The following is a 144179-nucleotide window of genomic DNA, read 5'->3' as shown; positions in this document are numbered from 1 at the left end:
TGTCAAGCATTCATTACCCCACTTGGTCAGGTCCCCAGAATTCCAGTCAAACGTGGGATTATGCAACTGCAACCAGGGAAGGCCTAAAACCAAATCGGACGATAATCCCTGCATTAACAGTACAGAGCACTGCTCCAAATGCATGGAGCCAACAAGGAGTTCAAAAACAGGGGTATGCTGTGTAAATTAACCATTAGCAAGAGGAGTGGAGTCGATACCCACTACCGGGAAAGGTTTAGGCAAATCAATCAAAGGCATAGCTAGAGACATAGCAAATTCCACAGACATGATATTAGCAGAAGACCCTGAATCCACGAAGGCACTGCCGGTAGCAGACCTACCACCAAATGAGACCTGAAAGGGAAGCAAGATTTTATTACGTTTCATATTTACGGGAAATACCTGTGCGCCCAAGTGACCTCCCCGATGATCACTTAGGCGCGGAAGTTCTCCGGCTGAATTCTTACGCTTAGGACAGTTGTTCACTTGATGCTTGTCATCCCCACAGTAGAAGCAGAGACCATTCTTCCTGCGGAAATCTCTATGTTGTTGGGGGGACACGGAGGCCCTGAGTTGCATAGGTACCTCCGAGTCTTCCGGGGAGGAACGAAGCAATGGAACCTCGGGAGGCATCACGGGGGAGTCAGAGGAGAAAACATCAAGACGTTCAAGTCGTCGTTCCCTGAGATGTCGGTCAAGTCGTACCGCTAAAGCCATAACCTGGTCTAGGGAGTCAGAAGAGGGATAACTAACTAGCAGATCTTTCAGGGCGTTCGACAGACCCAACCTAAACTGGCACCTTAAGGCAGGGTCATTCCACCGAGAAGCTACGCACCACTTCCTAAAGTCAGAGCAATACTCCTCAACAGGTCTTTTACTCTGACGTAAGGTCACCAGCTGACTCTCGGCAAAAGCAGTCTTGTCAGTCTCGTCATAGATGAGTCCGAGAGCAGAAAAGAAAAGATCAACGGAGGAAAGTTCAGGGGCGTCAGGAGCCAAGGAGAAGGCCCATTCTTGGGGCCCTTCCCGGAGCCGGGACATAATTATACCCACCCGCTGGCTCTCAGAACCTGAGGAGTGGGGCTTTAAACGAAAATAGAGCCTACAACTCTCCCGAAAGGAGAGAAAAGTCTTCCGGTCCCCTGAGAACCGGTCGGGCAACTTGAGGTGGGGTTCAAGAGGTGAGGTGAGGGGGACTACCATGGTAGCATCAGGGTGGTTGACCCTCTGAGCCAGGGCCTGGACCTGTAGGGAGAGACCCTGCATTTGCTGAGCCAGTGTCTCAAGGGGGTCCATAGTGGTGTCAGGGACCAGGGTAGACTAGGTATGAGCTTGTGATTATGTAATGACGGGGGTGGGGAGACAGACAAGTGAGCCCTAATCTACCCGCCACGGTCCCTACGCTCAATAAGTGCACGACAGACAAACAGACAAGGGTACACAGAGCTAGGGGGAGAAAGGGGCAGTGACCCCAAACTTTTGAACGGTAGTGTATATATATATATATATATATATATATTTTCTGCCTAATACATCATCTCTTGGAACAGATCTAGCAGCAGGTGAGGAAAATGTGCTGACTGGATTGTGTGTACCAAGATGTCTGACACAGGTGGAGTGGGCAGACTTACATTTATTAGGCTGTGAAAGGGGCGGGGGAAGGAGATAAGTGTCAGTACTTAGAACAGGGATAGATGGAGGCATAAGGCCTCGTGCACACTTCCGACACATTTTTCACGGCCGTTTGTGACGGATCCGTGTGGCCGTTTTAGTGGCCGTGTGCACTCCGTGTTTCCGTTTCCGTGCACCGAGCATGGTACTGCCCAGGGTGCTGAAAGAGTTAATGAGCTGCACTGATCGGCGGTAACTCTTTCAGCACCCTGGACAGTACCATGCTCGGCGCTCGGAAAATAACATTTTAATGTAATAATAAAAAAATAAAAAAAATTCATACTTACTTTCCTCCCGTCCGGCCTCCAGCGATGACGTTTCATCCATGTCGCCGCTGCAGCCAATCACACACGTCAGGCGGTCACGCACGTCAGGATGACGTCAGAAGGCCGGCCTCCAGGGATGACGCTTCATCCCACGTGACCGCCTCTGCAGCCAATCACAGGCTGCAGCGGCCTCTGTAGCCAATCACAGGCTGCCGCGTCATACAGGAAGGTCGGACTGGAGGAGGAAGAGGGACTTATTTTTATTTTATTTTTAATCAGCAGCCTCTTTTCTCTATCAGTGATTGATAGAGACAAGTGTCTGCCCATTACTGTAATATTTTTGTTATATTTTTCTGCCCGCCCGGCCGTTGCTAGGCAACGGCTCCATCACACACGGACGGCACACGGATGCCTTCCGTGTGCTTTCAGTTTTTTTGACGGCCCCATGGACTTGCATGGGCTTAACGGTCACGGAATCTCGGCCCAAAGTAGGACATGCTCTACTTTGGATCGGAACGGAGCAACGGGTCCGTCAAAAAACTGAAGTGTGCATGGCCCCATTGAAATGAATGAAGGAAAAAACTGAAGTGGGCATGGGACCTAAAGGATAATGATTATTACTGTGTAAGACAGAGTGCAGGGAGGGAGCTGCCTGTAATTAGTAATTAGAGCAGGGAGGGCAAGGGATACCATGGCTATTGAGAGGGGCAGGAGATTATTAAATACCAGGGTTTCTAGGTTCGTTCGTTCTCGGGGTAGGGTGGTTATACGACACAGACAGCTGGAAGGGGATAACCGTTGTTTACTTCTCCCTGATGGTGTCCGCCTTACTTATATTGGGTTGGATATTCTTCTTTCTGGGCTGCAGGATAGCATAGAGCAGGCTCTGTCTCTGTTGTCTGGGGGTCAAAGACGTGTAGGTGGAGGTACACGATCTCCTTATCGCGAGGGATGATATTGGTTCTCACCCACATGCCCTCAGTTTTAGGCTGGTATGTGGGTTCGGTTTTCGATTGACCTATGTTATGTGTATGTTATACAGTTAAGGTCAATTTATATCATAAAAGAAACATGACTATTTTGTTTACTTAATAAGTTATTTCAATAATAAAAGCTGTGGCCGACCCCTGAGTCAACCCACTTTACAAATAAAGCATTGTGTCGTGTATATTTATTTAAGCGGTTATAGGTTTATTCATCCTAGCCTACAGCTGCATGGTTTATATGCACACAGTCTCACTTTTACTACTGCCGGTCACAGCTGGTGTAAGGCCAGGATCACACACACAGTTTTGATGCAGTGTTTGGCTCAGATTTTTGAGCCAAAGCCAGAAGTGAATGAAAGGTATAAAGAAATTAGTGATGTATCTCCTTTCTTTTGTGTTCGCTCCTGTCTATGGATGGAAAAAACGGCACCAAAATTGCATTAAAACTGCGTGTGTGTGATCCTGGCCTAACACAGGAATTGTGCAGCATTTATAGCTTTAATGTAGAAATTCTGCTGTTCCTTTCAACCCAATTAACCACAAACTCCCCATCCAAAAAAAATTAAAAATAGAATATACAGTGGATCTACTTTAAATACCTCCCCACACTGGACTGCACATTATTAGAGGTAAGAATTATAAAGACTAGTCCAGAGGAAAAAAAGTAGGCATTGCCTGTTTTTTTCAGGCAACCCCTTTTTATATTCCTATATGGATTCCAGAGAAAGTACTGGTCGGCCCAGGCAAAAGGCCATAGGGGGAGGCCACCATGACCAGGGGTGTAGGTAGGGAAAGAGTTAAAGATATTAGGGGGTGGTTAGGAGTTAGCTGGGGCGGAGGATTGCATGGCAAGGCTAGAGGGACCATAATGGGGGGGCTAGGGCGGAGATCGCCATTACGGGAGCAGACAGCATTTGGACTTGTCACGCTGTCTGCTGGTTTTCTGTACTCACATGGAGGCCTTGCTTGTCCAGTTCCATGCTGTGGTGGCTGAGCGGGGGATGGCGTGGCTGGCTGATGGGCTGGGGCTCTCCGGCCCTCTTGAGTCGGATCCCGGCGTGGCAGAGCACGAAAGGTTTGGAGAGCTGCTGGGGCCTTCTAATCCGGCAGCGATAAGCAGCGGGTCCTGGTGGTAATCCAAGGCTCCTGTCGGACGCGGCCTCCTGAGCCGTGAAGCGCGAGTCAGGCACAGCGTAAGGAGCCCCTCCAGGGACCCTCCAGGCTGGGCTCCCCGCTCCACTGCCAGGACCCGGACAGCCCGATCTGTGAGGAATCCAGATAGCCGGCCTGACTCAGCGGAGGCAGGGGTGGCAGGCTCCCTTGCATATGGGACCGCCCCCTGTCTCCAGTCGCATGGGACGTGAATCTACGGCGGGCCGTGCTGGTCATGATCCAGTCGGGTGGCCCCCCAGCCTGCTGGATGCGGTGCCTGGTACAAGGCGTGTGCCACGCTCGGTGGTGACAAGGAGTGCTGGTGGGCATCTACCTGCGGGCCGCGGGGTGGACAAGACCCCCAACCATCGGGCGGAGAGGCCCAGGTGCCTGCACTGGTCCAGGGTGTGTCAGGAGCAGGTCGTGGCTGTCGGTCATGTGGCGGTTGTTCAGATCCCACTGGTCTGGATGAGGCTGACGACTGGGATATCGGTGGAGATGCTGGAAGTCTAGAGGACACCTTCGCGACGACTGGTGGGGACACAGCACCTATGTAGCCCGGGGAATGTATATCACCGACGTTTTCTTTACTGGCTATATTTAAGTCACCAGGGATGGGGGTGGGTCCCAAGGGGAGATTGAAGCGGAGTTGGGGGGTAGCGGTGGCCTTCCTGGGTTGGTAGGAGGTGAAAGGGGTGAGGTCAGTGAGTTGCTGTGTTGTGTACGAAAGCTCCTAGTGCGCTATGTCGGGGGGGGGGCAGTCGGTTAGGCCCTTGATGGTAGATAGTCAGCCTGAGGAAGCGGGGGTGGTAGTGTCGGTGAAGACGGAGACGGATAAAGCTGTGGATGGGGTGCGGTTGGATGATAAAGCAAAAGGTGAGACGTATGTCTGTTTTGAGGGCCCGCTGGGTGCGCATTTGAAACAGGAAGTAAGGGAAAAAATATGGAAGGACGAATATATCGAGATATTCTCTTTATTACCATTGGAAAATTTAACCTGGATATGGTAAATGGTTAGAGAGTAAAAAGGAGAAAGAGAAGCGTCGGTCTCGATTGATTCCCCAAATTTTTGTGAACTGGTTTTAGGCATTTGCGATTCTGGCACGCGTGATAGTGGAGAAGGAGCCCAAGCATTGCTTCGCACTCTTCTACTATATGGATGCTATAGGTGAAGCTCACCGGGTTTATGGAGGGCAGACGTGGCTGCGCTACGCCAAGCAGTTCCGACAACGGAAGGCGGTGTGGCCAGACATCAGATGGGACAACAAGGACATAGGGTTGTGGTTAAGGGTCACGGCTCCAGTGCATTATGGCCAGACCTTTCCTGGGGGGGCGGTTCCGCCGGCCCCTCTACACATCCCGCCACAGGGACTTGTGGGTCAGGAGGTAAATCTGTTTTATGCTGGCAGTTTAACGAGGGCCAGTGTAAGTTTGGACCGGGCTGTAAGTTCAAGCATAGTTGATCCTCCTGTAGCGGGATTTCGCAAGGGTCGGCAAAGTGTTACAAGAAAAGTAAGGGCCGGGGTGCTGGGGATCTAACCAGGGGCCTGACTCGGGTTGAAGTGGGTAGAAATGGAGCCCTACTTAAAAAGATTCCCAGATAGATCCAGGAGGTTTTGCTGTTAGATGGTTTTCGTTTTGGTTTCCATATCCCTCCACCGCCTTACGAGGTTCCATTTTCATTGCGTAATCTGCGGTCGGCTTTGTAGTATGCGGAGGTAGTTAGGGTCAAGTTGTGGAAAGAGGTGGAGTTAGGTCTAATGGCGGGCCCGTTTACAGATATCCCTTTCCCAGATCTTGTGGTCTCCCCGCTCGGTGTGGAGCCCAAAAAAGAACCGAATAAATTTCTTGTTTGAATGTGTGGCACAACGGTTTGGCGTACCGTTGGCGCCTGAGAAGAGAGAGAGGCCCAGCTCGTGCATTGTCTTTCTGGGAATCACAATTTATTACGTTAGGTTAGAATGTCGTCTGACTCGGGATAAACTGGACGGGCTAAGGGCGGAGGTGAATCGGGCCAGGCGGTTGTGGAAAATTTTACTGCGGGAGTTACACTTGGATTTTTAGCAGCCGTCTGTAGGGCGCAACGGCCGGTGTGAAGGCCCCCCATCATTTTATTCGGCTGAATAAAGAACATAGGGCTGATTTGGCGGTTTGGCTCAAGTTTTTAGATCTGTATAATGGAAAGTGTCTTATAATGGACCTGTGGTCAACCGTTTCCATTGGGATCTCTTTACAGACGCGGCTGGGGGAATGGGTTTTGGCGCTTATTGTAAAGGCCTGTGGTGCACATCTCATTGGCCGAAAGAGTGGGTTGACCTGGGGTTGGTGAGGAACCTTGCTCATCTGGAACTTTTTCCTATTCTGGTTGCGGTGGAGATTTGGGGCGACAGGTTCTGGGACAACAAGGTTTGTTTTCATTGTGATAATCTGGAGGTGGTAGTGGCCATCAATAAGGTGTCAGCATCACCCCCGCCCCCGGTCGTTCGGCTGTTGCAGTGATTGGTGTTGTAATGTCTGTCACTTAACGCGTGGATAATTGTGGTACATGTGCCGGGGTCCAAAATGATGTAGCAGATTCTCTTTCTCAATTGCAGTGGGATCGGTTTTGTTTGTTGGCCCCGGAGGCGAATATGGAGGGGATCACCTTCCCCGAATGGCTTTGGGAGCTGGCCTACGAGCCGCAGGAGGATTGATTCGGTCTTCCCTGGTGCTTGGCACTTGGTCAGCTTATGACATTGCGTGGAGGGATTGGGTGGTATAGTTGGCTGGTTTAGATGGGATAAGGTCGGTAGATAATCAGGTGGTAACACTGTTGGGGTTCCTGGGTCGAGTTTCTGCCGCGGGCTGGTCGGTATCCAAGGTCAATCGTTTTGTGGTAGCCCTTGCTTTCGGTTTTGAACTCCGGGGTTGCAGGGATATTACAAAACATTTTCTAGTCAGCCAGGCCCTGAGGGGCTATAGAAAGGGAGGGTATTACCTGATGGTCGCCGCCCTGTTTTTTTTCACTGTTGGAACAATTGTTGGAGGTGTTGGTGTTTGCTTTTCGACATTTGAAGTGACAATATACCTGTTTGCATTCTCATGGGCGTTCTTTAGGGCCTTACGGGTAGTTGAACTAGTGGTGCCTAGCACTAAGAGGGCTGGAGTGTTGCGGACGGAGGATGTTTTGTTGTTAGACAGGAGTGTTGAATTCTGGATTAGGCATTCTAAAATTGATTGGACGTGGAAAATGGGTTGTGTTGGAATTTGCAGCGGGGGCGCGGATGTGTCCGGTTGCATGTTTCGTGAGTTACGGGGGTATCCGTCCTGCTGGTAAGGGGCAGCTTTTATGTCATGCAGATGGTTCCTTTTTGTCATGTTATCAATTTACTTGGGTGTTACGTAGATGTTTAGGAACCCTGGGGTTGGATGGTTCATTATTTGCCCCGCATTCTTTTCACATTGGTGCAGCAATGAAGGCGGCATCGTGGGGGTTGTGGTCTGACGTGGTTAAACGGATTGGCCGATGGGACTCTTGCAGGTTTCAGTCTAATGTGCGCCCCCAGTTTTTGTAATGCTTATTTGCCTGTTTGTTGTGTGGTTATGTATTTACTTACCAGTTCCCCTTATGCCCCCCTCCTCTTTCCTCCCCCCACTGTTTGTTTTATTACCTTCACTTTTTGTCATCATAGATCCTTCCTACCGCTTGGTGTGGACACTCGGGCATTCCTATGTGCACTGGGGGGGGGGGGGGGGGCGGAGAAGGCCGATGTACGTCCTGATGGGCGACAGTTGGGGTTTCGGCGGGCTGAGGTCTCGATTCGCTGGCTGAGCAGCAGAGGTATAGTCTGGAGCCAGGTTTTAGCCGACATCCACCGGTTTGCGAAGTTGGATAGGGCCCCTGATGTGCTGGCGTTGCACATGGGGGGCATTGATCGGGGTCTTCGCCCCTTTAGGGAATTGATTAGGGACATCAAGTACGATCTCCTTACATTATGGTCCAGTTTTCCTGTGGTTGTGGTCGTGTGGTCAGAAATTGTCCCTCGTAAGTCCTGGAGGCATGCTCGGTCGATCGCGCACTTTAATAAGGCGTCGGTGAAAGTTAATAGGGCGGTTTCCGGCTTCATGGTCAGGAATGGGGGCATCTTTGTTCACCATTATGACTTTGGAGATGGCCTGGGGAATTTTTGGTTGGGTGACGGCATCCACCTTACTGCGGTGGGCATTGACCTTTGGACTCTTCGGTTTCAGGAAGTTATCAAACGTGCTCTGTTGCTGGGTGGGGTCTCTTATACTTAAAGGTTGTTTAAGCATGTTTGTGTGGCGGATTGGGTGTCCTCGGTGTTGATGGTAAATTGGTGTGTGGTCCCTCCGGAATTTATTATTGATTGGTGGTTGGGTCAATTTGGGCTCCTGTTGGGTGGTGTCCCGGGGAGTGGTTGCACTCTAGGTCAGCCAACTGCAGGTATGACTGTGCCCCTGAGCATTTGGGGAGACGGTTGGGAGTACAATCCTATGCAGGTGGGCTGTTTTACGTGACAGACTTTTGTAGCTCCAAGAACTCCCCTTCCATTATTGTTATTTTATATTTAAAGTGTTTTTTATTATGTATGTTTGTTAATAAAATGGCTGCTGTGGCCAAAATGTATCCAACCCAAGGAGTCCGTGTTTTTTCTGAGGAAGGAGTGGTTTAGGAGGTATGTCCACTAGGTGGGTAATTTTAATATTAACATCATCCTTTAATATAATGAGCGTACTCTACTGTCCCAGGTGAGGGGTCCTCTGCTCTTAAATGCCCTCTATAGTCCATAGCAGAAAGCCAGCGGAAAGTATGGTTGCTTCTGTGGAGGACAGTGACATGGTTCCCCACTCATTTAAATGACAGTGATGTCCTGGCTTTATAAAATGACAGCTGTAATCCTGCTGCTCACTATGGGTAACCCCACTGTAGAATGCAACAAATTACTTGTTATGAAGTTGTTTTTCACCGCTGTAACTATATTCATATAAAATATAATTTTATACCCAAGTTGTATGGTGCTCCTGACTAGTTTCTCACATGTGCTGGTCATATAATATTTATGGGGCAAATAGTTATTTATTAGTTACTGACCCCTCCCGAAAACTATTTTGGTCATAAAACAAAGGGACAGATATCTTAATGTTAACTAGGCAGAGGCTGTATGGAGGCATACTGTGTCTGTGTGTGCCATCAGGGGCAGAGAGAGACAACTCAGGGCCCGAGTGCAAGTACAGAATATGGACACCTGGGTCCCCATTAACTCATCATAGATAACCCCCTTATGCCTCTCTAATAATCCACTAGTAATTGTTAGCCATAAAATCCGTCGCATAACTATAGGGGTCGCAGCGGTCGCAATTGCGACCGGGCCCTGACGTGGGACCCCACATTATTTAAAAATAATAATAATAATGATAATTTGAAATAACGAAATCGGGTTCTCCCATTTTTATAACTAGCCAGATACAACATAGCAGCAGCAGGCTAGTATTACCAGGGTGGGAATGCCAACCGTTTTTGATCTTTCCCAGCCTAATAATACCGGCCTGCTGCCGCCCCAGTACCCGATCATCACTACAGATGGTCAGATATTGGATCATACCCGGCTCTTCCCGATACCCCTGGTGACAATGGGTACATGGGTAATAATGGGGGGGGTTAGTGTTATCCTCTTCACCTGCTGACATTAAGCCCCGACTTATTAATGAACATTGTCAATCAGCCAGCGGCCATCACTAAGTCAGTAGTAATAACGTTTAAAAAAATGCAGGGACATAGAAAAAATATTTTAATGAAATAAATAAAAACTCACACACAACCTTCATTAACCATTTTATTGAGAATAAAAAAAACACCGTAATCAAAGTAGTCCTTCGAATCCGAAGTAGTCCAACAACCAAACCTGTAAAAAAACCACAAACACACAAACACATAAAAAAACACATAAACACATACAAAAGCAAAACAAATATTATACTTACCTTTCCGGGGTCCATCGCTGGACCCGCAATATCAGTGAGCTGGGACCTATATCTAAGCCCATCACATGTGTACTGTCTGCTGAGCCACTGTATCTAATCCAAAGATGTGTGGTACTGTCTGCTGAGCCACTGTATCTAATCCTATCCATAGGCATAGGGTCGTAGTGCTATAGATATGTTGACTCATATATATACACACATATACATACACGCACACACATTTTCTTGGGTGGATATATGTATTGGGGCTATTTCCTCTGACGTTTTAAGACCTTAGTGACGCTCCTGGCTGCTAGTGCTGCATCGTTGGGTCACTTAGGAGACTCAGCGATGCAGCTGAAAGCTGTGGGTCGTCTGCCATGAGAAGTTTGGGGCGCACAAGAAGAACTTTTGCATCGGGGCCCATGAGCCTTTAGCTACGGCCCTTTATAAATTGTATTAGCTCAGGCATTTACATGCAATCTAATAGACAGAAGGCTGCTTTAACCCCTTCCCTCTTTAGCCACTTTTGACCTTCCTGATAGAGCCTCATTTTTCAAATCTGACATGTTTCACTTTATGTGGAAATAACTTCGGAATGCTTTAACCTATCAAAGCGATTCTGAGATTTTCTCGTGACACATTGGACTTTATGTTACTGGCAAAATTAGCTCGATACATTCAGTATTTAAATGTGAAAAACATCCAAATTTTGTGAAAAATTGCAAAAATTAGAATTTTTCTAAATGGCAGTTATACCACACAGAATAGTCACTAATTAACATCCCCCATATGTCTACATTAGATTGACATTGTTTTTTGAACATCCTTTTATTTTTCTAGGTCGTTACAAGGCTTAGAATTTCAAAAGGCTATTTCTGCAGGGGCCAGTTAATATGTGAAGTGACTTTTAGGGCCTTACTGTATATATTAGAAACCTCCAAAAACTTCACCCCTCAAAGTATTCAAAACAGCATTTAGAAAGTTTCTTAACCCTTTAGACGTTTCACAGGAATTAAACCAAAGTAGAGGTAAAATGTACAAATTTCATTTTTTGTTGTTGCAGAAATTCATTTTTAATCCATTTTTTTTGTAACACAAAGTTTTACCAGAGAAATGCAAGTCAATATTTATTGCCCAGGTTCTGCAGTTTTAGGAAATATCCCACATGTGGCCCTAGTGTGCTACTGGACTGAAGCACTGGCCTCAGAGGCAAAGGAGCACCTAGAGGATTTTGGGCCTTTCTATTAGAAAATATTTTAGGCACCATGTCGGGTTTGAAGTGCTCCTGCGGTACCAAAACAGTAGAAATCCCCCAAAAGTTACTCCATTTGGGAAACTACACCCCTTAAGGAAATTATCTAGAGGTATAGTGAGCATTTTGAACCTACAAGTTTATCCCAGAAATTATTGGAAGTAGGCCGTGAAAATGGAAATCTACATTCTTTCAAAGAAAATGTAGGTTTAGCTATTTTTTTCTCATTTCCACAAGGACTAAATGAGAAAAAACACTGCAACATTTGTAAAGCATTTCTCCCAAGTAAAACAGTACCCCATACGTGGTAATAACTGTTTCGACACACGGCAGGGCTTAGAAGGGAAAGAGCGCCATTTGGCTTTTGGAGTTAAAATTTAGCTGGAATGGTTTGCGGAGGCCATGTCGCACTTGAAAAGAGGGACCAAAACAGTGAAATCGCCCAAAAAGTGACTCCATTTAGGAAACTACACCCCTTGAGGAATTAAGCGCCATTTGGCTTTTGGAGTACAGATTTTGCTGGGTTGATTTATGGTCGCTATGTAGCATTTGCAAAACCCCTGTGGTACCAAAACATTGGAAGCCCCCAAAAGTGACCCCATTTTGTAAACTACACCCTCAAGGTATTCACCTAGGGGTGTAGTGAGCATGTTAACCCCACAGGTGTTTTTGCATAAATTAGTGTGCACTCGATATTGCAGAGTGAAAATGGGATTTTTCAATAGATATGCCAAAATGTGGTGCCCAACTTGTGCCACCATAACAAGACAGCTCTCTAATTATTAAGCTGTGTTTCCCGGTTTTAGAATCTCCCTACATGGGGCACTAATCTTTTGCCTGGACATTCCACAGGGCTCAGGAGTGAAAGAGTAACATGCGAAATTGAGGCCTAATTTGGCGACACATAATGTATTGTTTACATAGTTACATAGTTTGTACGGTTGAAAAAAGACACATGTCCATCAAGTTCAACCAAGGGATGGGAAAGGGGAAGTAAAAAATGTCTACATATAGGAGCTAATATTTTTTTGTTCTAGGAATTTATCTTAGCCTTTTTTAAAGCCATCTACTGTCCCTGCTGTGACCAGCTCCTGCGGTAGACAATTCCATAGATTCACAGTTCTCACAGTAAAGAAGGCTTGTCGCCTCTGCAGGTTGAACCTTTCTTTTTCCAGACGGAGGGAGTGTTTTTTTGAGGGGGTTTTACATGGAACAGGATTTCACCATATTTTTCGTATGAGCCATTCATATATTTATATAAGTTAATCATGTCCCCCCTTAGTCGTCTTTTTTCAAGCCTAAATAGGTTTAGTTCTTTTAATCTTTCCTCATAACTTAGATTCTCCATGCCCCTTATTAGCTTCGTTGCTCTTCTTTGTATTTTTTCCAACTCCAGAGCATCCTTTCTATGAACTGGAGCCCAGAACTGAACTGCATATTCTAGATGAGACCTCACTAATGCTTTGTAAAGTGGTAATATTACATCCCGAGAGTCCATGCCTCCTTTAATACACGACAATATCTTGCTGCCACTTGAAGCAGCTGATTGACCATATTGCATGCTGTTATTTAGTTTATGATTTACAAGTACACCCAGATCCTTCTCAACAAGTGACTCCCCCAGTGCAGCTCCCCCTAGGACATATGATGCATGCAGGTTGTTCATACCCAGGTGCACAACTTTACATTTATCTACATTAACCCTTTCCCACGATTGGGCGTAACTGTACGTCCGAAATCAAAGTGATTTCCCGCAGACGGGCGTACAATTACGCCCTGCAGATAAAGCGAGCACAGGAGCTGTGTGGGCTTTATCTTCAGCGGCTGTCAGCTGTTATACACAGCTGTCATGCCGCTGCAATGGCTGCGATGGCTGTTACCGCCGATCGCATCAATTTAACCCCTTCAATGCGGCTGTCAATGACGTCCGCCGCATTGAAGTGGTTGACAGAGGGAGGGAGCTCCCTCTGTAATCCCCGGGCCCCCCCGCGGTGGATCGCGGGTGGCGATGATTTGCTATGGCAACCAGGAAGCTGTTACTAGGCTTCCTGGTTGCCCAGGTACGGTAGCCTATTAGGTCCTGCCCGAGGCAGGACCTAATACGCTAACTGTCAAATGAAAAATGACAGTTACGATGCACTACACTACATAAGTAGTGCAGTGCATCGTAGCGGGGATCAGAAGACCAGATCTTCAAGTCCCCAGGTCAGTGTAAAAGAAAAAGTAAAAAAATTAAAAAAAAATGTGAAAGAAAAATAAATAAATAAAAGTTAATAAATAATAAATAAATAATAAAAAGAACACTTGCCCTGTTTCCCTGATCAACTCCTTTATTATTAAAAAAACATGAAAATCTGAAAAAAAAAGTATACATAATAGGTATCGCCGCGTTCGGAACGGCCTGATCTATAAAAATATCACATTATTTTTACCGCACGGTGAACACCGTAAAAAATGTTAATAAAAAACAATGACCGCATTTTTTTTTTTGGTCACGTTGTCACAAAAAAAATTTAATAAAAAGTGATCAAAAAGTTGCAAGTAACGCAAAATGGTACCAATAGAAACTACAGTTCGCCACGCATAAAACAAGCCCTCCCGCAGCGATATCAACGAAAAAATAAAAAAGTTACGGCTCTCAGAAAATGGCGACACTAAAACATGATTTTTTTTAGAAAAGAGTATTTTTATTGTGGGAACGTAGTGAAACGTAAAAAAACGATATAAATTTGGTGTCGCTGTAATCGTATCGCCCCGCATAATAAAGTTAACATGTTGTTTATACTGCACGGTGAACACTGTAAAAAAAAAAAAAAAAAGAAACGTGCTGGAATGGCTGTTTTTTGGTTTCCTCATCTCCCCAAAAATTAAATAAATCGTGATAAAAAAAAAAATCGCATGTACCCCAAAATGGAACCAATAAAAATTACAGCTCGTTCCACAAAAAAGGTGCCCTCACACACGCCCTAACGGAAAAATAACACGTCATGACTCTCAAAACGCATTGGTGCAAAATGATGCTAAATGACGACCCAGACTAATTTTTAGGTCCAGTAGAATTTCACTAAATACCCCACATTGTCATTTGCTGGAACCCACATGTGGACCCTGTAGATGCAGCAGAGATGAGGAAACTTTAGGGCCTTGTGCGGCTTATAGGGCTAGTGAAGAAGTCAAATATAAGGCAACACTGGAGCGCAGATATTTTGTATAATACCCAATAAACCCGGCCTGTGTATAAAGGATTGGTTCCAAGCGTACCACACCAATCCATGGATTATTCATTCTCCCCATTATTACATCATCCTATTATGACCTGATGCACTCCGTCCAGCTTATATATACCCTGATGTACTCCGCCCAGCTTACATATACCCTGATGTACTCCGCACAGCTTACATATACCCTGATGTACTCCGCACAGCTTACATATACCCTGATGTACTCCGCACAGCTTACATATACCCTGATGTACTCCGCACAGCTTACATATACCCTGATGTACTCCGTCCAGCTTACATATACCCTGATGTACTCCGCCCAGCTTACATATACCCTGATGTACTCCACACAGCTTACATATATCCCTGATGTACTCTGCACAGCTTACATATACCCTGATGTACTCCGCACAGCTTACATATACCGATGTACTCCGCACAGCTTACATATACCCTGATGTACTCCGCACAGCTTACATATACCCTGATGTACTCCGCACAGCTTACATATACCCTGATGTACTCCGCACAGCTTACATATACTCTGATGTACTCCGCACAGCTTACATATACCCTGATGTACTCCGCACAGCTTACATATACCCTGATGTACTCCGTCCAGCTTACATATACCCTGATGTACTCCGCCCAGCTTACATATACCCTGATGTACTCCGCACAGCTTACATATATCCCTGATGTACTCTGCACAGCTTACATATACCCTGATGTACTCCGCCCAGTTTACTTATACCCTGATGTACTCTGCCCAGCTTACATATACCCTGATGTACTCCGCACAGCTTACATATACCCTGATGTACTCTGCCCAGCTTACATATATCCTGATGAACTCCGCACAGCTTACATTTAGCTTGATGTACCCGCACATATTACATATACCCTGATGTACTCCACAGTTTACATATACCCTGATGTACTCCACAGATTACATATATCCTGATGTACTACGCACAGCTTACATATATCCTGATGTACTCCGCGCATATTACATATACCGTGATGTACTCCGCACAGCTTATATATACCCTGATGTACTCCGCCCAGCTTACATATACCCTGATGTACTCCGCCCAGCTTACATATACCCTGATGTATTCCGCCCAGCTCACATATGCCCCCACATTATAAGCTGAAATACCACTAATACACCAAGCAAAATCTGCGCTTCAAAAGCCAAATGGTGGTCCAACTGAGCCTGGCAGTGTACCCAAACGGCAATTTATGACCACATATGGGGTATTCTGGAGAACCCGCTTAACAATTTATGGCATGTGTGTCTATGGTGGTGCAAGCTGGGCACAACACATTGGGCACTGAAATGGCATATTTGTGGAAAACAGCAATTTTCAATCTGCAACATCTATTGTTTACTCATTTTTGCAAAACACTTGTGCGGTCAAAATGCTCACTACACCCCTAGATCAATTCTTTGAGGGATCTAGTTTCCAAAATGGGGTAAATTTTTGGGGGGTACCACTGTACTGGTACTATAGCTCAATGCAACATGGTGTCAAAAAACGAATCTTATAAAATCTCCACTCCAAATACTAAATGGCGCTCCTTCCCTTTAGAGCCTTGCTGTGTGTCCAAATAGCAGTTTATGACCACGTGTGGGGTATTTCCCTACTCTGAAGAAGTTGCTTTACAAATGTTACGGTTCTTTTTCTCCTTTATTTGTTGAGAAAATGAAACATTTTTAACTAATGCTGCGTCTTATTGGAAAATAATGTAATTTTTCATTTTCACTGCCCATTTCTAATAAAATATATGACACACCTGTGGGGTCAAAATGCTCACTACACCTGTTAGGGATCTGCCAGGTACTACGTCTAGGTATACTCCTGGGATTAATCAATCCACACCTGAGGCCAGACCTGTTAGACTGACACCGTCTCCCACCAACCAGGGTGGCAGGCTCAGGAGTGGGAGAGCCTATCGCGGCCTAGTCAGTCGGAGTTAGCTCCGCCCCCTGTCCTTTATTACCTGCCGTGTTCTCTTCCTCAGTGCTTGTAATTCTTCTGGATTCCTGGCCCCACTGCTGCTTGCTCCAGCCTGCTTCTGCCGTGCTTCTGCCTTGCTGCAGTTCTGCTTAACCTGCTTCGCTTTGCCCCTGGCTTGCTTCCTTCTCCGTGCTCTCGTTGGTATACTCCACTTCATCCTGGTCCTGACTATTCATTCACTGCTCCGTTTCCTCGCGGCGTTCCGTGGGCTACTGCCCCTTCCCTTGCGTGTTCCCTGTTTGTTCTCCCGTGCACTTAGACAGCATAGGGACCGCCGCCCAGTTGTACCCCGTCGCCTAGGGCTGGTCGTTGCAAGTAGGCAGGGACAGGGCGGTGGGTAGATTAGGGCTCACTTTCCCTTCACCTCCTTCCTGCCATTACATAATTACAAGCCCATACCTAGTCTACCATTCTCCTACGCTGACGCTATCATGGACCCCCTTGAGACCCTGACCCAGCAGATGCAGGGCCTCTCCCTACAGGTCCAGGCCCTGGCCCAGAGGGTCAACCAGGGTGACGCTGCTTTAGTAGTACCCCTCACCTCACCTCTAGAACCCGACCTCAAGTTACCTGACCGGTTCTCAGGGGATCGTAAGACGTTTCTCTCCTTCCGGGAGAGTTGCAGACTGTATTTCCGCCTAAAACCCCACTCCTCAGGTTCCGAGAACCAGCGGGTGGGTATCATCATATCCCGACTCCAGGAAGGGCCCCAAGAGTGGGCCTTCTCCTTGGCTCCTGACGCCCCTGAACTTTCCTCTGTTGATCGTTTTTTCTCTGCCCTCGGACTCATTTACGACGAGACTGACAGGACTGCTTTAGCCGAGAGTCAGCTGGTGACCTTACGTCAGGGTAGGAGACCGGTTGAGGAATACTGTTCTGATTTTAGAAAGTGGTGCGTAGCTTCTCGGTGGAACGATCCGGCCCTAAGGTGCCAGTTTAGGTTAGGATTATCTGACGCCCTGAAGGATCTGCTGGTTAGCTACCCCTCTTCTGAGTCCCTTGACCAGGTTATGGCCCTAGCAGTACGACTTGACCGACGTCTCAGGGAACGTCAGCTTGAACGTTTCAATGTGCTCTCCTCTGACTTCCCTGCGATTCCCCCCGAGGTCCCGTCTCCTCGCCCCTCCACGGAGGTCTCGGAGGTACCTATGCAACTCAGGGCCTCCATGTCCCCTCGACAACGTAGGGAGTTTCGCAGAATGAATGGTCTCTGCTTCTACTGTGGGGACGACAAGCATCTACTGAACACCTGTCCGAGGCGCAAGAATAAAAAGCCGGAAAACTTCCGCGCCTAAGTGATCATCGGGGAGGTCACTTGGGCGCACAGGTATTTCCCGTTAATGTGAAATGCAATAAAATTTTGCTTCCCTTTCAGGTCTCGTTTGCTGGCCGGTCTGCCACGGGCAGTGCTTTCGTGGATTCTGGCTCATCTGCTAATATCATGTCTGTGGAATTTGCTATGTCTCTAAAGATGCCTTTTATTGATTTACCTTATCCTATCCCTGTAGTAGGTTTCGACTCAACCCCCCTTGCTAATGGTTATTTTACTCAGCATACTCCTGTTTTTGAACTCCTGGTTGGCTCCATGCATTTGGAGCAGTGCTCTGTACTGGTGATGCAGGGATTATCGTCTGATCTGGTATTAGGTCTTCCCTGGTTGCAGTTGCATAATCCCACGTTTGATTGGAATACTGGGGAGCTTACCAAATGGGGTAATGAATGTCTTATGTCATGTCTTTCTGTTAACTCTATTTCTCCCCGGGAGGAGGTAAACACGCTTCCGGAGTTTGTTCAGGACTTCGCCGATGTGTTTTCTAAGGAGGCCTCCGAGGTGTTGCCCCCCCATAGAGATTACGATTGCGCCATCGATTTGGTGCCTGGTGCCAAGCTTCCTAAGGGTAGGATATTTAATCTTTCATGTCCTGAACGTGAAGCTATGAGGGTGTATATCCAGGAATGCCTGGCCAAGGGTTTAATTCGCCCCTCGACTTCTCCTGTAGGTGCTGGCTTCTTCTTCGTTGGGAAGAAGGATGGTGGTCTTAGGCCATGCATTGATTATCGTAACCTGAATAAGGTCACCGTAAGGAACCAGTACCCACTTCCTTTGATTCCGGATCTTTTTAATCAGGTTCAGGGAGCCCAATGGTTTTCTAAGTTCGATCTACGGGGGGCATATAACCTTATCCGCATCAAAGAGGGGGATGAGTGGAAAACTGCGTTCAACACACCCGAGGGTCATTTCGAATACCTGGTCATGCCCTTTGGGTTGTGTAATGCCCCTGCTGTCTTCCAGAATTTTATTAATGAAATCCTGAGAGATTACCTGGGTAATTTTCTTGTTGTGTACCTTGATGACATACTGGTGTTTTCCAAGGACTGGTCCTCCCACGTGGAGCATGTCAGGAAGGTGCTCCTGGTCCTTCGGGAGAATAATCTGTTTGCTAAGACTGAAAAATGTGTCTTTGGGGTACAGGAGATACCATTTTTAGGGCAAATCCTCACTCCTCATGAATTCCGCATGGACCCTGCCAAGGTTCAGGCTGTGGTGAAATGGGTCCAACCTGCCTCCCTTAAGGCGTTACAGTCTTTTTTAGGGTTCGCCAACTATTACAGGAGATTTATTGCCAACTTCTCGGTCGTCGCTAAGCCTCTTACGGACCTTACTCGCAAGGGTGCTGATGTCCTCCATTGGCCCCCTGAGGCCGTCCAGGCCTTTGAGACCCTCAAGAAGTGCTTTATCTCGGCCCCCGTGCTGATTCAGCCCAACCAAGAGGAGCCATTTATTGTGGAGGTTGACGCATCCGAGATGGGAGTGGGGGCCGTCTTGTCCCAGGGTACCAGCTCCCTCACCCATCTCAGCCCCTGTGCTTACTTCTCTAGGAAGTTTTCGCCCACGGAGAGTAACTATGATATTGGCAACCGCGAACTTCTAGCCATTAAATGGGCTTTTGAAGAGTGGCGGCACTTCCTGGAGGGGGCCAGACACCAGGTAACGGTCCTTACGGATCACAAGAATCTGGTTTTCCTAGAATCGGCCCGGAGGCTTAATCCTAGACAAGCTCGGTGGGCACTATTCTTTACCAGATTTAATTTCTTGGTTACCTATAGGGCTGGGTCCAAGAATATTAAGGCTGATGCTCTGTCACGTAGTTTCATGGCCAATCCTCCTTCCGAGAAGGATCCTGCTTGTATTTTACCCCCTGGTATAATTGTTTCTGCCACGGATTCTGATTTAGCTTCTGATATTGCGGCTGATCAGGGTTCAGCTCCCGGGAACGTCCCTGGGGACAAACTGTTTGTTCCCCTGCAATACCGACTAAGGGTACTCAGGGAAAACCATGACTCCGCTCTATCTGGTCATCCTGGCATCTTGGGCACCAAACACCTCATTACCAGAAACTATTGGTGGCCTGGGTTGCCTAAAGACGTTAGGGCTTACGGCGCCGCTTGTGAGGTTTGCGCTAGGTCTAAAACCCCTAGGTACCGACCTGCGGGCCTACTACGTTCCTTGCCCATTCCCCAGAGACCTTGGACCCATATCTCCATGGATTTTATCACCGATTTGCCCCCATCTCAGGGCAAGTCGGTGGTGTGGGTGGTAGTAGACCGCTTCAGCAAGATGTGCCACTTTGTGCCCCTTAAGAAGCTACCTAACGCCAAGATGTTAGCTTCTTTGTTTGTGAAACACATCCTGCGTCTCCATGGGGCCCCAGTCAATATCGTTTCTGACAGAGGGGTACAATTTGTTTCCTTATTTTGGAGAGCTTTTTGTAAGAAGTTGGAGATTGATCTGTCCTTCTCCTCCGCCTTCCATCCCGAAACTAATGGCCAAACGGAAAGGACTAACCAATCCCTGGAACAATATTTAAGGTGTTTCATCTCTGACTGTCAATTCGATTGGGTCTCATTCCTTCCCCTTGCTGAATTTTCCCTGAATAACCGGGTCAGTAACTCGTCAGGGGTCTCCCCCTTTTTCTGTAATTTTGGGTTTAATCCACGGTTCTCTTGCGTTTCACCTGGTAGTTCCAACAATCCCGAGGTAGAGGTCGTTCATCGAGAACTGTACACAGTCTGGGCTCAGGTTCAGAAGAACCTAGAGGCGTCCCAGAGCATACAAAAAACTCAGGCAGATAGAAAACGTTCTGCTATCCCCTTGTTTATGGTCGGGGATCTGGTGTGGCTATCGTCTAAAAATTTGCGCCTTAAGGTCCCGTCCAAGAAGTTTGCTCCCCGGTTTATAGGGCCGTACAAGGTCATTGAAGTTCTCAATCCTGTCTCCTTCCGACTGGAGTTGCCCCCATCTTTTCGAATACACGACGTGTTTCATGCCTCCCTCCTTAAACGCTGCTCCCCGTCCTTGGCTCCCTCGAGGAAACCTCCGGTACCTGTTCTCACCCCTGAGGGGGCAGAATTCGAGGTGGCCAAGATTGTGGACAGCAGGATGGTCCAAGGCTCCCTCCAGTACCTGGTCCATAGGAGAGGATACGGGTCTGAGGAGAGGACTTGGGTACCCGCTCGGGATGTTCACGCTGGGATATTGGTCACTAATGGCCAAACGGAAAGGACTAACCAATCCCTGGAACAATATTTAAGGTGTTTCATCTCTGACTGTCAATTCGATTGGGTCTCATTCCTTCCCCTTGCTGAATTTTCCCTGAATAACCGGGTCAGTAACTCGTCAGGGGTCTCCCCGTTTTTCTGTAATTTCGGGTTTAACCCAAGGTTCTCCTCCGTTTCCCCTGGTTGTTCCAATAATCCTGAGGTAGAGGATGTTCATCGGGAACTGTGCACAGTCTGGGCCCAGGTTCAGAAGAACCTAGAGGCGTCCCAGAGCGCACAAAAGATTCAGGCTGATAGTAGACGTTCTGCTAACCCCCGGTTTGTCGTCGGGGATTTGGTCTGGTTGTCGTCCAGGAACTTGCGCCTTAAGGTCCGGTCCAGGAAGTTTGCTCCCCGATTTATTGGACCTTATAAGATCATTGAAGTCCTCAACCCTGTATCCTTCCGTCTGGAGCTGCCCCCATCCTTTCGCATACATGACGTCTTCCATGCCTCCCTCCTCAAACGCTGCTCCCCGTCCTGGTCCCCCTCGAGGAAACCTCCTGTTCCCGTTCTCACCCCTGAGGGGGTGGAATTCGAGGTGGCCAAGATTATGGACAGTAGGATGGTCCAGGGCTCCCTCCAGTACCTGGTCCATTGGAGAGGATACGGGCCGGAGGAGAGGACTTGGGTACCTGCCCGTGATGTTAACGCTGGGGTATTGATCAGGAGGTTCCACCTTCTCTTCCCTACTAAACCGGGTCCTCTTAGTAAGGGTCCGGTGGCCCCTCATAAAAGGGGGAGTACTGTTAGGGATCTGCCAGGTACTACGTCTAGGTATACTCCTGGGATTAATCAATCCACACCTGAGGCCAGACCTGTTAGACTGACACCGTCTCCCACCAACCAGGGTGGCAGGCTCAGGAGTGGGAGAGCCTATCGCGGCCTGGTCAGTCGGAGTTAGCTCCGCCCCCTGTCCTTTATTACCTGCCGTTTTCTCTTCCTCAGTGCTTGTAATTCTTCTGGATTCCTGGCCCCACTGCTGCTTGCTCCAGCCTGCTTCTGCCTTGCTGCAGTTCTGCTTAACCTGCTTCACTTTGCCCCTGGCTTGCTTCCTTCTCCGTGCTCTCGTTGGTATACTCCACTTCATCCTGGTCCTGACTATTCATTCACTGCTCCGTTTCCTCGCGGCGTTCCGTGGGCTACTGCCCCTTCCCTTGCGTGTTCCCTGTTTGTTCTCCCGTGCACTTAGACAGCATAGGGACCGCCGCCCAGTTGTACCCCGTCGCCTAGGTCGGGTCGTTGCAAGTAGGCAGGGACAGGGCGGTGGGTAGATTAGGGCTCACTTTCCCTTCACCTCCTTCCTGCCATTACAACACCCCTAGATGAATTCCTCAATGGGTGTAGTTTGCTAAATGGAGTCCCTTTTGGGGAGTTTCCACTGTACTGGTACCTAAGGGGCTTTGCAAAAGCGACATGGCGCAGAAAAAACAATCCAGCAAAATCTGCTCTCCAAAAGCCAAATGGCGCTCCTTCCCTTCTGAGCCCGGATGTGCATTCATACAGTACTTTATTACCACATATGGGGTATTTCCGTACTCTGGAGAAGTTGCTTTACAAATGTTACGGTGATTTCTCTCCTTTATTTGATGAGAAAATGAAACATTTTTACCTAAAGCTACGTCTTAGTGGAAAAAAATGATTTTTTTCATGTTTACTGCCCAATTCTAATGAAATCTATGAAACACCTGGGGGGTCAAAATGCTCACTACACCCCTAGATTAATTCCTCTAGGGGTGTAGTTTCCCAAATGGAGTCACTTTTGGGGGGTTTTCACTGTACTGGTACCTTAGGAGCTTTACAAATGCGACCTGGTGCAGAGAAATCAAACCAGCAAAATCTGTACTTCAAAAGCTAAATGGCGTGCCTTCCCTTCTGAGTCCTGCCGCTTCCCCAAACAGCTGTTCATGACCACATGTTGGGTATTTCTGTACTCTGGAGAAGTTGCTTTACAAATGTTGGGGTGCTTTTCATCATTTATTTGTTGAAAAAAATAAAAATTTTGAGGTAAAGCTACGTCTTATTGGAAAATGTAATTTTTCATTTTCACTGCCCAATTCTAATGAAATCTATGACACACCTGTGGGGTCAAAATGCTCACTACACCCCTAGATGAATTCCTCAAGGGGTATAGTTTCCTAAATGGAGTCACTTTTGGGGGGTTTTCACTGTACTAGTACCTCAGGGGCTTTACAAATGCGACATGGTGCAGAGAAATAAATCCAGCAAAATCAGTGCTCCAAAAGCTAAATGGCGTGCCTTCCATTCTGAGTCCTGCTGCTTGCCCAAACAACAGTTTATGACCACATGTTTGGTATTTCCGCACTTTGGAGAAGTTGTTTTACAAATGTTGGGGTGCTTTTCGTAATTTTTTTGTTGAAAAAATTAAAAATTTGGAGGTAAAAATACATGGTATTGGAAAATAATGTCATTTTTTATTTTCACTGCCCAATTCTAATGAAATCTATGAAACACCTGTGAGGTCAGAATGCTCACTACACCCCTAGATGAATTCCTCAAGGAGTTTAGTTTCCAAAATGGGGTATTTTTTGGGGTGTTTCCTTTGTTTCGGCACCACAAGACCTCTTCTAACCTGACATGGTGCCTGAAATATAATCTAATAAAAGGAAGGCCCTAAAAGGCTCTAGGTGCTCCTTTGCTTCTGAGGCCGGTATTTCAGTCCAGTAGCGCACTAGGGCCACATGTGAGATATTTCTATAAACTGCAGAATCAGGACAATAAATATTCAGTTGTGCTTCTCTGGTAAAAAACCTTCAGTATTACAGGAAAAATGGATTAAAATGGAATTTCTGCCCAAAAAAATGAAATTTGTAGATTTCCCCGCTACAGTGCTTTAATTCCTGTGAAACGCCTAAAGGGTTAAAAAACTTTCTGAATGCTGTTTTGAATACTTTGAGGGGTGAAGTTTTTAAATAGGGGTGATTTGTGGGGGTATCTAATATATAAGGCCCTCAAAGCCACTTAACAACTGAACTGTTCCCTAAAAAAAATGGGCTTTTGAAATTTTCTTGAAAATGTGAGAAATTGCTGCTAAACTTATAAGCCTTGTAATGTCCCAGAAAAATAAAAGGATTTTCAAAAAATGATGCCAATCTAGAGTAGACATATTGGAAAAGTTAGCTAGCAACTATTTTGTGTGGTATAACTATCTGTCTACAGATACATTTGAATTTAGAAAATGCTAATTTTTTGCAAATTGTCTCTACATTTTGGTGTTTTTCACACAAAAATATTGAATATATCGACCAAATTTTTTGACTAACTTAAAGTACAATATGTCACGAGAAAACAATCTCAGAATCGCTTGGATAGGTAAAAGCATTTCCGAGTTATTACCACATAAAGTAACACACGTCAGATTTAAAAAATTAGGCTCTGTCATTTGGTCCAAAAGTGGCTCAGTCCTGAAGGGGTTAAACTTAATTTGCCAAGTGGACACCCAAACACTTAGTGTCTTCAAATCAGCTTGCAATTCATGAACATCTTCCATATTACATAGCTTGGTGTCATCTGCAAAAATAGAAATAGTGCTATTAATCCCATCCTCTATATCATTAACCCTTTCAAGACCGAGCTCATTTTGACCTTCATGACCAGCCCCATTTTCTCAAATCTGACATGTGTCTCTTTATGTGGTAATAACTCCGGAATGCTTTTGCCTATCCAAGCGATTCTGAGATTGTTTTCTCGTGACATATTGTACTTTATGTTAGTGGAAAAATTTGGTCAATAAATTCATTGCTTATTTGTGAAAAACACCAAAATTTAGAGAAAATTTGCAAAAATTATGATTTTTCTCATTTTAAATGTATCTGCTTGTAAAACAGATAATAATACCACACAAAATAGTTACTATTTTATATATTCCATATGTCTACTTTATATTTGCATAGTTTTTTGAACATTATTTTATTTTTCTAGGACGTTACAACGTTTAGAACTTTAGCAGCAATTTCTCACATTTTCAAGAAAATTTCAAAAGGCCATTTTTACTGGGACCAGTTCAGTTCTGAAGTGGCTTTGAGGGCCTTATGTACTAGATAGACCCCATAAATCACCCCATATTAAAAACTGCAACCCTCAAAGTATTCAAAATAGCATTCAGAAAGTTTCTTAACCCATTAGGCGCTTCACAGGAATTAAAGCAAAGTAGAGGTGAAATGTACAAATTTTATTTTTTTTGCTGAAATTCATTTGTAATACATTTTTTTCTGTAACACAGAAGGTTTTACCCGAGAAATGCAACTCAATATTTATTGCCCAGATTCTGCAGTTTTTAGAAATATCCCACATGTGGCTCTAGTGTGATAATGGACGGAAATACCGGCCTCAGAAGCAAAGTAGCACCTAGTGGATTTTGGGGCCTCCTTTTTTTAGAATATATTTTAGGCACCATGTCAGGTTTGAAGAGGTCTTGTGGTGCCAAAACAGTGGAAATCCCCCAAAAGTGAGACGGTTTTGGAAACTACACAACTCAAGGAATTTATCTAGGGGTATAGTTAGCATCTTGACCACAGGTATTTTGCTATATTTATTGGAGTTTGTCTGTGAAAGTGAAAATCTACTTTTTTTCTGAAAAAATATAAAAAAAAATAATATTTGCAAGGAATAAAGATTAAAAAGCACCCCAGAACTTGTAAAGCTACTTCTCCCGATTACGCCAATACCCCATATGTGGTACTAAACTGCTGTTTGGACCCACGGCAGAGCTCAGAAGGGAAGGAGCGCCATTTGGATTTTGAAGCGCAGATTTTGCTGGATTGGTTTTCAGTTCCATGTCGCGTTTGCAACGCCCTGGAGTAAGCAAAACCGTGGAATCCCCCCAAAACTGACCCCATTTTGAAGACTACACCCCTCAAGGAATTGTTCTAGGGGTATAGTTAGCATTTTGACCCCACAGTTTTTTTGCTGAATTTAGTGGAATTAGGCCGTGAAAATGAAAATCTACTTTTTTCTGAAAAAACATAGAAATGTTTAATTTTTACAATGAATAAAGGAGAAAAATTACCCCAAAATTTGTAAAGCAATTTGTCCTGATTACAGCAATACGCCATATGTGGTAATAAACTGCTGTTTGGACCCACGGCAGGACTCAGGAGGGAAGGAACAATATTTGGCTTTTGGAGCTCAAATTTAGCTGGAATGGTTTTCGGGTGTCATGTCGCATATACAAAGCTCCTGAGGTACCAAAACAGTGGAAACCTCCCAAAAGTCCCTTTAGGGGACTGGAACGAGCGATCATTAGGTTGCTGGTACAATACACTGCAATACTAATGTATTGCAGTATAATGTAATTTTACAGGCTCCTGTAACAGCGCGATCACTGTTCCTGTCCGTTAGTCCCGGGACTCAGCTGTAATACACAGCGGACACCTGCAGAATATGGAGCGTGCACAGCGCATGAGCCCGCTCCATAAATAACCCCTCGCACCACGACGTGCTATTAAGTCGTGGTGCGCCAAGGCGTTAATGCGCAGCGGATGGTGCAAAGTGAAAATTTAAATTTTCCACTGATGTGCCATTTTAATGCACAATATATTGTGCCCAGTTTGTGCCACTGAAGACAAATACCTCATACAATGTTGAGCGGGTTCTCCCGGATATAAAATGTCATATATGTGGACGTAAGCTGGTGTTTTGGCACGCTGTGGGGCTCAGAAGGAAGGGAACACCATTTGGCTTTTGGAGCGCAGATTTTGCTTGGTAACTGTTCTGTTTGGGGTTTTGCTGGTATTTCAGTTTATGATGTGGGGGCATATGTAATCTGTGCGGAGAACATTAGGGCATAATAAGAGGGTATAATAATGGTGTAAATAAATAATAATCCGCAGATATGTGGCCGGTGTCGCACTGATAAATGGCGCCCGATCTTATCCGCTTTTGGAACACTCTGCACATTTTGCATCGCCATATTCTGAGAGCCAGAACTTTTTTATTTTTTTTCCACCGGAGCTGTGTGAGGGCTTATTTGTTGCGGGACAATCTGTACTTTTCATTGGTACCATTTTAGGGTACATGTGATTTTTTTTAATCACTTTTTATTAGATTTTTTTGGAAGCAAAGTGACAAAGAAACATAAATTCTGACAATGTTTTTTGTATTTTTTTTTGGACAGTATTCATCGTGCGGTATAAATGACATTTTACTTTATACTGCGGGTCGGTACGATTACGGCGATACCATATGTATATAGGTTTTTTATGTTTTGTGGCGATTGCGCAATAAAATCACTTTGATAAAATAATTTATTTTCTGTGTCACCATATTCTGAGAGCCATAACGTTTTTATTTTTCCGGCAAAAAAGCGGTGTAAGGGCTTGTTTTTTGCGGGACGGGCTGCAGTTTTTATTGGTACTATTTTGGGGTACATGCGACTTTTTGATCACTTTTTATTCTTTATTTTGGGAGGGTTGATGACCAAAAAAAAGTGATTCTGACATTGTTTTTTAATTATTTTTTTTTGCGGTGTTCACCGTGCGGGAAAAATAATATTATAGTTTTATAGTTTGGGTCGTTACGAACGCGGTGATACCAAATATGTGTACTTTTTTTTAACATTTTCATTTTTTTCCTATAATAAAAGACTTATTATAGGAAAAAAAGCATTCTTTTTTTTTTGTAACTTTTATAACTTGTTTTTACACTTTTATAAAACTTTTTTATTACTTTATTTACTTTACTTTTTACTTGTTTTACTGATCACTGCTATAATACATTACACTACCTAGGTAGTGTAACGTATTATAAACTGTCAGTGTGACGCTGAGGGTATGTGCACACACACTAATTACGTCCGTAATTGACGGACGTATTTCGGCCGCAAGTACCGGACCGAACACAGTGCAGGGAGCCGGGCTCCAAGCATCATACTTATGTACGATGCTAGGAGTCCCTGCCTCGCTGCAGGACAACTGTCACGTACTGAAAACATGATTACAGTACAGGACAGTTGTCCGGCAGCGAGGCAGGGACTCCTAGCGTCGTACATAACTATGATGCTAGGAGCCCGGCTCCCTGCACTGAGTTCGGTCCGGAACTTGCGGCCGAAATACGTCCGTATATTACGGACGTAATTAGTGTGTGTGCACATACCCTGAGAGTCACACTGACAGGAAGCTTATGAGAACCAGCATCCGGCTGGTTCTCATAGGCTGCTGTGCATGGCAGACCCGGGGGCCGTTATATGGCCGTTATATGGCCGTTTCCCGGTTCTGCCTTGCACCAGCAATCGGTCCCCGGGAAAGTTTGTTGTAGCAACAAACTTTCCAGTTCGTTGCTACAACACACTTTCCCTGCGATCACATGACCGGGACCTGAACTAATCAGGTCCCGATCATATCTCCGGGACCAGAGGCAGGTGATAACAGCGCGATCCGTGTGTCAGCGCTACTCTGAGACACCCGGATCGTGCTTTTAACTCCCACCGTGAATTCACGTCGGCACTGCACAGAGCCCAGCAAGTGCCGACGTGAATATACAGTGGGCGGTCGGGAAGCGGTTAATAAATAAGTTGAATAATAGTGGTCCCAGCACTGAACCCTGTGGTACACCACTTATAACCGGGGACCATTCAGAGTAGGAATAATTTACCACAACTCTGGATACGGTCCTTGAGCCAATTCTCAATCCAATTACAAACTATACTTTCTAAACCTATAGTCCTTAATTTACCCATTAGACGTCTATGAGGGACAGTGTCAAATGCCTTTGCAAACTCCAAAAACACTACATCCACAGCGGCCCCTCTGTCTAGGCTTCTTCTCACCTCTTCATAAAAATAAATCGGGTTGCTTTGACAGCTTCTGTCCTTAGTAAAACTGTGCTGGCTGTCACTTATAATACTATTTTTTGTCACATAATCCTGTATATAATCCCTCAATAGCCCCTCAAACATTTTCCCCACAATGGATGTTAAAGAGGCTCTGTCACGAGATTTTGCAACCCCTATCTGCTATTGCAGCAGATAGGCGCTGCAATGTAGATTACAGTAACGTTTTTATTTTTAAAAAACGAGCATTTTTGGCCAAGTTATGACCATTTTTGTAGTTATGCAAATGAGGCTTGCAAAAGTCCAAGTGGGTGTGTTTAAAAGTAAAAGTCCAAGTGGGCGTGTATTATGTGCGTACATCGGGGCGTTTTTAATACTTTTACTAGCTGGGCGTTCTGATGAGAAGTATCATCCACTTCTCTTCAGAACGCCCAGCTTCTGGCAGTGCAGATCTGTGACGTCACTCACAGGTCCTGCATCGTGTCGGACACATCGGCACCAGAGGCTTCAGTTGATTCTGCAGCAGCATCGGCGTTAGCAGGTAAGTAGCTACATCGACTTACCTGCAAACGCCGATGCTGCTGCAGAATCATCTGTAGCCTCTGGTGCCGATGTGTCCCCGCTCGTCTGACACGATGCAGGACCTGTGAGTGACGACACAGCGTGATCTCTCGAGAACACGCTGTGTCTTTGCACTGCCAGAAGCTGGGCGTTCTGAAGAGAAGTGGATGATACTTCTATACACAACGCCCAGCTAGTAAAAGTATTAAAAACGCCCCGATGTACGCACATAATACACGCCCACTTGGACTTTTACTTTTAAACACACCCACTTGGACTTTTGCAAGCCTCATTTGCATAACTACAAAAATGGTCATAACTTGGCCAAAAATGCTTGTTTTTTAAAAATAAAAACGTTACTGTAATCTACATTGCAGCGCCTATCTGCTGCAATAGCAGATAGGGGCTGCAAAATCTGGTGACAGAGCCTCTTTAAGCTTACTGGTCTATAATTACCCGTGGAAGACCTAGAGATCTTTTTCAAAATAGGCACCACATTTGCCCTGCACCAGACCCTTGGCACTATACCAGTCACTAGAGAATCTCTAAATATTATGAAAAGGGGGACTGTAATAACTGAACTAAGCTCTTTAAGAATTCTATGGTGTAACCCATCTAGTCCTGGGGTCTTGTATACGTTTATTGTATTTCATTTAGCTTGCACCATATCTACATTAATCCAATTCAGTATATCAACTGATATATTAACAGCACTGGCACCAGCTACATCAGCTGCTCTTTCTTCTGTTGTATATACAGAGCTGAAGAACCCATTTAGTAACTCTGCCTTCTCTTGATCCCCTGTGACCAACTCCCAATTACCACTATCTAGGGGTCCTACATGTTCAGACCTTGTTTTTTTTGCATTTATATACTTGAAGAATATTTTGGGATTTGTTTTACTATCCTTGGCCACCTGCCTTTCATTTTGTATTTTTACTGATTTTATTACCTTTTTACAGATTTTATTAAGCTCTTTATATTTTACAAAGGTTATAGCTGTACCCTCAGATTTGTATTTTTCAAATGCCCTTTTTTTGTCATGTATTGCCCTTTTTACAGAAGGTGTAAGCCATGTGGGGTTTAATTTTAGTCGTTTATACTTGTTACCTATAGGAATAAATTTTGCACTATAATTACCCAAAGTAGACTTAAAAATCTCCCATTTATCATTTTTTACCATTATTTGACATTAGTTCTTCCCAGTCTATATCCTGAATTGCAGACCTCATCCTGGGGAAATTGGCCTTCTTAAATTTAAGTGTTTTTTCCCTCCCAGCCTGTGTTTGATTTTTACAGTATATGTAAAATATAGCTATATTATGATCACTGTTACCGAGGTTTTCACGAACATAGACGTTCCCAACAAGCTCTGCATTATTAGAAATGACCAGATCCAACAGAGCTTCACCTCTAGTCGGATCTTCCACAAACTGGCCCATAAAATTTTCCTGCAACAGGTTGAGGAAATGTCTCCCTTTTGCAGTTGAAGCCGAACCATGACACCAATTTCCCGGTAATTAAAATCTCCCATTATCACTACTGTACCCGCCTGTGCAGCCCGCTCCATCTGTTTATAAAGCTGACCTTTCATCTCCTCAGTAATATTGGGGGTCTATAGATTACACCAAAAGTAATTTTTTTCAGTGTTTACCTCCCTTTGTAATTTCACCCACAAGGTTTCAACCTCCTCACAATCTTCACCCTCTAATGTCTCATTCACACACATCTTCATATAATTTCTCACATACAGACATACACCACCACCTTTCCTATTCGCCCTGTCTTTCCGAAACAGTGTAAAACCCTGTAGATTTACAGCCCAGTCATGTGAAGAGTCCAGCCATGTTTCACAAAACCAACTATATCTATATTTACTTCCAGTACCAAGGCCTCCAGCTCCCCCATTTTGATTGCTAGACTTCTGGCATTTGTGAACATACACGTTAACATGCCTTCAAATGTTTCACTTTCAGTATCAGAAATGTGATTATTTGACATTATTTGGGCATTTTTATTTTCAATGCTGTTTTGTAACGAAGGGATCTCCTTATCTTGTTGCCTAGTTCTCTCCCCACAGTCTGTTTCTCCCCCCACCAATACAGTCTGACCCCTCTCTAACCTGATTATCCCTTTATTTTCTACATTGGCCTCCCTCCTCAGCCCTAGTTCAAATACTCCGCCACCCCAGCTAGAATTCTCTCCCCCAGCACAGCGGACCCCCTTCCATTTAGGTGCAAATCATCTGCAGAATACAGTTTCTACCCCAATGAAAAGTCAGCCCAGTGCTCTAGGAGCCCAAAGCCTTCTCCTCTACACCAAGACTTAAGCCATGCATTTAACTCCCTGAACTCCCACTGTCTTTCCTGTGATGTGCATGGTTCACAATTACAGGTCTCGTATGTGAAGTAATAAAAGAAACCCCTGAGAAGTGACCCCATTTTAGAAACGACACCCCTCAAGGCATTTATTAAGTAGTGTAGTGAGCAATTTCACCCCACAGGTCTTTTCCATAAATGTATGCGCTGCGGATGGTGCAAAGTACGATTTTAAAATTTTCCCCAGATATGCCAATTCAGTGGCAAATATGTCGTGCCCAGCTTATGCAATTGGAGACACAAACCCCAAAAATTGTTAAAAGGGTTCTCCCGGGTATGGCAGTGCCATATATGCTGTTTGGGCAGACTGTAGGGCTCAGATGGATGGGAGCGCCATTTGGCTTTTGAAACGTTGATTTTGATTGGTAGTAGTTTTGTTTGAGTAATACTGGTATTTCAGTTTATAATGTGGGGGCATTTTTTAAGCTGGGCAGAGTACATCAGGGGCATAGTCAGGTGGTATAACAATGGGGTAAACAATAAAATAATCCATAGAGGTGTGTTACGCTGTGAAGAATTATTTTTATACACAGGCCGGTGTCGCACTGATAAATTTCCTTCCTTATCCCCCTTTTAGGTTCACACTCCGCACCTTTGCAGTATGGGGAATTTTGCTGGGAAGTGTTGTCCTGGTATAATACGGCACCCTCGCTTACAGCAGATATGTTTGGGCCCTCCCTTCCTGGTTCCCTAATTTTAGGGCTCCGATAAATCGCCTCTTGAAACAGACAAAATGTTCCCCTCTGATCTTCACAACCGCATATTTTTATTTCCTGACTTATTGGAGCCTTAAGTAATTTTATTTTTTCATAGACGTAGTGGTATGAGGGCAGTTTTTTTGCGGGACGAGCTGTAGTTATTATTGGTACCATTTTGGGGTACATGCGACTTTTTCATCACTTTCTATCCTATTTTTTGAGAGGCAAGGTGACCAAAAAATAGTAATTCTGGCATAGTTACTTTAGGGTTTTTTTATATAGCGTTCACCATGCGTTATAAACTACATGTTAACTTTATTCTGCGGGTCAGTACGATTCCGACGATACCTAATTTATAGCACTTTTTATGTTTTACAACTTTTTGCACTATAAGATTACTTTTGTAAAAATAATGTATTTTTTTTCTGTCGCCATGTTGTGAGAACCACAACTTATTAATTTTTTCTTCGACGGAGCTGTATGGGGGCTTGTTTTTTGCAAGACGAGCTATAGTTTTTATAGGTACCTTTTTTGATACATGCGACTTTTCGATCACTTTTTATTTACATTTTTATAGGGCAAAGTGACCAAAAAAAAGGGAAATTCTGGCATTGTTTTTTAAGTTTGTTTTTTTACGCCGTTCACAGCGTGGAATAAATAACATAATATTTTTATACTTTAGGCCGTTATGGTCGCGCCGATACCAAATATGTATGGTTTATTTATTTTTTTAATAATAAAGGACTTGATGTCAGCTGTAAGATACAGCTGACATCCGGGGATGATGACACCGACTCAGCTTCTGAGCTGGTGCCATGCATTTGTCGTAAGTATATGAAATTTTGCAGGAAGCACTGGCTTTTCATGACGTATACTTACGACAAATGTCGGAAAGGGGTTAAGATGACAGGTACCTACTGGCACAGGCGTAGTTAGGTTCTCCTGCACCCGGGGCAAAGATTCCAATTGGCGTCCCCCCCAACTTATTTCCCGACATTTCCTTCCCCCTCGCCATGTTTGCTTTCTCTACCAATCAATGAGGTGTAATTATTTTTCACAATTTTTTTAATGTAACTCAAGTATAAAATATTTTTACATTTTACAAGCGATATAGTTATATAACGTAGTTATCATAAAAATTAATTAAAAGAAAATAAATTAGAAGCCACACACAGCCCCCTGTAGATAGCGCCACACACAGCCCCCTTGTAGCTAATGCCACACAGCCCCCTGTTGTAGATAGCACCACACAGCCCCTCTTGTAGATAGCGCCGTACAGCCCTCCTTGTAGATAGTGCCACACACAGTCCTCCTTGTAGATATTGCCACACACAGCCCCCCTTGTAGATAGCGCAACACACAGCCCCCCTTGTAAATAGCGCCACACAGCCTCCTTGTAGATAGTGCCACACACAGCCCCCTTTGTAAATAGTGGCACACAGCCCCCCTTGTAAATAATGCCACACACAGCCGCCCTTGTAAATAGCACCACACAGCCCCCCTTGTAAATAGCGCCACACACAGCCGCCCTTGTAAATAGCACCACACAGGCCCCCTTGTAGATAGTGCCACACACAGCCCACTTTGTAAATAGCGCCACACAGCCCCCTTGTAAATAGTGCCACACACAGCACCACACAAAATATTTTTCCATTTTACAAGCGATAAAGTTCTATAACGTAGTTAACATAAAAATTAATTAAAAGAAAATAAATTAGAAGCCACACACAGCCCCCTGTAGATAGCGCCACACACAGCCCCCTTGTAGCTAATGCCACACAGCCCCTCTTGTAGATAGCGCCATACAGCCCCCCTTGTAGATAGTGCGACACACAGCCCCCTTCTAGATAGTGCCACACACAGTCCTCCTTGTAGATATTGCCACACAGCCCCCCTTGTAGATAGCGCCACACACAGCCCCCCTTGTAAATAGCGCCACACACAGCCCCCCTTGTAAATAGCGCCACACACAGCCCCCCTTGTAAATAGCGCCACACACAGCCCCCTTTGTAAATAGTGGCACACAGCCCCCCTTGTAAATAATGCCACACACAGCCGCCCTTGTAAATAGCACCACACAGCCCTCCTTGTAGATAGTGCCACACACAGCCCACTTTGTAGATAGTGCCACTCACAGCCCCCTTTGTAAATAGCGGCACACAGCCCCCCTTGTAAATAATGCTACACACAGCCGCCCTTGTAAATAGCACCACACAGCCCCCCTTGTAAATAGCGCCACACACAGCCCCCATTGTAAATAGCGCCACACAGCTACGCCCCTGCCTAATGGGGCCCTGTAAATCTGCATAGGTTGCACCAATGGTATGTCCACCCCTGTGAGCCATCATATGTTGCCTCTGTACAGCATCTATACGGGTCCGACATAAAAAAAATGATATTTTCCTGAGTATGAAATTAGAGACATACAGAAAAACAGTGGGTCCACATACACCTATATATAACCTCTACTCAGAAGTTATACGGAGTGCTAATATGGTCGTGTATATAAGCTGGTCCTGAAACTGTCTCAACCAGACTTGCTTCATATTTATCAAGCAGTGTAAAGAACTAAGGCACTTTTGAAGGGGCATCCTGCAGGTATTGTGGGGATGGGGCTTATTATTCTCCATTAAATCACATATGTATCCACATTTCAAGACAAAATTATGTGTTGCAAAAGTGGGACACGGCTCCGTCTGGTCGAATCTGGTGCAGGGCTTGCGCCTCTTTAATAACAGTCTGCAGTTTTAGATACATTTATCAATAGCTGCGCTAATTTTTAAGAATAATAGAATATGCCACAAACATAATATCAGAACTTACCCCTGCAACATTTTTCAGAAATCTGCCTCATTATGCGAGAGATCTACAAGTGTCCAGCAGGAAAAGGGTTAAGTAAGAAAAAGGAGTGGTTTGTGAGAACTTCCCCAAGTCTGTGACTCATCCGTTGCTAGATATATACAGCTATGGAAGCCCCCAGCCTGCTGTTACAGCCGCCTGTCTTCTACCCGGTGTGTACAGGACAATCCTGCTTGTTCCTTACACTAAGATAAGAAGCCATATGTCATGTGTGTCTTTATGGCTAGAGGAGTGCAACAAGTGACCGGTGGGAAATGCTAATAATCTATTATCAGAAATGCATTCATTGAACTTGATCACGGGTATAAAGGCCTATTTACATGCAGTGCCTGTAGAAATTAACCCTGTCATAAAAATGCGTCTTTACCTTCCTCTGGATCAACACGGTAGGATTGCAGGTTGGATTTGATGGACTTGTCTTTTTTTCAACCTTCTCAACTAAGTAACTATGTAATGTCTACTACTGGGGTATGGTAATAATTCCAGCCATTTCATGTCTCTATAGAATCCTGTGCTGACCTAAGTCCAGTTCAGTAGAACCGCAGGAAGTCTGGCTATTGTGGCCGTAATTTGGGTACTAAAATGCTACGGTCATCTGAAAAAAGCATTAAATATGTGCATTGAGCGGAAGAAAAGTAAGGGTATGTTCACACGCTAGACTAAAAACGTCTGAAAATACAGAGCTGTTTTCTAGGGGAAACCGCTCCTGATTTTCAGTCGCTTTTTAAGCCACTTGCGACTTTTGCGGCGTTATTTGCAGCGTTTTTTTTTCAGTAGTTTTTGGTGCTGTTTTCAATAGAGTGTATGAAAAACTGCTTCAAAAATGTTTCCAAGAAGTGACCTGCACTTTTTTTTTCGCGCCCGTTTTTCAAAACGGCCGCGTAAAAAAACGGCTCGTCAGAACAGCGCCGTTTATCCCATTGAAATCAATGGGAAGATGTTTGGAGGTGTTCTGCTTATAATTTTACGGCCCGAAAAATGGCCGAAAATAGGCCGTGTGAACATAACCTGACTGTTCTGTTATTTCTCAGTCATGCCAACCAGCTGGGGAGGATGAGCACTGACATGACATGCTGTTTGCTACTTCTGAGCTTTGAGAAGTCAAGCACTGTCCTACAAAATATCCATGCTATATGTGTTCTGTACAGCACTCGCAATAGACCTCGAGGTCTTCCATAATCCGATATCACTAAATGTTGGAGTTTTCTTCCAAGGTTTAGTAAAAAGGTTTTAAAGGAGTTTTCCCATCAGGGACATTTATGACATATCCACAGTAAGGCCGGATTCACACAAGCGTGTGCGTTTGGCGAGCGCAAAAGGTCCATAACAGCTCCGTGTGTCAGCAGCGTATGATGCGTGGCTGCGTGATTTTCGCGCAGCCGCCATCATTATAACACTCTGTATGTTTGTAAACAGAAAAGCACGTGGTGCTTTTCTGTTTTCATTCATACTTTTTACTGGTGTTGCGCAAATCACGCACGTCACACGGAAGTGCTTCCGTGTGCTGCGCATGATTTTCACGCACCCATTGAAGTACAAAAAAAAGTTTCACGCATCCATTGAAGTCGACAAACGCACAAATATAGGACATGTCGTGAGTTTTACGCAGCAGACACACGCTGCGAGAAAATCACGGACTGTCTGAACTGCTCCATTGATTACCATAGGTCCGTGCGAGGCGCGTGAAAACTTCTCATAGAGTATAGGGTGGAGTTTTATGTCCAGATCCACCCAGCATAGCTAGCAACCTTTCACCCAGATCATGGCTGCAAGATAAACTTGTTAAACGGACGGACGGACGGACGGACACACTCTATTTTTTTCAGTGTTTTTAAGGGTGGATTCACATGCAGCGATTGAAAATCAGTTTCATTTATCTGAATGGGGTATTTTCTGCAGCATGTGTCTGTGATTTTTACAAACCCATTTCAGGTGTATGGAACAGTTGGGGTAAGGCCCCACAGAGTGGCATTGAAGGTGTCTGCCCTGTTCGGCTCGGCTGTCATGTTGTTAGTCGCACGTTGTTGACGGTAAAGGGGCTGTTTATCTGTAAATTCATGCGGCCATAAAGGGTGTTTTAATGGCTGCGCAACGCACGGCCATTAACTAGCAAGTTGATAGTCACACCGATCAGGGCGTCGGCGCCTCTGTCGGCTTAAATGCGGCCATGACAATAACGCTCCATGGGGCCTTCGCCTTGCAGACATCTTCCACATGTGAACATACGCTTACACCCATGATGGATTACGTGAGGAAAGTCTGTGTTTCTGATCCAATTGCTTAAATGGGGCAAAACAAAACTGCTATGAAATCCTCAAAGCAATATTTTTTTGTGTGAATTTTGTTAGCATATTACATAAGGAAATACACTTCACAGAAAATGCTTCTAAAACCACATATAGGGTATGTTCAGACAGGGCAGATATGCTGTGTATCCACACTGGTCTCTGCAGGGAATTCCGGCCCAAAAAAAAATCGCACCAAATAATGATGCGGTTTTTGGGCCGGAATGTCTGCTGCAAAAAACTGCACGTAAAGAAAACGGCCGTCCCACGGACCTTTTGTAATTCAATGTAGCCGTTCAACGCATCGTGTGAAGAGTCCGTGAGAAAATAGGACATGTCCCAGTTTTTTCACGCATCCCTCCATAGTCTCTAATCTATGGGGGATGCGTGACATCGCGTCCCACAGCGCAGAGCACGGATGCACCTCGGATGTGAAAAACTGCAGTTTTTCAAGTCCGAGATGTGCAACGCTTGTGTGAATCTCAATAATTGAAACACTTTCAATTATTTGTTTTTGTGTCTCCGTATTTGAAGAGCCGTAACTGTTTCTATTTTTCTGCTGATGCAGCTGTATGAGGACTTTTTTGCGGGATGAGTTTTGTTTTTTTTTGTACTATTTTGAAGTACATGCGACATTTTGAGCACTTTTTTTAAAAAATTTTTTAAGGCAGGATTTACAGAAAACAGCAATTCTTGGATTGTTTTGTATTTTTACGGCGTTCGCCGAGCAGATTAAATAAATAGCTGGGTTTGTTACGGACGCGGGTTTTTTTTTTTTTTTTTTTTTTTTTTAATAATAAAGCATTTTGTAAGGGGAAAAAGTGGGTTTTTCATTTTTATTTTTTTTTCACTTATTTTTTTTATTAACTAACTTTTTTTTTACTTTTTTACTAGTCCCACTAGGGGACTTCACTATGCGATTACCCGATCGCTTTTATAATACACTGCAATACCTCTGTATTGCAGTGTATTATTGCCTCTCTGTGTAAGGTTATGTTCACACGCAGTGTTTTCAGACGTAATTCGGGCGTTTTACGCTTCTAATTACGCCTGAAAAAACGGCTCCATTACGCCTACAAACATCTGCCCATTGCTTTCAATGGGTTTTCCGATATTCTGTTCCCACAAGTTGTAAATTTACGTGTCGCTGTAAAAAGACGCCCGCAAAAAAGAAGTGCATGTCACTTCTTGGGCCATTTTTGGAGCCATTTTTCATTGACTCTCCAATAACGTCCGTAAAATACGCTGCGAAAAACACGAGTAGTTACAAAAACGTCTGAAAATCAGGAGCTGTTTTTGCCTGAAAAAAGCTCCGTAATTTCAGTCGTATTTTGCTAAGCCATGTAAACATACCCTAAAACGGACAGACATCTTCTAGGCCATGCCTAGCAGGCATTATTAACTAAAGGCAGACCTGGGGGCCTTTATTAGGCCCCCGGGTGCCATAGAAGACACCGGAACCCTGCAATCTTATCGCAGGATGCCGGTGGGGTGAGAGGGCTCCCTCTCTCCAAAACCACTTCGATGCGGCGCTCGCTATTGAGCGCTGCATTTGAGAGGTTAAGGGAGTGAGAGTGATATTGATCCCTGCTACCTCTGGTAACAGGGAGATTTATTCCGATGCAGCGCCGCGAAAAGGCGTATGCATGAGAATAAAGCCCGTTAGTAGGCCGCCGTGTATAGGCGTATTGGCCTTGAAAAATAACAGTAATTTCACCAGGATGCATAAACGTGGTATAAACGGAGCCTTATACCACTTCTGTAGTGCATTTCTTTTGATAAATGTACTCCTTGTTTCATTCTTGTTCACATCCAGAGACTGAAAATCAACACTTGCTACAATTGTAACCAGTCTAGGCAAATCTATGTGAGCTAAGTAGGTCCGCAGTACAGATGTACATTGTCTTACATTATCTATGGAAAAATGATTAGCATTTATTATTAACAGGATTGTAATACTTTTTAAGGCTGGGTTCACACAAGCATGTTACGTCCGTAATGGACGGAACGTATTTCGGCCGCAAGTCCCGGACCGAACAAACTGCAGGGAGCCGGGCTCCTATGATCATAGTTATGTACGATGCTAGGAGTCCCTGCCTCGCTGCAGGACAACTGTCCCGTACTGTAATTATGTTTTCAGTACGGGACAGTAGTTCCACGGAGAGGCAGTGACTCCTAGCGTCGTACATAACGATGATGCTAGGAGCCCGGCTCCCTGCAGTGTGTTCGGTCCGGGACTTGCGGCCGAAATACATTCCGTCCATTACGGACGTAACATGCTCGTGTGAACCCAGCCTAAGAATTAATGCTTCATGAATGGTGGATGTCTCTGTTCAGCTCCAGAATGAATGGCCCAGACTCCTTTAGCACTTTCTCTACACAGTGCTAGTCCGTGAATCTGAATTATAAGGCCTCAATCAAACGACCAAGCATTTGTGGCCACATACTATCCACAATCGTGGAGCCGAAATTGCGGATAGTATCGAACACCTGCTATCCAATGGGCGAATGCCAACGACCGTGGTTTCCATGACGTAATCGCAGACCGTGCACACCTTTACGGTTTTGTGCATGAGGCCTTAGCCTGTAAAGAAGTTCAGTTTTCTTGTACATTATCACAGACGTGTGCATTTGTGTTACTTATTGTGCTATTATCCTATGTGGTTATACAGGTTGTTCCTTATGCTTGTACAATCTTTGGGGGTCTACAACATGGACGAATGATCCTCATACAAGGAAGCGTTGGCAGCAATGCTGTTAGGTATGTGGCTTGGTACACATGTCTTGTCTTCTGCTACTATTTTTAATTATTATTTTATCTTCTTTGTATATAGGGCATGTAGTCATATCATTTTCTTTTTCTCAGGAGGGAGCTATATGACTTTAGTGTAATGCTCAACTTCTAACCAGTGATAGGACTTGTATACAAAGCACATACAGTTGTCATGGGCCCGGTTGAAAGTTCCCCTTTAAGCAATTCACATTTATATAAAGATTTCTGTGAAAACCAGAAAGAGTTGCAATGGAAAGTCCCAGCACAATCTTAAAATTTAGTTTCTACCTGCCTGGTATATCAATGTTTCCGTTGAAATGTAATACTGCTAGATGCCAAAGGAATGACGTTGGTGGCATGTGGTGACCGCATTTGTATTCTATAGACCAGGACCAACTATAGAATGGTGGGAATAAGTGCAGTCTTTGCTACACCCAGGGCCGGCCTTAGGATAGATAGCGACCCGTGCAAAATTATCTTTCGGCGTCTCATCCCATCATAAAAAAAGTATAATGCCCTATATAGTTCCCCCACAAAGTATAATGCCTCTTTAATAATATATTATAAACCCTTCAAGGACACCGTATTTTGTCTTCTAATTGTGCCCACACAGTATTATGCTACCTGTAGTACCCTTGCACAGTGTAATGTCCGCTTAGTGGCCCCCACACAATATAATGCCCCCTCCCCTGGCTGCCACACAGTGACCCCCTGTAGATTGTGCCATACAGCCTTCCTGTAGACTGCCATAATCCCCCACCTCCTCCTTGTATATCGTACCATCAGCCCCCCCACCTGCCCCTTGTAGACTGTGCCCCCGAACAAAAATTTTTTTTACTCACCTAGGCCCCGTTCCCATGACAATCTGAGCTGCTCCACGACAGGATCCTTGCGTAGTTCGGCGTGATCCTGTAGCCTAGTAGAGAGTTTACCAACCTTTAGACACAACTGGAAAAATAAAATTTCCTCAGGGCACCCCTACCAAAAATAGTTTAGAGAGAGACCGAAAACTGCTATAAACAAGCACTATGCTCGTAGGGCATGTTCACACAGCGTTTTTTGTAAGGCAAAAAAAATAAAAAATCTGCCTCAAAATTCCTTCAGGAATTTTGAAGCAGACTTTGAATTGACAGTGTTGTTTGACCTCTTCTTTTTGTTTTTTTTGAGTTGTTTAACCCCTTAGTGACCCGCCCATCTTGTTTCTACGTCGGTCACTAACGGGCCTTATTCCGATGCCATAGACTTTTTACGTCGCGGCATCGGAATAAGTAAACAGAGCAGGGAGCTGTCAAATCTCCCTGCTCTCAGCTGCCAGAGGCAGCTGAGGGCTAGGAGCGTACCTGCTCTGCCGGGTGAGATCGATATTAGTATCGATCTCCCCCGTTTAACCCCTCAGATGCGGTGCTCAATAGCGAGCACCGCATCTGAGTGGTTTTGGAGAGAGGGAGGGAGCTCCTTCTCTCCCCCACCGACACCCGGCGATACGATCGCCGAGTGTCTGTGTCTCCAATGGCAGCCGGGGGCCTAATAAAGGCCTGCCTGGAGCGAATGCCTGCTAGATCATGCCGCAGGCATGACCTAGCAGATGCCTGTCCGTTTTAAACGGACAGGCATAATACACTGCAATACAGAAGTATTGCAGTGTATTATAATAGCGATCGCAGAATCGCATATTATAGTCCCCTAGTGGGACTAGTAAAAAAGTTTAAAAAAAAGTTTAATAAAGTTAATGAAAAACCCACTTTTTCCCCTTACAAACTGCTTTACTATTAAAAAACCAAAATAAAGTAAAAAAGTTACACATATTTGGTATCGCCGCGTCCGTAACGACCCCGACTATAAATCTATTACATTATTTGACCCGCGCGGTGAACGCTGTAAAAAAATAAATTAAAAAACGACAGAAAAATTGCTGTTTTCTGTGAATCCTGACTTTAAAAAAATGTGATTAAAAAGTGATCAAAAAGTTGCATCTACTCCAAAATTGTACCAATAAAAACTACAAGTCGTCCCGCAAAAAAAGCCCTCATACAACCGCATCGGCGAAAAAATAAAAACGTTACGACTCTTCAAATATGGAGACACAAAAACAAATCATTTAGAAAAAAAGCGTTTTTACTGTTTAAAGGTAGTAAAACATACAAAAACGATACAAATTTGGTATCGTTGCAATCGTAACAACCCGCTGAATAAAGTTATTGTGTTATTTATACCACACGGTAAACGGCGTAGATTTAGGACACAAAAAAGAGTGGCAAAATTTCAGATTTTTTTCTATTCCCCCCCCCCCCCCCCCCAAAAAAAAGTTAATAAAAGTTAATCAATAAATAATATGTACCTCAGAATGGTGCTATTAAAAAATACAACTTGTCCCACAAAAAACAAGACCTTATACAGCTATGTCGACGCAAAAATAAAAAGGTTATAGCTCTTGGAATGCGACGATTGAAAAACGTAAAAAATAGCTTGGTCATTAAGGTCCAAAATGGGCTGGTCATTAAGGGGTTAAAGAGGCTCTGTCACCAGATTTTGCAACCCCTATGCTATTGCAGCAGATCGGCGCTGCAATGTAGATTACAGTAACATTTTTAGTTTTAAAAAAACGAGCATTTTTGGCCAAGTTATGACCATTTTTGTATTTATGCAAATGAGGCTTGCAAAAGTCCAACTGGGCGTGTATTGTGTGTGTTACATCGGGGCGTGTTTACTACTTTTACTAGCTGGGCGCTCTGACGAGAAGTATCATCCACTTCTCTTCAGAACGCCCAGCTTCTGGCAGTGCAGAGACACAGCGTGTTCTCGAGAGATCACGCTGTGACGTCACTCACTTCCTGCCCCAGGTCCTGCATAACTTGGCCAAAAATGCTCGTTTTTTAAAAATAAAAACGTTACTGTAATCTACATTGCAGCGCCTATCTGCTGCAATAGCAGATAGGGGTTGCAAAATCTGGTGACAGAGCCTCTTTAAGCTAATGCCAAAGACGCAGGCAAAAAAGCACTCCAAACGGGCGCTGCAGGTATTTTCTGCCTCCTATTAATTTCCATTGGAGGTCAGAGGAGGGCAACCACTTGAAGACCAGCAGCCTGCCACTCACGGTAAAATGACCAGCAGCCCGCCGCTGACGGTAAAATGACCAGCAGCCCGCCGCTGGCGGTAAAATGACCAGCAGCCCGCCGCTGGCGGTAAAATGACCAGCAGCCCGCCGCTGGCGGTAAAATGACCAGCAGCCCGCCGCTGGCGGTAAAATGACCAGCAGCCCGCCGCTGGCGGTAAAATGACCATCTGCCCCCCCACTCTCACAGCCCCCTGGTGGGTAGTGCCACATAGCCCACAGCCCCCTTGGAGATAGAACCCCCCCCCCCCTTCTTGTAGTTAGCGCCACTGTAGCTCCCTGAAGGAGAAGAATCCCCCTGTGGCCAGGGATTCCGCTCCTGGAGCGCTCTGCTTGATGTCCCTGTCCATATATGGACAGTGACATCAGGGGCAGCTCCTGAAGCGGAATCCCCATCCACAGCATTGCCGATGCTGTGACTGGGGATTCCAATCCAGGAGAAGCCCCTGTCCTCTGTGTCCATTTATAGACAGTGACGTTACTGGCTTCTCCTGGAGTGGTATCCCAAGTCACAGCGTCGGGGATTCCACTCCAGGAGAAGGCCCTGACGTCTCTGTCTATTTAGGGACAGTGACGTCAAGGGCTTCTCCTGGAGTGTAATCCCCGGTCACAGAGTGGATGGCCGCTGACCAGGTAGGGGCCCGTTCCGACATGCAGCACAGGCGCCCTCATGCCCGGTGTCGCCACTAGCAGCCCCTATGGCTGCTACAGCGGTAGCGACGCCGCTGAGAGAAGAAGCGCCTGGGGGAAAGGCGGCTACTGAGTCGCCGGGCCCGGGCACTTCTGAAACAAGCATGGGAAAGGTGCCTGCTCAGCACCCCCTTCCACCTGCTGGAGTGATGCACCCTGTGCAATGGCACAGGTCGAACACCCCTAAGGCCGGCGCTGGCTACACCCTGCTAACTCCACTGTCTCTAGCCTTCCACTTTGTGGAGACTGTGTACTGTGTGAAGGGGAGAAGATGGGGACAAGACTCAGAGGGGGAATCTGTGAGGTACCATGATCAGCCTGAGCCTAAACATAACCATATACACTTTCTTGAACCCTCTGTGATGGCCAACAGATTTGGCGATGGGCTAATCCAGGAAACTGAGTCAAAGGATTACCCAGTGGTTCCCCCTTTGTTTCGTACATAGTTGTGGACTTGGCTGCTAAGAATCCCCCACATTGCTACCCCCAGAGTAGTCTCCGTTGACAATAGCTGAAGTGAACAGATAAAGTACCAAAAACAGTAGGCAAGATACGCACTTAATACAAGTACAAATCGGGGCGGGCGGCAGACATTAACTCATGGTAAGACGAGCCGAATGTCAGGTCAGGCAGATTATTGTTGTAACAGAAGATGGTCAGCAGGTCATAGCAGGCGGCAGACAGGATAAGGTCAGGCAGAGTCGGTTCAGTACATCCAAAAAGGCAATACAGTAGAATGTCACAAGCAGGCTAGTATGGAACCTATTTGCTGAGGAGCAGAGCAAAAGGGGAGGGTAGCTATGTACCCTGGGAAGTCTTGGTGAATTAGCATGTCCTGGCCCTTTTAAGGCACAAGGAGTTAGTGCGCGCACTGGCAAATAGCAGAGGAGGAGCAGCGCAGCGTTGGCCCAGACATAGGAGACGCCGGTGAGAGCCCAGTTAACGGCAGGAGTGGGGGTAGGTGGATGCAGCCATGATACTCCAAAGTCACTTCCCTTTTTTTATCCATACCAACCTGGCCTTTTTTTGGGTGGAAAATGTGGCAACCCTAGTTTTAGGCCTCAAGCCAATTGGACTGTTATGGATCGGTGTTGTACTGATCTGTAATACCTGCCCATAGACTGCTATGGGTTTATACTGTACCTGTCCGCTTTTATAATGATCTGATGATGTTTTTTCTAACTGATTCCGTGAGAATTACAGTGAAGGAAATAAGTATTTGATCCCTTGCTGATTTTGTAAGTTTGCCCACTGTCAAAGACATGAACAGTCTAGAATTTTTAGGCTAGGTTCATTTTACCAGTGAGAGATAGATTATATTAAAAAAAAACAGAAAATCACATTGTCAAAATTATATATATTTATTTGCATTGTGCACAGAGAAATAAGTATTTGATCCCTTTGGCAAACCAGACTAAATACTTGGTGGCAAAACCCTTGTTGGCAAGCACAGCAGTCAGACGTTTTTTGTAGTTGATGATGAGGTTTGCACACATGTTGGATGGAATTTTGCCCACTCCTCTTTGCAGATCATCTGTAAATCATTAAGATTTCGAGGCTGTTGCTTGGCAACTCGGAACTTCAGCTGCCTCCATAAGTTTTCGATGGGATTAAGGTCTGGAGACTGGCTAGGCCACTCCATGACCTTAATGTGCTTCTTTTTGAGCCACTCCTTTGTTGCCTTGGCTGTATGTTTTAGGTCATTGTCGTGCTGGAAGACCCAGCCACGAGCCATTTTTAATGTCCTGGTGGAGGGAAGGAGGTTGTCACTCAGGATTTGACGGTACATGGCTCCATCCATTCTCCCATTGATGCGGTGAAGTAGTCCTGTGCCCTTAGCAGAGATACACCCCCAAAACATAATGTTTCCACCTCCATGCTTGACAGTGGGGACGGTGTTCTTTGGGTCATAGGCAGCATTTCTCTTCCTCCAAACACGGCGAGTAGAGTTAATGCCAAAGAGCTCAATTTTAGTCTCATCTGACCACAGCACCTTCTCTCAATCACTCTCAGAATCATCCAGATGTTCATTTGCAAACTTCAGACGGGCCTGTACATGTGCTTTCTTGAGCAGGGGGACCTTGCAGGCACTACAGGATTTTAATCCATTACGGCGTAATGTGTTACCAATGGTTTTCTTGGTGACTGTGGTCCCCGCTGCCTTGAGATCATTAACAAGTTCCCCCCGTGTAGTTTTCGGCTGAGCTCTCACCTTCCTCAGGATCAAGGACACCCCACGAGGTGAAATTTTGCATGGAGCCCCAGATCGATGTCGAATGACAGTCATTTTGTATGTCTTCCATTTTCTTACTATTGCACCAACAGTTGTCTCCTTCTCAACCAGCGTCTTACTTATGGTTTTGTAGCCCATTCCAGCCTTGTGCAGGTCTATGATCTTGTCCCTGACATCCTTAGAAAGCTCTTTGGTCTTGCCCATGTTGTAGAGGTTAGAGTCAGACTGATTAATTGAGTCTGTGGACAGGCGTCTTTTATACAGGTGACCATGTAAGACAGCTGTCTTTAATGCAGGCACCAAGTTGATTTGGAGCGTGTAACTGGTCTGGAGGAGGCTGAACTCTTAATGGTTGGTAGGGGATCAAATACTTATTTCTCTGTGTACAATGGAAATAAATATATATAATTTTGACTATGTGATTTTTTTTTTTTTTTTATATAATCTATCTCTCACTGGTAAAATGAACCTAGCCTAAAAATTCTAGACTGTTCATGTCTTTGACAGTGGGCAAACTTACAAAATCAGCAAGGGATCAAATACTTATTTCCTTCACTGTATATTCCCCTCTTATAGAGGCACCATTCGGCTACACTTTTTAAAGTCGCACTTACCTTTTATAGGGTATGGTGGTCATGACCTGCTTATCAAAACCCCTAAGCTGTGCTCTTTATACAAGGCATAGAAGTCTGTCCATAGACAAAAACAATAGAGATCTTTGGCATTACATTCTACATGGGCAGATTTTCAGAGGCTTTAGCCCATTGGGTCAAGAATATCATTTGATATGTCTTTGCTTTAGCTAATATGGACCCTTCCACATCAGGTGTACATACCCGCAAATGTGGGAATTTGAAAAGATACAAATATATATTTGTGATGTTAGAACCCTGTGATCGGAATGGGGTCACTTTACGCCTTGATCTCCATGCAGGTTCAAATCAGGTGGGGGGGGGAGCTCGGAGAAGCAACAGATACACTGAGACGTTTCTCAAGGTAAAAATCCTTCTAATTTATTGAACTACAGTGCTCATACTTATAGCATCAGACGAACAAAGAACATTCCATAACATATGAGTCCTCAAGTAGACCCCACAAGGTTTTCTTCAAGGGGTTTATCATATTTTTAGACAGTCCAGTTTTCTTCTGAAAGTTTCTTGAATAAGATGGATCAAAATAAAATTAGCAATTTTTTAGCAAATGCGTCAGTTTATACCAGCATTTTTCACACACGGCATAGACCACGGCCAAAATTCATCTCCTTTCACATTCTTCCACTTCTCCTGAGCATGGGGATACCAAATATGTGTGTCTTATTTATCACAGAGAAGTAGGAGGGCGGACGATAGAAGATTATTTCACAAATCGCTTTTTTTTCAAAGCTGGTTTTACAAAACTCAACAGAGTTTCTATAACACTTCCAAAATATCTGCTCTTGAAGCAGAAATCCCAAAATATTCATCTAGGGGTATAATGGGAATTTATTTTTTTGGGTTTTCTAAAATAAGAAATTGCAGGTTTATGCAAATGGAGCTCTCCAGCAGATGAACATTAGAGAATATGCAAACATGACATCCACCCCCCACCCATTCCCTCCCTCACCCTTGGAGTAAAATCAGGGGAAAAATAAAAACGTAATGTAGGGCAAATATATTTTCAACGAATTAACTAAAATCTAATAATTCAGAACAGTGTGGTATTTTTTAAAACATGGCTCAATGCACAGGCCTGGTTATGAGGGACAGAAATATCGGGAATCTTTGCGGTGCCTGTCTTTTCTGCAGACGCGGCACTTTTTCTGAGGGTTGCTTCTGGTTGATGTTGGGGGAATCCGACTGATGAAGTGTCTTTCAGTCAGTCGCGTGACATCCTCAGACTGGGGGCATTCTCGGGTGTCCTGAACATCAAAAATGAGGCCTTCAATAATTTTTCCCTGGAAATCCAGGTATGTGTCTCTGCCTCCTGTTTTTTTTGTAGAGCACAAATGAGTTGTGGATGGCCACCTGTAACAAATAAATGGCCACTTTTTTGTACCAGGTTTTAGTTTTGCGTTTTACTAAATAGGGCTGTAAAACCTGGTCGCTTAAATCCACCCCCCCCATGTACTTGTTATATTCGGACACGCTCACTGGTTTGTGCTTGTCCGATGTTGCCCCCCTTTCCCTCACTGCCACTGTTCCTGCGGTATGAATCGTGCTTAGCACATACACGTCTTTGCGATCCCTGAACTTGACCGCCAGCAATTCCTCAGATGCATAAGCACAGGAGTCCCCCTTTACCATGCGCTTCCCCACTAATTGCTGTGGAAAACCAATTCTGTTTTTGCGCATGGTACCACATGCCCCAGTCCTTGCAGCATGCAAATGCCTAAACAGGGGCACACTCGAATAAAAATTATCACAGTACAGGTGGTACCCCTTGTGAAGCAGAGGCTGCATTATCTCCCACACGATCTTACTGCTGGTGGAAAGATATGGGGGGCATCCAGGAACATTTATTGTGCGGTCCCGCCCTTCATAAATTCTGAAGGCGGTGGTATATCCTGACCCGCTTTCACACAATTTGTAGAGCTTAACGCCATATCTTGCCCTTTTTGAAGGTAGATATTGGCGAAAGCTAAGTCTGCCATGAAAGTTGAGGAGGGATTCGTCCACACTTACGTTCTGCTCAGGGGTGTAGAGTTGCAGAAATAAATTATTCAGGGAATTTATTAACTGTCTTATTTTGAACAACCGATCCCGGTTTGCATCGGTACTTGGGGGGGCCTGTGCGTTGTCATTGAAGTGGAGGAACCTCATTATTGTCTCATAACGAGACCTGGGCATTACTGCAGAATATACTGGGGTGGCTTGGGCGGGTCTTGTTGACCAGTAAGACCTAATGGAGGGCTTTTTGACAATACCCATATTTAGGGTGAGCCCCAAAATTTTTTTTAATTCCAGCAAATTGGTGGGCGTCCAATCTCTGGCATGGGTGGATGAAGGTTTCTGCCTTATATATTGAGTGGCATATAAATTTGTTTCGTGGACAATCTGATTTAGGATGTCGTCCGTTATAAATAAATGGAAGTAATCCATTTGGACAAAATTTGTATTGTCCACGGTTATGCCAGGAGTGGCAGTAAATCCGTGGATTCTAGGCCCAAAAGATGGGGCAGGTGCCCATACAAGAGCCTGGACTGAAGGGACCAGGCTGTCCCGTGCTACAGCGCTACTTGGCCCTGCGCTTTCAAGTTCTGCAGTTTCAACTGCATCAGGGACAACGTCCCCTGAAGATGAACCTGAAGTGACGCGGTCATCGTCACTACCTAAAACAGGTTCCATCTCGGACGCCATCTCTGATGCGGTCTCCGACTCAGACCACAGCATGGCGTATGCCTCCTCGGCGCTAAACAACTTCCTCGCCATAACGTAACTAACACTAACTAAACAAATTTTTTTTTTTTTTTTTTATATAAAACACACAAACTAACTGCTATATATATATCTACACTACCGCTAACAAAAAAATAAACCGCTATTGCTATATATATATAATTATATACTCCCTACCTGCCTATTCTAATAGAATAAAAGATAGAAAGGTAGATATATAGAAAAAAATATAGATGGATAGATAGATTGTATAGATAGATAGAAATCTATCTATACAGAGAATGTTTTAGAGTGTAACTGTATTTTTTGTGTAACTGTAATCTTCTGGCAGCAATTCTCCCGAGTCTCTTCTTCTCCTCAAACTGAAACAATGTTTGAGGAGCAGAAAAGAGGCAGGAGATTTGCTGCCAGAAAAGTCAAAATAAAACAAATGTGGTCGCTGTGATAGGTTTTCACAGCGACCACATGTTCAGGGACCATCAGATTGGTCCCTGACACTCTGCCCAGTGCCTGTTGGTAACAGCGTGGGCACAGGGCTGTGTGCACGCGATCGCATGCACACTGTTTTCTATGCAGAAATGCATGTGATCGCTGTGATTGGTTGTCACAGCGATCACATGTTCAGGGGCCAAAAGATTGACCCCTGACATTCTGCCCAGTGCCCATGGCTGTTAGCAACAGCCAGGGCACAGAGCTGTGTGCACGCGATCGCGCGTTCACAGTCTCTGAAGTGCCGCCGTAAATAGTCTATACGGCGGACTTTAGAGACCCTGACCGCTGGCCGTATAAATACGGCCAGCGGTCGGGAACCTGTTAAAACTATCTCTTAAAATTGTTATCAAGAATACAAAATATATTCTACTTCTTATTTCGCTATTATTCATACATAATATCATCCCATCAGTTTCTTTTATTACAATCGTAGAGTTGAGCCTCTCCTTGTTGCATCTTTCATAAGTCTTATTTATCATTTTGTTTCTATTTTTACTGGTTGTATATTTCTGTAGATACTGTAAATCTGGTTCATAACCACAACGCAACAGCCCCGGCGTCTCCTCTTGTATGCTAATGTTGGCTGTTTTGTCTATGTGAAGGTACACAGTCCCTCCATGTGGTCCTTTTTTCCAAGTCCCTTCGGTTGTAGTCACATTTGTAGTATATAACGGGGCATTGGCCTTACAGGTGTAGTTACCCTGCTTTCTATTCACTGTGGCATTCGCCCACCCTGTCCTGAACTGTTCCAGTGATTCTGTACTGATTACGTGTACAGGAGTAGCAGTTCTGCCTTTTTGTATAAGAGCACACGCAACAACCGCCGCAACAACCGCAAAGATCTTCATTCTTCTGGCTGAAGAACCTTTTTACAATGACTGGCGTGAATCCAGCTTGCCTTTCCTTCGAGCTTCACTGAGGTGCTTGTTGTGAGTAGGACTTGAAACGGTCCGTCAAATCTTGGGTCTAGACTTTTCCTCACGTGTCTCTTAACGACCACCCAATCTCCCGGTTCTAACTTATGCGTCCCTTCAACTGAATCAGGATCTGGAATGGAAGCAAAGACTTGTGCATGCACCTTGGTCAATTGTTTGTTCAGCGTTGATACATAATCTGTTAGTCTACCATACTGCATTTGGAGCACCTGTGGAAAATAACATCCTAATCTGGGAGCCGATCCAAATAAGATCTCATATGGGCTGAGACCTGTTCTTTTTGTTGGAGTGTATCTTACTGAGAACAAGGCTAATGGTAGACACTCGGTCCATGGTTTCCCGGTTTCTACCATTGCTTTTTGGATTTTCAATTTGAGAGTCCCATTTAGTCTCTCAACCTTCCCACTGCTCTGTGGATGGTATGGTGTATGTAGGGCTTGACTTATGCCTAGAGCTGACAACACATGGTTCATGATTTCACCTGTAAAATGAGTTCCTCTGTCGCTCTCGATCACCTCTGGAACTCCATATCTGCACACCACCTCGTTGATCAGTTTCTTTGCTGGGGCTACGGCTGTAGCTTTGGTTACTGGAAATGCTTCTGGCCATCCTGAAAAGAGATCAATACAAACAAGCACATACTCATAGGTACCGACTTTTGGTAATTGAATATAGTCTATCTGTAGTCTCTGGAATGGGTAAATTGGCTTTGGGGTGTGTTTTTCTGGCACTTTCACTGTTCTCCCCACGTTATTGGTGGCACATACCATACACCCTTGTACAAACTTACTCGCTACAGTGCTAAACCCTGGAGCATACCAGGTTTTGTTAACCAAGTCCATCATTGCTGTTTTTGACTGGTGTGTCTGTCCATGCGTTACCTGTGCCATCATAGGGAACATTGTTTGTGGCAGACACAGCTTATTTTGTTGTTGCCATAGTCCATCCGCTCTCAGGGTAGCTCCCTGATTCTGCCATCTAGTTATTTCTTCTTTGGATATTTGGTTTTGTAGTATTGTGGGGCTGATGTTGACCACGGAGTCTTCAGGATGTTGGTACATCATAACTGTTACTGGACCTACTGGCTTTAAGGCTGCTGCTTTTGCGGCTTGGTCTGCCAAAGCATTTCCTTTTGTCTCTGGTGAACTCACCTTAGTTTGAGCTTTAATTTTTACTACTGCTACTTCTGTGGGTAACATCAGGGTCTCCAAGTATTTTACAAAGTCTGCATTCTTTACAGGTGTACCTGCAGAGGTCAAAAACTGTCTAGCCTTCCATATAGGGCCATAGTCATGTGCAATGCCAAAAGCATATCGAGAGTCAGTGTATATATTTGCTGTCTTTCCTTCTGCATGTTGGCATGCTGCTGCCAGGGCCTTAAGCTCCGCTTCTTGTGCTGAGCGGCACGCTGGTAAGGAGGCTGCTTCTAGGACTACATCTTCGGTGGTTACTGCATATCCTGTAAGAAAAGATCCTTCTACAAAATACCTTGAACCATCCACAAAGAGTATTAGGTCTGGGTTTTGGAGTGGGGTATCTTTTACATGTGCAAACCCCACTGTTTCCTGGGCCATACAATCATGTTCATCAGTTTCAGGCAAAAATTGTGACCATACTTTACCTACGTCTTCTCCCCCTTGCTCCAAAGGCAGTAAGGTAGCTGGGTTCAATGTAGTACAGCGGTGTAAAGTAACCTTCTCAGGAAGAAGTGCACAGGTTAATCTCAAATGTCTTGCTGTTGACAAGTGCTTCGGCTGTACTTGAGTAAGAATAACAGTAATATCATGTGGTGCAAAAACTTGGACTGGAAATGCCAAGACCAAATCTGAGGCCTTGTTTAACATTGAATTTACAGCAATGATAGCTCTCACACATGATGGGGAACCTTGGGCCACAGGGTCTAGTCTAGCTGAATAATATGCTACCGGGCGCTGCTGTGGTCCATGACTTTAGAGCTATAGATTCCCATTTTGGTATGTATGAGCTGCACTAAGTCTTCCCATGTTGCTGAATACATTTTCTGAATTTGTTCTATATATCTCCAAAAAGGGACAGGCTCTGTCTCCGGGTCGGGGGCTTTCTGAACTAAAGTCAACACATCCCTAGGGTTCCATGGCTTATATTTATGTTCCTTATCTTTATTAAAATTTTTGTCAGCTTCAGTCGCAAACAGGTCTGTCAACACTTGTAACCTTTTTCCCACGTTTTCTAATGCTTGCGTCGTATCTTTTGACTCGGGAAGCTTCCTTGCTGCTTCTGCCTGATCCATATTACGCTGATGTCTTTCCCTTTCCTCTTTCTCTTTTGCCTCCTCTTTTTCCCTTTTCTCTCTATACGCTCTAGTTTCTACTCTTTCATCCGTTGAGCCCTCGGCTCCTCCTGTTACTGGGGTTATTCCTGCCAACACTACAGGGGCCAACCCTATTGTTTGTTTATATGGTTCTGGTACTTGTTGAGGTGAAGGGGCAAAGGGGTTTGTGCTACTCATTTTTGGTACCACTGGATATATCCCTAGGGGATTTTGCCCTCCTGGTCTTGCTGCCCCACATGCAAAACAAGTATCCCTCCATGCTTGATTCTGCTGACCACACACTCTACACGTCCATCCCCCTGGTCCCTGCGTCATGACTACCTCATACCCTGGTGGGCTACTTGTTTTTTTCCTTTCCTTGTTTACCACCTTCATTATAACAAGTGTAGTAAAACTTATCTTTACATTCTGTTTCCCTGAAACCTCCTCATACTACTTCTTCTGACACTTTTCTCCATGCTTCTGCTTTCCCCTGTAACTTTTTATCTTTCAACCATCCACGTTTTGTGTCACAACATTCATTCCATTTTTCCAGATCTAATCTTCCCGCTTTTCCCATTCCACATGCCTTCATTAACTGATTCGTTCCTTTTGTCACATCCTTTCCCTCTCTTTCCGCCACTACCTGTTTGGCTGTCAGTCCTTGTGGGTGCTCATCTCGTAATAGGAACACCAAGTTCCCCATTGTTGCCTAGTTATAAGTGGTCGCCTATGGGCAGACCCTAAGTTATGTAGGGGGTAATTTTCCTGATAGGTGAATTCCTTTCTCACCTATTTGAGACAGTTACTTATCCCCTCGAAACTTCTTTTTAAAGAGGGTAACCAAGTTTCCCATCTTGTGACTGTAAGTGGTGGCCTTAGGCACACCCGTATTTTGTTACAGATTTTAGCTACTGACTTCTAATGAATTCCATTCTCATCTATTTTAGACAGTTTCTAGTTTCCGTACTTACTCTGGCCAGAGAATCTTCCTTTTACAGTCCTTTTATAACTAGCTTACTTTATTCGTCTGAGACACCACTCGAGTACGTGCCCTCCGCACCATAAGAGTAATATGACAAATATTCCTAATCCAAATAACAAGGCAAACGTAAAATCAAGCTGTTCATTTGACATGCCGGTTTATCGGACTGCAGAAAATTCTGGAATTTTGAGCTGAAAATCAGCGCATGATAATCCCCGTAAGTACTCCAATCGTGTACACATGTTCTCGGTATTTTGCCGGATTATCGGATTGCACAAAATTTTCGATTTCCAGGCTAAAATTTAGCCTATCATAATCCCCGTAGTCACCTGGAGCATGTACACATGTTTCTGGTAATTTGCCGGATTATCTGAATTTTTTTCCAAAAACAATTTCCTTATTCTAAAATGCATTTGTGACACAAAACTGGGGTTCTACAACATTCATACAAATACTGTCATGGAGATCAGGCACTTTATCCTGAGGGTAGGATTTATTTTAAACTTGACCAGATTTTTACACTAAAAATACCCTCATGTGGCCCCTCTATTCCTCAGGAGTACTACCGGGAAGGTGACCTACCAGACGGGAAGGTGCAGAGCAGAGTTTGTAAGAATTAAGTCTTCTTACCTTGCTGCAGCAGTGGTCTGCACGTTCCTTCATCCGGGAGGTCGCCACTCTAGTCCCGGGAGATCCCCTAGGTGGGGTGCCGTCCTTCTGGTCAAGTCCCTGTTTCGGGCGCCAATTTCTGTGATCGCAATGGGGTCACTTTACGCCTTGATCTCCATGCAGGTTCAAATCAGGTGGGGGGGGGTGCGAGCTCGGAGAAGCAACAGATACACTGACGTTTCTCAAGGTAAAAATCCTTCTAATTTATTGAACTACAGTGCTCATACTTATAGCATCAGACGAACAAAGAACATTCCATAACATATGAGTCATCTGTATGTTCAAGCCTTACATCTTCCTTTCCCATATAGCTCATTGGTGGAGCACCAGGTATTCCCTTAGGTTTCCTTTATGCTTAGGGGGGTGGTCAAGTGATTGACCACCATCTGTTTGCAATTTTCAAGGGACGGCAGAGCATCTGCAAACTATTTCTTCTCTTAACCTTTCTAAAATACCCTGTAATACATGTTCTCCTTTATAACATTTCACTCCTTATGGTCCCAAATACATTATATATGTATATTTATACCATAACCCCTTCAAATTGCGTTATTGCCCTACGTTTATCATACAAGTCTGAAAAACTCCCATCATACACGATAGCCATGTTCATAGGTCTCCATTATCCTGACGGAGGCCAAAAGAGTGTACTTTTGGTCTGCGTCAGGCTGGTATACTTGTTTGTTTTTTTTTTTTGAAGGATGGAATAGCGTAGTAGACTACACTATTTCATCCTGAGGGATCCCACAAAAAAATGTGTACCACGTGATATACATTTTTTAATATGGGAGCCTATGGGTGACAGATGCCACTGTATAGCATCTGTCACAGGCATATGTTAAACGTATACATTGCCGATATCAATGTCCATATATAGACCGTGATGTTAGGGGATTCTCCAGGGCCAGAATCCCCAACCAGAGCATTGCCGACACCTGGTGAAAACTCCTGAAGTTACTGTCCATATCTTTACAGTCCAAATAGAAAAAGGGGCAGCACAGTAGAACAACAACCTCCAGGGTAGCAGGGTGCAAGCCTACAGGAATCTGACTACAGATTCCCAGATATCAGACAAAAAATAGAAATGGAGGCAGCACTCGAAAGATAAAAAAAAAAAGGGATTTTTATTCACCCATCTTTGCAGTAGGATCAGGGCCGCCATTAGAAATTTCTGGGCCCCATACAGCTAAGGTGTCTGGGGCCCCCCTCACTATTGTGGCGGGCACAAAGTAAAGTGGTGGGAGGTAAGGCAGCGGTGAAAAGCAAACTAGTAGGGTCTCTTTGGAGGGGCAGGGCAGAGACAGCTGGTGGGTATCAGGGGGCAAGGTCGAGAGACTAAGTGCCATGGCGCAGTGGGGGAAGGAGGAGGGGATTTCTGGGCGAACAGGAAGTGGCATGGGTGGTGACACCGGGCATGAGGGTGCCTATGCCGCCCGTGGCAACGGGCCCCCTCCTGTGGCCGGAGGCGTACTAGAGCATAGCAGGGATCTACCTGCTCTGCAATCTACTAGCGCCACTGTATCTCCCTGAAGAAGCGAAATCCCTGTGTGGCTGGGGGTTCCACTCCTGGTGCGCTCCTCTTGATGTCTCTGTATATGGACAGTGACATCAGGGGCAACTCCTGAAGGGGAATCCCACTCCAGGAGGAGCCCTTGACGTTACTGTTCATAAATGGACACAGACGACAGGGGCTTTTCCTGGAGTGGAATCCCCGGTCGCAGCGTCGAAAACGCTGTGGATGGGGATTCTGCTTCAGGAGTTGCCCCTGATATTACTGTCTATATATGAACAGAGACATCAAGCGGAGCGTTCCAGGATCGGAATCCCCGGCCACAGGGGGATTCCGCTCCTTCAGGGAGCTACAGTGCCGCTATCTACAGGAAGAGGGGCGCTACCTGCAAGGGGCCTGCGTTGCACTACCTGCAAGGGGCCTGCGTTGCACTACCTGCAAGGGGCCTGCGTTGCACTACCTGCAAGGGGCCTGCGTTGCACTACCTGCAAGGGGCCTGCGTTGCACTACCTGCAAGGGGCCTGCGTTGCACTACCTGCAAGGGGCCTGCGTTGCACTACCTGCAAGGGGCCTGCGGCGCACTACCTGCAAGGGGCCTGCGTTGCACTACCTGCAAGGGGCCTGCGGCGCACTACCTGCAAGGGGCCTGCGGCGCACTACCTGCAAGGGGCCTGCGGCGCACTACCTGCAAGGGGCCTGCGGCGCACTACCTGCAAGGGGCCTGCGTGGCACTACCTGCAGGCAGCTGGTATTCTAAATGTAATGGAGTTGCCAGCGCAGTCACCAGATCTCAACCCCATAGAGCTGTTGTGGGAGGTTGTGGCACAACCTGCAAGGGGAATCTGTGAGTGACGGGCCAACGATTATTTTGATTACTTGAGAGTGGGGGGCTGATGGTCTGCAAGTGGTTTCCACCTCTGACCTCCAATTGAAATGAATAGGAGGCAGAAAATACCTGAGTCGCTCGTTTGGAGCTTTTTTTTTCCTGCGTCTTTTTGCATTAGCTTCAACAGCTTAAAAAAAAGGTCAAACAACGCTGTCAATTCCTGAAGGAATTTTGAGGCAGATTTTTTTTGCCTTGCAAAAAACGCTGTGTGAACATACCCTATGAGTGTAGTGCTTGTTTTTAGCCGGTTTTTGTCTTTCTCTAAACAATTTTTGGTAGGGGGGCTCTGAGGAAATTTTACAAGGGGGAGGTGGGGGGCTGTATGGCACTGTCTACAAGGGGAGGTGTGGGGATGTATGGCACTGTCTACAAGGGGGAGTTGGGGGCTGTATGGCACTGTCTACAAGGGGGAGATGGGGGGATATGGCACTAACTAAAGGAAGGCGGTCTGGAACAATCTACAGAGGGGCACTATCTACAGGGGGGCTGTGTGTGGCAGCCAGGGCATTATACTGTGTGGGGGCCACTAAGAGGACATTATACTGTGTGGGGGCCACTAAGAGGACATTATACTGTGTAGGAGTACTACATGGGGCATTATACGGTGTGTAGCAGCCAGGGGAGGGGACATTATACTGTGTGGGCACAATTAGAGGACAAAATACTGTGTCCTTGAAGGGGTTATAATATATTATTATTATTATTATACTGTATGGGGGGGACTAAAGGGGCATTATACTTTTTTTTTTTTTATGGCCCATTTTTTTTTATGATGGGGTGGGGAACTGAAAGATAATTTTGCACCACCACAGGTTTGAAGGCTATGTAAACCTTTGAATGTGATTTTTGATGTTTTACCAGTCTGTTTGGTGCTACTTTGTAAATACTTTTTATTAAAAATTATTTTACTTCATCAGATACAGCTTCTTTGTATCCTGTATACAGAGCAACTGTATCATGCACTGAAACCTTTATCTGTCAGGTCAGTGGGACTGATGGGTTCAGTGTCAGCGGGTCCTGCGCGTCCCTGTTCATAATTTTAGATTTCATCGATAACAGATAAATCCTGACCCGCCGACACTGAACCCATCAGTCCCCCGGACCTGACGGATAGAGGTTTCCGCACACGATGCAGCTGCTCTGTATACAGGATACAAAGCAGCTATACCTCCAAAAGTAAAAATAATTTTTAATAAAAAGTATTTACAAAGTTTCATAACACACACTAATAGACCTTTTTGGGTGTGTGTGTGTGTGTATATGAATGTGTGTGTGTGTATGTATGTATGTATGTATGTGTATATATATATATATATATATGTGTGTACAAGATCTCTACCTCCCTCACAGGTATGCTCTCCTTCCTCTACCCCTCCCTTCAGATATCCTCTTTTCCCCGTTATCATCCCACTAGTATAATTTCGCCTTCAGTGTCATCCAGCCTCCATAATTATCTCCTACCCACTACACCATCATCTCCCTGCCCCCATTGTCATCCCACCGGCCCATAAAAAAGCAAGTGTCTTACCCAAGTCTGTATGATCCTCCGAGCACTGAAGCTCCGCATTGTATCACTAGCAAGGACCGCTCTTATCTCCTGTGCTGTGTATAACGGAACAATAAACCTGTCTTCTCCCTCTGCTGCACAGCCCGGGAGATAAGAGGTAAGAAGTGCTGCTGGTGATACAAGACCATAAAGCAGAGCAGAGAGTGTATAGTGCCGACATGGGTAACATTGGTTTTTATTGGGGGGATGTGATGTGAGGAGGCTCTGGGTAGCAGCAGCCTGACAGACATTACATACTGACACAGACCTCACGAACTGTACTCACTGTGTCAGGTGTCTTCTGCTGCTGCTGCTTATCGCCTCCATTGCATTCAAACCTCCCGCTGCCTTCTTGACATCTCCCTCCTTGTCTCCTCCAGACACGCTGTCACGCCGCTGTGAAGGAGGGGGAGGGGCTGGCTCTATGTGAATAGAGGGCCCTTATGATTTCACTTTGATGCAAAGAACAGGCCCCGGCTCCGTGATGGGACCTGCTCCTTTCACCAAAGTGAAATCATAAGGGCCCGTGAGCAAATTAATTCCAGCAGTGGAGCACGGGCCCCCGTCTTTTCACATTTATGAACGGGCCCCTGACGGCAGTACCGTCAGTACTGCCCTGATGGCGGCTATGAGTAGGATGCAAAGTTTCAGCTGCTCAATGCAGCCTTTGTCAAGGCCGCATTGAGCAGCTGTATCGTTGCATCCTACTGCACAGATTAGTGAATAAAAATTATTTGGAGTGCTGCCTCTATTTCTATTTTTTGTCTCATGTCTGGACAGTGACGTCAGGAACAGTGCTAGTCACCAAGCAGAGAGCTTACTGATGCTCTGCCCGGGGATTCCGGCGCTAGAGGAGCTCCTGAAGTCACTGTCTATACACTACCGTTCAAAAGTTTGGGGTCACCCAGACAATTTTGTGTTTTCCATGAAAACTCATACTTATATTTATCAAATGAGTTGCAAAATGACTAGAAAATATAGTCAAGACATTGACAAGGTTAGAAATAATGATTTTTATTTGAAATAATAATTTTCTCCTTCAAACTTTGCTTTCGTCAAAGAATGCTTCATTTGCCGCAATTACAGCATTGCAGACCTTTGGCATTCTAGCTGTTAATTTGCTGAGGTAATCGGGAGAAATTTCACCCCATGCTTCCAGAAGCCCCTCCCACAAGTTGGATTGGCTTGATGGGCACTTCTTGCGTACCATACGGTCAAGCTGCTCCCACAACAGCTCTATGGGGTTGAGATCTGGTGACTGCGCTGGCCACTCCATTACAGATAGAATACCAGCTGCCTGCTTCTTCCATAAATAGTTCTTGCATAATTTGGAGGTGTGCTTTGGGTCATTGTCCTGTTGTAGGATGAAATTGGCTCCAATCAAGCGCTGTCCACAGGGTATGGCATGGCGTTGCAAAATGGAGTGATAGCCTTCCTTATTCAAAATCCCTTTTAACTTGTACAAATCTTCCACTTTACCAGCACCAAAGCAACCCCAGACCATCACATTACCTCCACCATGCTTGACAGATGGCGTCAGGCACTCTTCCAGCATCTTTTCAGTTGTTCTGCGTCTCACAAATGTTCTTCTGTGTGATCCAAACACCGCAAACTTCGATTCGTCTGTCCATAACACTTTTTTTCCAATCTTCCTCTGTCCAATGTCTGTGTGCTTATGCCCATATTAATCTTTTCCTTTTATTAACCAGTCTATATGGATTTTTCTTTGCCACTCTGCCCTGAAGGCCAGCATCCCGGAGTCGCCTCTTCACTGTAGACGTTGACACTGGCGTTTTGCGGCTACTATTTAATGAAGCAGTTGAGGACCTGTGAGGCGTCTATTTCTCAAACTAGAGACTAATGTACTTGTCTTGTTGCTCAGTTGTGCAGCGGGGCCTCCCACTTCTCTTTCTTCTCTGGTTAGAGCCTGTGTGTGCTGTCCTCTGAAGGGAGTAGTACACACCGTTGTAGGAAATCTTCAGTTTCTTTTCAATTTCTCGCATGGAATAGCCTTAATTTCTAAGAACAAGAATAGACAGTCGCGTTTCACATGAAAGCTCTCTTTTTCTAGCCATTTGGAGAGTTTAATCGAATCTACAAATGTAATGCTCCAGATTCTCAACTAGCTCAAAGGAAGGTCCGTTTTATAGCTCCTCTAAACAGCAAAACTGTTTACAGCGGTGCTAACATAATTGCACAAGGGTTTTCAGGTGTTTTCTAATCATCCATTAGCCTTCTAACACAGTTAGCAAACACAATGTACCATTAGAACACTGGAGTGATGGTTGCTGGAAATGGGCCTCTATACACCTATGTAGATATTGCATTAAAAACCAGACGTTTGCAGCTAGAATAGTCATTTACCACATTAACAATGTATAGAGTGTATTTCTGATTAATTTAATGTTATCTTCATTGAAAAAAAACTGTGCTTTTCTTGCAAAAATAAGTACATTTCTAAGTGACCCCAAACTTTTGAACGGTAGTGTATGTTCTATATATTTGTGTGCGTCTGTGTGTGTATGTGTATATATATATATATATATATATATGTGTGTATATACAGTGGAGGAAATAAGTATTTGATCTCTTGCTAATTTTGTAAGTTTGCCCACTGTCAAAGACATGAACAGTCTAGAATTTTTAGGCTAGGTTAATTTTACCAGTGAGAGAGATTATATAAAAAAAAATAACATTGTCAAAATTATATATATTTATTTGCATTGTGCACAGAGAAATAAGTATTTGATCCCTTTGGCAAACAAGACTTAATACTTGGTGGCAAAACCCTTGTTCGCAAGCACAGCAGTTAGACGTTTTTTGTAGTTGATGATAAGGTTTGCACGCATGTTAGATGGAATTTTGGCCCACTCCTCTTTGCAGATCACCTGTAAATCATTAAGATTTCGAGGCTGTCGCTTGGCAACTCGGATCTTCAGCTCCCTCCATAAGTTTTCGATGGGATTAAGGTCTGGAGACTGGCTAGGCCACTCCATGACCTTAATGTGCTTCTTTTTGAGCCACTCCTTTGTTGCCTTGGCTGTATGTTTCGGGTAATTGTCGTGCTGGAAGACCCAGTCACGAGCCATTTTTAATGTCCTGGTGGAGGGAAGGAGTTGTCACTAAGGATTTGACGGTACATGGCTCCATCCATTCTCCCATTGATGCGGTGAAGTAGTCCTGTGCCCTTAGCAGAGAAATACCCCCCAAAACATAATGTTTCCGCCTCCATGCTTGACAGTGGGGACGGTGTTCTTTGGGTCATAGGCAGCATTTCTCTTCCTCCAAAAACGGCGAGTAGAGTTAATGCCAAAGAGCTCAATTTTAGTCTCATCTGACCACAGCACCTTCTCCCAATCACTCTCAGAATCATCCAGATGTTCATTTGCAAACTTCAGATGGGCCTGTACATGTGCCTTCTTGAGCAGGGGGACCTTGCGGGCACTGCAGGATTTTAATCAATTACGGCGTAATGTGTTACCAATGGTTTTCTTGGTGACTGGTCCCAACTGCCTTAAGATCATTAACAAGTTCCCCCCGTGTAGTTTTCGGCTGAGCTCTCACCTTCCTCAGGATCAAGGATACCCCACGAGTTGAGATTTTGCATGGAGCCCCAGATCGATGTCGATTGACAGTCATTTTGTATGTCTTCCATTTTCTTACTATTGCACCAACTGTTGTCTCCTTCTCACCCAGCGTCTTACTTTTGGTTTTGTAGCCCATTCCAGCCTTGTGCAGGTCTATGATCTTGTCCCTGATATCCTTAGAAAGCTCTTTGGTCTTGCCTATGTTGTAGAGGTTAGAGTCAGACTGATTGAGTCTGTGGACAGGAGTCTTTTATACAGGTGACCATGTAAGACAGCTGTCTTTAATGCAGGCGCCAAGTTGATTTGGAAAGTGTAACTGGTCTGGAGGAGGCTGAACTCTTAATGGTTGGTAGGGGATCAAATACTTATTTCTCTGTGCACAATGCAAATAAATATATATAATTTTGACAATGTGATTTATTTTTTATATATATATATATCTCACTGGTAAAATTAACCTAGCCTAAAAATTCTATACTGTTCATGACTTTGACAGTGGGCAAACTTACAAAATCAGCAAGGGATCATTTACTTCTTTCCTCCACTGTATGCTGTTTACGTGTGTTTATGCTTACTATATGTGTATATGCTATATATGCTCTATATATATATATATATATATATATATATATGTGTGTGTGTATATGATGTATATATGTGTGTATATTCTGTATATATTTGTTGTTGCTGTGGGTGTACGCCTCTCCCTGACTGTCTGTATGACTGTTAGTGACTGTCTGATTAAGTGTTAATTTAATGTTACCTTTAGAGATGAGCGAACTTATGAAAAGTTTGGTTCGGCTGGTTCGCCTGGTTCGCCGAATTTCATGAAAAAGTTTGATTCGGACCGAACTAGTTCTGACCGAACCTGTAATACAAGAAAGCCCCTAAAAATTGTGTATAACACTGTTTAAAAGCCCTAGAAGCCCTGTATAACACTCTTGAGTAGAGATGAGCGAACGGGGACAACCGAACCCGGTTTCGGTCCGAACATCGGAAAAAGTTCGGTTCGCAGCGAATCCGAACTTCACAGGGTTCGGCCGAACACGTTTTGACCGAACCCGGTCAAAAATATTATACAAATCGGCAGCCACTTGTCTCTATCAATCACTGATAGAGAAAAGAGGCTGCTGATTAAAAATAAAATAAAAAGCATTTCATACGTACCCGGTCGTTGTCTTGGTGACGAGTCCCTCTTCTTCCTCCAGTCCGACCTTCTTTTCTGACGCGGCAACCTGTGATTGGCTGCAGAGGCCGCGCCAGCCTGTGATTGGCTGCAGCGGTCACATGGGCTGTAACGTCATCCAGGAATGTCGGGCCGGATGTCGAGAGGGACGCGTCACCAAGGCAACGGCCGGGAGACCGGACTGGAGGAAGCAGGGAGTTCTCGGTAAGTAGGAACTTCTATTTTTTTTACAGGGTGCTCTATATTCTGATCGGAATTCACTGTCCAGGGTGCTGAAACAGTTACTGCCGATCAGTTAACTCTTTCAGCACCCTCGACAGTGACTATTTACTGACGTCGCCTAGCAACGCTGCCGTAATGACGGGTGTACACATGTAGCCACCCGTCATTATGGGGCCTCATGCACGCGACCGTAAAAACACCCGTTATTACGAGTCGTAATTACGACCCGAAATAGCGGGTCCATAGACTTCTGTTAGCCACAGGTACCTTCCCGTTTTCTCACGGGAAGGTGCCCGTGCCGTTAAAAAGATAGAACATGTTCTATTTTTTTATTTTACGGGCCATGCTCCTATACTTTATAATGGGAGCACGGCTCGGAAAAACGACTGGCTGGCCGGGCATGGCCGTGCTAATCTCCTGAAATACTCTGTGCTGCCTTAAACTCTGTGGACAGGTCAGGATCCTGTTTATTTTAAATGCTGCTGGGGAAACCGCTCGATCCACGATGTAAGGCTGCGCTACAGTGCAGCATTTAAAAGAAACAGGATCCTGACCTGTCCACAGAGTTTAAGGCAGCACAGAGTATTTCAGGAGATGAGCGTTCGGATCTTGTGCGGGGTGGTGACTTGCCAATTATGTGAAGGTGTTATTGAGGACAAGAGTGGAGGAGAGGTAACAGACTGAGCTACGTAATGGTAAGCGCAGAGTTCACAGCAGCACTGAATCGGCACACTCCTCTCCTGAAATACTCTGTGCTGCTGTGAACTCTGCTCTTACCATTACGTAGCTCAGTGTGTTACCTCTCTTCCACTCCTGTCCTCAATAACACCTTCACATGATTGGCAACACACTGAGCTACGTAATGGTAAGAGCAGAGTTCACAGCAGCACAGAGTATTTCAGGAGAGGAGTGTGCCGATTCAGTGCTGCTGTGAACTCTGCGCTTACCATTACGTAGCTCAGTCTGTTACCTCTCCTCCACTCTTGTCCTCAAAAACACCTTCACATAATTGGCAAGTCACCACCCCGCACAAGATACGCACGCTCATCTCCTGAAATACTCTGTGCTGCCTTAAACTCTGTGGACAGGTCAGGATCCTGTTTCTTTTAAATGCTGCACTGTAGCGCAGCCTTATATAGTGGATCGAGCGGGTTCCCCAGCAGCATTTAAAAGAAACCGAATCCTGACCTGTCCACAGAGTTTAAGGCAGCACAGAGTATTTCAGGAGAGGAGCCTGTGATTGGCTGCAGAGGCTGCTGCAGCCTGTGATTGGCTGCAGAGGCTGCTGCAGCCTGTGATTGGCTGCAGAGGCGGTCACGTGGGATGAAGCGTCATCCCTGGAGGCCGGCCTTCTGACGTCATCCTGACGTGCGTGACCGCCAATACAGCCTGTGATTGGCTGCAACGGCGACATGGATGAAACGTCATCGCTGGAGGCCGGACAGGAGGAAAGTAAGTATGACATTTTTTTATTTTATTTTTTTATTACATTAAAATTGTATTTTCCACGCGTCGAGCATGGTACTGTTAAGGTTGCTGAAAGAGTTAGTGAAGCCCATTAACTCTTTCAGCACCCTGGACAGTACCATGCTCGGCGCACGGAAATTACAGGTTCGGTCCGAATCGAACTTTTTCGTGAAATTAGGCGAACTAGCCGAACCGAACTTTTCATAAGTTCGCTCATCTCTACTCTTGAGCTATCTTTAAGGCAAAGTTAGTGTCAAAGTTACGCCAACATGTATGGCTATAGGAAAACGGATGGGACACGGTGTTAACTAACAGAAACCACTGCACTTGTGCATGTTGTATGCTTAATGCATTGTTAAAACAGGTACAAAAATTAACCATTTTTGGCGGCAGGTGCCTGCCAGGGTTCATACATATAAGGTGCTAAAAGAAGAAGCAATGGTTTTTGACAAGCCCTCAAAAAATTTACCCGTTATGGTGGCAGATGCCTGCTGGGGTTCATCCATACATGGATGTAAAAGCAACAAGCAATGGCTTTTCACAAGCCCTCCAAAAATATAGCCTTTTTATTGGCAGATGCCTGCCGGGGTTCATCCATACATAGATGTAAAAGCAACAAGCAATGGCTTTTCACAAGCCCTCCAAAAATATACCCTTTTTATTGGCAGATGCCTGCCGGGGTTCATCCATACATGGATGTAAAAGCAACAAGCAATCGCTTTTCACAAGCCCTCCAGTTCTGCTTGTAGCAGACGGCAGTGGAGGTGTACTGGTGGTAGTAGAGGTAGCCAACAGACAGCAAGGGTGGTAGTAGTAGTAGTAGTAGTAGTAGTAGTAGTAGCAGCACATTAAAAGACACTGGACAGTCACAACTCACAGGACAAAGCCCTGTGGTGGGGCAGGCCTGCTTGTAGCAGACTGCACCGGGGGTGGATTGGTGGTGGTTGACTGGTAGTAGTAGTAGTGGTGGTGGTGAACTACTGACAGCACGGGTGATGGTGATAGTAGTAGCTGCATCAACAGCACAGCAGCACATTAAAAAAGAGTGGACAGGACAAAGCCCTGTGGTTGTTTTTCTGAGACTTGTCAGAGGTACTGCGGATGGTGCTGTCACTGCTGTGTATGAGGACCGGCGTCGGTTACTAGGCAGACACAGACAACATGGAATATCAAGCCAAGGCTTCCTTTGGAACAAAAGATGTGGAAAATAAACTGTGGCAGAATTTTACAATCCCCAAGATAAAGAGGACATTAAAAAAAGGTGGTGGTGGTGGTCACGGGACAAAGCCCTGTGGTGGGGCAGGCCTGCTTGTAGCAGACGGCACTGGGGGTGGATTGGTGGTAGAAGTAGTAGCAGCACCAACAGCGGCACATTAAAAAAAAGAGTGGACGGGACAGAATCCCGTAGTAGCAGGCGGCAGCAGCAGCAATGTCAGATCTAATCAGTGGCATCAGGCACAGGGGTTTTAAAATCCTCAGCGATCCACGCTTGATTCATTTTCAGAAACGTGAGATTTTCCAAGCTGTTGGCGGACAATCTTGGTCGCTTAGGGGTGACTAAGCCCCCTGCCGCGCTGAATACCCTCTCTGACGCTACACTGGAGGGTGGACAAGACGGTACACCCATGGCAAACTGGGTCAGTTCTTTCCAATGATCCAATTTGCTGACCCAGAAGTCCATGGGGTCTGGGATCAGGGTTTCTGATGGAGAAAGGGCACAGTCCAGGTACGAGTGAACCTTGTTGTTTAGGTGCTGGACCTGGTGATGGTGAACATCCCTTTGGTGACTACGATGTGTGTCCGGTCGGGGTATTGGATGTAAAAATGTTGTCATCATATTTTCCAAACTGAATTGGCTGCTGCTGCCGCCTATTGCAGAGGTAGCTCTGCCAGAGGTGGTGGAACGATGAGAGAGAGGGGAGCGGAGAGTGGCCCTCCGGTCAGACATGCTTGCAGCAGGTGTTTGCCGTTTGTAAGCCGTGACAAGCTGGCTGCATAGCTACTCGATAATAAGCCAATTTTGCCTCCCTCTCCGAAGGCGCAAAAAACTCCCCCATTCTGGCTTTATACCGAGGGTCTAAAAGTGTGGCTATCCAGTACTCATCTCTTTGCTTCATGCTAACAATACGACAGTCAGCGCGCAAGTAACGAAGCATACAACTCTCCATCCTGGCCAGCGTTTCAGAGGGCCCGGTTGGTTCCATCTCCGCCCCATACTGCCATGGTTGTCCATCATCAAGGTTGTCGTCAGACTCGTCATCACTGTCATGTTGTGTGGCTGCCTCGTCCCCTATCCCTTCCTGTTATTCCATCTCCAAATCCAGCTCCTCTTCAGGTCCTGTTTCCTCATCCTCATCCTCCTCCTCCTCCTCCTCAACATCCATAGCCAGATGTGATCCTTCCTCGATCCTTTGCCGAATCATCGCTGTGAGCGTTTGCTCCATAATGAATATCGGCGGCTTAACATCGTTCATTCCGCTAGCGTCACGGCTCACAAATCGTGTGGCCTCTTCAAAGGGCCTCAAAACGCGACATGCGTCTCTAACCAGCTGCCAGTGCCTGAGCTCGAAATTACACTGGCTCCAAACGCTGCCCGTCTTCTGCATCCGGAAATCATTCACGGCTTTCTGCTGTTCGTACAGACGGTCCAACATGTGATGGGTGGAATTCCAGCATGTTGGAACGTCGCAAATCAGGCTGTGTTCTGGGAGATTGTTTTGACGCTGCAAGTCCAGGAGGGCGTGCTTAAATGCATACGAACGTCTAAAGCGAACGCAAACCCTCCTGGACATGGCCAGCACACCCTTCAAACCAACATATGACTTTAAGAAGCGTGTTATGACCAGATTGATCACATGTGCCATGCAAGGAGCGTGTCAGGTGACCTAGACGCAGTGCAGCCACAACGTTCTTCCCGTTATCAGAGACATTGCCCAGTGTGAGTTTCAGAGGAGACAGCCAGCGTGTGATTTCCTCCTTGATGCACAGCAGCAGCTCCTGCCCTGTGTGGCTTTTCTCACCCAGGCTCAGCAGGTGTAAGACAGCGTTGTGGCGCTTCACCTTGCACCTATGAAAAGAGGAGGGAGGAGGAGTGGAAGATACGCTGTGTCCTGTCAGGGACGGGAAGACCTCCATTGAGGAGGGCAAGGAGAAGGAGGAGGATGGTAGGCACCTGGTGTCCGGAGTTGAAACAGAAAGATACAAGCGTGGAGGTGGTAATGCCTGGCATTGCTGCGGTGGTGCATCGGTCTGCAAAATATTGACCCAGTGGGCCGTGAAAGACATGTACTGTCCCTGCCCATAGTTGCTGCTCCACGTGTCGACGGTGGCATGTACCCTGCTGCACACGGATAATTGCAATGACTGGCCCATCTTTTCCTCCACGTGCTTGTGCAAGGCAGGGACAGCTGTTTTGGAGAAGTAATGGCGGCTAGGTATTCGCCACCTAGACTGAGCGCACGCCATCAATTGCTTGAAGCCGGCGGAGTTGACCAGGTGGTACGGCAGCGACTGCACCACCAACAACTTAGCCAGGTGTGAATTAAGCCGCACGACAAGTGGATGACTGGGTATATATTGTTGCTTATTGGACAACGATTCCGTAATGGATAACTGACGGGACGTAGGAGGAGCACTAGATGAGTGATGATGATGAAAACGACATGGTGGATAAGGCCTTGCTACTACTTAGATGACAGGGACTCGGAGCAGCAGCAGCAGTGGCAGAGGGGTCTCCATTAGATGTACATGATGATGGTGGGGCATGTCGATTGTCCCACATGGCCTTGTGATGCCGCTCCATGTGTTTACGTAGAGCGGTAGTTCCTACATTGCTGCCCTGCCCACGCCTTACTTTCTGCTTGCAGATATGGCACTGTGCCATGTTTTTGTCCTCCGGGAAGGTACAGAAAAATTGCCACACGGCAGAGTACAGTAAAGAGGTAGTACCACATCCACCACCACCCCCCGAGCTTGCCCCTTGTCTGGCAGTCTTTTTTCGGGAGCCTACACCAGTAGCATCAGTGTCGCCGTCACCAGCTCCGGAGCTGACCCTACCGCTGCAACGTTTTGCAGATTGACTTCTGCCCCTACCCCGGCTTGGCTGTTTATCCCTGCCAGTGCCGCCACTACTACCCTCCTCCTCTGACGCCGTCATCACCTCGTCACCTGGTTCCCACGTCCTGTCTAAGATTATCCTAGCCCTCCTCATCATCCCCGCCACTTCTGTCACTATGTTGTGAATGTGATGTGACATCATGGCGGGCTCCATGCCCCCCCATTACTGCGTCTGCCACCATGGCTACCACCAACACCGCCACTACAACAGCTATGCGTCTCGGACACCGCTTCCACCTCCACCACCGCCGCAACACACTCCGTTGGCTGACTCGTGGAAAACAAATCATCACTATGTTGTTCAGTATCTTCCTTCGCACCCGAGGAGATGTCTCTTAGGACTCTCAGGAAAGATGGCTTCCCGCTAGGAAGGGGGAGTGAAGACATAGATGATGGAATGGAAACGCGAGAAATACCCATATTACTACTGTCACTGTGCCAAGGAACTGTAGAGGATCTGGAATCCAACGAAACCTGGCTTGAAGCCAGATCGTCAGAGTCTTCCTGCTGAGATGACCGCGAGCCAGCCAACCACTCCACAATGGCCGTATTGTCTAAAGTAACCCGGCCACCGGAGGAGATGGACAAGTCTGGCTTGCTGATACTGCTACTACTACCAGCAGGCACATGGCTGCTGCTACTAGTGGAACTGGGCACATGTCTTGTGCCACAAATGCTGGTACTGGGTCTGGCACCAACAGATCCAACATTTGGACTGGAAGAGGACACGGCATGGGTGTTTTTTCCTCTACCCCGTCCTTTCACAACCTTTTTTTTTTTTTTTTACCAGACCTTTCACTGCTGGAGTGCAGCAAGTTGAATCAAAACCCCGGGGATGAGCCCCTTCTAAAAGCGTATTCACACACTGGCTTGGCAAATGGCAATGAGAATTTCTATCAGCCACTGTGCACTGACTCGGGGAATGCTGGCCCTGGGCGTTGTAGTACTACAAAGGCTGCCTCAGCTGCCTGTATTGCAAGTTGGATGCAACGGGGATGAGCCCCTTCTAAAAGCGTATTCACACACTGGCTTGGCATATGGCAGTGAATGAGAATTTCTATCGGCCACTCCGCGGTGCACTCGGAATGCTGGACGTTGTAGTACTACAAAGGCTGCCTGTATTGCAAGTTGGATTGTTATGTTAACTGGGATGAGCCCCTTCTAAAAGCTTATTCACACACTGGCTTGACAAATGGAGAATTTGTATTGCAATTTGGATGTTGAGAGTAGACTCCCGCTGTAGTGGATGAGCCCCTTCGATTGCTGGATTCCTGGCTTTTAGATTTCTAAAGCTTTCCCTAACTGCACAGAGATGCTATCCCTACAGCTCCTGTCTGTAAAATGGCCGCTGAGCTCCGTGCATAGACTTTTATTGCAGGCTTGTGCCCGCCCCTATGCTGCCTCCCGATTGGCTGGGAGAGCCGTTTGCAAGGCATTATGGGGTAGCCTGATGTCAGGTGATATTGTGAAATCCTCCATTTTACATCTAACATGTGGCAGGCGCCAAAATGTAGCCGGGTTCAGTCAAAACGGGTTCGGCCGAACCCGGTGAAGTTCGGATTCGCTGCGAACCGAACTTTTCACGATGTTCGGACCGAAACCGGGTTCGGTTGTCCCGGTTCGCTCATCTCTAGTTATCTTCATTGAGAAAAACTGTGCTTTCCTTTAAAAAATAAGGACATTTCTAAGTGACCCTAAACTTTTGAACGGTAGTGTATATTAACAGTGACGTAAAGAGCTTCCACAGCGCTGGTGTCCCCAGGCAGCATGATAGGAGATGCTCTGCCCAGCACTCCGGCCCTGGGAATGCTCCTGATGTCACTGTCTAAATCTGGACCGTGATTTCATTTGTTTTTCCAGGACCAGTTCCCAGGCGACGTATCCCACTGTGTGCCATACAGTGGTACATGTTTTGGCCTTTCGTCGGAGGGATGCGTCGGGAATTATCCAGACGTGTACCTCTGATGTAAGGCGAAAATGTGATGTGACCTTAACCACTCGTGTGCATCTACAGTATCTTGATGGTAGGCCAGGGCAGTGGCATGTGATGGAGTTATAAAAGCTTGTTACCTGTCTGTTATGGGAATTAAATTAGATGGAGCATTCTGTGAATGATTACCAACCTTCTGCAATACCAGCATGTTGTTGGTAAACTCTTCCCTGAGACCCCACCATTTTAGTTAGTAGGCCCCAGACACTTAGTATGACTGTAACTAGTCTATGACTGTGCTTATGTTTCACAGGTTCCAAGTTGATTTTCAGTGTGGTTGCAGCACTCGTCCTCGCTCTGATGTCGCCTTTCATTTCAATCCACGCTTTTCCTCTTCGTCTTCACATGTAATCTGCAATACGCTGCGCAAGGACCAGTGGCTGGAAGAGCTAAAATTCTCAGGCTTCCCACTTCGAAAAGGGGAGTCTTTTGTGCTCCTTTTCCTTTTTCTTGCTAATAAAGTAAAGGTAAGAGACCTATGAAAAGTGATCTAGGAATGGTTTAAGATCTCCGAAATGAGAAGTAACAACCACATTGGATGACCCATTTTCCTCCAGATTTGTAGCTTCATCTGCTCAAATGTACGTCAGTGTTCAGTTTCCTGGGTTTTTCTTTTGTTTTTGTTTTTCTCTCTCAAACTGACACTTTTTTGCCTTTCCGGTGAACAGTGTGTGGGTATGTACGGTGACGCAGTTATAGGGATGGCTGAGGTAGCAGTCTCAACCAGACCCCAACACTTGGAAGCCAGTAGCATAAGACAGGTGGCATCATATATCATAAGTGTTGTGGTATCATATTAGCCCACGTTTATTATTATTAGTGTATTTTGCACCAATAGTATTTTTTTAGTGTAGTGCACCTAATTTATTAAAAAACACACACCTTTTATTAAATCTGGCGCATTTGGAATGATGTGACTGTCGGAATTTCTTTTAACGCCTTCTCTAAGCAACTGTACATTTGCGCCACTAATTTTGTACCTTTTTGAACTTTGCCTTTGATTTTAAAGGTATGTTTACAGATGCACTATACAGTTTTTTTCTTTTTTTAATGAGGAAAAAATTTGTCAATTTGTCATAATTTTAGATACAACTTTGTAACTTGTGAAATTTTTGTCAAAATTTGGGGTAAATTTAGAGCTTCAGTATCTAGATACACAAATCTAATCTTCAGATTATCATGCATGAACTGCATTAAGTGAACCAACAAACAGGTCTGCACTCATGCCAGCTTTTGCTGTTTTTTTTTTCATATGCTATGTACAGGGCCCTCTGTGTGACTTATGTTGATGATAAAGAAGCTTATATGGATAAGTGTTCAGGGAGTTAATATAAACAAAGCTGTAGATGTCTTATGTGATGTCCTTTTTCTTCTCCAATATAGGTCAGCATTGGTGGACAGCATTTCCTGGATTTTTCCTATCGTCTTCCGCTCCATGACGTGGACACTTTAGGAATTTATGGAGATGTCACTGTAAAGGAGATCTCATTTCGGAGCAGTAATGCAAGTTGGGAAATTTCATCATACCTTTTTTTTTTTTTAACTTAACATTTTTTTTAATTTTTATTATTTCTATACTACTTCCATTCATGTTTTTATCCTATTGACTTATCTTTTATATGTAGGAAATATAATCTTTATATATGATAAGCTGTAACAACTGTTTTTGTCATTTAAATAGCCTTATCATGATGCAATGACAGAATACCCACTGTGTCAGGTAATGTATAGAGTTCTGATATTGTAATTTTAGGTTTATACCCTAGGTAAAGCCTCAGTATGACAAAACACTTTGTCCTCAATCTTCAGGGTTTGAAAATAAGTTCCACTTTGGAGTTTCATTGCACATAAATGAGCATTGTAAAAACAGCGCCGGATTGAGATGAAACCGAATGACCGTAGAGTTTTTATTAACAATGTGTCCACAATTCGGCTGAACCGCTGTCGTTACGTTTGGCCTCACCCGTGCGACCATGACCTCGGTCCCCCCCCCTTATGGCTATACTCATGTCCACCCCTGCACACAATATTAATGGGTCAACACCTATTTTGCAATAAGGCGTTTGGTCTTCATCAAAGAGTGAAAATCTTGTGCAAAGCTAAATATTTAACTTTTTAAGTTAATATATGTTAATTATTGTTGTGTTCTTTTTAAGCCTCTAAAACCTGGAAGTTCAGATCTGGTAAGTTCTTTTACATATATAAAATATTATGTAGAATATTTGTACGGTAAAAAACACTGGAGTGTGCATCTACCCCCATAGAAAGATCTCACAGCCTGCCATTGTCTGTAAGTGTCTGCCTATACATTTACCATGCTACAGTCATATGATGTAAGCTTTAGGCCCCATGCACACGACCGTGCCCGCAATCACGGCCCGCGAATGTGGGCACGGCCGGCCGCTGATTGACAGCCGCATTTTCGGGCCGTGCTCCCATACAAAGTATGGGATCACGGCCCGCAAAAATGCGAAAGAACGGACATGTTCCATAATTCCCGGAACATTTCCACGGCACGGACACCCTTCCGTAGTGCTACGGAAAGGTGTCAGTGTTCAATGAAAGTGAATGGCTCAGTTTTTGCGGACCGCAATTGCGGTCCGCAAAAACAGAGTTTTTTTTTTACGGTTGTGTGCATGGGGCCTTAGTTCTGCATATGTTTTCCACATAATCAAAGTTTCTATAATGTATAGAGATAGTTCCTTTTATTACAGGATATCATTCTTAGAATTACCTTTTTTCCTTTTCAAACAGCAAAATCCTCCCCTGTCTAAGTCATTTCCTATGGGGTTGTCAGAAGGTCACGTGATCTTGGCTTGCGGTTTGGTGACTGGTAACCCAGAAGAGTCAGTAGATTTATGTTTATTGCTATTATTATTATTGTTGCTGTTGTTGATTATTATTATTATTATTATTATTATGCTTTCTGTTATGTCATATGGATCTAATATATAATATTTTGTGTTATAGTTTGTTCTCTATACTGTAGGTCATAAAATAACTCTTAGGGCATGACCACACGTGGCGGATTTCCTCCGCAACTGTCCGCATCAATGCCGCACAGAATCTGCGTTGCAGATTCTGCTGCGGATCTGCACAAAATGTGCAGTACATTGATGCGGACTAGCTGCTGCGGACTGCGGGAAAAGTGCTTCCCTTCTCCCTATCAGTGCAGGATAGAGAGAAGGGACAGCACTTTCCCTAGTGAAAGTAAACGATTTTCATACTTACCGGCCGTTGTCTTGGTGACGCGTCCCTCTTTCGGCATCCAGCCCGACCTCCCTGGATGACGCGCCAGTCCATGTGACCGCTGCAGCCTGTGCTTGGCCTGTGATTGGCTGCAGCCGTCACTTACACTGAAACGTCATCCTGGGAGGCCGGACTGGAGACAGACGCAGGGAGTTCTCGGTAAGTATGAACTTATATGTTTTTTTACAGATACATGTATATTGAGATCGGTAGTCACTGTCCAGGGTGCAGAAACAGTTACTGCCGATCGCTTAACTCTTTCAGCACCCTGGACAGTGACTATTTACAGACGTCTCCTAGCAACGCTCCCGTCATTACGGGAGCCCCATTGACTTCCTCAGTCTGGCTGTAGACCTAGAAATACATAGGTCCAGCCAGAATGAAGAAATGTCATGGTAGTAAAACCAATACGCTCCGCAGCACACATAAGATCTGCGGACTTCATTGCGGAATTTTGACTCTCCATTGAAGTCAATGGAGAAATTCCGCCATGAGTCCGCCACTGCTCCGCAACAGACAGAGCATGCTGCGGACACCAAATTCCGCTCCGCAGCCTATGCTCCGCAGCGGAATTTTACGCCTCGTCTAAACGAACACTGCTAAATTAAAGTGTAAGTCAATGGACAAACGGCACCGCTGCGGATTAACGCTGCGGAGTGTCCGCAGCGGAATTTAAGTGAAATTCCGCCACGTGTGAACCCAGCCTTATAAGTAAGAACCTGGCTGCTCTCAGCCTGTTGTGCATGGAACATTCTATTATTTTTCACATAAATTATAATCTGTGTAATTGAGTTAAATACCTACATACGTAATTGGCTGTTCTGCCTGAGCAGAGAGATGTTTTCTGTGATGAATATGATATTATTAGCTAGCCATATGCATTATTTGTATGGCCTCTTGCATCTGACACATTTATGTAAGTCAAGTTTTTTACCTTTGACTGATCTTGGTTATATAGTCAATAAACTATATAATATTTGTAATATATACAGTATATCCACTACCCTGATTAATGTTTTTACATTTTTTTTACATGTTTGATACTTGGAAATTGCTAGCAACCTGCTGTTGACAGATCTTGTGTCTCTAGAAATTTGAGTGTGATTGGTTCATTAACACTTAATACAAAATTTAAGAGTAAAGTATTTGTTTATCAGATTATTTGCATATTCATTTGTTAATAATCATTAAGTATTCACTTCAGTCGTATAGATCCATATTACACAAGTCACTGTTTTTTGTTTTTTTCCCGTGAGACACTGTATCCTCCCCAAAAAGCAATGGGTAAGAATACTATACCTGCATAATATAATAAGCGAATGTGCATACAAGTTTTTTTATATATCAGATGCACTTAGAGGTACAGTATGAGCCAAGAGCAGCCTATGGGCACCATATAACTTATCTGTAATATGGCAGTGTACATGAGAACGAACTACACCTGTTGTGCAAACGGGTCATAATAAGATCAGTCAACAGCAGCTAACCTACAATTATCAGATGTAATCGAAATCACTATATTCTAAAATGTTAAACCAGCAAAAAATGTAGTGGAGATCTAGTACAAATATATATATTTTGTATTTAAATATATAATTTGCTTATTATATTGCCAATGCAATTCATAGATGGAGTTTCACTTTACTGTAAAATATGGCATATGTTTCTGAAAGAAACATTCTCTTATTAAAGGACTATCGCATCAGAACTATATTTAATTTTAAACACAATTACAAGGTCAAAAATGTTTGGGGTAAACTACTCATATAAAGTCCTGATCTCCTAGGAGAATATTTCTTTGACTTTTTGAGAAACACACAAGCCAAAAATTTCACGTTCGTTAGATTTATTTACTGGCCAATGTATCTGTAGATATTATGACTTTTTTTCTGTTCTGTCTAGTTTCTTTTTGCTTGTGCCCAGGTTGTGCATACATAAACCTACTTCTCTATGTATATATTTGGCCTTGTTGGTCAATGATGTGTTGTTTTGGACATGATCACACTTGAATGGACAGTACTTATCAGATGTATTCTTGCAGGTTTATAAACATACCATCCACAGTACATATTTTACACCAGGATCTGACGCGTGTTATTTTCTTATAGGATAAGCCTCTTATTGAAATCTAAAAACCTCACCCCTTTTAAACTGACTGCAAGTTTCAAAGATGAATCACTGTATTACAGCTTCTCGACAGGACAGTCATGGGGAGACCTACAAAAAATCCAGACTCCTTTCTTTGTCTTTCATGCAGAGAGTTATTTTGAGGTAAGATCTTTGGCTATTAGTTAGGCTTCATGCCAACTTCAGTCTTTTTCTTCAGGGTGCTAGCTGTTTTTCAGACTGCTAGCACCCTGACCCATTCATTTCAATGGGGCCATGCACAATTCAGTTTTTTTGACGGTCCCGGTTCTGACCAAAGTAGAGCATGTCCTACTTTGGTCTGAGATTCCGTGACCAAGAGGCCCATGCAAGTCAATGGGGCCGTCAAAAAAACTGGAGGCACACGGATGGCATCCGTGTGTGACAGAGCCATTGCCTAGCAACGGCAGGGCGGGCAGAGGTACACATAGAGACAGATATCGCACTGCACTAATTGGCAGCCCCTTCTATCTATCAGCACTGTGCTAGCCTCTGGAGCAGACCCACGGTGGATACCTCCTAAGCTGGAGTTTCCTCGACGTGGTCATCAAGCATAGCTATATAGGGAAAAAAGTGCTCCTTGCCTCGGGTGCTTCTGTGTATCTGTTGCGGTAGTTACCACGGACCCATAGAGTGTAGGATAAAACTTTTTATTGGACAATTAGTTGTAAAACAATAAAATGGATAAAAAAAAAGACTGCTGCAACGCGTTTCAACCTCGTGCTGAGGTCTTCGTCAGGCATAAAAATCTTAGGCATCCTGCATATTAAATAGCCATATTTTATGAGTCACATCCGGGTTAAACTGTCAAGGTCCTAGTTCAGTGTGGGAGCTTTTCAAAAGGTGAGTGAGGATCGTTCTTTTTTTCTAGACATCATATTTACATATATTTCCATCTAATGTAGAATTTCTTGTTTTTTGTTTATTTTACCAACAAATTGTTTATAAGAATTATATTTTGGCACATTTCAACTTATATTGCAGAACCCTGCAGGGCTCGATTTATTCATGTTATTTACAACATTTTTCTAGACTATATTTTGTATCAGATTTATTTCTTTCATATGCGACCTAGTGTACTTTTAGCAAATTTATTCTGATGAGGCTATTCTTTTTTACTTACTGATCTTAAATTTAATATTTTTTTTGTTGGCTCATCCTAGACCATTGATATTCTCCAAATAGTCATAAACCTTCATGAACAAGAGAAAATGCTAAAGGTAATATTACCGGGATATTTTTAGTTTTTTCTTTTGTTATTTCTTTCTTTGTTTTCTATCTATTCTGTAAGGTATATTTATTTTTACTTTGTTGTGATCATACTGAATCTATTTTTTCATTCAGCACGTTTGGGCTCAGGGATTCAAATTTAAAAATGTAAAAAGATTCCCGTTTGTTCAGTAACAGTGCTCTATTGTATGTTTTTATATCTATCTGTTCAATAGGAGAAATTTTGATATTTTTGAAATTAGATTGATGGTATTGTGACAGATGTCTGGATAAACTGTGTTTAAGAAAACCCTTTTTTGCATTAAAACGGTGTCCATTGAGTCTATATCTTTTGTGTCTGATTAGTTCTCCCTATGTATTGTAACCCACATTCGCACTCTATCATGTAAATTACATGATCAGAGTCGCAGCTCATGAAAGAATTGATTTGAAATATTTCTTTGGTTACTTTCGACATAATCTTCTTTTTTTTTATAGCATTAATGTTTGAACAGCATAGGCAGGTTTTTTTGGCACATCTAAATATCCCTACAGGTTTTGTAAATGGATGGGGTATTGAAGCATTAGTTTTTGCCCTTAATCTACTAGATGCCAGTATATTCTTCATTGTTCTCCCACGGCGAAAAGTAATACCTGGTTTCGGTGGATTAATTTTATTTAAAATTGGGTCACTTTTTGGAGAATGTTCCAATTTTTATTTAGAGAACTTCGGATCATTTTATGATCACTATTATATGTTGTCAGAAAATTATTAGAGTAATTTCTAGGTATAGTTTCTGTGCTAAATTCTGTCTTTATTTCTTTCACTTTTTCCATTAACCCCTTAAGGACGCAGCCTAGTTTTGGCCTTAAGGCTCAGAGCCCATTTTTCAAATCTGACATATTTCACTTTATGTGGTAATATCGTCGGAATGCTTAAACCTACCCAAGCGATTCTGAGATTGTTTTCTCGTGACACATTGGGCTTCATGTTCGTGGTAAAATTTGGTCGATATATTCAGTGTTTATTGGTGAAAAATTGCAAAATTTAGAGAAAATGTTGAAAAAATTGCATTTTTCAGAATTTAAATGCATGTACTTGTAAAACAGACAGTTATACCACCCAAAATAGTTACTAGTTCACATTTCCTATAAGTCTACTTTAGATTGGCATCGTTTTTTGAACATTCTTTTATTTTTCTTGGACGTTACAAGGCTTCGAACATAAACGGCAATTTCTCATATTTTTAAGACAATTTCAAAAGCCTTTTTTTTAAGGTACCTCTTCAGTTCTGAAGTGGCTTTGAGGGGCCTATGTATTAGAAACCCTGATAAAACACCCCATTTTAAAAACTAGACCCCTCAAAGTATTCAAAACAGCAGTTAGAAAGTTTTTTAACCCTTCAGGCATTTCACAGGAATTAAAGCAAAGTGGAGGTGAAATTTGCATATTTCATTTTTCTTGCTGAATTTCAATTTTATTCATTTTTTTTTCTGTAACACAGAAGGTTTTACCAGAGAAACACTACTAAATATGTATTGTCTAGATTCTGCAGTTCTTAGAAATGTCCCACATGTGGCCCTTGTGCGCCCGTGGACTAAAACACAAGCCCTAGAAGCAAAGAAGCACCTAGTGCATTTTGAGTCCTCTTTTTTTATTAGAATATATTTTAGGCAGCATGCCGGGTTTGGAGAGGTGTTGAGGTGCCAAAACAGTAGGAATCCCCCAATAGTGACCCCATTTTGGAAACTACACCCCTCAAGGAATTCATTTAGGGTTGTTGTTACCATTTTGACCGCACAGTTTTTTCACAGCACGTATTTGAATTGGGCTGTGAAATGAAAAAAATGTCATTTTTTCCAATAAAATGTCATTTGTGATCAAAATTTCTTATTTTCACAGGGAACAAAATACCCCATTTTGTTGCCCAATTTGTCCTTAGTGTGGTAATACCCCATTTGTGGTGATAAACTGCCGTTTGGGCCCATGGGAAGGCTCAGAAGGAAAGGAGCGCTATATGTTTGTTGGAGTCCAGTTTTTGTTGGATTGGTTTTCGGGTGCCATGTCGCATTTGCAGAGCCTCAGAGGTATCAAAGCACTGGAAACCCACCAAAAATGACCCCATTTTGGAAACTACACCCCTCAAGGAATTCATTTATGGGTGTTGTGACCATTTTGACCCCATAGTTTTTTCACAGAACTTATTTGAATTGGGCTGGGAATGAAAACAAAATTATTTTTTTCAAATAATATGTAGTTTTGGCTGAAAATGTCTTATTTTCACAAGAAACAAAATACCCCATTCTGTTGCGCAATTTGTTCTGAGTGCCGCAATACCCCATTTGTTGTGATAAACTGCCGTTTGGGCCCATGGGAGGGCTCAGAAGGAAAGGACCACCATTTGGCCTACTGGGGATTTTCTAGTGCGAAGTCATGTATGCAGAAGCCCCTGAGGTACCAGTACAGTTTAAACCCGCAAGAAGTGACCCCGTTTTAGAAACTACACCCTTAAGGCATTCATCTAGAGGTGTAGTGAGCATTTTGACCGGAGACCTACACCCCATAAACTAATGTGGGTTCTCCCGGGTATGGCAATACACTACATGTGGCTGTTATCAGCTGCCTGGGCATGCAGCAGGGCTCAGAAGGGAAAGACGAGGGGGGATAAGCTGTGTGGAGTGCATCAGGGTAAGTAGAATTGGGGTAAATTATAAACCAAGGGATGTATGATAAATGTTAAAACACTTTCATACAGAGCTCTGGTTATTCAGGACACGTGTCACATTGATATATTGTGTCATCCATTATCGCCCTCTTCTAGCAGACTTTGCACCTCTTTTGACTTTTTCCCTTCTTGCCAGTTTGGGGAACTTCTCCTGGAAAGTGTTGCCCTGGTACGATGCGTGTGGGCTCGCTTCCAGAAGTACTGGGTGCCCCCCCTTCTTGGTCCCTAAAGATTAGGTTCTTAATAATCACCTCTTGAAATTCCAGGAAAGTTCCCGTCTGGCCTGCACATCGACGTAGCATGTACGCATTGTACAATGCCATCTGTATGATGTGCCCGGCCAGCTTCTTATACCACACCGCATGGCGCTGTAGGGCTTCAGGGCTTGATCTTACAAGTCCATCCCTCCCATGTACCTATTGTAGTCCAGGATGCAGTCTGGTTTGGGGGTGGCCTTTCCTTCATATATCCTAAACCTGTAGGTATACCCGGATACACTCTCGCACAGCTTATACATCTTCACGCCATACCTTGCCCTCTTACCCGGCAGGTACTCGCGGAATTGAACCCTCCCTTTAAAATGTACCATCGACTCATCAATAGAAATACACTTCTCGGGGGTGTATGCTTGGGAAAACCGGGCACTGGAACGGTCTAATAGGGGTCTCCGTTTATACAAACGGTCAAAACTGGGGTCATCTCGGGGTGGGCACGGCTCATTATCAGTATAATGTAAGAAGCGAAGTATTGCCTCATTTATTTATTTTTTTTAGGTTCCAGTTCAGTTCCGAAGTTGCTTTGAGTGGCCCATATATTAGAAACCCCTATGAAATACCCCATTTTAGAAACTAGACCCCTCAAAGTATTCACAACAGCATGTAGAAAGTTTATGAACCCTTTAGGTGTTTCACAAAAATGTAGAGCAAAGTAGAGGTGAAATTAAAAAATTTTTTTTGGTCAGAAAATCCTCTTTATACCATTTTTTTTATAACACAAAAGGATTTATCAGTGAAACGCAAATTAATACGTATTGCCCAGATTCTGCAGTTTTCAGAAATATCCCACATGTGGCCCTAGTGCGGTAATGGACTGAAGCACCGGCCTCCGAAGCAAAGGAGCACCTAGTGGATTTTGAAGCCTCTTTTTTATTAGGCACCATGTCCGGTTTGAAGAGGTCTTGTGGTGCCAAAACATTGGGAACCACCCAAAAGTGACCCCAATTTGGAAACTAGACCCCTTGAGGAATCCATTGTAGTTTTCTTGGGGTGCATGCGGCTTTTTGATCAGTTTTTATTCTATTTTTAGTTGGCATGGTGACTAAAAAACTGCAATTGTACTATTGTTTGTTTTTTCGTTTTTTTTTTTACAGCGTTCACTGTGCGCTATAAATGACATTCACTTTATTCTGCGGGGCGATACGATTACGGCGATACCAGATGTTTATAGTTTTTTTTTATGTCTTATGGCGTTTGCACAATAAAATACGTTTTGTAAACAATCATTCACTTTTTGTGTTACCTTATTCTAAGAGCCAGAACGTTTTTATTTTTCAATCAATAAAGCCGTGCGAGGACTTATTTTTTGCGTAACGAACTGTAGTTTCGATCAGTACCATTTTTTAGGTACATGCGACTTTTTGATCTCTTTTTATTCCATTTTTTTGGGAGGTGAAGTGACCAAAGAATTGTGGTTCGGTTTATTATTATTTTATTTTACGGCGTTCACCGTGCGGGATAAATAACGAAATAGTTTTGTAGTTCAGGTCGTTACGGACGCGGCGATACCAATTATGTATAGTTTTTGTTTGTTTATATATTTTTATTAATATTAAAGAACTGTTAAGGGAAAAGGGGGGATTTTTACTTTTAATACTTTTAAATCATTTATTTTCTTATTTTTACACACCTTTTTTTTTTTTTTACTTTTTTTTTTACTGTATTACTTTGTCCCACTAGGGGACTTGAGGGCAGGAGGCCCTGATCGCTATTCTAATACACTGCACTACATGCGTAGTGCAGTGTATTACAACTGTCAGCTACTCACTGACAGCAAGCATAGTGGGTCCTGACGTTGTCAGGACCCACTAGGCTTCCGTCTATGGCATAGCCGGACGCCATTGTTTGGTGTCCGGTTGCCATAGTCACCATCGCCGGCCGCTATCGCGTAGCAGGCCGGCGATGGCAGCTTAACCCCTAAAAAGCCGCGATCTCTATAGAACGCGGCTTTTAAGGGGTTAATCAGCGGGGGCACAGCGATCGGTCCCCGCTGTAGGAGCTGTGACAGCTGCTGAACAAGACAGCAGCGTCACAGCTCCTGTATGTGTCGGGAGGACGGCCGAAACGGCCGTTACTCCCAAGATGTACTATTACGGCATGGAGCGCGAACGATACAGCTGCCATGACGTAATAGTACGTCAAGGAGCGGGAAGGGGTTAAGCAAATTTCTTGTGTAGTAGCGAAGTTTTTTTTTTTTATATGCATATTTGATCAAACTCGATGGATAGCCTTTTTTTTTTAACCTATCTTGTAAAATTTTTGATCATAATTGAATAAATTTATCACAAAAACCCACTTCAAAGATGTAGAGATTAACAGCCTTCTAAATTTTGACAGTGCACACTACAAAAAGGTGGACCACAAATGTCCCACATAGTAAATACAGACGGATTAGAAAAAATTGTTCAACGAAATTATACGTAGACCAATGTATAATTTTGTTGATGAACATTTTTTTCTAATCCTTCTGTATTGACTATGTAGGACATTTGTGGTCCACCTTTTGTAGTGTGCACTGTCAAAATTTAGAAGGCTATTTTTGTCTATATCTTTGAAGTGGGTTTTTGTGATAAATTTATTCAATGTGTGACCAATTTCAAGGTCTTGAAAGATAATTTTTTATTTTGATATGCTGGCAATAAACTGTATTCTAAAATCATTAGCATTTACATTTTTTACAAAATGGTCCTTCTTGGGTACCAGCTCATATGAAGAACAGGTCTTCAATATATCTACCGTAGTAAACTATATTTTTTGCGTATTTATGGTTGTTCTCTATGTTCTGGGACTAAAAATGTCCCATGAATAAGTTCGCGTAGCTAGGTGCTACCCTTGTTCGCATTGGTGTACCCCTTTTTTTGTTTGTACAGATGAGTATTATGTGTAAAAATATTATGATTTCAAATAAAAGTTAACCCTTCCAATAAAAATATATTTTGTTTCTCTGGTAGTGTGCCATATGTTTCTAAAAAGTGTTGAGTCGCTCTTATTCCAAGTTTGTGATCAATATTTGAGTATAACGAAGTCACATCTAGTGTCACCAACATATAATTGTCTTTCCAAGTTTGTTTTTGTAGATCCCTAATAAGACTTGTAGAGTCTTTTAGATATGATGGTAATTTAGGGACCAGGCATTGTAAGTGCAAATCTATTTAATTCGATAATTGAGTTGTTAACTCTTTAACCAGTCAATTATCGAATTACATAGATTTGCACTTACCAAGCCTGGTCACTAAATTACCATCATATCTAAAAGACTCTACAAGTCTTATTAGAGATCTACAAAAACAAACTTGGAAAGACAATTATATGTTGGTGACACTAGATGTGACTTCGTTATACTCAAATATTGATCACAAACTTGGAATAAGAGCGACTCAACACTTTTTAGAAACATATGGCACACTACCAGAAAAACAAAATATATTTTTATTGGAAGGGTTAACTTTTATTTACCCTTTCACCTATGACAGCACCCCTGGGGAGACGTCCCATCCGCTGGACAGGAAACCTGAGGATATAAAAATTTACACACCTCTCCACACACCCAGTCAGGTTTCCTGTCCTCCGGATGAAAGGATTGTCCTGAGGAAAAGCACTTCTCCCAGGGTTTCAGACCCCCTAGCAAGGTCTCACCTTATTCCACTAGGGGTGCTCTGAAAGGTAGAAGTCTCCTTTAGAGGGAGCAACCTTGAGTCTGGTACAGGTACTCCCTCCTCTCCCGGTCCATCGCCTCCCTCCTGCTGCAGCAAAAGGAGGTGGTTTAAGGTCCACACTGTGGGCCTACCTCTGGCGGGGAGCGGATTCCCGGGGTCTCGTTCGGCTCTGCCGGACCATGCCCAGCGTTGGAGGCTTTCCTGCGCTCTCACTGGCACTTCCGGTCGCCGCGACACGTCACTTCCGGGCGGTGATGCGTCCAACACTCCAGGGGGCGGTGTTCAGGTGACCCACGTGGGGAGGAGGCGCTCCAGCGTCCGGAGCCGAGGGCCTCCCAGCCAATCCATGGCCTATTTAGGCCAGAAACAGCAGGAGCTTTGGTCTCCAGTCTCCTTCCTCCATTATGGAAACGCCAGGAGAAGCACCAGGACGCACTGACTGCTCGGATGCCAATTCCTCCAGTCTGGTACTTGAGGACGCCAGGAATATGGGGTAAGATAAAAAACCTCATCCTTACCTAATACTGTTCCCTTTCTCTTGTACATATGTTTAGGCCAGGGATTGTCCTAGGAAAAAACAGGATAAGGCTCATAACAAGGAATGTGTGATATGTAAAAATAAACTTGCATCGCATCATCCTATAACAAAAGGCTCTGTCAGAAATTTTTAGACAACATATCAGAAGAGTCTACAAACTTAGCCACAAGTATCAAGGATATTGTAAGGGCTGAAGTTAGGAACTCGCTAAAGTCCCTTAAGAGGAAAAGAGATCCTCCGTTCGCCTCTTTTAGCCGGATGGATTCTGATTCCTCAGCTGAAGAGGATACTCAACTAGGTGAAGAAGGGGAGTACAGCTCCTTTGATTCCTCAGGTGAGGACGAGGGAGATAGGACGAGGACATAGACCTACTCCTAAAAACAGGGCGACTATGAATATAGATGATCCTAAAGAACCTCGGTCCGTCCAGGACATAATGTTTCAAGGCCTAGGACCTAAGAAGAATAGAACCTTTCCTATCCATAGAAACATATCTAACCTCATTAAAAGAGAATTGAAAAATCCTGATCGGAAAACTAGTATTCCCAAATTTCTCAAAAGGAAGTATCCTTTTGAGGACGAGGCATGCAAGTACTGGGACAACATCCCTAGACTTGACGCTCCAGTAGCCAAGATATCAAGGAAACACCTCCTTCCCTTTGAAGATCTAGGCTCCTTGTCTGACCCTATGGATAGGAAGGCCGACTTCTACCTTAAAAAGACCTGAGAAGCCTCTACGGGGGCTTTTAAACCAGGCATTGCAGCCACTTGTGTGGCTAGATCTCTGAAAATTGGATCTACATTTAAAAGACAAGACCCCTCGGGATCAGATCTTTGGGTATGTTCACACGGCCTATTTACGGACGTAATTCGGGCGTTTTTGCCCCGATTTACGTCTGAAAATAGCGCCTCAATAGCGCTGACAAACATCTGCCCATTGAAAGCAATGGGCAGACGTTTGTCTGTTCACACGAGGCGTATATTTACGCGCCGCTGTCAAATGACGGCGCGTAAATAGACGCCCGCGTAGAAGAAGTGACCTGTCACTTCTTTGGCCGTAATTGGAGCCGCTATTCATTGACTCCAATGAATAGCAGCGCTAATTACGGCCGTAATTGACGCGGCGTTCAAGCGCCTGCACATGCAGGTACGGCTGAAATTACGGGGATGTTTTCAGGCTGAAACATCCCCGTAATTTCAGCCGTTACGGACCCCGCCGTGTGAACATACCCTTAGCCTCCCTTCCAACACTTTCCAAGGTCGCAGATTTCTTGGCAGATGCCTCAGTAGATACTGTGCGCCTTTCCACCAGATCAGCGGCCCTGTCAAATTCTGCTAGACGAGCTATCTGGCTAAAAACCTGGAAAGGACACCGGATCCAAAGGGAAGCTGTGTGCTATTCCCTGCTCAGGAGATTTTTGGGCCCCCGCTTGATGACCTGCTGGAAAAAGCATCAGATAGTAAGATGCACAAGCAAGGCCAACAAGAGATTCCTTTCGTCCCAAAGGGCCGAATAACAAAAGACCTAACCCTAGGGGACAGGACTTTAGACCCTCAAGATTTACTAGGAAGAATAAGTCCTTTCTCTTCAGGCCCCAGAAGGACCCTAAAAATAGGGACCAACAATGACGCCACAGAACCTACAGTGGGGGGGGTCGTCTTTCCCTGTTTCTCAAGGATTGGCAAAAAATATCAGCAAATCCTTGGATTCTAGGAATTATAAAAACTGGGTACGTACTAGAGTTCAGATCTCTTCCCCCAGGCAGATTTTTTTCCCACAAGGGCCCTAAGGAGCCCAGACCAACAAAAGATCCTAGAAATAGAAGTTCTGTCACTCATAAAAAAAATCTTAATCCAAGTTCCAAGCATAGAGACAGGTAAAGGCTTTTATTCCCCTCTCTTCCTTGTGAACAAACCAGGAGGAAAACACAGGGTCATTATAAATCTAAAAAAATTAAACCTTTTATCTGACCTACAAAAAAAATTATGCATGGAGAGCATCGCATAAACTATAAATCTCCTCTCCAGAGATTCTATGATGGCCTCAATAGACCTAGAGGATGCTTACTATCACGTACCCATATGTCATCATCATCAAAGATACCTAAGGGTAGCAGTGACACTCAACGGGTCTGTAATTCACCTACAATACAGAGCCCTCCCCTTTGGCATCTCACAAGCCCCAAGGGTATTTTCAAAACTGATAGCGGAAATGACCTCTTGCATCAGGATGGACGATTTCCTGTTGGTTGCAGAAACATCTCAAACCTTGACCCTACAGATACAAATAGTCCGAGATATACTAACAAAATTAGGATGGAACATAAATTTAAAAAAATCGAATTTAAACCCATCAAAAAGATGTGTATTCTTAGGAACTCTGCTGGACTCCTCCAAGCAGATGTCCTTCCTTCCAGAAGGAAAAATCAGTCCCCTGATAAGCAGGATATCGGAGATCTACCTGAGCCATACGACCTCTTTCAGGAAAGCTATGTCAGTCCTGGGCCTCATGACATCATGCATCCCAGCCGTACTATGGGCTCACTTCAGATCCAGGCCACTACAGTGGGACATTTTAAATCAATGGGACAGGAGCAGTCTCTCCTTAGACAAACCCTTACACATCTCTTCCGCAGCAAGGCTGTCCCTCAGATGGTGGTTGAACAGGGAGAACCTCATGAGGGGTATTCCATGGAAGTTAACCCCTACGCTCAACATGACCACAGATGCGAGTACTTGGGGGTGGGAAGCTCATTATGACTCCTTCTTCAGGGTCAGTGGGATCAGCAGACCGCTCAGAGATCCTCCAACTTCAGGGAACTGGCAGCAGTTCTTAAGGCCTTGAAGAGATCCATGCATGCAATCTCAGGTCAACACTTAAAAATATATTCAGACAACATGACCACAGTATCTTATATAAATCGGCTGGGGGGTATGAGATCGGCCTCGCTGATGGACTTATCCTCACAGATATTTTCTCTGGCAGAACACCACCTATTGACTCTATCAGCTGTTCATCTGAAGGGAAAAGACAACCAGGTGGCAGACTTCCTAAGCCGAGAAAGGCTTCACCAATCAGAATGGTGCCTGAATACAACCGTATTTCAGGAAATCCTCCTCAAATGGGGAACCCCATCAATAGACCTATTTACGTCCAAGGAAAACAGAAAAACCCAGAGATTCTTCTCCCTAAACCCTTCAGACCACCCAACAGCAATAGACCTATTCTCCCAGTGTTGGAGTCAAGAGAGAGGATACGCCTCCCCCCCCCCCCTGTACCCCCTCCCAAGAGTAATAATAAAGGTCAGAGAAGACCGGGCCAGTGTGATACTAATAGCCCCCTTCTGGCCAAAGAGACCATGGTTCACGTGGTTAAGGAAAATGTCTTCACACCAACCATGGGTTCTCCCAAACATGTCAGATCTTCTATATCAGGGCCCAGTAATACACCCCAACATTCAGAAACTCCATCTGACAGCCTGGAAACTGAAAGGATAATCCTTAGGCAGAGAGGATTCTCAGAATCGGTCATTTCCACCCTACTTGCCATTAGAAAACCGATTACCTCAAAAATACACTACCGTTCACAAGTTTGGGGTCACCCAGACAATTTTGTGTTTTCCATGAAAACTCACACTTATATTTATCAAATGAGTTGCAAAATGACTAGAAAATATAGTCAAGACATTGACAAGGTTAGAAATAATAAAAACCAACAAGTCTCCTGGTCCAGATGGTTTCTCAAACGAATATTTCAAAAAATTCTCAAATACATTAGCCCCACATCTCCTACAATGTTTTCAGAATATCATTTCAACAGGAAAAGTTCCAGAAGAAATGTTACATGCCTTAATTACACTTCCCAAACCAGGCAAATCCCCAGACACTCCTGCAAATTTTAGACCAATCTCATTACTAAATACTGATTTTGATTTTTTTTTCCAAATTGTTAACGTCTAGTCTTATTAATATTCTTCCCTCCCTAATCCACTCTGACCAAGTGGGTTTTATTAAAAATAGCCAACCTTTGGATGGTACGAGGAGATTTGTTGATATTATTGACATAGTACACTCGTGTTGGACGCCTTCCCTGTTACTCTCCCTGGATGCGGAGAAGGCGTTTGACAGAGTCCATTGGGGTTATTTAGGTATGGTACTAGAGCGTTTTGGATTCTTGGGTCCCTTTCTTTCAGCTATTCTCTCATTATATTCCTCTCCCAGCGCTACAGTTTACTCATCAGGTTTCTTATATCACACATTTCTAATCACTAATGGGACAAGACAGGGTTGCCCCCTGTCACCCCTCATCTTTGCCATTATGATGGTACCTTTTGCACAACATACAGTGAAGGAAATAAGTATTTGACCCCTTGCTGATTTTGTAAGTTTGCCCACTGTCAAAGACCTGAACAGTCTAGAATTTTTAGGCTAGGTTAATTTTACCAGTGAGAGAGAGATTATATAAAAGAAAAGAAAATCACATAGTCAAAATTATATATATTTATTTGCATTGTGCACAGAGAAATAAGTATTTGATCCCTTTGGCAAACAAGACTTAATACTTGGTGGCAAAACCCTTGTTGGCAAGCACAGCAGTCAGACGTTTTTTGTAGTTGATGATGAGGTTTGCACACATGTTGGATGGACTTTTGGCCCACTCCTCTTTGCAGATCATCTGTAAATCATTAAGATTTCGAGGCTGCCGCTTGGTAACTCGGATCTTCAGGTCCCTCCATACGTTTTCGATGGGATTAAGGTCTGGAGACTGGCTAGGCCACTCCATGACCTTAATGTGCTTCTTTTTGAGCCACTTCTTTGTTGCCTTGGCTGTATGTTTCGGGTCATTGTCACGCTGGAAGACCCAGCCTCGAGCCATTTTTAATGTCCTGGTGGAGGAAAGGAGGTTGTCACTCAGGATTTGACGGTACATGGCTCCATCCATTCTCCCATTGATGCGGTGAAGTAGTCCTGTGCCCTTAGCAGAGAAACACCCCCAAAACATAATGTTTCCACCTCCATGCTTGACAGTGGGGACGGTGTTCTTTGGGTCATAGGCAGCATATCTCTTCCTCCAAACACGGCGAGTTGAGTGAATGCCAAAGAGCTCAATTTTAGTCTCATCTGACCACAGCACCTTCTCCCAATCACTCTCAGAATCCTCCAGATGTTCATTTGCAAACTTCAGACGGGCCTGTACATGTGCCTTCTTGAGCAGGGGGACCTTGCGGGCACTGCAGGATTTTAATCCATTACAGCGTAATGTGTTACCAATGGTTTTCTTGGTGACTGGTCCCAGCTGCCTTGAAATCATTAACAAGTTCCCCTGTGTAGTTTTCGGCTGAGCTCTCACCTTCCTCAGGATCAAGGATACCCCACGAGGTGAGATTTTCCATGGAGCCCCAGATCGATGTCGATTGACAGTCGTCATGTACGTCTTCCATTTTCTTACTATTGCACCAACTGTTGTCTCCTTCTCACCCAGCGTCTTACTTATGGTTTTGTATCCCATTCCAGCCTTGTGCAGGTCTATGATCTTGTCCCTGACATCCTTAGAAAGCTCTTTGGTCTTGCCCATGTTGTAGAGGTTAGAGTCAGACTGATTAATTGAGTCTGTGGACAGGAGTCTTTTATACAGGTGACCATTTAAGACAGCTGTCTTTAATGCAGGCACCAAGTTGATTTGGAGCATGTAACTGGTCTGGAGGAGGCTGAACTCTTAATGGTTGGTAGGGGATCAAATACTTATTTCTCTGTGCACAATGCAAATAAATATATATAATTTTGACTGTGATTTTCAATTTTTTTTTATATAATCTATCTCTCACTGGTAAAATTAACCTAGCCTAAAAATTCAGGTCAGTACTATTACGTCGTGCTGAGCGCATCGTTCGCGCTCAGCTCCGTAATCGTACTGACCTGAGTTAACACGGCGTCATCTTTCCCCGGCGCGTGTTTAAGCTGTGATACCTGCTGTTTCCGACAGCAGGCTATCAGAGCTTATTGTGCAGGGACCGATCGCGGTGGTCCCCGCCGATGAACCCCATAGAAGCCGCGTTCAATAGCGATCGCGGCTTCTTAGGGGTTAAGCTGCCATCGCCGGCCTGCTACATGATAGCGGGCTGCGATGGCTACCAAAATCCTAACAATGGACTCTGGCTACGCCATCGACGGAAGCATAGTGGGTCCTGACAAAGTCAGGACCCACTATGCTTGCTGTCAGCGAACAGCTGACAGTTCTAATACACTGCACTACGTATGTAGTGCAGTGTATTAGAATAGCGATCAGAGCCTCCTGCACTCATGTCCCCTAGTGGGACAAAGTACAAAAAGTGTAAAAAAGTTAAAAAAAGTTGTGTAAAAATAAGAAAATAAAAGCTTTGAAAGTGGTAAAAGTAAAAATGCCCCTTTTTCCCTTATCAGTCCTTTATTATTAATAAAAATATATAAATAAACCATACATAATTGGTATCGCCGTGTCCTGAATTACAAAACAATGTCGTTATTTATCCCGCGCGGTGAACGCCGTAAAACAAAATAATAAAAAAACGTATCACAATGGTTTGGTCACTTAATCTTCCAAAAAATGGAATAAAAAGAGATCAAAAAGTCGCATGTACCTAAAAATGGTACTGATCGAAACTACAGTTCGTTACGCAAAAATTAAGTCCTCGCACGAGTTTCCTGATGGAAAAATAAAACAGTTCTGGCTCTTAGAGTAAGGTGTAACAAAAAATAAATTATACTTTACAAAATTTATTTTATTGTGCAAACGCCATAAGACATAAAATAAAACTATAAACATATGGTATCGCCATAATCGTATCGCCCCGCAGAATTAAGTGAATATGTCATTTTATAGCGCATGGTGAACGCTGTAAAAAAAATATAACAAAAAACAATAGTAAAATTCCTGTTTTTTAGTCACAACGCCTCTTAAAAATAGAATAAAAACTGATCAAAAAGTCGCATGCACCCCAAGAAGACTACAATGAATTCCTCAAGGTCTCTAGTTTCCAAAAAGAGGTCACTTTTGGGGGGTTTCCACTGGTTTAGCACAAGACCTCTTCAAACCGGACATGGTGCCTAATAAATTAAATTAAATTTATTAAATGTCACCTCTACTTTGCTCTAAATTCCTGTCAAACACCTAAAGGGTTAATAAACTTTCTAAATGCTGTTGTGAATACTTTGGGGGGTCTAGTTTCTGAAATGGGGTGTTTGATAAGGGTGTCTATTATATAGGCCCCTCAAAGCAACTTCAGAAATGAGCTGGAAACTAAAAAATAAAATAAAAATGAGGCAATACTTCGCTTCTTACATTATACTCATAATGAGCAGTGTCCACCCCGAAATGACCCCAGTTTTGACCGTTTGTATAAACGGAGACCCCTATTAGACCGTTTCAGTGCCCGTTTTTCCCAAGCATACAGCCCCGAGAAGTTTATTTCTATTGATGAGTCCTTGGTACATTTTAAAGGGAGAGTTCAATTCCACCAGTACCTGCCGGGTAGGAGGGCAAGGTATGGCGTGAAGATGTATAAGCTGTGCGAGAGTGCATCAGGGTATACCTACAAATTTAGGATATATGAAGGGAAGGACACTAGTATTCAGCCCCCAGAATGCCCCCCCTTACTGGGAGTTAATACAAAAATTGAGTGGGATTTGGTGCACCCACTGCTGGACCAGGGTTACCTACTCTACCTGGATAATTTTTATACCAGCGTCCCACTCTTCAACTGCCTCGCTTCCAGAAGTCCTGCGGCATGCGGCACTGCTAGAAGAAATCTGAGAGGCCTCCATAAGACTCTGCTTGGGCAAACAAGAAGGGGTGAGAGCAGGGCACATTCTCTCAGCAACATATTGTGTGTCAAGTACAAGATGGGGAGATGCCACACCAGTACCCATGTACCTGTACGAGGTACCAGTACAGAGACCCCCAAACCAGACTCCATCCTGGACTACAATAGGTACATGGGAGGGGTGGACTTGTCAGATCAAGTCCTGAAGCCCTACAGTACTTCTGGAAGCGAGGCCACACGCATCGTACCAGGGCAACACTTTTTAGGAGAAGTTCCCCAAACTGGCAAGAAGGGAAAAAGTCAAAAGAGGTGCAAAGTCTGCTATAAGAGGGGGATAAGGAGGGACACAATATATCAATGTGACGCGTGTCCCGAAAAACCAGAGCTCTGTATGAAAGTGTTTTAAAATTTATCATCCATCCCTTTATTTTTAATCTACCCCAGTTTTACTCGCTCTGATCCACTTCACACAGCTTACCCCTCCTCATCTTTCCCCTCTGAGCCCTGCTGCGTGCACAGGCAGCTGATAACAGCCACATGTAGGATATTGCCGTACCCGGGAGAACCAACATTACAGTTTGAGGTGTATATCTCCGGTGGCGCATGCTGGGCACAATATATCGGACACTGAATTGGCATATATGTATAGAAAATTGCAAATTTCACTCTGCACCAACTGCAGCACATTATCTTTTACACAATACCTGTGCGGTCAAAATGCTCACTACACCTCTAGATGAATGCCTTAAGGGGTGTAGATTTTAAAACAGGGTCACTTCTCGGGTGTTTCAACTGTACCGGTACCTTAGGGGCTTCTGCGTACAAGACTTTGCACCAGAAAAGCTCCAGTAGGCCAAATGGTGGTCCTTTCCTTCTGAGCCCTGCCGTGTACCCAGGCAGCTAATAACAGCCACATGTAGGGTATTGCCGTACCCGGGAGAACCCACATTACAGTTTATGGGGTGTATGTCTCCGGTGGCACATGCTGGGCACAATATATCGGACACTGACATGGCAAATATATTCAAAATTGCAAATTTCACTCTGCACCATCTGTTGCGCATTATCTTTTACACAATACCTGTGGGGTCAAAATGCTCACTACACCTCTAGATGAATTCCTTAAGGGGTGTCATTTTTAAAACGGGGTCAATTCTCGGGGGTTTCAACTGTACTGATACCTCAGGGGCTTCTGCACACATGACTTCGCACCAGAAAATTCCCAGTAGGCCACATGGTGGTCCTTTCCTTCTGAGCCCTCCCATGGGCCCAAACGGCAGTTTATCACAACAAATAGGGTATTGCCACACTCAGGACAAATTGGGCAACAAAATTGGGTATTTTATTCCTTGTGAAAATAAGAAATTTTGAGCCAAAACTACCTCTTATTGGAAAAAATTACATTTTTTTTAATTCACAGCCCAATTCAAATAAATTCTGTGAAAAAACTGTGGGGTTTAAATGGTCACAACACCCATAAAAGAATTCCTTGAAGGGTGTAGTTTCCGAAATGGGGTCACTTCTGGTGGGTTTCCATTGCTTTGATACCTTTTTGGGGCTCTGCATATGTGACATGGCACCCGAAAACCAATCCAGCAAAATCTGGGCTCCAAAGAACACATAGCGCTCCTTTCCTTCTGATCCCTCCCATGGGCCCAAACGGCAGTATATCACCATAAATAGGGTATTGCCACACTCAGGACAAATTGGGCAACAAAATGGGGCATTTTGTTCCCTGTGAAAATAAGAAATTCTGATCAAAAATGACATCTTATTGGAAAAATTGTCATTCTTATAATTTCACAGCCCAATTCAAATACGCGCTGTGAAAAAACTACGTGGTCAAAATGGTAACAACCACTATACATGAATTCCTTGAGGGGTGCAGTTTCCAAAATGGGGTCAGTTTTGGGGGATTCCTACTGTTTTGGCACCTCAACACCTCTCCAAACCTGGCATGCTGCCTAAAATATATGCTAATTAAAAAGAAGCCCCAAAATGCACTAGGTGCTTCTTTGCTTCTGGGGCTTGTGTTTTAGTCCACGAGCGCAATAGAGCCACATGTGGGACATTTCTAAAAACTGCAGAATCTGGACAATACATATTTAGCAGTGTTTCTCTGGTAAAACCTTCTTTGTTACAGAAAAAAAATAGAATAAAATTGAAATTCAGCAAGAAAAAGGAAATTTGCAAATTTCACCTCCACGTGGCTTTAATTCCTGTGAAATGCCTGAAGGGTTAAAAACTTTCTAAATGCTATTTTGAATACTTTGAGGGGTCTAGTTTTTAAAATGGGGTGTTTTATGGGGGTTTCTAATACATAGGTCCCTCAAAGCCCCTTCAGAACTGAACAGGTACCTTAAAAAAAGGCTTTTGAAATTTTCTTAAAAATATGAGAAATTGCAGTTTATGTTCTAAGCCTTGTAACGTCCAAGAAAAATTAAATAATGCTCTAAAAACTATGCAGATCTAAAGTAGACTTATGGGAAATGTGAACTAGTAACTATTTTGGCTGGTATAACCATCTGTTTTACAAGCACATGCATTTAAATTCGGAAAAATGCTATTTTTTCAAATTTTTCTCTACATTTTGCAATTTTTCACAAATAAACACTGAATATATCGACCAAATTTTACCACTAACATAAAGCCCAATGTCTCACGAGAAAACAATCTCAGAATTGCTTGGATAGGTTTAAGCATTCCGACGTTATTACCACATAAAGTGAAATATGTCAGATTTAAAAAATGGGCTCTGAGCCTTAAGGCCCAAACTAGGCTGCGACCTTAAGGGGCTAATGGTTGGTAGGGGATCAAATACTTATTTCTCTGTGCACAATGCAAATAAATATATATAATTTTGACTGATTTTCTTCTTTTTTTTAATATAATCTATCTCTCACTGGTAAAATTAACCTAGCCTAAAAATTCTAGACTGTTCATGTACAGTGGGCAAACTTACAAAATCAGCAAGGGATCAAATACTTATTTCCTTCACTGTATACGATCTTCTCCCCTCATCACAGGTATAAAGGTCGGGGATGAGGAACACCGTATAGGATTGTTTGCGGACGATGTACTGATAGCTGTCTCTAATCCTAGTGTATCCCTCAAAGGAATACTGAACATAATTCAAAACTTTAGTGATGCCTCTTATTATAAAATAAACCTATCCAAAAGTCACATTTTAGACCTAGGCCTTCCAAAATCACATCGTACCACGCTCACCCGCAAATTTCAGTTAAAATGGGTGACTGACGAACTAACATACTTAGGTACCAAGCTGACATACCCACCTTCTAAACTATTTACATCAAATTACTTGCCTCTTCTTAAAAAAAATCAAGACAGATCTGGCTAACCTTCGTACTCCTGGTATATCGTGGTTAGGAAAGATAGCGGCAGTAAAGATGATCGTCCTACCAAAAATCCTGTACCTGTTTCGCAACAGTCCAATTTTTGTTCCTATTTCATATCTAAAGAGACTTCAAAAACTAATCCTACAGTTCCTTTGGAACAAAAAGAAAGCACGTATAAAAGCAGATATCCTGTATTTACCTCCTAGGCTAGGGGGACTGAATTGCCCGTCTATCTTACAATACTATAGAGCCGGTATATTGGATCAAATTCGTCCTCTATGGTCTAAAGATTTGTCTAAACGCTGGGTACAAATTGAACTTCAGTATATGAAGGAAAACCATTTTAAATACTTTTTAGTGGCTATATCACATTTTGGCCACTCACACCATTTACTCTCCACCATACGAGCCATATCCGCTTTGTGGCCGGTCATTTCTGACAAAAAAACAATTGATTCATTTAGATCCTTATGAACATTTAGAACCCATAGAAATAGCCATTCCTAACTTATCTCTAATTGGAAAAATAATAATCTTACTAAAATGCACCAATTGTGGCATAATGGTTCCTTTGTCTCTTTTGCTCACATAGCTTCTAACTATAACATTCCTAAGCACGATTTCCTCAAGTATTTACAAATACGACATATTCTATCGTCCTTCCCTCCTCCCCCATGTCATACAAAGGTACTATGAGCTCAGTCACTCTTTCCAATAAGGGTATCTCCAAATGCTATAAACTCCTGATAACCCCAAGCTCGGACCCACTCCTCACTATCAAGTCTCACTGGGAAACTGAATTATAACCACCAATTTCAAATCACCAATGGGAATCGGCTCTAAATATGGTCCCCAAACACTCTAAATGCATTAATCACATTGAAAATGCAAAAAAATATATTCTATAGATGGCATTACACCCCGCTAAGATTATCACAATTATTTTCTGATGTTTCACTTACATGTTGGACTTGTGGTTCGCAGGAGGGGTCTTTCTTCCACATGTGGTGGAATTGTAAAAAAGCTCAATCATTATGGAATATAGTATTCAAGCTTCTCTCTGACCTATTTGGGTTACATATAGACCCAGATCCAGGGCTAGCTCTATTATCGATTGACCGTGCTACTTAGCCAAGAGAATTCCAGATAGTCATGCAACATGTTCTCATTGCTGCAAGACAAATTATTTCCTCCACTTGGAAAGAGAAGCCCTCCATATCTGTATCTCACCTGATAAAAAGAATCAATGATAACTGTTTGTACGAAGGTATGTCCGCTTCCGCTTTTCACAAAACAGATGTTTTTCTCAATAATTGGGACATATGGCTCTCAAGTGCTCATAACTTCTCAATGTTACCATATAACATATCTCTATCCCCGTAAACAATCACGCAGTCTTACCTGGTCAAGTTCAATCTTTTGACCTTATACAATATGACAGCGAGTTGTCACGAGTAACTGTATTTTCTTTTTTTTTTCTTTTGTATCTGCTTTCGTTTTCTTTTGTTTTGATTCATGGATACTGATCTGACTGTACTGTGTAACGCAACTGATGTCTTAAACGTATCAAATGTACAGTAAGATTCAAATGTGTACAAATGCTTTGTTAAAAACAATAAAAATATGTTTTTTTTTTAAAAAAATGCATGAGTTTTATATGAAATAATAATTTTCTCCTTCAAACTTTGCTTTCGTCAAAGAATACTCCATTTGCAGCAATTACAGCATTGCAGACCTTTGGCATTCTAGCTGTTAATTTGCTGAGGTAATCGGGAGAAATTTCACCCCATGCTTCCAGAAGCCCCTCCCACAAGTTGGATTGGATTGATGGGCACTTCTTGCGTACCATACGGTCAAGCTGCTCCCACAACAGCTCTATGGGGTTGAGATCTGGTGACTGCGCTGGCCACTCCATTACAGCTAGAATACCAGCTGCCTGCGTCTTCCCTAAATAGTTCTTGCATAATTTGGAGGTGTGCTTTGGGTCATTGTCCTGTTGTAGGATGAAGTTGGCTCCAATCAAGCGCTGTCCACAGGGTATGGCATGGCGTTGCAAAATGGAGTGATAGTTGCTGGAAATGGGCCTCTATACACCTATGTAGATATTGCATTAAAAACCAGACTTTTTCAGCTAGAATAGTCATTTACCACATTAACCCCTTAAGGACGCAGCCTAGTTTTGGCCTTAAGGCTCAGAGCCCATTTTCAAATCTGACATATTTCACTTTATGTGGTAATAACGTCGGAATGCTTAAACCTACCCAAGCGATTCTGAGATTGTTTTCTCGTGACACATTGGGCTTCATGTTAGTGGTAAAATTTGGTCGATATATTCAGTGTTTATTGGTGAAAAATTGCAAAATTTAGAGAAAATTGCATTTTTCTGAATTTAAATGCATCTGCTTGTAAAACAGACGGTTATACCACCCAAAATAGTTACTACTTCACATTTCCCATATGTCTACTTTAGATTGGCATCGTTTTTTGAACATTCTTTTATTTTTCTTGGACGTTACAAGGCTTAGAACATAAACCGCAATTTCTCATATTTTTAAGAAAATTTCAAATGCCTTTTTTTTTAAGGTACCTCTTGAGTTCTGAAGTGGCTTTGTGGGGCCTATGTAATAGAAACCCTGATAAAACACCCCATTTTAAAAACTAGACCCCTCAAAGTATTCAAAACAGCATTTAGAAAGTTTTTTTAACCCTTCAGGCATTTCACAGGAATTAAAGCAAAGTGGAGGTGAAATTTGCAAATTTCATTTTTCTTGCTGAATTTCAATTTTATTCATTTTTTTCTGTAACACAGAAGGTTTTACCAGAGAAACACTACTAAATATGTATTGTCCAGATTCTGCAGTTTTTAGAAATGTCCCACATGTGGCCCTACTGCGCTCGTGGACTAAAACACAAGCCCTAGAAGCAAAGAAGCACCTAGTGCATTTTGAGTCCTCTTTTTTTATTACAATATATTTTAGGCAGCATGCCGGGTTTGGAGAGGTGTTGAGGTGCCAAAACAGTAGGAATCCCCCAATAGTGACCCCATTTTGGAAACTACACCCCTCGAGGAATTCATTTATGGTTGTTGTTACCATTTTGGCCGCACAGTTTTTTCACAGCACATATTTGAATTGGGCTGTGAAATGAAAAAAATTTCATTTTTTCCAATAAAATGTCATTTGTGATCAAAATTTCTTATTTTCACAGGGAACAAAATACCCCATTTGGTTGCCCAATTTGTCCTTAGTGTGGCAATACCCAATTTGTGGTGATAAACTGCCGTTTGGGCCCATGGGAGGGCTCAGAAGGAAAGGAGCGCTATATGTTTGTTGGAGTCCAGATTTTGCTGGATTGGTTTCGGGTGCCATGTCGCATTTGCAGAGCCTCAGGGGTATCAAAGCAATAGAAACCCACCAAAAGTGACCCCATTTTGGAAACTACACCCCTCAAGGAATTCATTTATGGTTGTTGTTAGCATTTTGAGCACACAGTTTTTTCACAGCACCTATTTCAATTGGGCTGTGACATTAAAAAAATAAAAAATTACATCTTATTGGAAAAGATTTCATCAAAATTTCTTATTTTCACAGGGAACAAAATACCCCATTTGGTTGCCCAATTTGTCCTTAGTGTGGCAATACCCCATTTGTGGTGATAAACTGCCGTTTGGGCCCATGGGAGGCCTCAGAAGGGAAGGAGCGCTGTGTGTTCTTTGGAGTACAGATTTTGCTGGTTTGGTTTTCGGGTGCCATGTCGCATTTGCAGAGCCCCAGAGGTATCAAACCAATGGAAACCCACCAGAAGTGACCCCATTTTGGAAACTACACCCCTCAAGGAAATCATTTATGGGTAATGTGACCATTTAGACCACATAGTTTCTTCACAGAACTTATTTGAATTGGGCTGGGAATTAAAAAAATATATATTTTTTCCAATAATATGTCATTTTAGCTCAAAAATTCTTATTTTCACAAGAAATAAAATACTCCATTTTGTTGCCCAATTTGTCCTGAGTGCGGCAATACCCCATTTGTGGTGATAAACTGCCGTTTGGGCCCATGGGAGGGCTCAGAAGGAAAGGACCACCATTTGGCCTACTGGGGATTTTCTAGTGCGAAGTCATGTATGCAGAAGCACCTGAGGTACCAATACAGTTGAAACCCGCAAGAAGTGACCCCGTTTTAAAAACTACACCCTTAAGGCATTCATCTAGAGGTGTAGTGAGCATTTTGACCGGAGACCTACACCCCATAAACTAATGTGGGTTCTCCCGGGTATGGCAATACCCTACATGTGGCTGTTATCAGCTGCCTGGGCACACAGCAGGGCTCAGAGGGGAAAGACGAGGGGGGGATAAGCTGTGCGGAGTGCATCAGGGTAAGTAAAATTGGGGTAAATTATAAACCAAGGGATGTATGATAAATTTGAAAACACTCTTTCATACAGAGCTCTGGTTATTCGGGACACGTGTCACATTGATATATTGTGTCATCCCTTATCGCCCTCTTATAGCAGACTTTGCACCTCTATTGACTATTTCCCTTCTTGCCAGTTTGGGGAACTTCTCCTGGAAAGTGTTGCCCTGGTACGATGCGTGTGGGCTCGCTTCCAGAAGTACTGGGTGCCCCCCCTTCTTGGTCCCTAAAGATTAGGTTCTTAATAATCACCTCTTGAAATTCCAGGAAAGTTCCCGTCTGGCCTGCACATCGATGCAGCACATACGCATTGTACAAAGCCATCTGTATGATGTGCATGGCCAGCTTCTTATACCACACCGCATGGCGCTGTAGTCCTGACAAGTCCATCCCTCCCACTCGCGGAATTGAACCCTCCCTTTAAAATGTACCAGGGACTCATCAATAGAAATACACTTCTCGGGGGTGTATGCTTGGGAAAACCGGGCACTGGAACGGTCTAATAGGGGTCTCCGTTTATACAAACTGTCAAAACTGGGGTCATCTCAGGGAGGGCACTGCTCATTATCAGTATAATGTAAGAAGCGAAGTATTGCCTCATTTTTTTTTTAGGTTCCAGTTCAGTTCTGAAGTTGCTTTGAGGGGCCCATATATTAGAAACCCCTATCAAACACCCCATTTTGGAAACTAGACCCCTCAAAGTATTCACAACAGCATTTAGAAAGTTTATGAACCCTTTAGGTGTTTCACAGAAATTTAGTGCAAAGTAGAGGTGAAATTTACATTTTATTTTTTTTGTCAGAAAATCCTCTTTATACCATTTTTTTTATAACACAAAAGGATTTATCAGAGAAACGCAACTTAATACATATTGCCCAGATTCTGCAGTTTTGAGAAATATCCCACATGTGGCCCTAGTGCGGTAATGGACTGAAGCACCGGCCTCAGAAGCAAAGGAGCACCTAGTGGATTTTGAGGCCTCTTTTTTTTATTAGGCACCATGTCCGGTTTGAAGAGGTCTGGTGGTGCCAAAACATTGGGAACCCCCCAAAAGTGACCCCAATTTGGAAACTAGACCCCTTGATGAATCCATTGTAGTTTTCTTGGGGTGCATGCGACTTTTTGATCAGTTTTTATTCTATTTTTAGGTGGCGTGGTGACTAAAAAACAGCCATTCTGCTATTTGTTTTTTTATTCTTTTTTTTCTACAGCGTTCACCGTGCGCTATAAATGACATATTCACTTTATTCTGCGGGGCGATACGATTACGGCGATACCATATGTTTATTTTTTTTTTTATGTTTTATGGCGTTTGCACAATAAAATACGTTTTGTAAACAATCATTCACTTTTGGTGTTGCCTTATTCTAAGAGCCATAACTTTTTTTTATTTTTCAATCAATAACGCCGTGCGAGGACTTATTTTTTGCGTAACGAACTGTAGTTTCGATCAGTACCATTATAGAAAACTATAATAGAGGATTAGAAAACAAAATAAATAACAAAGAAAAAACTAAAAATATCTCTGTAATATTACCTTTAGCATTTTCTCTTGTTCATGAAGGTTTATGACTATTTGGAGAATATCGATGGTCTAGGATGAGCCAACAAAAAAAAATATATTAATTTTAAGATCAGTAAGTAAAAAGAAAGAATAGCCTCATCAGAATAAATTTGCTAAAAGTACACTAGGTCGCATATGAAAGAAATAAATCTGATACAAAATATAGTCTAGAAAAATGTTGTAAATAACATGAATACATCGAGCCCTGCAGGGTTCTGCAATATAAGTTGAAATGTGCCAAAATATAATTCTTATAAACAATTTGTTGGTACAATAAACAAAAAACAAGAAATTCTACATTAGATGGAAATATATGTAAATATTATGTCTAGAAAAAAAGAACGATCCTCACTCACCTTTTGAAAAGCTCCCACACTGAACTATGACCTTGACAGTTTAACCCGGGTGTGACTCATACAATATGGCTATTTAAGATGCAGGATGCCTGAGATTTTTATGCCTGACTAAGACCTCAGCATGAGGTTGAAACGCGTTGCAGCAGTCTTTTTTTATCCATTTTATTGTTTTACAACTAATTGTCCAATAAAAAGTTTTATCCTACACCTGATGGGTCCATAGTAACTACCGCAACAGATACACAGAAGTGCCCGAGGCAAGGAGCACTCTTTTCCTATATATCTATATTTATTTGTAGAAAATTTGTGAGTATACAATCTCTTAGGTGTGCATGAGGCTTTGCAGTTTGGGCACATTGATAAATCTGATCCACTATATTTTCTAAATGCCAATGGACAATGTTCCTAATAAAACAGATATCAATATAGAATTTTATTAATATAGAATACTTCAACTGCAATTTTAAATTTAAAGTGGTTCTATCATGTAGACAAACACCTTCCAGTGTTCTTTTTAGTTATTAATCCTAATGTTATAATTCCTAATTAGTAATTCATTTATTTATTTTTCTAAATTCAGATTTTAGTCCTTCCGGAGTCTGGCATGTTCAAACTTGCCATCAATGGAACCCCGCTGGGTGACTTCTGTCCTCCTGTACTAGATCTGGAATCCATTGAGGAGTTGCAGATTACTGGTAGCGCTCTGATATTTTCTGTAAAATGCTGAAAGGATTTATCTATAATCACTTTACCTGAATCTGACTGGATCAATGGAAACGTGCTTCAAATTTGGACGCGGGTTCCAGCTTTTTATTCGTCTTACAGCCATAAAGACTGCTTGGGACATCGCCATTTGTTATTTTGAAGTTCACACGGTACAATATTTGGAACCAAACATAGTATTATACTTTGGGAACAATTTCATGATGTGCCTTTCTAAGTGATGCACTTTCTTAAGTTTTTTCTGAAGCAAACTTCTTACTATTTGTGAAAAGATACATATGTCAAATATTGTGGGACTGCCATTTCTGCCCATAAACCTCTGTGCATAGGACATAATGAAATAGGCAGAATAAAATCATCCACCTCAACGCCTCCATTGTCCCTCTGGGTTAATTTTTATAAATCTCTCCAATTGTAGTAATTTTATGATAAAGATTTACACAGTGACGCAAATAGCGACCACTCAGTTAATTTAATTTACATCACAACTGAAATTGACCGCTATAGGCTCTAACTATCATGAGTAAGACCTATTACCCTACAGGTATTTTTTAGTTATTAACATTACTTGACAATCTATAATGCAATGGATAGGGTGAGCCATAAAACCCTACATTTTGTGGAATAGATTTTCACTTGTGTATCAGCTGAGAAGCGGTTAAGTATTTTTTCAGTTTCGTCACACTGTCCCCAATTCCCAGTTAATCATCCTTAATCGGCTCAGTACTCCTCGCAAGACAAAGCACGCTACTTAACCCTTTGGTGATAAGTTACTTCATTAACCGACAAAGCTCTACAATGTTGTGATGGTATAGCAATGCTGGATAGCTGCATTTCTCCACACATGTCTTGATATAGATGGCTGTGTTTTAGGGTTATTGTCTACTTCAAATTATGTTTACCTATCTACATGAACTATAACCTTTATGAAACATTGTATGACTGCCATTCATTTATGTTTACCGTGATCATTATATGCATTTTATACCTGGAGTTTGTATTTTGATTAAAGTAAAGATCATACTTGAATTATAGTTTTGCTGCTAACAAATGTCTGTCCTCACGAATACATCTCCAGCAGTCTCAGCCTGAATGTGTCCGTCTTCACACACATGGGGATGTATCCAGTTATGTTGTAACTTTTCTCCATGCGAGTCATCCTATATCATACAGAGGCACATGGTAGCAAACAAGTTTATTTTAATCAATTAGGCTGTGTTCACACTGAGTTTTTTGCAGGAGGAAAATTCCTCCTGCAAAAACTGCTCCAGACGTTTTTGCACAGTGGTTTGACAAAAACTCGTCAACACTCGTCAAGGTTTTTTTTTGACTGATTGAAATGGGGTTTTGGAGGCAGAAACCGGTCTTTTTACTGCGATGCGTTTTTTTTACACGTGGTAAAAAAATTCGTCCAACTCCCATTGAAATCAATGGGAGGCATTTTCTGGCGTTTTTTCACGAGTTTTGCGGAGCGGTTTCTGCACCAAAAAACTCGGTGTGAACAGGGCCTAAGAACTTCTAGATTAAATACGATGCCTGAATCATTTTTTATGCTATTGGGGCTTTGAAAATATTTTGTATTTATGCAAGTAATGATATATACCTATAATATATACAGGGAAAGAAGAAAAACAAAAGAATGTAGTGTCTCGTTCACATTTCATTGCTCGGCTGCAGCTGATTAAACATCGACTAGTGTAATACCAAGCACTGAGACTGACTTCTACACGATCTACCAATGTCCATATCACAAATGATACATATTAATTTGCTTTACTTATTTATAGTAGTGTATATTCTACATTTCTCATGTGAGAGAGGTTTAAGTAACCAGTAAATCTCATAAAGAACTAAGAAACATTAACTGAAGAAACAATTTACTATATCTAAGGAGCTGCTCTTCTGTCTGGGATTGTAACTGCAATAGATGTACTGGGTAAGTGGGGGCATAGACCCTTACAAGCTGTTCGTAAACTATGTTCACCAGTGTCTATTCAGTAGACCAGGCTCGATTCAAAAACTGTGGAATCCATGTCTGTGAGTTCTTCTTTAGAGTTGCTTGCTCAACTTTCGCACTTGCCTTTCCCTGGCTTCAAACGCCACTTTGGTGTCCATTAATTCATTGACCGAGCGTTTCACCTCACCCAGGTCTCGTTCTGCCTGGGAAAATCGATCTACGAGATCCCGGTTCTCATTCCTGAGGTCTTCACATAGTTGTCTCACTTCATCACTCTGTTTTTGGCACCGCGCTCTCAGTGCCTCTGCCTCACTTAAAAGGGTCTCAACTGTGCGGACCACTCCTTCCAATTGTTCCCGAGACATATCTGCAATGACAGACACAATAGTCTAAGTGTGCGGTAAATACTGCAGAAATCCAGAGCAGATTTTCCATGCGGAAACCTGCAGTAAAGATCTATGGAAACTGACATTCTCTACGGAATTTCATTCGGCAGTATGTCCATTTATGTAGTGAAAACACTGCAGAATTTCCACATGTAAAATCCATTTGGAATTGCTGCAGTTGTTGCATTACGTGTGGCCTGACCCTAATAATTCAAGTACTCCGGAAGTTATATAGAAACAACATTTGATAAAGGTATTTATTCCTTTGTCTGGTAGACCCTTCAAACTGCTGAAGAAGACAGCTGGTCATGAGCTAAACAATGAGCATAACACCTTGTAAGTGTATCGAGAAAAATCGTATTCAGACAATATGGCTAACTCGGCAGTATTGTTGTATTCACACTAACTGGTTCCAGCAAATTTGATAGCAAGAATAATGCTGAAAGCTGCGCCCATCAAATTGATGAAAACCACAACCACAATTGTAAGTAAATCGGGTCCGTACGGCAGAGTATTGTGGATTTCTTTAGGAAAAGAAGCCACATTGCAAATGTGAACATAGCCAAAGAGAAAGAAACAAGTACTTTAAGCCCTGCCAATCTTCCTTTAGAAGAAAAAAAATAATTTGAGGCACACTTGTTGCTAGGGATGTGTTACATAACCTCGTTGGAAACAATATAGCATGGCAGTCGTACATAGCTCATTAGAGTGGATCGTAGCTGGATAGGTGCTCTGCTGACTACAGAGAAAAGCTGCTTGTCAGCAGTCACATCATTTGATTCTTTATCTTGAGCTATAACATTAATGAGATTAAAATAAATTTAGGTAAGGAAGATCTCTGAAATAATTTTGAATTTTTTGTTAAAAGAATATTCTTACATTATTTTCTGCAAATATAAAATGTTTGCTATATTTTTGTTTATTGATTTGAACTGTATGGGGGCCGACGCAAAATGTTTCATGTCGAGTTCTTATTTAAAGGTCTCTTTCCCAAGTTCATAGGTATGTAGCACCAAAAACATTTTCCATTTGGTAAAAGCTTCTATAGGTGATTTGATAGGATCTGGATTTGATTTCACCACAAAAGATATGGCAGCTACACTGAAAAAGACATTGGTTATCTTAGATGATTTCAGGGGCTTGGGTATAGGGGGTACAGGTTTAGCCGCTGCACTTCAGCCATGGTGCCTGAGGAGATCCCTTTTCTACATAAAAAGACACTAGCAATATTAATTGCGCATGGTAGATGGGGGACTTATAGATTCTCCATTGGTACCCAGGAGCTCCACGTTGCGCAATGGCTCTTGAAAACTGCAGTGCATAAGACTTTACCTATCTATATGTATGGATTCCTTTGCACGGTTGCAGAACAGCTGGCCTCAACTTATGATGTCTACATTGCTTATTCAATTAGAGTTGCTCAAGATACAAGAGCAATGCAACATAAAACCCATGTTCATGTGGATGCCTTTTGATAAACCAAGCTAGACATGGATGCACATTTTAACTAGCTCATTGCATATAATATGCAAAAACACTACGTAAAACAAAAGCAGTAATAACCTGCATCACTTGTACAACTGAAATATCTGTGCGTCTATGTCCTGCTTTATAAGCTACAAGAACAGAAACCGTTTATGATAAAAATGAGAACTGTTAGGTCTGTGTTCTCAAGTTTCCTTATGAGAATCTCAATTTAAAAAAATGCAGCACTATAGTCTGTGCTGGTGACCAGAAAACAGAGTTGAACTCTTGATTTGACATAGGTGCTTGCGAAAAATGCATCTCTTGGCATAAGTGTTGCCAATAAAATAGCAGTAACATTCTCACATTACTATTCTGCAGTTAGCCCAGGATCACACACACAGTTTAGATGTCGCTTTTGGCTCAGTTGTTGGCTTATTTCTTCTAATCCAAACAGATGCATCATTCTTTATACCTTTCCTTCCCTTTTGGATTGACTTCTGACTTTAAATAAAAAACTGAGCCAAAAACTGCACCAAAACTCTGTGTGCGAGCTTTGTCTTAAGGTTGCTTAAAGGTTTGGTTTGTAAGACTAACCTTATACAATAGGGGAAATTACAAATACAATTGCAATTAAAAGCAGTAGAGTTCCTAATAGGTAGACACTTATTTTGATTCTTCTAAATTAAAACTTGAGTACTTATGAGGCACAAAAGAAACCATTAAAAAAACAAATTTAGCTCTGCTGCATCTGTAATTTAGTGTGTAGGCCATGATAAAAACATCTTCCCTCCTTGTGGTTTATTCTAATTACAGATCTCTAAGTAAAGCTGTAGATAGTGCAATTGTTTCCAGTTTGGTAACAGTATAAGGGTATAAATGCTATGCTGTATATGTAGGTTGGAGAGGTGCTGGTGGACTGTGCAGCTAGACTATAGCATGAAATGCTAGCGGTGTGAGGGTATATGCTTGGAAGAAATGTTCATGCAAGCTTAGTACAGGTTTATAAGGGCTATTCAAAGAGATAGTTGGTAGTAGAGGGTGACAATAAAATATTCGGAGTATTAAAAAATTAAATCAATCTCACCGTAGAAGCGGCTGCTTTGCTTCAAGTAGATGTTGAGCTGAGTTAAAGGGTCCAGGGTTAATAACTCTTGAGGTCAATTTTATATTTCTTGGCTACCAGCCTGTTGTGCTGTTGTTTTTCCTCTAATTTGTAGTTTCTGTAATGCCTTCCTCTAAACCTCTGGTGATGTCACTATTCTCACATCATTCAGTTACCTGTGATCTCTGTGCCTCTCAAGTTTTTCTCACTGAGGATCATTACCCTGTTTCTCTGTTTTCTCCCCTATCTCTCTTCCTTTGTCTTTCTGCCCTTTGTCACACTCTCATTCCCTCTCCTTTTGTGATAATCTTTCTGATAATCCCTTTCTCCCAATCCCTGTAGATCCCCAGCTGTTCCTTGCATGTGAATGATCGTCATACTGATCCTGCTTACGCCATCTTTTGCTTGCTACTTGGTTTTCTATTCCCTTACATATTCAGAGGTTTATGCTTCAACTCTTTACCTGCCATGCACAAGTGTGTCACTAGGTTGATCTTAAATATACCAATATCAATATATAATGGACGTGCAATGTACAAATTCTTGTATTAGAAGAGCATTGTTATAAATGTGTGTAATGCCTGCTTTGAGAAATAAACTATAGCTGGTATTATGTAGATGTCTGAAATATGTAATGCGCTCTGCAGATTGTTGTTTGATACTATACATTGATTAAATTCTTGGCTGATTGCAAATTTTCCCAATTTGTACTACGTGTATATTGTTAGCTTCAGGATTAAAATCTGGAGGGGTTGGGTGGTGGGAAAAAAATGCACATCTCTCACTGCAAATTTTCATTGTTTGGTAATCCCCTTTGCCATTATTAGAAGTCATACCGTCAACACATGAAGGAAAATAAAAGTGGAACTCAAACAATTATACACTCCATCAGGAATGGATGTACATTTGCTCTTTTAGTTAAGGGCAAGTGAATGCTGCCACTATCCAAAGACCAATAATATCGCCATACAGTAGGCATATAGTGGTCAGATACCTGTTCTACACAGGCAGAACAAAAAACAATTAAATCCTGTGACTAACTAGGGACGTCTTCTCTGGTTGTAGACGTCCTTTTTTTCCTTTTTCTTCTCCATCCGGCCTAGGTGTCCTTCTACATGACCCCAATTTGGTCTGTGAAGACGAACGCCGATCAACGAGTCAGCTCATCCATAGGCACTTGTTTGCTCTTTTCACAAGGAGCAATGATCAGTTACGTATGTGAACGAGCGATCATTACTATGATCGTTCATCCCCATACGTTTCTATCATGTCAGGAGCACATCTCCTTGTTTTTACAGGATGATATGCTGCCGACTAGCAACCATTTTATTGGCCGCATAAAAAAGCCAATCAGCTAATCAACGGCACTCGTACATCGGCTGATCCTTGCCCTGTGTAAAAGGGCCTTAAACTGCCATGACAACTTCTTCTGTTGACAGAAGTGTTTGCTGCCCAGACATCTTTGTCCCCTCACTTCTGAATGACATCTCCACTCTATATAGTAACATAACCCCCTGAATCTGCTGCCCCTTTAACAATGCAAACCTGCTGCTAACACTAGTATTGTGCCATCTACTACCCCAGGTGCCTCATTACTGTACCTACAGTGCTGTCCAATGCCTCCAAATACAACACTGCCAAAGTAATAGTGCCTGAGGGTGCAGATACAGTTAATAGCAGGCACATAACTAGACAATGCTGGGCCCCATAGCAAATTATCCCCCGTCTTTAAGCATTTACAAGCTAGATGAAAGTTAGTGTGGGGGCATTCTAGTCGGCAGAGGCCTGTTAAAAAAAACAACACACCATTTCTGTGAAAGTGCAACTCCGAGCAAGACTTGACAAATGATCAGCGCATGCTGAGAGCTGTAGTTTCCTAAACAATGGTACCACACACAGCCACAAATGAGAAAAGTGCAGGATGGAGGCAGGGGTGGCATCAAGAAGAGACCTTTAAATTCAAACACCGGACCCCTAAACTTGTTCGGACCCCAGACCAGACCCCTAAATTCATTTAGACCTCTAAATTTATTCAAATACCTGACCCCCCCTCTATATATGCTTACCATCCTCGCTCCCAGGTCCTTTTCAGGCCTGGAGTTCGAAAACATCTGTTCCTCTAAGATCGCCATGACTACTAGTCTAGCTTCTGGGCGGTTCTAGTTTTACTTGTTGAGCCAATACCACTTCTCGGTCTTTCTTCCGGTCAGGTGTAAGGGTGGTGTATTTATACCTGGCTTCCTCCTCTTTTTCTTTGCTTGTGAATTTCCTGGTTTCCCTGTGTTTAATCAAGCTACTGACTATATCAGTGGTTCCCAACCGGGGTGCTGCGACACTCCGCTCATCAACTTAAAAAAACAAAATTAAAAAAAGTAGTTTTTTTTGCTACAAGCTCCGCCCCTGACACTTACTCTAACTATGCTTGTAGCAGACGTGGCATGCGCACGTCTGTTACGAGTACCGGCCACCACTTCCCACTAGAAGAGCCTGACGGAGGGAGAGGAGCCATTAACGCTGGGCAGGGTAAGTATTTCTTATATAGTTTAGCAATTGTGTGAGAGCTTGAGCCAGGGGAATGCTGGAAGTTGTAGTTCTCTCCTCTTTTATACTCCTCCCTGTAATGTTTTCTGGTATCACATAACAGTCTTGACATGCTGGAAGTTGTAGTTCTTTCCTCTTATACCTCCTCCCTGTAATTTCCTCTAATATCCCATAATAACAGCCTGGACATGCTGGGAGTTGTAGTTCTCTCCTCCTAATCCTTCTCCCTGTAATGTTCTCCGATATCCCATAATAACTGCCTGGACATGGTGGGAGTTGTAGTTCTCTCCTCCTATACCTCCTTACTTATTCCTTCCCCAGGTGTAAGCACACTTTCTATCTGTGATGGCCACTTTACTAGAGGGGCTGATGGTCATTTTACAGGGGGGCTGATTGTCATTGTACTGGGGGGATGGAGGCTGATTGTCTCTTTACTGTGAGTGGGGGTCTGCTGGTCACTTTACTGGAGGTGGCTGATGGTCACTTTACTGGAGGGGGTTTATGGTCACTTTACTGGAGGGGGCTTATGGTCACTTTACTGGAGGGGGCTGATGGTCATTTTACTGGAGTGAGCTGATGGTCATTTTACTATGAGTGGGGGTCTGATGGTCATTTTACTGTGAATGGCGGGCTAACGGTCATTTTACTGTGAATGGCGGGCTAACGGTCATTTTACTGTGAGCGGGGGTCTGATGGTAATTTTACTGGGAGGGGGGGCAGATGGTTATTTTACCGTGAGTGGGGGGCTAATGGTCATTTTACCATGAGTGGGGGGCTGATGGTTATTTTACTGTGAGGGGGGCTGATGGTCATTTTACTGTGAGTCGGGGCTGAGATGGCCTTTGAGTGGTATCCGCCTCTGACCTCCCATTTAAAATAATAGGAGGCAGAAAAAAGCTGTGGCGCTCGTTTGGTGCTTTTTTTGCCTGTGGTTTTTGCATTAGCTCCAACGGCTTAAAAAAAAAGTGGGTGGAAAACACAGTGAAAAAAATTCCTAAAGGAATCTGGAGGCAGATTTTTTATTTTCTGCCTTACAAAATAAAAACACTGTGTGATCATACCCTAAGGGTATGTTCACACGATGTGTTTTCAGACGTAATTCGGGCAGTTTATGCCTCGAATTATGCCAAACAAAACGGCACCATTACACCTCCAAACGTCTGCCCACTGCTTGCAATGGGATTTACGGTGTTCAGTTCCCACGAGGCGTAATTTTACGCATCGTTTTCAAAATACGGCGTGTAAAAAGACGCCGCAGGTCATTTCTTGGGACGTTTTTGGAGCCATTTTTCATTGACTCCATTGAAAAATAGCTCCAAAAACGGCCGTAAAATATGCCGCGAAAAACGCGAGCTGCTACAAAAACATTTAAAAATCAGGAGCTATTTTCGCTTGAAAACAGCTCTGTATTTTCAGACGTTTTTGAGTTTGCGTGTGAACATACCCTAAGGCTGGGTTCACACGAGCATGTTACGTCCGTAAAGGACGGAACGTATTTCGGCTGCAAGTCCCGGACCGAACACAGGGAGGGAGCCGGGACGATGTTATGTACGATGCTAGGAGTCCCTGCCTCTCTGTGGAACTACTGTCCCGTACTGAAAACATGATTACAGTACGGGACAGTTGTCCTGCAGCGAGGCAGGGACTCCTAGCATCGTACATAACTATGATGCTAGGAGCCCGGCTCCCTGCAGTGTGTTCGGTCCAGGACTTGCGGCCGAAATACTTTCCGTCCTTTACGGATGTAACATGCTTGTGTGAACCCAGCCTAAGAGTGTAGTGCTTGTTTTTAGACGTTTTCTTTGTCGTTTTGTAAACAAACAATTTTTGGTAGGGATGCCCTGAGGACATTTTTTTTTTCCAGGGGTGCCTCGAGCCTGAAAAGGTTGGGAAGCACTGGACTATACCCTGTAACTTTTTGGCTTTTGACTTCGTGGAACTGGACCTCGGCTTGCCTCTACCCTTTGCTTTCTGATTTGGACTTTCTGATCACGGCTGGTTCTGACATCTGCTATTCCTGACATCTGGCTGTCTTGTTACCTGTTTTGGTTTGCCTGCATTGCACTTCTTATCCAACACTGAACTCTGTTAAAACAACCTGGGTTCTATGCAGCAAAAACCAACCTACCTAGACTCTGTTGATAATTGTTGTGACGGATTTGGTGTTGCGGATTTATTTGCACGCTCATTCGTGACAGTTTCCAGCAGCCTTTGGGTTATCACTCACCTAATTCCATAAACTTCAACTAGCAATTCCATAACACTTGGGCTCCACCCACATGATTCTCTGACTCCAGCAGCGTCAGGACGTTGAGAATAAAAAACAATATCAAGACACTGAAGTGGTTTGCTGTGACTGTGCATTAGATGGCTTTAAAGGGTTCAATTTTTCTGAACTCTGTTAAAACAACCTGGGTTCTATGCAGCAAAAACCATCCTGCCTTGCGGTATGCTCTGGCGAATATTATAGAGTAGCCTTAGACTCTGTTGCTCAGAGTTGTGACGAATTTCGGGATTGCGGACGTATGTGTACGCTCACTCCCAGCAGTCTCCAGCAGCCTTTGGGGAATCTCTCATCTAGCAATTCCATAAACATTCACCCTGGGAATTGCTCAACTAGCGATTCCATAGTATATTCACTAGACTTTAAAAATATATTTTTTCACGACGGAACGTATGCAAGCCCTGGTGGAACAGATGCATGATATTACTAAGCTGGTACAAGCTCTGGCCGTAAAAATCGAACATTATGTAACTGCGCAGGCCCAAACAGTCGTTCTAGTCACAACTCCGGGTGAATCTAAAGTGAACTTACCCGATCATTTTTCTGGTGATCGGAAGTAGTTTGTTCATTTTCGGGAGAGTTGTAAATGTATTTTCGACTAAGACCTTCCTCCTCTAGAACTGAATAGCAGCGAGTTGGTGTCGTCACTTCTACAGGGAGATCCTCAAACCTGGGCTTTTTCGTTGAGACCTGATGCCCCCCAAAAATTTTCAAATATGTAAATGTGAGGAAAACAAGGTCTAAACATATAGGACCCCTAAATAGTGGTAATGGGGAGTTGGTCACAAGGGATTAAGAGAAGGCAGAGTTACTAAATGGGTTCTTTAGCTCTGCATGTCCCTATGACATGTCGTAAGTTTGTTAAATGTTTAGCTACACTTTAACAGCAGTAGCAGCGGCTACGTCAGCTACTCTTTCTTCTGTTGTATAACAGAAGAAAGAGTAGCTGATGTAGCTGGTGCCACTGCTGTTAAAGTGTAGCTAAACATTTAACAAACTTCCGACATGTCATAGGGAAATGTCAGAAGTTTTGATTGGTGGGTGTCCCGAGCACTGAGACCCCCACCAATCGCTAAAAAGAAGCAGCTGAAGCGCTTGTGTAAGTGATCAGCCACTTCGCGTCTGTTTAGCTTTTTTCGGGAAATAAATGTATCGGAGTACGGGCTCATAGACTTTCTATTGAGTCCGTACTCCGAGCACTTCAGCTCCTTCATTTTAGTGGTTGGTGGGGGTCTCAGTGCTCGGACCCCCGCCAATCAAAACTTCTGACATGTCACTATGGTCCAAGTTAAGTTTAAATAAAATAAATGTGCACAAGTCCCCGGGACCAGATGGGTTACACCCTAGAGTTCTTAAAGAGCTTCGTCAGTTATTACAGTCCCCCTCTTCATAATATTTAGAGATTCTCTAGTGACTGGTATAGTGCCAATGGACTGGCGCAAGGCAAATGTGGTGCCTATTTTCAAAAAGGGCTCTATGTCTTCCCTGGGTAATTATAGACCAGTTAGCTTAAATGTTTGAGGTGCTATTAAGGGACTATATACAGGATTATGTGACAAAAAATAGTATTATAAGTGACAGCCAGCACGGTTTTACTAAGGATAGTAGTTGTCAAACTAACCTGATCTGTTTTTATGAAGAGGTGAGCAGAAGCCTAGACAGAGGGGCCGCTTTGGATTTAGTGTTTTTGGACTTTGCAAAGACATTTGACACTGTCCCTCATAGACGTCTAATGGGTAAATTAAGGACTATAGGTTTAGAAAGCATAGTTTGTAATTGGATTGAGAATTGTCTCAATGACCGTGTCCAGAGAGTTGTGGTCAATGATTCCTACTCTGAATAGTGTCCAGTTATAAGTGGTGCACCCCAAGGTTCCGTGCTGGGACCACTATTATTCAACTTATTTATTAATGATATAGAGGATGGGATTAATAACACTTTTTCTATTTTTGACACCAAGCTATGAAGTATTGTTCAGTCTATAGAAGATGTTCATAAATTACAAGCGAATTTGGACACACTAAGTGTTTGGGCATCCACTTGGCAAATGAGGTTTAATGTAGATAAATGTAAATCTGGGTACCAACAATGTGCATGCATCATATTTCCTAGGGGGAGCTATACTGGGAGAGTTACTTGTTGAGAAGGATCTGGGTATACTTGTAGATCATAGACTAAATAACAGCATGCAATGTCGATCAGCTGCTTCAAAGGCCAGCAAGATATTGTCATGTATTAAAAGAGGCATGGACTCGCGGGACATGGATATAATATTACCACTTTACAAAGCATTCGAATGTGCAGTTCAGTTCTGGGCTCCAGTTCATAGAAAGGATGCTCTGGAGTTGGAAAAAATGCAAAGAAGAGTAACAAAGCTAATAAGGGGCATGGAGAATCTAATAGGAAAGACTAAAAAAAATTAAACCTATTTAGCCTTGAAAAGAGACTACTTAGGGGAGACATGATTAAGTTATATAAATAGATGAATGGCACATACAAAAAATATGTCTGTTCCATGTAAAACCCCCTCAAAAAACAAGGGGGCACTCCCTCCGTCTGGAGAAAAAAAGGTTCACTCTTCAGAAGCGACAAGCCTTCTTTACTGTGAATTTATGGAATAGCCTACCGCAGGAGCTGGTCACAGCAGGGACACTAGATGGCTTTAAAGGGAACCTGTCACCAGCCTTTCACCTATTAATACAGCAGTACCTGGTGGAAGTGTTTGAAATATTTTTTTTATGTAACCTATAATTCTCTTATAAGTAGGCTCTGTACCTTTTAGTATTGCATTTTTTTTCATGTTCCTGTGCCGTATGTTAATGAACATTAAAGAGTCACATCTTCATTCTTCAAGCCTTTCCGAATTCACCCCGCCTCCATACTTTTGATTGAGAGCTCCTTGCTTTGCCCAACACACACAAAATACAGCACTTGTGCATCAATGTCCTGTGGTGGTGCGTGCGTGCATTGGGGCACCATAGCGGCACATTCGCAGTAACTAGATTTGAAGACCGGAGGAAGCAGAGAAGGGTGTCGGATCGTACATGACGGGCACATGCGCGCAATCTCATACAAGATTTCGGCATTCAGGACGAGCCCTTTTTTTGGCTGTGGGCAGCCATAAGAAGAGAAACGAACGAGACTGCAGGATTATTACCATAAAAAGCGCAAAATGTTTGCAGACTGTTATTTATGGTCGGAGGAGGAGTTTAGGAGAGGGGACAACGCCAATGAACTTTTGACAGCAGCGGCCAGCAAGGGTTGAGGAGGGTTCAATAGGTGAAATGCTGGTGACAGGTTCCCTTTTATAAAAGGGTTGGATCATTTCCTAGAACAAAAAAACATCAGCTCCTATATCAATGTGTAGACATTTTTCCCTTCCCTTCTCCCATCCCGTGGTGGAACTTGATGGACATGTGTATTTTTTCAACCGTACTAAGTAACTTTTTTTCTTTGGAGATCTTCTTTGAGGCCTTAGGTTTAATATATGGAGAACCAGATATCACTGCAGTGGCTGAGGCCAAACTATTATTTCTCCAGCAAGGACGGCGTCCTGTCAAAGATTTTCATTTGGAATTTATACGGTGATGCGTCTCTTCACAGTGTAACGATGCAGCACTCAATGTCAATTCCACCGAGGACTTTCTGAAACCTTGAAAAATCTAGTTAGTTACACTCCACCCTTGACTTTAGAGGATAGCATGACTCTTGTTGTGCATCTTGACCGACATCTACGAGAGCGCAAACGTGAAAGTTCAACAATGTTCTCTCCTCCGTTCTGCGCTGAGATCCCTCCATCGGTCTCGCATGAGCCCATGGAGTTGGGCTCCACGATGTCTTCTCATGAACGGAGACTTTTCCAGAAACGCAAAAAGCTGTATTTCTATTGCGGGGATGCTGGTTATATGCTCAAGAACTGTTCCAAGACATCCAGTTCCAGAAAACTTCAGAGCCTAGATGGCCCCCGGAAATGCCATCTGGGCAGCCAGGTTTTTCCCAATTTTTCTCAAAAAATCCTTTTGCCAGTTAATATATTGTTTAATAATGTTTGTATTTCTGGTCAGGCTTTTGTAGATTGTGGTTCTGCGGCCAATTTTTGGAATTTTCAGAATGCTAAAAGATTGGCTACTCCCCTTGTTCAACTGAGTAGCCCTGTCAAAGTGTTGGGTCTTGATATGACCCCTCTCTCTCAGGGGTCGGTCATGTTCTCCACTCCGCCTGTTACTTTGGATGTGGGTACCTTGCATACTGAACTAATCTTTCTTTATCCTAGAAAATTTGCCTTCTGAGGTAATATTGGGTATTCCATGGTTGCAAACACGTAATCCTGTTATTAATTGGGTAAAAGCAAATTTGATTAAGTGGAATCCTAAATTTTATGACTCTTGCATGGCTTTGTCTACTACTAATGTTGCCTGCATGCATTCAAGACTTTGAGGATGTCTTTTCTGAAATAGATTGTTAATCTCTCCCTCCCAATAGAATGTATGATTGCCCTATTGTACCCCACCCTATAGTAACCTACAGACCCGGGTTTAAAAATATCAGGGCTGATGCATCATATTGAAGTTTCTGCTCCATACAGGTCCCGAACATTCAGCCTGAACCTATTTTGTCTAAAGGGATAGTGGTTTCTGCAATATTGCCGATCTCGCAACTGAGATTAAAAAATGTCAGCAGTTCGCTCCTCAAACCACTCCTGCTGGGAATTTTTTTTTGTACCTCAGTTCAGATTTAGTTTGCTCAATGAGTTACACGATTCTGTTTTGTGTGGTCATCCAGGGTTAACTGGTACCAATAATTTAGTCTCGTGGCTCTATTGTTGGCCGTCTTTGTCTCATGATGTGATTTCCTATGTCTCTGCCTGTGGTGTCTGCGCTCAGACTCCTAAAACTCATCCTATGGGTAAACTACTACCATTGTCTGTTCCACAGAAACCTAGATCTCATCTGTCTATGGATGTTATCACTGATTTGCCTCCCTCTGAAGGGAAAACTGTCATTTGGGATGTGGTGGACCGTTTCAGTAAAATCTGTCATTTCATTCCATTGCCTCACCACCCTGAGTCAAAAACTCTGTCTAAATTATTTATTGATGAAGTGGTTCGTCTGCATGGTATTCCGGAAAATATTGTCTCTGATAGAGGTGTACAATTTGTGGCTAACTTCTGGAGAACTTTCTGTAAGAAACTTGGTGTACAGTTATCGGTCTCTTCTGCTTTTCACCCGAGACCAATGGTCAAACTGAGCGCTTTAATCAAACTTTAATCTTAGGTATTATATTGCTGATAATCAGACTGAATGGGTCTCGTATCTTCCATTAATGGAATTTGCTATAAATAATCGTCACCATGTTTCTCTTGAATTCTCATTTTTCTGTAATTATGATTTTCATCCTTGTTTTGGTTCATTTTCCGCCTCTTCTAGTGATAACTCTGAGGTAGAAGATGAATCAAATAAACTGTGCCCATTTTGGGATCAGTTTTTATTGAACCTGAAGAACTCCCAAGATATTCAAAAGAAAAATGCTGACAAAAACCATACGGTGGGTTCTGTGTTTAGTGTGGGTCAAAAGGTGTGGCTTTCTACAAAAAATCTGCGACTGAAAGTACCGTCTCGTAAGTTTGCCCCTAGGTTTATTGGTCCATATGAAATTGTTGAAGATATTAACCCTGTGTAGAGTCCATGGCCGCGGACCATCAGGATTACTCACCCCCCCCCCCCCCCGGCGGCTGCAGCTGTGGATCTGTGAGCGCTGGCCCGCATCTCCTTCCCAGGAGACGCCAGTGCTCACTTCCGCACCGATCCGCTGTGTCCCGTAGGGTGTGCACGCATGCTTGTGCCTGGCCTTATCATTAATTAGCCCATGATCACCCTGGACTATAATAAGAGCCCTGCCCCTTTGCTCATTGCCTGATCATTGTTGTGTTTTCCTATGTTAGTCTTGCAAATGGTCCCTTAGTGTTATCCTGGTCCCGTTGTGCCCGTGTCCTGCTACCTGTACCCTGTATCCTGTGCTATTTATTCTTGTTGGCCAGCTGCTATCCCGCTATGGCCGTACAGCCCAATGGGTTCACATACCCACAGTTCGGGACACCCTGTGTCTTTTCGTCTAGCTCTTCCTCATCTTTAAAAAAACCATGATGTTTTTCACAAATATCTCCTTAAAAAATGTTTCCACTATCTAATCCACTCAAGAAACTTCCTCCTCCAGTTCAGCTAGAAGGAGATGTAGAGTCTGAGGTTCAGATGATTGTGGATTCGAGAAGGGTCAGGGGTACTCTCCAGTACTTGGTGCACTGGAAGGGGTATGGGCCAGAAGAACGAACTTGGGTTTCTGCCTATTCAGTACATGCTAGTCATTTAGTTAAAATTTTTCATTTTGAAGTTTCCTTTGACGCCTAGGCCATGGTTTAATGGTCTGGTGGCCCTTCGTAAAAAGGGAGGTCCTATTAAGGAAATGTCTGTTCCTTTAAGATCACCATGACTACTCGTCTAGCTTCTGGGCGGTTCTGGTTTTACTTGTTGAGCCTATCCCAATTCTGTCTTTCTTCCTGTCTGGTGTAAGGGTGGAGTATTTATACTTGGCTTCCTCCCTGTTTTCTTTGCTTGTGAATTTCCTAGTTTCCTTGTGTTTGATCAAGCTACTGGCTTCTTGGACCTGGACCTCGGTTTGCCTCTGGATTACCCTTTGCTTTCTGATTTGGACTTTCTGATCACGGCTGGTTCTGACATCTGATATTCCAGACATCCCCTAGCTTTGTGAGTTGGATTCTTTGTTTATCCTCTGGCTGCCTTGTTACCTGTTTTGGTTTGCCTGCATTGCACTTCTTATCCAACACTGAACTCTGTTAAAGCAACCTGGGTTCTATGCAGCAAAAACCAACCTACCTAGACTCTGTTGATCATTGTTGTGATGGATTTGGTGTTGCGGATTTATTTGCACGCTCATTCGTGACAGTCTCCAGCAGCCTTTGGGTTATCGCTCACCTAATTCCATAAACTTCAACTAGCAATTCCATAACACTTGGGCTCCACCACACACGATTCTCTGACTCCAGCAGCGTCAGGAAGTTGAGAATAAAAAAAAATATCAAGACACTGAAGTGGTTTGCTGTGACTGTGCATTAGATGGCTTTAAAGGGTTCAATTTTTCTGAAAGTGTGAACCAAACTAGGCATAAGGGCTCAATGGTTGCTCTGCTGTCTTGCAGCTGCAGGATGCTGAGATGGAGCAATAAGATGAAGTACCGTATTTTCCGGACTATAAGGCGCACATAAAATGTTGAGAATTTCTCAGAAATAGAAAGTGCGCCTTATAATCCGGTGCGCCTTATATATGAACCCGACAGTAAAGAGAGGGGTTCATACAGGATCCTTTACCTCTATCGTGGGCGGCAGGGGTCGGCGGCGGCATACCACAGCACACACCATGCTCCTCCCCCCCGTGCGCCTATGAATTTATTCTTCACTTGGGTTTTTACAGTATCCATAAATAGATTGAGCATTACGGCCACTGTAATCAGGAGCCACACTGAGTGATACTTACAGCTCTGTAGGATCCTTGCAATATATCTTTGCTTTAGCGTTAACTATACCCACTACCCCAAAAAATGCCTCCTGTTAAGAGACATGCTTATGATGCAGGTTTCAAGCTTAAAGCTATAAGTTATGCAGTAGAGCATGGAAATAGGGCAGCTGCAAGAGAATTCAACATTAATGAATCCATGGTGCGTAAGTGGAGAAAACAAGAAGATGACCTCCGCCAAGTAAAGAAGACCAAACTGAGTTTCCGAGGAAACAAAGCAAGGTGGCCACAGTTGGAGGACAAAATAGAACAGTGGGTTATGGAACAGAGAAACGCATGTAGAAGCGTCTCCACTGTCTCTATTAGACTCAAAGCCACTGCTTTAGCACGTGACATGGAGATCAAGGACTTTCGAGGAGGTCCTTCATGGTGCTTTCGTTTCATGCAAAGGCGTCATCTCTCCATTCGCACCAGAACTACTGTGTGCCAGCAATTACCAAAGGATTATGAAGAGAAGCTGGCCATTTTCCGCACCTACTGCATAACCAAGATAAATGAAAAGAATATCCAGCCAGAACACATTATTAACATGGATGAGGTTCCCCTCACTTTCGATATCCCCGTAAACCGTACTGTTGAGAAAACAGGGACCAGTACGATATCTATACGTACCACAGGAAATGAGAAGTCATCTTTCACTGTAGTTCTCGCTTGTCAGGCTAATGGCCAGAAACTACCACCCATGGTAATTTTCAAGAGGAAGACTTTGCCTAAAGAAAATTTTCCTGCTGGTGTCATCATTAAGGCTAACCCAAAGGGCTGGATGGATGAGGAGAAGATGAGTGAGTGGCTGAGGGAGGTCTACGTCAAGAGACCGGGTGGCTTTTTTCACAAATCCCCATCCCTATTGGTCTGTGACTCGATGCGCGCCCACTTGACCGATACTGTCAAAGCCCAAGTGAAGAAAACTAATTCGGAGCTTGCTGTCATCCCTGGTGGATTAACCAAAGAGCTCCAGCCGCTAGATATCAGCATCAACAGGTCATTTAAAGTTAAATTGCGAGCTGCATGGGAGCATTGGATGACAGAAGGTGACCACACATTCACCAAAACAGGGAGGCAACGCCGTGCGAGTTATGCCACTATGTGCCAGTGGATCGTGGATGCCTGGAAGAATGTATCAGTCTCCAGTGTCATCCGAGCTTTCAGGAAGGCTGGAATCACCACTGAAGAGCCTAGCAGCAGCAACGAAACCGACTCGGATAATGAAGAGGAGGACCCCATGCTTGGTGCCGAAATCGCCCAACTGTTCAACTCCGACACTGAAGATGACGGATTTGATGGATTTCTGGTGGAGGAATGAACTGAAAAAGTACGGTAAGGGTATGTGCACACACACTAATTACGTCCGTAATTGACGGACGTATTTCGGCCGCAAGTCCCGGACCGAACACAGTGCAAGGAGCCGGGCTCCTAGCATCATACTTATGTACGACGCTAGGAGTCCCTGCCTTGCTGCAGGACAACTGTCCCGTAGTATAATCATGTTTACAGTACGGGACAGTTGTCCTGCAGCGAGGCAGGGACTCCTAGCGTCGTACATAAGTATGATGCTAGGAGCCCGGCTCCTTGCACTGTTCGGTCCGGGACTTGCGGCCGAAATACGTCCGTCAATTACGGACGTAATTAGTGTGTGTGCACATACCCTTAACGTTTTGATTTGCAATTACAGCTGAACCAGTTGCAAGTTATTGTTAAAAAGTGTAATAAATTTTGACTTGCAGTCTGAGCAATGGTTTATTTAACGGTAATGTGCTGCGCCTTATAATCCAGTGCGCCTTATATATGAAACATGATTGCTTACAAGGCGCTCATAGAAAGTGCGCCTTATAATCCGGTGCGCCTTATAGTCCGGAAAATACGGTATGTATTTTCTGTCTATGTTTGAACATTTGCCCCTTTACACTTTTAACCCAGGCATTTTTAGTAGCAAGCTTTTTTTTGTTAGAGGCCTCAAATTCCTATTCTTCTGTAGCATGATGGCTGCCATCTGCTGCTGATCCCGCACCCCACACTTACTCCCTTATTATCAGGCACTGTTGTTCTGTGTTGTGCCTCATGAGCATAGGGGAGAGCAGCTAGATAGTGGGCCACTTGTATTCCTTCAGTATCAATTTGCTTGCTGATTTGCTTCTCTGCTTTTCCAACAGAGCATATTAGAAACATTTTAGCTCACTCCATAGGTTTGGAGAAAGTGACCCATGCTCCCTGGTTCAGGCATACCTCCCAACTTTCCTGGATTCAGCGGGACAGTCCCAGATTCCTGGCAGTATCCCGCTGACCTTGGCGGCCGGTGGTATGTCCTAGTGTCAACTGTATTGCGACCTCAGGGCACAGATAAATTTGAATCTAATGCTGAAGCAAGGAACAGTCAGCTCCCTGCTTCAGCATTTATGGAGTCCCTGACCAGAGCAACGCATGCTCTCTGGCCGGGGACAGCTCTTGACGTCGCTGTCCATATATGTACAGTGACGTCAGGGGCTCCTACTGGAGCGGAATCCCCGGCCAGAGCATTGCCGATGCTCTGGCTAGGGATTCCGCTCCTAGAGGGATCCCCAATGGTGCTATCTACAGGGGAGTAGCGCTATCTTCAAGGGGTGTTTGGCATTATCTACATACACTGTGGCACTATATGGGCACTATCTACAGGGGACACTGTGGTGCTATCTACATGGGCACTATGTGTGGCACTATCTACATGGGCACTGGCATTTTATATGTGGGCACTATCTACAGTGGGCACTGACACTATCTTTGTGGACACTATATACAGTGGGCACTGTGGCACTACGTGGGCACTGTGGTAGTATGTGGTGTATCACTGTCTCCTGGGGTAGACAGGCACTTTTGGCACAGTAAGAACAGACTACAGTCCAGTCACAGTGTGGTACTACTGGCCTCAGCCAGTATTATTAGGTAAAAAAGCCGCAGTAGAAAACAAATTAATACATAAAGTAAATCCTAGGCCGTCTGGCCACTAACTAACCATGCAGTTCCTAACTACAAAGAGCTGAGCCTAGCGCTCCAACTCCCAAACACAACACCACAGTTGCTTTACTCTTTCCCAGGAGCAGAGAGAGAGACTGTGAACTCTGCCTCTGTTTTAAAGCACACCTCAGCTGTGGAGGTAATTCGCCACAATGCAATACCTGAAGTGGCTAGTGGAATAGGAACCCTCTCAACTCTCCCTATTCCAACAACCAGGCCCTTTTACACAGGTTTTCCAGAAAACCCTTGAGCAAGGAAAACACGTTTTCCTTCTAGCTCAATTCCCTGACTGGTTTAAAATGTATATGACCAGAACCTGGGTGAGATGTATACTCTGTCCACTACTTTACTTTTCCCCTGGTCCTGTCACAGTGGGTACTGGCACAATCTAGACGGGCATTGCGGCACTATCTACATGGGCACTGTGGTGTTTTCAGGCAGCAAAAAAATCTGACAATTAATGGCCATGAAAAACGGTTGGCAGACGGATTACAAACAGCAATTGAAAGCGGACAAACTGGAAATGGATGAAAATATGGAGACACACTGATGCAAAACGGCCATGAAAAACTGAGACCTCATGCACACTACCGTATATTTTTTCTGCTGCAATTTATCTGCATTTTGCGCATAAATTGCGGACCCATTATTTTCTATGGCCTCATGTACATGACTGGGATTTACACAGATCATTGCAGGAGGCCGCAAATCCAGACCACAAAAACTAAGGACAAGTCATTTTACGGTACAATTTGCGGATTCACCAATACTGATGAAACGTTGTGGATCCGTGACACACAGATAAACAGCAAGGGTTTTTTGTGGTCCGACACACCGTAACGGACCCGTGGTCTTGTGAACCGCAAAACCAATACGGTCATGTGCATGAGGCCTGACAGTTTATCAGTTTTTAATGGCCATGTTTGTTCACTGTCGTCTAAATGTAGCCCATGTATTTATTTTATTATTTTTTTATTAGGCACTATGGGGCATTATACTGTATGGGGGCATTATACTGTATGGGGACTGAGGCAGCTATGCTGTATGGGGCATTATACTGTGGGGGGAATTTGTGTGGGCATTATATTGTATCGTGGCATCTGTGTGGGCATTCTACTCTATGGGTGCATCTATGGGGGCATTGTACAGTGAGGGGGCAGCTAATTGGCATTATACTGTGTGGGAGGCACTATGGGGTATTATACTGTGTGGGGGCAGCTATAATGGCATTATGCTGTGTGGGGGTTCTATGGGGGCATTATACTGTTGGGAGACACTATGGGGGCATGATACTGTGTGGGCTGACCCGGGTGTGCATAGGCTGGTATTGGGCGTGGCTTAAAGGGATAACAATTTGCCACGCTATGCGCGCCGCATCAGTTGCCAAGATATGGTTTAGGGCGTCAAAATAATAAAATGATTTTCCACATATTTTTTATAGAACAATGCATTTCAGGACCGGACTGACTCCATTAACAGGTCATACATTAAAAAGCACATAAGAAAACACAAAAAGTTGGTCAGCACATCCTAACAAAATAACATAAATGTCCAGGTGCACGTACACTGTTACTTCAAGCAATACATAACAAAAAAAAACAATGCAACAGCGTGCCAAGACCACCAAATTCTATATTTAGATAATTTTTGCGTTGCTGCGATGCTTACTACACTTACAAATGTGAGGCATGTTTTGATGAAGATGTGTGAGCCAACCTTCCACGACAAGGGGACCTCATTTAAGTGGGTCCTTAACCTAAAAAAACACAAAAACAGACCATACTTACTAAATGGGCAGGTAGACACTAGTTCCCAACAGGACGCAGACAATCCACAAATGCTACATAGAGGGAGAGTGCTCAGGTGCATTAAATAGTGATATCCACTCCTACTATTCTTGAGGAGTGGCTGCTCAGTGTTATCACTGCACACAACCAAAGCTTCAAAAAGTGTGCCAGTGTCTGGTGTTGAACAGGGCATCCCACCTGCTCTAATAGTATGGGCGTGACTAATAGGTTGTGATCCGGGAAGATACGCTGCGCTTTGCGACTGGTACACTTTTTGAAGCTTTGGTTGTGTGACGTGATAACACTAAGCAGCCACTCCCCTCAAGAATAGTAGGAGTGGATATGATGAGCCTTTCACCTGCCCAAACATGTGCAGCTGAGTGCAGCATGTAATAGGCAGGGCTTCACAAACACTGTCTCACTTTTTCCTATCTTCCTCCGTTATTTAGATATCGGTGCCGTTATATTTGGCGCCCGATATGTAAATAAGCCCCTGAACTGTCAATGGGGCGTTTCTATTTAACTAAAGGGCAAGGGGGTGTGAAGTCTTTGCTCTGAGACTGTCCAATCAAATACGGACAATGTCAGGGCGGCTTGCGCTGTGTTCACTCCCGCAAGAACAAACACAAACAGAGAGCGCGCTCTCTGCAGAACCACATGCTGCACTCAGCTGCACATGTATGGGCAGTTGAAAGGTTCTCTTTAATGCACCTGAGCCCTCTCCCTCTATGTAGCATTTGTGGATTGTCTGCGTCCTGTTGGGAACTGGTGTCTACCTGACCATTTAGTAAGTATGGCGTGTTTCTATGTTTTTTTTTTAAATATACATTTTTACCATTTTTTTGTGAATTGTAACCTAAAATGACATCTCTCTCCTGGGCCTTAGCCTGCAGAATAAACTCAGATGAGTTCACACAATTTTGGGGTATGGTATGAATAGTTGTGTATTCTTGGGGCTGAAATAATGTTTTATCATATTTGACGTTATTGCCGGTGTTCTTGGTAAAAATGTTGCTGTCTCCATCTTTGAGGGAAATCCTAAATATAAGTATTCAGAGGTACTAGTGTACTATTGCCCTGTAAAAGTTATCTACTGTTCCACGGTAGAAGCCCTGGCTTGATGTGCAGGTTTTATTGTGTATATGTGAACAGGTACATGTAAAGGTCATTTCTAAATATATAAAAAAAAGTTGCACCTAAGTTATATGTGATTTTCTCTTTTTTAATTAAATTTCTCTAATTTTGGGACTAGATCATTAATTTCCTTTGTTTATTCCATTGTGCTCTCATTCAGCGACATTGCAGGTGGTTGTCTTACAACATCCCTCCCCTTGTATAGAGCGGCAGCACCAGTCCTCGCCCTTTCTACGGATCTTGTGACTTGATTCTCTATATATTGGCAGTTTAAGTAGTTCTTCAATCTTCATTGGGTTGGGGTGGTTACAAACGGGAAGCTTTCCTCTTCTTGTACCTCTACGGCTGCCATACAGGAACAAAAGCTATATATATATTTTTAATAAGCAAATTGGTTGCTATTTTGTTATTTTATTTATTTCTACATTATGATGTAAAAATTGTGGGGACGTTTTCTTTTGGAGAGTAATCTGATTACGGCCCTTGACTAGGGGACTGTAGAGTATGTTCATTCTCATAAGGTTGATGTTACTATCAATACTACCCCCCTTAATGGCCACACCACCTATCCAACCCCTCCCCTATAAGAAAACACGGACACCTGTGGTTGGATAAATTTGGTCACAGCAGCCATTTTATTAACTAACAAAAACATAATGGAAACAGCACTTTACATATAATAATAACAATGGAAGGGGAGTCCTTGGAGCTACGAAAGTCTGTCAACATAAACAGCCCACCTGCATCATATTTTACTCCCCGCTGTCACCCTACAGGCTCAGGGGCACCATCATACCTGCAGTTGGCTGACCTAAACTGCAACCACTCCCCGGGACACAACCCTTCAGGAGCCAAAATTGACCAGACCACTAAACCATAATCAATTAGGGAGGGACCATACCCCCCATGAATCCCCCCCCCCACACCAATTTACCACCAACTCCAAGCACCCCCAATCCGCCAAGCTACTGCTGCGACACTGCAACAACTGCTATTCGGGATCACCTTGTTCCTGTGTAAAAAGCATAAACAACAAGCAACAAGGCAAAATCACATATTTGTCAATATACATAACTAACGAGAAATTAGGGAGGGAGGGCGGGACAAGGTTAACGCTGTCTGCTCCCATAATGGCAGCCCTCAACACTAATCCACCCTTAAATACCTCTAGCCTCACCCAATTAACCTCCGCCCCCACTGACTCCTGACCACCCCTCCTAACTCCCTTAACTCTTTCTCTACCTACATCCCTGTTCAAGGTGGCCTACCCCTATGGCCTTCTGCATGGTCAGGCCTGTACAGAACGGCCGTACCAAGCCGCAGGCTAGGGGGGGGTGGCCATGACGAGGGGAAGAGGAAGGGGAGGAGCCGAGGGACACGAAGGTGGGTTAGACGGCGCTCTGTTCTGAACACCAGTCTAATCCGGAAGTAACAACGAGCAGGTTGTGTCCCTTAGCTCTCCCCACGCACATAAGAAAACGAACGGCCACCCCCCCTTAACAGTGATGATGGACGCACAGTCATTGATAGAGCAGCTTGGGAGAATGGTGACCGAGCGGGGCACGAACTGGCTAAGGTCCCTGCTGGTCGGCCAGGCGGGAGAACCACCGGTGATCAGCGCAGCTGCACTCATAACAGACAGCACGGTATCGCTAGAAGAGGCGGATGGGGGATCGCAGGACCGCGATCCTCAGAAGGGGAATCCACAGTGGTCCAGGAGGGCCAGGCCGCCTGCAAGGGTGAGTCCAGATGGAACACCCAGGGCCCGGCACAGGGTTGGGAGCCCCACTAGGGACCCTGGAGGCTGGGGACTTCAGCACTCTCATTCTGGGTGTAGGCTCCGGGCTGGCAGGAATCCCATTTCCCGGCCGGAGCCAGCGGGGTCTGGGGGTCTGGTCCCCAGAAGGCGGGGGACGCCCTCAAGCCCCTGAACAATGGTGCCAGGATCTGCGGCAGGCCGACCTGGCGATGCTCCAGTTGGGCGGCCTGCTTGTCTCCGTGATGACATCGCACAGCGACCACAGGCGGTGGTCGTGCGGGTCAACGGTGGTGGGCGGCACCCCACGGGCTCGGCGATGGAGAACAAAAGGGAGCGGACATCGTCGGATGGGGTTGTTGCCGGCATGGGCGGAGGCTTGCAGGAGCAGCCCTCTAGGGACTGCTGGGTTACGAGACCTATGAGGAGGACCATGCGGGAGAACAGGAAGCATTTGAAGGAAGACAACCGGATGATCTGATTTCCCCGGCTGGTGGGCCAACAGCTCTTACGCAGCCCGGGGAGTACACAAGTCCGTATTTAACTCATGCTAGCCTTAGCTTCCCAGGGCGGGGCGGGCGTCACAAGGGGGTTTAGGAAAGGAATCCTGTGCGGCTGGGGTAGGGCGGGGGCAGGACAATAGCTTGCATGATTTGTTGGGGGATGTTCGGGAAGGGGGCACTTATGGCAAAGACGGATATAGAGTCAGCTTTCCGGTTACTTCCAATACATCCAGAGAGTGTTCGGTTGCTGGGGTGCTATTGGGAGGGGGGTTATTTTGTGGACAGAAGTTTACCGATGGGCTGCTCGATCTCCTGCGCCTATTTCGAAGCCTTTAGTTCCTTCTTGGAGTGGGTTATTTGTGAGGTGTTGGGGGTGGCCTCAATCATACTTGGATGATTTTCTTTGTGCAGAGCCAGCAGGTTCCCTGGTGTGTAGCAACCTGTTATCAACTGTACACTCGGTGTGTAGGCGGTTCGTGGTGCCGCTTGCGCCGGAAAAGACAGAGGGCCCCAGTTCAGTGATGGTGTTTCTGGGTATCACAATTGACATGGAGTGTATGGAATGCCGCCTTTCCCCGGAGAAATTGCAGGATTTAAAGTTGCTTGCGGAATAACACGCAGCACGTGTGGAAAATCATGCTGCGGGACCTGCAATCTCTCCTGGGGAAGCTTAATTTCGCATGTCAGATTATGCCCATGGGCATGATATTTTGTAGGCTGTTGGCGCAAGCTACGGCGGGGTAAAGGCACCTCATCATTTTGTCCGCTTAGTCAGGGAACATCGGGATGACTTAAAGGTTTGGTCAGAGTTTCTAGACCAGAACAATGGCCGATCAGTTATCATGGCACCGGTGGTTAATAGTTTTGATTGGAACTTATTCACTGATGCTTCTGGTAGCGTGGGTTTTGGCACCCACTGCGTGGGGCAGTGGTGTGTGGGGCAGTGGCCCGTTACATGGGTGGAGGAGGGCTGGGTTCGGAACCTGGCCTTTTTGGAGTTTTTTCCCATTGTTGTAGCGGTTACAATATGGGGGGAGCGGTTTAGGAACAGGAAGGTGCAGTTTCACTGTGACAATATGGGGGTGGTGATGGCAATAAAAAATGTTTTGGCGTCATCTCCTCCTGTTGTCTGTTTGTTGCGACATCTCGTCTTGCTGTGTTTGTCATTGAATGTGTAGGTTACTGCGGTGCACGTACCAGGGGTCGACAACTCAGTTGTGGATTATTTTTCTCTGTTACAGTGAGATTGGTTCCAGATGTTTGCCCCGGTAGCGGAGGCAGAGGGGCTCATCTGTCCGGCACACTTGTGGAATCTGGTCAGCAGGGTCAGTAGCTCCAGTGACATGGTTAGCGTATTAGGCAGCGTGGAAAGATTGGGAGAAGTGGTTGACTGCAGTGGATGGCGTGGTAACGGATGATGATTGGATGGTGGCGTTGCTTGCATTTTTAGGCTATGTGTCGGCTGCGGGTTGGTCGGTCGTGAAGGTGAATCGCTTTGTGGCAGCCTTGGCTTTTGGATGCAAATGGCAGGGACGGCGGGACGTCACAACGGATTTTCTAGTTGGCCAGGTCCTGAGTGGGTTTAGAAGGGGACGGTCGGTAGCTGATTGGCGGCGCCCGGTGTAATTTGTGTTTCTAAAACAACTGAGTTCAGCAGTGGACGGAGTGTGCACTTCCGGATATGAGGTGGATTTGTTTAGATTGGCTTTCTCCTGGGCATTTTTCGGAGCACTTAGGGTGGAGGAGTCGGTGGCACCACGTAGATCGCGACCGGGGGGGTGTGTTAAGGGAGGATGTAACGCAACTGCAGGGCAGTGTGGAGTTCTGGATTCGCCGGTCTAAAACGGACCAGTTAGGAAGAGGAAAGCGGGTGGTGCTGGATACAGTGGGGCAATCATGTGTCCGGTGCGTACTTTAGTGTCTTATTTGGTGACTAACGAGTTAGGGGCGGGTCCATTGCTGCGACATGCGGACGGGGGTTTTATGTCTCAATTCCAGTTTACAGCTGTTTTTCGAAGGTGCGATTCATGGGCCTAGAGGATAGATCTTACGTGCCACATTAATTTCGGATTGGGGCAGCCACGGAGGCGGCCAGCTGGGGGTTGGCACTGAAAGTGGTGCGTCGTATAGGGAGGTGGGAATCTCGTCGATATAAAACATATGTGCGTCCGCACTTGATTGCATAAGGGCAGGGGAAGGTGGGGGGAGTGGTTTCCAGGGGGGGCGTTCCTGAGGCTCTTGTTATTGCTCATGCCTAACGGTTCTGTTCATTCTTTTTAAGACCAGTCCTCGTGCCTGGTATGGATCTTTGGGCACACGTATGTCCATTGGGGGCGGTGCGGGCGGACGTTCGGCCGGACGGGCGACAGCTGGGATTCTATAGATCGGTAGCCACGTTGCGGTGGCTCGGATTCCGGGGCATGTCGTAGGCGAGGGTTTTGACGGAGTTGAATCACTCGGCAAAGCTGGACATGGCGCCGGATATCTTGGTACTGCATGTTGGTGGAAATTACCTGGGCGTCCGTCCTTTTAGGGAGCTGATTCAGGAGAACCGATTCGATCTCGTGCGACTATGGGCCATTTTTCCCAGGGTGGTGGTGGTTTGGTCGGAAATCGTACCGCGGAAATCATGGAGGCCCGTCTTCTCCGTGTCGGCAATCAATAGGGCACGGGTGAAGGTGAATCGGACGATGTCTGCGTTTGTGGCAAGGAATGGCGGAGTGTTTGTGCGTCATGTTGATTTTGAGGATAGTGTGGGTACATTTTGATTGGCAGATGGTGTGCATTTGAATTCAGTGGGTGTGGATCTGTGGGCATTGAGAATTCAGGAAGGAATCGAGCGGGCCTTTGTGTTGTGGGGGAACTCGCATACTTGAGGGAGTCAAGATATGCTCGCTGTGGCTGGGTTGGGGGTCCTTGGATTTGGTCAAATTTGGTGGGGGAGGGACTAATGGTTGGGTTGATCCCTCCCCAAATTATGTTCTGGGGGATCTGGTGGAATTGGGGTCCTGCTGGGTGGTGTCCCGAGGAGTAGGTATATGTGACATTTTAGCCATCTGCGGTTGGTCACGGTGCCCCTGAGCCTGTGTTTTGGATGGCTGGGGGTAAAATTACATTGTATGGACAGATTGGCGCCAGATCCTCCTTCCTGAGCTTCAAGGACCTTCCTCCCCAAGAACGGCCGTACCAAGCTGCAGGCTAGGGGGAGGCCCCATGACGAGGGGAAGAGGAAGGGGAGGAGCCAAGGGATACGAAGGTGGGTTAGACGGTGCTCCATCCTGAGTGCCAGTCTAACCCGGAAGTAACAACAAGCAGTTTGTCCTGCCCGCCCTCCCATTTAGTCTTTTTAGGGTTGTTTTCCATTCTTTTAGGGGGGGTTTGTTGTTACAGTCTTTGCTGTTCATTATATTGTACTATTGGTACGGTGTCACGGCAGCGTGGCGGGGTTGGGGGTCCTTGGAGTTGGGCAAATTTGGTGGGGGAGGGACTAATAGTAGGGATGGTCCCTCCCCAAATTATGTTCTGGGGGATCTGGTGGTTTTTGGCTCCTGCTGGGTGGTGTCCCGAGGAGTAGGTACATGTGACGTTTTAGCCATCTGCGATTGGTCAAATTGGGTAAAATTACATTGTATGGGCAGATTGGCGCCAGATCCTCCTTCCTGAGCTTCAAGGACCTCCCTCCCCAATGTTATGTAAATTGTGGTTACTTATTTCCTGTGTATTGATGTGTGGAATTGTTTTGTTTTGTTAATAAAATGGCTGCTGTGGCCAAATTCATTCCAAGCAAAAGTCTCTGTGTATTATTGGGCTAGTTAGCAGTATGGTAAGTGGGGGACGCAGCGGGTGAATTGGTACAGTAGCGGGAGGTAAGGTAAGACAAGACCGCACTCTATTATCCCTCGTCATGACATTTCTATTCTTGTCTAAGGCGGTAGCACCAGTCAATGGTGTCTTGAAAATTCTACTTTTGTATTCCTATAGCTTCCACACGTAAACAGAACATATTCATGTTTTCTCACAAATTAAAAGAATTTTTCTAAAGAGCAAGTTGGTCCTCAATTTTGCTGTTTTTATTTATGATGTTATTTTTATGTTAAAATGTATCCACCAATCAACTGTCATTGACATCACTATTTGTTTTACTTTCTCTGTCTTTTATGTATAAATAAAAATCACTACTTTTCTAATGTAAGGCCCCATGCACACGACAGTATTTTTCATCAGTAATTACGAACCCATTCATTTCTATTGGCTACGGACACCTTTCAGTATTTTTACTGATGGGTGTCCCTGCTGAAAAAATTATAGAACCTGTCCTATTCTAGTCACTAATTATAGCAAAGACTCTCCCATAGAAGTCTATGGGAGCCTCTGTAAATACGGACTGCTAATGATGTGCATCCGTAAACCGTCCGTATTTAGGGAAGCATTGCTAGGAAACATGTTGTTGACCTCATTTGCAACCTCCCTCTTTTTGTGCGGATCTGTATATACAGATGAAGTACGGATGCCTACTGATCCGTATTTACGGGCAGTATTTCGGGATCGATGAAAATACTGTCGTGTGCATGGGGCCTGAGACCTGACGAAGGCACCGGTCTGGTACTCAAACGTGTTGTTTAAAAAAACTGACAAAATTAGTTAATCTGTGTCTACTCTATTTGGCGCCCTGAAACTCAACCGGAATTTCTGCAATCCATTACTTGATATTGTTCCTTCCCACTACGGACTCCTATCCAGTGGGACAGTAGATGGAAGCGGCCGGTGTAGAAAAAACGAACTGTGTTGTGTCTATTGTAGCCAGTGGCGTAACTACCGCCGTAGCGGCTGCTACGGGGCCCGCGGCATGAGGGGGCCCGTGTCGCCCGCCGGCACGGGCCCCCACCATGGCCGGAGGCTCCGCTAGCAGCCGCTATGGCTGCTACAGCGGGACACCACTGAACACTACGGCAGAGCAGGGAGGTATCTCCCCGCTCTGCCATTAACTGGTTCCCGACCGCTGACTGTATTTTTACGGCCAGCGGTCAGGGTCCTTAAAACCCGAGCCATAGACTTTCTACGGCTCGGGTTTTAACTTGCTGCCCGCGCGATCGGGCAGCTGAATGTCGGGTCTCCGGCTGTCAGTGACTGCCGGGGACCCTGAGGAGAGGATAGAAGCAGCTTTCGCTGCTTCTGTCGTCTCTGATCACTTGTACACAGCGCTGAATGCGCGCTGTGTACAGGAATAGAGACAGCAGCGGCGCTGTCTCTATTCCTCCCGGTGATCATGTGACTGGTTACATGATCGCCGGGTGCCGTTACTTACAGACTGCTGCTGGGTCTTACTAGACCCAGCACAGCCCTATTAGTGACAATCGTCACTATGAGAGGGCTGATTTCCCCTGTAACTGGGGCTGCTGTGCAGCTCTAGTTACAGTGGAAAAGATGGTGTAAAAGAAAGAAAAAATATATATAAAGTTCCCCAAAGGTCTTCTTTGACCTTTGGGGGACAGACCATAGTAATAAAAAAAGAATAAAGTAAAGTGCAAAAAAAAATGTAAATAATAAACACACATAAAATACCCACGCCAAAAAAAAAAACTTTCCCCCCCGCCAATCATTGTTGTAACGCTAGCGCTGACCCAATTACCCTAATATAGACATGTAATATATACAAATTTACGGTAGACAATGGCGATCACAAATAAAAGGTCTATTTTAGGGTAAAACTATGTTATTACCAAAAAAAAAATAGCTGAAATGTAAAAAAGCTTACTTTTTTACTATTATTTTCAAACTTTATGAATAAAAATTCTAAAATAGCAAAAAAGGTGTGTATAAAAACGATAAAAAAATTAAACCTGCATTGTCTACGGAAAAAACGTCGCAAAAATCACGTCGTTAGCCCAACAAATAAAAAAGTTATAGCCATTTAACTAACACGTGCTAAAAATGGCTAAACGGTGTCTGGTCCTGAAGGCGCAAAATAGAGCAAAAGACATGTATAGGGGATAGTCAGAGGTTTGCCGGAAGTCAGAGGTTAGTCATGGAGAAGTTCAGGGGACTTTCAGTCCCCCGTTCTCCCTATCGCTGCCAGCGATCACTCATGTATCCCCTATCCTGTGGAGATCCTGTGGATAGGGGATACATGTATTTTGTAGGACACACTGTAAGTCGCATTTTTTTGGGAGGGGGGACGCTGCATGGCGTTCCCTACAGGGGCGGAGCTGTATGGCGTTCCCTACAGGGGGGGAGCTGTATGGCATTCCCTACAGGGGGGGCTGTATGGCGTTCTCTACAGGGGGGGCTGTATGGCGTTCTCTACAGGGGGGGCTGTATGGCGTTCTCTACAGGGGGATGTATGGCGTTATCTACAGAGGGGGGGCTGTATGGCGTTATCTACAGAGGGGGGGCTGTATGGCGTTATCTACAGGGGGGGCTGTAAAAAAAGCACTATCTACAAGGGGGGGGGGGGTTGTGTGACACCCAGGGGAGGGGGGCCCCAGTCAAAAGTTTGCTATGGGGCCCAGTCTTTCCTAGTTACGCCCCTGATTGTAGCGCAACATAAAAAGGTGATCAGTTGACCATTTGTGACCTATAACTGTTCATCTGGTCCTTAATATACTACCTTACAGGAGTGTCTTTCTTTCCTTTCCTTTCCTTTCCTTTCTTTCCTTTCCTTCCTTCCTTTCTTTCCTCCCTTTCTTTACTTCCCTACTTCCCTTTCTTGCTTTCTTGCTTTCTTGCTTTCTTGCTTTCTTTCTTTTCTTTCCTTCCTTTCTTTTCTTTCTTTCCTTCCTTTCTTTCCTCGCTTTCTTTCTTTTCTCCTTCTTTCTCTCTTTCTCTCTTTCCCTCTTTCATTTTCTTTTCTTTCCTCCGTTTTATCCTTTCTTTCCTTTCTTTCTTTCTTTCTTGTTTTATCCTTGGTTTTGTCAGTGTCCAGGACATTCTACTCCTGCTTACTGAAATGTAGTACTGGACATGCAACAGAAGAAAACCTATCCACATCTCTTGTGTAATAATCCCACATGTGAAAGATACCCCACTCCAAAATCCAGACCTGATACTCTTTGTGGATGGTTCACGGTATTGTGTGCAAGGTTCTTTCTTCACAGGCTATGCAGTCACCACAGAACATACCGTACTTGAAACAGCATCCTTACCGGCCTCACGCTCCGCACAAGAAGCAGAACTAAAAGCACTTGCCCAAGCCTGCCATCAGGCCACAGGTAAAACAGCAAATATCTACACTGACTCTCGGTATGCATTTGGGATTGCACACGATTATGGCCCCATATGGAGGGCAAGACAGTTTTTGACTTCAGCAGGTACCCCAGTTAAGAATGCGGATTTTGTAAAGTATTTGATGGAGTCTTTATTATTACCAACTGAGGTAGCAGTAATAAAGATAAAAGCTCACACTATGGCCAACACACCAGAAGCAAGGGGAAATGCCCTGGCAGACGAAGCGGCAAAGCAAGCAGCACAGAAGCTACCCGTGTTAGCAGCCGTATGTCAGATAAAAGATCCAGAGGAAACAAGACCAGCTGTAAGCCCGGAACTACTGCAAAAACTTCAAGGACAAGCAACAAAAGAAGAAAAAGACAAGTGGACGGCCCAAGGAGCAACGCTACGAAAAGATGGCTTCTGGCAATTGCAGAATAAACTGTGCCTGCCTAAGACAATGTTCCCAATGATGGCCCAAATAACACATGGAGCGACTCACCAATCAAAAACGGCAATGATGGACTTGGTAAACAAGGTGTGGTATGCCCCAGGGTTTAGTGTGATGGCCAGCAGTTTTACACAAGGATGCATGATCTGTGCAACACATAATATTGGAAGAACTGTAAAAGTACCACAGAAGCACACACTCAGACCTATATATCCGTTCCAGAGACTGCAGATAGACTATATTCAACTACCCAAAGTTGGTACCTATGAGTATGTGCTTGTTTGTATTGATCTCTTTTCAGGATGGCCAGAAGCTTTTGCAGTCACCAAAGCTTCAGCAGTAGCCACAGCCAAGAAGCTGATAAATGAAGTGGTCTGCAGATATGGAGTGCCGGAAGTAATTGAAAGCGACAGAGGAACACACTTTACGGGTGAAATCATGAACAATGTTTTATCTTCGTTAGGTATAAACCAAGCATTCCACACACCATACCATCCGCAAAGTAGTGGTAAGGTTGAGAGATTAAACGGGACTCTCAAATTGAAAATCCAAAAAGCTATGGTAGAAACCAGGAAACCATGGACTGAGTGTCTACCATTAGCCTTGTTCTCAGTAAGATACACGCCCACAAAAAGAACAGGTCTCAGCCCGTATGAGATCTTATTTGGGTCGGCTCCCAGACTAGGATGTTATTTTCCACAGGTGCTCCAGATGCAGTAGGGTAGGTTAACTGACTATGTATCAACCCTGAACAAACAATTGACCAAGGTGCATGCACAAGTATTTTCTTCCATTCCAGACCCAGAATCGGTTGCCGGCGCGCATAAGCTAGAACCAGGAGATTGGGTCGTTGTCAAAAGACACGTGAGGAGGAGCCTTGAGCCACGGTTTGATGGTCCTTTTCAAGTTTTGCTCGTTACAAGCACCTCAGTAAAGCTAGAAGGAAAACCCAGTTGGATACATGCCAGCCACTGTATAAAAAGGTCCTGATACTATCAGAAGAATCTCAAGAAGCGCCAAAGACGAAGGACTGAGAAGTCAAGATGAAGCTTTTCTCGGTTGTTGCGATAATTACTGTTTTTATGATGTTACACAATGTATGGACAGCAACCCCTGTGGTAAAAATACAAGGGGAAGGCCAGGGAAAAATGTTCACAATGAGCTGGAACAATGCTACAAGGACACGGAAACAAGGCAATTTTACATGTCAAGAAAATACCAGGTGTTTGATTGCCAATTGGACAACCACAGCAGGAACTTTTAAGTCAGGACAAATGGGAAGGAGTGGGTACTTACAGCTAAAACATGGGGAACAGCCAAATGTTACGATTACCCAGGTGTCAAGTAAATTGCTTATTTGTTGCATTAACACTGACAAACATTTTGTGCAGAAATATTTGGAAAAGCAAACGATACAACGAAGAGACTACTATAATGAAAGTGTAAAAGGATGTGATAAGGTAAATGAAACTGTATTTGTTACACAAGGTATGAATAGAATACTCTGTACCAATGCATCAGAAATAAGTAACAGAACGATTTTTGTATTATCAATTGAAATTTTACATGATGAACATAAGCCACACATAACCGAACAAAGTTTAGAAAGAATACCACATACATGTAAGAATGCTGTTACTCAAGAACAAAGGAAGAATATACATTTCAATATCCCCTTCCCTAAACCCCCAGATTGTCACACTAGAATAAAGAGAGAATGGTATGACACAATGTTGGGAGGGGTAGGAACGGGACTGGGAGTATTGAATGGTATACAGTTAGAAACAGTCATGAATAAACTTGGTTCCGTAGGAGACGACACAGCAACAGCCTTACGCGTAGGGGCTACATGGTTGCCTACGAGTTTTGCTACCCAACAGAGTGGTCTCAAAATAGATCAGCTGTTTTTAAATGTTTTTAACGAATCTATGCTAGTGCAATATAGAACCATGGAGAATATCTCAGTGTTTGTAAATTGGACTGTATGTACTCTCAAAACAATATGGCAAAGAGAACAGATGGATGATTTTAAATCAAAATTATTCAGCACACACGTAAGACAGTGGACAGATATTCTACCGGTAGAAAAAGTGGATGATACTTTGGTTATTGTTGCAACCCGAACATACTGAATGCACTCCCACTTGGTGTGCTGGTAGACTAATAGCTTTCAAGGTAAAAAGCCCTACATTGTTATGCAAATTTATAGTTATGCCTATGGTGATGATAGACCCAGTTATGTTTGAAGGACAGTACTGGATGCCAGAGATAAAGGGAACTCACATAAGTTCACAAAACACGACTGTTGACATTGACATATGCCAATTGACGGAACAGGGGTATGTGTGTAATCGGCAATCAGGAATATATGAACCCTGTTTGATGCAGCATCAAGATAATATTTGTCCACTCACAGTTATCCCTGCTTCACAATTGAGAATATATATAGAAGTAGGCCCCTTGCATGTATGTCTCATAACGGATGACCTAAAGACACTTAAACAATTTAATGTCACCAGTCCATTCTCAGGGTGTTTGTATAATGTGACTCATTTGAATTGGGGTAATGATACTGTAGTCTTCTTGCCCACCCTAGAAGAAATTATGTCTACAATATGGGTTCCTGAACCACTACCTTATAGCAATTTCAGTTTACCGTTAGAAGAACTAAGAAGGGTATTACAAAAATCACAAGATGTCCAGAAATTAATAAAATAACACAATGTAACCCTAAATAAAGTAAAAGTATTGGCTACTATAGCTTCAGGAAAAATAGTGCATTTATCCTCAGCCATAAAGGATGTTAGTGCCCACCACTGGTATGATATTTTCACAGGATTTTCCCCTACAGCCACTACAATATTACACGTATTGTTTCAACCTTTAATCTGTATGATGATATTATTTGTACTACTTACATGTTTCAATTGTTATGCTTTATGTAAGATAAGAAATGCTTTTTCTCGAAGACCTATACACTATGAGCAGAGACGGATGTTATGAGTTTAAGAGATAAGATGGTTAAAATCACAAAAGGGGGAATTTGTGAGAGATAAATGGTTAATGCTCTTATGACTATACAGAATAATGGGTATTTTAGAAAGGTTAAGAGAAGAAATAGTTTGCAGATGCTCTGCCGTCCCTTGAAATTGCAAACAGATGGTGGTCAATCGCTTGACCACACCCCTAAGCATAAAGGAAACATAAGGGAATACCTGGTGGTCCACCAATGAGCTTTTATGGGAAAGGAAGATGTAAGGCTTGAACATACAGATGACTCATATGTTATGGAATGTTCTTTGTTCGTCTGATGCTATAAGTATGAACGTTTGTAGTTCAATAAATTAGAAGTATTTTACCTTGAGAAACGTCTCAGTGTATCTGTTACTTCTCCGAGCAGCTCGTCCTACCTATCGATTTGAACCTGCATGGAGATCAAGGCGTAACGTGACCCAAGTTGCGATCACACACCCGTCTGGTGTCTGTCTGCTGCTGGAGCCACATCTTAAGCCTGAATCATCGCTACGGTCTACATTGCCTCAGGTACCCTTTCTGGACTATAGACATTGTATTGTACCTGTTTGGCCAGCTGCCTTCCCGCTATGCGGTACGGCCCAGTGGGTCCACACCCCGCACCGTGACACCCACATAGTGGAACTCAATGCTCAGTATGCTGGGCAAGCTGTACAGGAAGAGCAGAACTGTACCTTATGTAGCACAGTGCTGCTAACAAATAGCTCAGTAGGGGATAATGTGTTCATTGGTGATCTTACATTGCAAGTTCAGAAGACAGGGGTGTACACAGAAATCATAGGGCCCTATTGCAAAACTTAGACTGGGCCTCAGCTCCTACTAAGAGTTCTGACAATTTTTTTTATTTTTTTTAGAGTTAATGTGCACCATAAAATTATAAGACATCTATATAGGGGTTTGAGCTCCATTTTTTTATTACAAAGCCCCAAATCCCCTACTTCCCATTACATAGCTGTAGAGTTAAATGCATGTAGCCACCACTTGGGGCAGCTAACAGCATATGGTTTTATACAGCTCGTATTGAACACAATGGGAGCTGTAAAAAAATCTGTATTTAGTGAGCTCACCTTAATGACAGGTACACAAAAAAAACTATGATTTCAGTGACGGGCTCCCTCTCACCATGGGCCCCATAGAAGTTGTGTGGTTTGCCTCTATTGTAGGTACACTACCGTTCTCATGGATATCTGTTACCCCAAACTACAAGTAGAGCTAAGTGTCTAACATAAAAATATAAAACATTCATTCATCTAGTTTGATTTTTTTTTATTTTTTTTTATGGTTATAATGTATTTTCATTATGCAGCACAATAACTATTCTGTTACTTGCAAAAATAAAACACTGCCATCAGCTGGAATCTTTTATAAAATGGAAGAGGATCTTAACCCCTTCCCTCTTTAGCCACTTTTGACCTTTCTGACAGAGCCTCATTTTTCAAATCTGACATGTTTCACTTTATGTGGTAATAACGTTGAAATGCTTTCACCTATCCGGGCGATTCTGAGATTGTTTTCTCGTGACACATTGGACTTTAAGATAGTGGTAAAATTTGGTCGATACATTCAGTATTTAATTGTGAAAAACACGAAAATATAGTGAAAAATTGCAAAAATTAGCATTTTTCTCAATTTAAATGTATCTGCTTGTAAGACAGGCAGTAATACCACACAAAATTGTTGCTAATTAACATCCCCCATATGTCTACTTTAGATTGGCATCGTTTTTTGAACATCCTTTTATTTTTCTATGACCTCACAAGGCTTAGAACTTTAGCAGCAATTTCTCACATTTTCAAGAAAATTTCAAAAGGCTATTTTTACAGGGGCCAGTTCAGTTGTGAAGTGGTTTTGAGGGCCTTGTATATTAGAAACCCGCAAAAAGTCACCCCATTTTAAAAACTTCACCCCTCCAAGTATTCAAAACAGCATTTAGAAAATGTCTTAACCCTTTACACATTTCACAGGAATTAAAGCAAAGTAGAGGTGAAATTTACAAATTTCATATTTTTTTGCAGAAATAAATTTTTAATACAATTTTTTTTATAACACAGAAGGTTTTACCAGAGAAATGCAACTCAATATTTGTTGCCCAGTTTCTGCAGTTTTAGGAAATATCCCACATGTGGCCGTAGCGTGCTACTGGACTGAAGCACCGGCCTCAGAAGCAAAGGAGCACCTAGTGGATTTTGGGGCCTTATTTTTGTTAGAATATATTTTAGGCACCATGTCAGGTTTGAAGGGCTCTTGCGGTGCCAAAACAGTGAAAATCCCCCAAAAGTGACCCCATCTAGGAAACTAGACACCTCAAGGAAATTATCTAGGGGTGTAGTGAGCATTTTGACCGCACAGGTTTTTTACAGAAATTATTGGAAGTAGGCCGTGAAAATTAAAATCAACATTTCTTCAAAGAAAATGTAGGTTTAGCGATTTTTTTTCTCATTTCCACAAGGACTAAAGGAGAAAAAGCATCGCAAAATTTGTAAAGCAATTTTTCCCGAGTAAAACACTACCCCACATGTGGTAATAAATGGATATTTGGACACACGGCAGGGCTTAGAAGGGAAAGAGCGCCGTTTGGCTTTTGGAGTCCACATTTAGCAGGAATGGTTTGCGGAGGCCATGTCACATTTACGAAGTCCCTGAGGGGACAAAACAGTGGAAACCCCCCACAAGTGACCCCATTTTGGAGACTACACCCATTGAGGAAATTATCTAGGGGTATAGTGAGCGATTTGACCCCACAGTTTTTTTGCAGAAAATATTGGAAGTAGGCCCTGAAAATAATAATCTACATTTTTTCAAAAAAAATCTAGGTTTAGCTAATTTTTTCTCATTTCCAGAAGGACTGAAGGAGAAAAAGCACCAGAAAATTTGTAAAGCAATTTCTCCCGAGTAAAACAATACCCCACATGTGGTAATAAACGGCTGTTTGGACACACGGCAGGGCTTAGAAGGGAAACAGCACTATTTGGCTTTTTGAGATCACATTTAGCAGGAATGGTTTGCGGAGGCCATGTCACATTTGCAAAGCCCCTGAGGGGACAAAACAATGAAAACGCCCAAAAAGGGACTCCATTTAGGAAACTACACCTCTTGAGGAATTCATCTAGGGGTGTAGTAAGCATTTTGACCCCACAGACATTTCATAGAATTTATTAGAATTAGGCAGTGAAAATAAAAACAATCCTTTTTCTTCAATAAGACGTAGCTTTAGCGCAAATTTTTTCATTTTCTCAACAAATAAAGGAAAAAAAGAACCCAAAATTTGTAAAGCAATTTCTCCCGAGTACGGCAATACCCCATATGTGGTCATAAACTGCTGTTTGGGCAAACGGCAGGGCTCAGAAGGAAAGGACCGCCATTTGGAGTGCAGATGTTGCTAGATTGGTTTCTGGGCGCCTGTGGGCCCAAAACAGTGGAAACCCCCCCAGAAGTGACCCCATTTTGGAAACGACACCCCTCAATACATTTACCAAGGGGTGTAGTAAGCATTTTAACCCTGCAGGTGTTTTGTAGAAATTAGTGTTCACTCGATGTTGCAGAGTGAAAATGGGATTTTCTTCCATAGATATGCCAATATGTGGTGCCCGGCTTGTGCCACCATAACAAGACAGCCCTCTAATTATTATGCAGTGTTTCCCGGTTTTAGAAACACCCTACATGTGGCCCTAATCTTTTGCCTGGACATATGACAGGGCTCAGAAGTGAAGAGTACCATGCGGAGTGGAGGCCTAATTTGGCGATTTACAAAGTATTGGTTCACAACTGCAGAGGCTCAGATGTGAAATAATAAAAAGAAACCCCTGAGAAGTGACCCCATTATGGAAACTGCACCCCTCAAGGCATTTATTAAGAGGTGTAGTGAGGATTTTCACCCAACAGGTCTTTTCCATAAATGAATGCACTGCGGATGGTGCAAATTAAAAATTTATATTTTTCCCTAGATATGCCATTCAGTGGCAAATATGTCATACCAAGCTTATGACACTGGAGACACACACCCCAAAAATTGTTAAAAGGGTTCTCCCGGGTATGACGATGCCATATATGTTGAAGGAAACTGCTGTTTGGGCACGCTGTAGGGTTCAGAGCCGAGGGAGCACCATTTGGTTTTTGGAGAGCGGATTTTGCTTGGTACTAAATTTGTCTGGGTATTGCTGGTGTTTTATAATGTGGGGGTACATGTAAGCGGGGCGGAGTATATAAGGGGCATAGTCA

General features: G+C 43.9%; 1 protein-coding gene across 5 annotated transcripts; it reads left to right on the top strand.

Annotated features, from left to right (window-relative positions):
* Nucleotides 1-35500: 35500 nt before the first annotated feature.
* LGALS12 (galectin 12) lies at nt 35501-104155 on the top strand. 5 transcript variants are annotated; one of them, XM_075837167.1, is made up of 10 exons: nt 35501-35572; nt 40378-40466; nt 72023-72236; nt 73153-73272; nt 73451-73489; nt 73926-73952; nt 74524-74615; nt 77208-77289; nt 78327-78383; nt 103641-104155. In XM_075837167.1, exons 1-10 carry the CDS (start codon nt 35528-35530, stop codon nt 103785-103787), a joined length of 912 nt encoding a protein of 303 aa, XP_075693282.1. In that variant the 5' UTR covers nt 35501-35527; the 3' UTR covers nt 103788-104155. The 5 variants fall into 5 exon arrangements, with proteins under 5 accessions (XP_075693282.1, XP_075693280.1, XP_075693281.1 ...); XM_075837165.1 differs by having other exon boundaries at nt 77127-77289; XM_075837169.1 differs by lacking the exon at nt 35501-35572 and adding an exon at nt 35579-35806 and having other exon boundaries at nt 77127-77289.
* Nucleotides 104156-144179: the final 40024 nt, after the last annotated feature.

This window comes from Rhinoderma darwinii, chromosome 9 (assembly GCF_050947455.1).
Source record: "Rhinoderma darwinii isolate aRhiDar2 chromosome 9, aRhiDar2.hap1, whole genome shotgun sequence".
Taxonomy (NCBI): Eukaryota; Metazoa; Chordata; class Amphibia; order Anura; family Rhinodermatidae; genus Rhinoderma; species Rhinoderma darwinii.
The sequence above is the reverse complement of the archived record's forward strand: the minus strand, read 5'-3'. Positions and strand labels throughout refer to the sequence as shown.

Excerpts from the sequence above, each read along its gene's own strand:
- LGALS12 (XM_075837165.1), top strand. The coding sequence starts at position 35,528 with ATGGAAGCCCCCAGCCTGCTGTTACAGCCGCCTGTCTTCTACCCG. Across the intron at positions 40,467-72,022 it reads GTTGGCAGCAATGCTGTTAG|GTTCCAAGTTGATTTTCAGT; the intron begins GTATGTGGCTTG and ends TATGTTTCACAG. Across the intron at positions 73,273-73,450 it reads TCTCATTTCGGAGCAGTAAT|CCTTATCATGATGCAATGAC; the intron begins GCAAGTTGGGAA and ends TCATTTAAATAG.